The 107,721-nt window shown below is 40.6% G+C and overlaps 10 protein-coding genes across 12 annotated transcripts; 7 read left to right on the top strand and 3 right to left on the bottom strand.

The window, feature by feature from the left end:
• The first annotated feature begins 977 nt into the window (after positions 1–977).
• On the top strand, positions 978–6,235 carry acot8 (acyl-CoA thioesterase 8). Its single transcript, XM_080423669.1, has 6 exons — positions 978–1,140; positions 1,802–1,938; positions 3,203–3,428; positions 3,848–4,005; positions 4,865–5,056; positions 5,503–6,235. The coding sequence occupies exons 1-6, from the start codon at positions 1,046–1,048 to the stop codon at positions 5,619–5,621; spliced, it is 927 nt and encodes a 308-aa protein (XP_080279795.1). The 5' UTR covers positions 978–1,045; the 3' UTR covers positions 5,622–6,235.
• A 996-nt stretch (positions 6,236–7,231) lies between these two features.
• On the top strand, positions 7,232–17,618 carry srsf6b (serine and arginine rich splicing factor 6b). The gene is made up of 6 exons (XM_080424640.1): positions 7,232–7,429; positions 13,365–13,522; positions 15,481–15,602; positions 16,002–16,204; positions 16,300–16,371; positions 16,622–17,618. Exons 1-6 carry the CDS (start codon positions 7,323–7,325, stop codon positions 17,073–17,075), a joined length of 1,116 nt encoding a protein of 371 aa, XP_080280766.1. The 5' UTR covers positions 7,232–7,322; the 3' UTR covers positions 17,076–17,618.
• Positions 17,619–18,441: 823 nt separating this feature from the next.
• Positions 18,442–24,216, top strand: ift52 (intraflagellar transport 52 homolog (Chlamydomonas)). Of its 2 annotated transcripts, none has more exons than XM_080423159.1 (14): positions 18,442–18,504; positions 19,052–19,237; positions 19,921–20,008; positions 20,238–20,367; positions 20,489–20,564; positions 20,687–20,758; positions 21,293–21,419; positions 21,525–21,608; positions 21,729–21,797; positions 21,868–22,022; positions 22,115–22,202; positions 23,461–23,569; positions 23,677–23,822; positions 23,907–24,216. In XM_080423159.1, the coding sequence occupies exons 2-14, from the start codon at positions 19,110–19,112 to the stop codon at positions 23,946–23,948; spliced, it is 1,314 nt and encodes a 437-aa protein (XP_080279285.1). In that variant the 5' UTR covers positions 18,442–18,504; positions 19,052–19,109; the 3' UTR covers positions 23,949–24,216. The 2 variants fall into 2 exon arrangements, with proteins under 2 accessions (XP_080279285.1, XP_080279286.1); XM_080423160.1 differs by lacking the exon at positions 18,442–18,504 and adding an exon at positions 18,713–18,778.
• A 3,350-nt stretch (positions 24,217–27,566) lies between these two features.
• mybl2b (v-myb avian myeloblastosis viral oncogene homolog-like 2b) lies at positions 27,567–36,173 on the top strand. Its single transcript, XM_080423870.1, has 15 exons — positions 27,567–27,828; positions 29,049–29,145; positions 29,349–29,420; positions 29,522–29,614; positions 30,307–30,527; positions 30,639–30,771; positions 30,856–30,933; positions 31,139–31,357; positions 31,687–31,953; positions 32,042–32,184; positions 32,281–32,380; positions 33,271–33,378; positions 34,214–34,294; positions 34,389–34,523; positions 34,634–36,173. Exons 1-15 carry the CDS (start codon positions 27,731–27,733, stop codon positions 34,760–34,762), a joined length of 1,974 nt encoding a protein of 657 aa, XP_080279996.1. The 5' UTR covers positions 27,567–27,730; the 3' UTR covers positions 34,763–36,173.
• Positions 36,174–36,490: 317 nt separating this feature from the next.
• On the top strand, positions 36,491–48,228 carry rpn2 (ribophorin II). Of its 2 annotated transcripts, XM_080423128.1 has the most exons (18): positions 36,491–36,597; positions 37,563–37,750; positions 39,203–39,298; positions 39,502–39,677; positions 39,842–39,917; positions 40,142–40,276; positions 40,679–40,855; positions 42,121–42,239; positions 42,412–42,517; positions 42,768–42,859; positions 42,961–43,075; positions 43,195–43,389; positions 43,499–43,585; positions 43,679–43,774; positions 45,148–45,223; positions 45,518–45,647; positions 46,836–46,929; positions 47,459–48,228. In XM_080423128.1, exons 1-17 carry the CDS (start codon positions 36,585–36,587, stop codon positions 46,885–46,887), a joined length of 1,929 nt encoding a protein of 642 aa, XP_080279254.1. In that variant the 5' UTR covers positions 36,491–36,584; the 3' UTR covers positions 46,888–46,929; positions 47,459–48,228. The 2 variants fall into 2 exon arrangements, with proteins under 2 accessions (XP_080279254.1, XP_080279255.1); XM_080423129.1 differs by lacking the exon at positions 46,836–46,929.
• A 134-nt stretch (positions 48,229–48,362) lies between these two features.
• ghrh (growth hormone releasing hormone) lies at positions 48,363–51,146 on the bottom strand (the record flags this gene model as incomplete). Its single annotated transcript, XM_080423130.1, has 5 exons — positions 48,363–48,519; positions 48,672–48,785; positions 48,902–49,006; positions 49,607–49,711; positions 51,067–51,146. The coding sequence occupies 5 exons, from the start codon at positions 51,144–51,146 to the stop codon at positions 48,504–48,506; spliced, it is 420 nt and encodes a 139-aa protein (XP_080279256.1). The 3' UTR covers positions 48,363–48,503.
• A 4,266-nt stretch (positions 51,147–55,412) lies between these two features.
• Positions 55,413–65,039, top strand: LOC308082664 (mitochondrial tRNA methylthiotransferase CDK5RAP1-like). Its single transcript, XM_080424600.1, has 13 exons — positions 55,413–55,886; positions 56,448–56,551; positions 56,630–56,664; positions 56,997–57,097; positions 58,180–58,390; positions 58,739–58,859; positions 59,665–59,895; positions 61,492–61,589; positions 61,883–61,938; positions 62,141–62,271; positions 62,591–62,740; positions 63,464–63,604; positions 64,272–65,039. Exons 1-13 carry the CDS (start codon positions 55,601–55,603, stop codon positions 64,380–64,382), a joined length of 1,776 nt encoding a protein of 591 aa, XP_080280726.1. The 5' UTR covers positions 55,413–55,600; the 3' UTR covers positions 64,383–65,039.
• Positions 65,040–65,095: 56 nt separating this feature from the next.
• LOC308082156 (bactericidal permeability-increasing protein-like) lies at positions 65,096–72,415 on the bottom strand. Its single transcript, XM_080423819.1, has 16 exons — positions 72,346–72,415; positions 71,465–71,582; positions 71,237–71,351; positions 70,949–71,080; positions 70,711–70,866; positions 70,481–70,544; positions 69,780–69,840; positions 69,597–69,688; positions 69,289–69,465; positions 69,143–69,202; positions 67,322–67,489; positions 67,023–67,090; positions 66,890–66,932; positions 65,666–65,729; positions 65,478–65,554; positions 65,096–65,319 (listed from the first exon to the last, which is right to left on the bottom strand). Exons 2-16 carry the CDS (start codon positions 71,565–71,567, stop codon positions 65,278–65,280), a joined length of 1,422 nt encoding a protein of 473 aa, XP_080279945.1. The 5' UTR covers positions 71,568–71,582; positions 72,346–72,415; the 3' UTR covers positions 65,096–65,277.
• Positions 72,416–78,705: 6,290 nt separating this feature from the next.
• Positions 78,706–87,608, top strand: cdk5rap1 (CDK5 regulatory subunit associated protein 1). The gene is made up of 11 exons (XM_080424602.1): positions 78,706–78,741; positions 80,059–80,159; positions 80,525–80,735; positions 81,090–81,210; positions 83,116–83,346; positions 84,061–84,158; positions 84,440–84,495; positions 84,704–84,834; positions 85,178–85,327; positions 86,078–86,218; positions 86,887–87,608. Exons 2-11 carry the CDS (start codon positions 80,108–80,110, stop codon positions 86,995–86,997), a joined length of 1,302 nt encoding a protein of 433 aa, XP_080280728.1. The 5' UTR covers positions 78,706–78,741; positions 80,059–80,107; the 3' UTR covers positions 86,998–87,608.
• Positions 87,609–87,727: 119 nt separating this feature from the next.
• On the bottom strand, positions 87,728–97,544 carry LOC308082665 (bactericidal permeability-increasing protein-like). Its single transcript, XM_080424601.1, has 17 exons — positions 97,476–97,544; positions 94,473–94,538; positions 92,042–92,159; positions 91,813–91,927; positions 91,520–91,651; positions 91,282–91,437; positions 91,059–91,122; positions 90,669–90,729; positions 90,484–90,575; positions 90,174–90,350; positions 90,027–90,086; positions 89,250–89,417; positions 88,952–89,019; positions 88,819–88,861; positions 88,468–88,531; positions 88,273–88,349; positions 87,728–88,114 (listed from the first exon to the last, which is right to left on the bottom strand). Exons 3-17 carry the CDS (start codon positions 92,142–92,144, stop codon positions 88,073–88,075), a joined length of 1,422 nt encoding a protein of 473 aa, XP_080280727.1. The 5' UTR covers positions 92,145–92,159; positions 94,473–94,538; positions 97,476–97,544; the 3' UTR covers positions 87,728–88,072.
• Positions 97,545–107,721: the final 10,177 nt, after the last annotated feature.

Below are 107,721 nucleotides of genomic sequence, written 5' to 3'. Positions count from 1 at the left end.
TGTGATACCATGAGAAGCATGCATAGTCGACATGACCTTGGATGAGGGCCCCTGTAAGAATCCTCAAGGTATTCTTACTGACTGGAAATCCTATACAAAAAACGTGTTCTTTGGTTGACCTTTTTGATGACTTTTTCTGCCATTTCATCACCGAAGAGGTTTGCCTCCAAGATGGAACCCAGGTAGGTAATTTCCTCCTTTCTTGTGATAACATCATCACTCGCTTTGTTTGTGAAGTTTTCAGCCTGGCTAAGGTTAACACTAGACCCAAAGAGAATGGATTCAGTTTTACCCAGGTGTAATGATAGTTTGTTGTCAGCGAGCCAGATGCGGATCGTATGGAGTTCAGAGCAGAGAGTTTTTTCAACCTGCAGCCTGTCCCTGTCCGAGATATATATATTGCGGAGGTTGTGTCAACCGTGCAGGCAACATGATGCGCTGTAATTCGCAGGAAGAATAAATAATACATATTATTATGGCGGATTATAATAAGGCACACTTAATAATATAATGTACGGTAATATAATGTATAATATAATATAATATGGGTCTTAATATATATATATTTTTGCAGACTGAGCTCCGACGGTCAGTTCATATAGTTCTGCTCAGAGACAGATAATGAGCAGTGAATAAAATGGAACACCCAGGGATCCTAAAGAAGAATACAGAATACAGAATACAGAATGAGTTCAAATAAATTAGGTTAAATTAGAACATTCATGGTTCAAAGGATCCTTCCATTTCAAGTGTGAGTTATTCAATTTGCCAGTGAAAGTGAAGGAAGCAATGAATGTTGTAGCCTTTTGTTTGCTTTAATCCAGTCCAGTCACTCTGCTTTAATCTATGGATTTAATGAGGCAAGTATGATTGTTGAGTCTGTTATACTTTGCAACCACTAGATGGTGGTAATGAAAAATCTAGTAGGAGTACAGTACGACACCTCTCTGTTTCCATAACCCAAACAAACATGGCCGAGAACAGCACGGAAGAGAATGGATCAGAAAGTCCTGTCAGTGTGAAATCACCTGATGAAGATGAAGGTATGGCAAACAGCGGGTCTGAATCATCTCAGGACCTTAGGAGCGTCTTGGTCACTAGTGTTTTGAACTTAGAAAAGCTCGACATTGATCTATACAGGTAACTACAATATAGCTAACTACTACTACGCCCCTGTCTAAGTTTGTTAACGTGGTCTGGATCAGTGGTTCTCAACCTGTGGGTCGGCATTTGGGTCCCCAGATGACATTGAAGTGACAATTAATTTAAGGACTTTTAAGATATTTTAATACCTAAAAAAAAGAAAAGAAAAAGACCTCTACTGCATCAAAAGTAATCAACAAACTATACTATAAAAAAACTGGTCAAACATTGGCCAAATTGTCAAATAATATAAGAAAGAGATACAAAATTTCAAAAATAGCCGATCTACAAGCTCGGGGACTTGTGAGCTTGTAGATCTGCTATTTTCACAATATTTATCTGTAGAACTGAGTCAACAAAATTGAACACCGTTCCTCAACTCCTATCAGGTTGGGGGGTCCCCAGTTCAAATATGATTATTTGGGGGGTCACGGACAGAAAATGTTGAGAACCACTGGTCTGGATAATTTAAAGTTGACTAGAAACTTTGATTGTTGACATTTGTGAATGGGAAAAGCATTTATCTTACACATTTTTAACACATTTCAATTTGACATTTTCAGCATTTGTTTGCATGCAACTGTGAATAATTAAGATAACTTTTGTGATATACTGTTCCCATTGCTTTATTGCTTAATATCTTTGTTTGTTTTCCCAGAGGAATACACCATTGGGTGCCCCTCACTCAGCGTTTATTTGGGGGCCAAATAGTTGGTCAGGCCCTTGTAGCAGCTGCAAACTCTGTTTCTGATCATCTGTATGCCCATTCTCTTCACTGCTACTTTGTAAGAGCAGGTGAGTGTAACCGAGTTTTAAGAGGTTGGTTAAATTGATGCATTGGTTGAGTGGAATCTGTCCCTTGAATGTCCCTTGAATGGTCGTGGTGACAGGAACAGTTCCTGTGGGTGCTATGAGCCAATTAGACCTTACTAAATAACCATGCTCTGGCTTGATGAGTGTGGAAGAGGGAATATACCAATGTTTCAATGGAGTATAAAAAAATACTCCTACCCATATTCTCATATATCCAGGTCTACATAAGTCAAGAAGTGAGTGAGAATAAAACTGATGACATATGTACTTACTACTCATGTTTTGTGGACTCACATTTTGTCATGTCAATTTTTACATGATATCAGCTACACTACAGTATCATGACTTTCACTGGTTATGCTAGCTGTAGTTCCATAGGATAATAGACAGCAGTGAGTGTTTATTGAAGACTAAGTCACTTGGCTGAAACTAATTTAATGTGGCCATAGCTGACTGGATAGCCTGGGAAACGAAAGTTCCAGGTTCAATTCCAGACCTCAGCATGCAATATGTCGCTGTGTCCCTGGGCCTGAGCAAGACACTTATCCCCTAACTGCGTTGCCCCCGTAGCGCCGACCTGTTACTTAGTTAGGATGGGTTATACCTCATTTCACTGTATGTGCAAACATGAATTGAGTTTACAACTTCCTGTGTCGAAAGAAGAGTCTGAGAACTTATTGTGAATTTAATCAACTCTGTGAAGAGTTCAAATCAGTTCTCTTCCATGTGGTGGAGACATTGGCGCAACAGCTTCTATTGGCTGTTTCCCACAGTTGTTTGTTTTTGTGATATGGACCTTGAGTCTGCAATAAATATTGTGTTAAATTTAATTGAATGCAGTGACAAATACCAAAAAGGAGTGTGGTCTATAATAATATAGACTATATTATTATTAATATTATAACATACTTTCAACTGAACTATAAATGAGCCGAGCATACTGAGCTGTCCTTCCATTAGAATGATCAATTTCAAAGCTGAAATACACTGACAAAACACACTGCTCTCGTGTAAATACTGTACTTCCCGCTCTACGGTGAGATCAATTTGTTTGATTGGTGGGGTGGCCATCTATCATAGTGTGTTTACAGTTATGGTTCTTGTTGATTTTAGACTCAGAGTACAGTCTACCTGTGTTTGTTTACAATCAATGTTTGTTTACACCTATAATCAACATGAGGCCCAGTTGCTATGTCCTTAAAGCTTTGTAATATATACTGTATATATATATATTTCTTTTTTGCAGGGGATCCCAAGGTTCCAGTGTTGTACCAGGTGGATCGCACAAGAGATGGTCGCAGTTTCTCTGTGCGTTCAGTGAAAGCCATCCAGCATGGACAGCCTATATTGATCTGCCAGGCATCCTTTCACAAGCTGCAGCCTAGTCCTTTGGAGCATCAATTTACCATGCCTGAGGTCCCTCAGCCCGAAGAGCTACTGACTGTAGAGGAACTTATTCACATGTATCTCAGGTGCAGTATATTGGCACTCATCATAATACGCAAATTATAGAGACCCCCTGCCTTCCAGCCAGGGTGGACAGACAGACATACAGACATGGTGCCAAGTGGACAATATCCAAATGAAAATCAAACAAAAGAACAAAACTGTTAATTGTCCAGTTTGTCTATTTCATGGTTCACTTGTACCACATTCAAAATAATAATAAACATAAAGCTGATTCACATCGACTACTTACTTATTTCTTAAGCGCTTATCACCACTGCTTATTGCTCCCTGTTTTCTGAGACCATACAGCCAAGCATATCGAACTGTCATCAAAGGAACAGTTCCTGACATTTACAACTACGTTTTGTCGATGTCAAATCTAATGTAGTCTCGAACTGCTGTGATGCAGTGAATGATGAGTTTTTCTTTCTAAATCTTGCAGTAAACCAGACCTAGCAGAGAATGCAAAACTAGGACTCAACAAACTGCTGGCTAATGAAGTACCCATTGAGATAAAGCCTGTCAACCCATCAGACTTCTACAGACATGTTGTTTCGGAACCAAAGAAACTGTTCTGGGTGCGAGCACGGGGACATATAGGTAAGTAATATATTAGAAGAACAATCAAAGATACTATTGTGTGGGTAAATAAGTTATAAACAGGGTTGCATTGCTCATGGGACGGCCTTGCACGCCGTGCAGGAACCTATTTGACCAGGAGCACGCGCAGGCACATGCATAGATTTAAAACAACTTTAAATTCACACCTCAACAAAGTTTACAAAGGCTCCCGACTCACACCAGGTGGATTAACATAGGACTGAGCCTAGATGCATATCAATTGTCCATTGTGTGACCTGTAGTGTAGGTGTTAAAGGAGAATTCCGGACATTTTAAGTGTTGTCTTTGATGTGTCGTTACTCACCTACCGACGTAAAAAGTGGCATTGTTTTTTTCCAGAGATTCCCCTGTCGTCATTTTTTCAACCCCCTCCGTTGTCATAATGGGAGCGCGTGGCTTAGGGAAATTCGTCTATTATAACCGATGCAAAGTTATTTTTTTTTCTACTACTACTCATTGTAGAGTCTCATGATAGTCAAACATGCGCTGAAAGTTCCTGAGAGGCTAGCGCTACTGCCGAACGATTTAACACTGGTTGCTTGTTTCTCTACCTGGCAACACCAAGTTGCCAGGTTCTGGAGAGAAACAAGCAACCAGTGTTAAATCGTTTGATTAGGTGAGTCGGTAGGTGAGTAACGACACATCAAAGATAACACTTAAAATGTCCGGAATTCTCCTTTAAGCGACGTGCGCGTCACGTCATTAAAATAAGAGATAAGATGTTGTCATTGTTCCCACATGTAAGAAATCACTATGACAAGAAGATGCGATTTACTATAGTATCCTATTAGGCCAATTCTTATTTGAGCATTCATAATTTTTTTATTTACATTTTCAGGGGAAGGAAACATGAAGCTTCATTGCTGTGTTGCTGCTTATGTGTCAGACTACTCATTTTTGGGCACAGCACTGCTGCCCTATCCAAAATACAGGGCCAATTTCTCAGCCTCGTTGGACCATGCCATGTGGTTCCACAGCACTTTCCGTGCAGATGAGTGGATGTTGTATGAGTGTGAAAGTCCTTGGGCAGGTCAGTATTGTTAAGTTCCTTTCAAGTGTGTTTATCCCAGGACTCTAGTATTGTAAGGATGGCTATGTCGGTCAGTCTGTCTGTCCGTCACGTTAATTCCAAACAAGATATCTCTAAAACGTCTGGATGGAATTTGCTCCCTAGAGGATGAACCCCAAACATTTAAGTGACCCCATTACCTCTTCTCTAGTGCCACCCTCAGGCCAAAATAGCAACTTTGCACTCAAGATATCTCATAATCTAATATGCAGATTGCAGAATGAACCTTGCTGATTTTGGTACCCCCTTGCTTTTCCTCAAATGCCACCCTTAAGCCAAAATATCTGGTTGTGTGTAAGGAGCAGTACTAGTGAGGCTTCTAGACTCATAGTCTTTTTCTTATGTATTTATGCATGTAAAATAATGTATGTATCTTTAGCTTGAAGTGTTTATTTGGCATTTTGCAGGTGGCAGCAGAGGACTTGTACAGGGACGTCTATGGAGGCGGGATGGGGTGCTGGCTGCTTCTTGTGCCCAGGAGGGAGTTCTGAGAGTGAAAGAAGTTACACAGCAGAGTAAACTATAGAAATATTCACACAGTCATGTGAAATTGTTCTTTATCTTTTTCAGGTGCTTTATAGTTGATTCATGCCTAACTGTCTCTTGCACTCGTACAACTTTTAAACCTAGTGTGGAGAAAGGTCTGTCTAGGAGGAGGTTTTATTTGGTTTTAATTTAATACAATAATCAATTAATAATTTATCCCTATTTTGGGCATGTCATTATAGGCAAAATTCCAAAAAAAGCATGACACTGTTATGTGACGAAGTATTAAATAACAGTTAAGTGGTTAATCGATTCACTGATATATACAACATTTGTTAAAGTATATTTAGAACAAACTAACACGCTAACATGTTTTGGAGGATCCAATGAGTATTTCACTAAAATGACAGTAGCACAGATCGTGTAAATTAATGATATGGGATTTAATTTCAAGGGTGTTCCAGTGTGTGTTCTGATCATCTGATTGTCATTTTAATGACAGATTGACTAATTCCGTCAGTGTAAAAAGAATCCCCAGAAATACTATACCTGTACATAATTGTATGTAGTATAAATACATTTTATTGTATGATGTTTTTTTTTATGACACAAATGACGTTTGTATAATTTATATCCTACCAATAAATACGTTGGAGAAAATAATAGTTCTATACTGGTCCATTGTTGAATTAATTTAGTACATCTACATAATTGCTAAGTTCAATTACAACTGAACAGATGTGTTGCATCTCATCCCTCCTTGCTGCCCTTGGTGTTCCTATCTACATCATCCATCGTCTTTATGAAGCAAAAAAAACATAGATGGATAATACACCTTTATACATGGGGTGGTCACCTGAATCATTGTCTTAAAAGCAACATATTTAAGTTTTATAGATTCAAATGTTTCAAAAGAAGACTTATTTACTGTAGATAGCATGATGTCTAGACAGATACTAGGTTTAATGTTTACCTTGGATTCCAGTTACTTTGTAGAACTAAATATTTTTTCTTTCAACTACGTTTACCCTAGCTGTCATTTGTTGACTAGGGTTCATGCCATACTGTGATCTTGCACTTTGTAAGTCACTCTGGACAAAAGTGTTAAAACACCGCCAATACTACCACCTGCAAGTCCTATTTAAAAATGTATGTCTTTCATAAAAACACATTAGCAGCATTGTCTTTTATAAGAGGACAGTTAATTTTTCTAGTAATTATGAGTTGTAGTTCACATTCCAAATCAGTAGATGTAGTAATAACCATATTGTCAGGTAGAGGAGGAAGCAGCCAGTGTTGCCATGTCCGCTTATTATAAGCGACTTAGTGCTTGTTTTTCTGTAAAGTTGTTTGTAAATATTGGTAGTTGCGGGTTGCTGTTTTTTGGGCTTGTTAAAAGTGTATAATAATATAATAATGTTGTTTAAACCAATGGTTCTCAAACATTTTCATGTCAAGGAAACCCCCCAAATAGAATGTATTTGTCTGCGGACTGAAAATATTTTGTGGGGGACCCGTGTACCAGATTTGTGTTGTTAAAATGTCTGAAAAACATTCCAAATGTCTGTTTAAAGTGATCAGCCGATGTCTGTTTAAAGTGATCAGTGCCCTAGCTTCTTTGGGGCTTGTTTCTCAAAAAGTTTGGCAACACTGGTCAGCACGCTGAACACGAGTTGGCGGAGGAAGCTGTTGGCTTTGGACTTATATATTTCGATTTGATTGAGTTAATAAATACTTAGACATGCCGCGTGTATATGTCGGCAAGCTTAGTTATAATGTCCGGGAAAAGGACCTACAGAGGTTTTTCAGCGGATATGGCAAGTTACTGGAGATTGACCTAAAAAATGGGTGAGCACGTTAGCTTTAGCATTAGCCAGGCCACGGTCAAGGCCCTGTTGGACTGAGGCTTTAATCCTATCGACCAAAATGAGCATTTTGTTGTTTTAACTTGCTATATAGGCTCTATTGCACAGCAGCCATATTATCACTTCCTTCACAGGTGTTACCAATGCTAATGAAGGCTCTGTTCCATTTAGTGTAGCACAGTGGTTTCCACGACCCCCATAACTCTGAGAGTGTACACATTTGGTTCCATTTGTACACTCTCAGAGTTACACACCCGTAAGGGGCCATTTGGAAGCCCACGGGGGTCCCTGGACCCCAACTTTAGAACAACTGGTGTACCACAGTCTATGGTGTAGCAGGGTGTTTCCAGTGAGTCAACATGCACAATATCAGCACCCTGACCAGAATGGGACAGAGCCTTCATTAGTATCATTGGCACCACATGTCAATGTCCTCACAATATGGCTGCTGCAGTGCTGATCCTTGGTGAATTAATTGCATAAGCTGTCCCTTGTGTGAAGTCGTTTTATTGGTAGGTTTTAAGGAAAATAATGGAAAACCACAGAGATCTGTGAGGAAAACGTCTACCTAACTAACATCATGTGACACGCCATTTCATGGTGAATGAACCATTACCATGGGTTATCTGTCTGCACTTCAGCTGCACAAATGAAGGACAAATGGCTAACTGTCTTTGGGGTGAATCAGAGCCATTATTACAGAGTTGGAATAATTCCATTGGCCAAATCTGTAGGGGGCGCAGTAGAGCAACTAAAACATTTTTCCATCCGATGGAATATTTTATGTTCTGGACAAAAAGTGTATTTTAGACGTGAGGTGGGGGGCTCAGTGTTCCCACTAAGGAAAGGAGGCTTTCAATATCTTAAAACTGGCTTTGCTTTGATGAGTAGTGAAAGGTTATTTATAATTTTTTTCTACAGACGAGAGGCTGCGCTACCGGGGTTTAGTAGAGCGGATAGTAGGAACAATCGTTCACTTTGTGATACAAGCGTGAAAATTGGCATGAACATTCCTTTAGGTCAACTCTTTGACTTTTTTAATCGAGCCACTCAAAAATCCAAGATGGCGGCCATTGATATGATGGTTTATTTGGTGATACAAGCATGAAAATTGGCATGAGCAGTCTCTGTGGGTCACTTGACAATAGGCCACCCACAGCTACTTGAAATTTCAAGATGGCGGCCATTTTTCAAGATGGCCAACACTTTAGTGGAGCATTTAAGTTATATAATGGTTCATTTGGTGATACAAGCATGAAAATTGGCATGAGCAGTCTCTGTGGGTCACTTGACAATAAGCCACCCACAGCTACTTGAAATGTCAAGATGGCGGCCATTTTTCAAGATGGCCACCACCTTAGTGGACTAGTTAAGCTTAAGAAATCATTTAGTTGGTGATACAAGCATGAAAATTGCCATGAGCCGTCTCAAAAGGTCATTTGACAAGAAACCGCCCACAGCCACTTGAAATTTCAAGATGTCAATCTTTAAATGATACCTTTTCTCATAGAAATGTATTGGGTTCCTCAAAAAGCTCTGTCAAGAGAGGTTGTTTGACTGTGTTTTGTCTGACTCCTCGCCCACGACCTGTCCAGTTTGGTAAGACCTGTCAGGAGTTGCCTCCCACCGGCATAGCTCTCAGGGTTCACTGAGGTAGGCCTAAACAAGCTCCCTTACCACGACAAGGTAACAGTCACAAGGGAGGATATATATATATATATATATATATGTATATATATATATATTGTTTTTTTTAAACTAACAGCCATTACATGTGTCAAATAAATACTAAGGGGTGGGGAAACAAAAAATAAGATGAATAAATTAGCACAGTTGTGGTGCTGATAAGCACAGTTGTGGTGCTGAACGGACAGTGCTCCAAAATTATGAGTAATGGCTAATACTGAATGGCAATAGCCACGGAACCATGACAAACGATACTAAGGAACTAAACTGAAAATGTGCTTCACTGTTAGATATGGCAGTGGAAGGCAGTGGAAGCAATGTTACAAAGTAACAACTGAAAATTACACAGTAATAGACTAGATAAAAAGTAAAACATGATGCGTCGATGTGACGAGGGGAAGCCGAGCCATAGGCCTCCACTTGAAAACACAGAGGACAACAGGGAATAACTCTGGCAAAATAAACATGCAAATAGGTTCTAGCAGGGGCAACTACATAGGCATGTGAAACTGAGTCCATATCTGAAGCAGTTACACCTTCCAGTACATGCCTTGGAGCACCCACATTTGGTCAACTCCCAACAACTCTCCGCAATAGGTGGAAGTGGAGTCCAGAAGACTTTCCACTTCTCGTCCTGTTCCACCCATCCCCAGTCAGATGGGCTCGGCATTTGTGGATGTCGCTTCAATGCCTGTCCCCACACGTATCCAGCCTCATAAGAAGCATGTTTGGCATGCTCTTTGAGTGCTGCTTGAGTTGGTGGGATCAAGTCATATTGTCTTTGCTTTCTGGCAAAGAGATCAAGCCTGGCCTCGTTCACAGTTGTGACATCGCTGGACCGGTCATACATTAGATCTTCTTGGCCTCTTGACATGGATATCTTTGGTATCTTCAGTGTCTTCAGCAGATGTAGATGCTCTCTTTTGGGTCCTTTCCAGCTCTGTGTTGTTGAACCTAAGTTTACAGCTTGAATTATATTTTGCTCTGTTTCTTGTCGATGTGCTTTCTATGCCATCACCTTCATCTAGTCGGGTTGGACTAAGTAAGATAGGCAGAGCATTGATCTTATGAAATAATGGAACATTTCTTGCAATGGTATCATAACCAGTACGATCGTGCTCTCTGTTGAATAAACTCGGCTGAATGAGTTTTTCCTTGGTGACCTGCTGACAAATTAAACATCTGTCCCAGTTAGTTTTCACAACTGTTATGATGGCTTCTGCCATGTCTGCAGCATAGGCAGAGGCCGAGGGTTTATCCTTTTACCAACTTTTACCAAGCACTTTGATGTATGGGATACAACTAAGTTCGTGCCTTAACCCTACACTTAGTTCGATCGTTCATCCAATGCCATTTAAATCCTGAGCGATCTGTACACCATCCGGTTAACTAAAACCCCATTAACCTTGGCTCGGCTCTCCCGTGCTGGCACAACCTGTCAATTCAGGTGCGGCTATCTAACTGTTTTGGGGTAAATTAGACAGCATTTGGGATACCAACTTTCAATTAGCTGACATTGAACCCCAGTGATATATCACCAGTGTGCCCTGGTAGTGCAGATATTCACTCTTATCTAATCTATCTATGATCAACAAATCAACACAACTATATTGTGATGTGTTAAAAGTTGTTCTTTAGCATAATAATAATAATCGTCCTTAATGAAAAAAAAACATACATTTCTATGAGAAAATGTATCTTTTGAGGATCCAGGGGGTGGCCATCTTGAAAATAGAAATGTAAAGTGGCTGGGAGTGTTTTCTTGTCAAGCAACCCTTAGAGACTGCTCATGCCAAATTTAATGCTTGTATCACCAAATAAACCATTATATAACTTAATTGCTCCACTAAAGTGTTGGCCATCTTGAAAAATGGCCGCCATCTTGAAATTTCAAGTAGCTGTGGGTGGCCTATTGTCAAGTGACCCACAGAGACTGATCATGCCAATGTTCATGCTTGTATCACCAAATAAACCATTATATAACTTAATTGCTCCACTAAAGTGTTGGCCATCTTGAAAAATGGCCGCCATCTTGAAATTTCAAGTAGCTGTGGGTGGCCTATTGTCAAGTGACCCACAGAGACTGCTCATGCCAATTTTCATGCTTGTATCACCAAATAAACCATCATATCACTTAACTGCCCACTAAGATGTCGGCCATCTTGAAAAATGGCCGCCATCTTTGATTTTCAAGTGGCTCGATTAAAAAAATCGATAAATGACCTCTAAAGATGATCTGTACCAAGTTTCACGCTTGTATCACCAAGTGAACGATTCTCCCAAAATATTGCTTTTATCCGCTGCACTAGTTGTGCGGGCAACGGATCGAAAGTACCATAGCGTTAAGGAGAACTCCCTCTAACGCTATGGACCACCAGAGCTAGGTTGCGCCTAACGGTAGCTGTAGTATACAACCCTCGTAGACGTATTTATGATTCTGACGTCTTCAATCTACGAGAGTTGTAGCCCCTACGGAACCTCTCCCTCCGCTAAGTAGCTCGGAGCTACTTAGCGGAGGGAGAGGTTCCGTAGGGGCTACGAGAGTTGTAGGGTTCACGCCCCATGGAGACCTGGACTTTCGGCACTATGCCCCGTAGACACTCCAAACATGTACAGATGTGAAAATAAAGGTGCTTAACCCCAAGCCCCAAATGTTAACTGGCTCTACGGGGTAGTAGTTTAATGTAATAATCCATATCTTTCAATAAAGAAGTGTTTTAATGCCGTCTGTGGCCGATTCTGTCGGAAGTTCCCAATGGGCGGTAGTGACGGGTAGTCACGGGGCGCATCCGGTGGAACCCGGAATTACACTAAATGTAAACAGAAAGTAAACTAGGGTGAAAAAATGGCGTTCGGCCACAGACGGCATTAAACGGCATTAGACGGCACTTCTTCATTGAAAGATCTAGATTATTACATTAAACTACTACCCCGTAGAGCCAGTTAACATTTGGGGCTTGGGGTTAAGCACCTTTATTTTCACATTTGTACATGTTTGGAGTGTCTACGGGGCATAGTGCAGAAAGTCCAGGTCTCCATGGGGCGTGAACCCTACAACTCTCGTAGATTGAAGACGTCAGAATCATAAATACGTACGAGGGTTGTATACTACAGCTAGCCTAACGGGGTCATTCCTATGTTTCCCGGGTTCTATGTTCCCCCACTAAGGTTAGGGTTAGGTTAGGGCTGCTAAGTGCCAACCCTCCTGGATCCTGCAGGAGTCTCCTTGATTTCGACCACATCTCCTTCTGGACTCCTGGATTGTAATTTCTCCTTGATTAAGTTGATTTGGTGTCAAACTCCCGAACTTAACCAGAAGAACACAGGAAATTACATCGATGTAAAAAAGTTTCTGGGGGAAGACACCCCAGACACCCCAAAAAAAACTCTATTCTCACAGTCCAATGTAGGCAGCCCTGAAACTGCCTAAACCTAACCTCACAAACACTATGCCTAACCTCACCGAAATTATACCTGACCTTAGCCTCTTTCAGAACCCTGTATACCTTTTTTGTATTTGAAATGACGTCATCCCAAATATAAAAAGGCATACTGGGTTCCGAAAGAGGCTAAACCTGACCTCAAAACCCAGTCCACCTGGGCGAAACACCGGGAAAAGAGGGAGTCCGGTCAGTACTGAACATGATAAGACTGCCACAACTTCCTACTGGGTTTTGTACCTTGTACGGATAGAGGATAGGTGTGCACTAGGGACATCTGGGCACCTCGATGTAAAATTGGCGATTTTGTCCAAAATGTTAAAAAATAAAATATTAGAAAAATGGTAATACATGATGTGAACATGGACGATACATCATTGTTAGACTTAATTTTATCTTTCAACTTCTTAATGCCCCAAAATGACTGGATATACAGGTTTTGTAGCAATTGTAGAAATATTATTGTCATAAATAGCCAATTTAACACAATTGCCCACTCTTCCTTGGTGCCTACCTATCCTGTTACCCCTTGTACCTTCCAATCAGAGCGCTCTTTATTTTATTTGTTTATTTGCGAGGGACAGCACACACGGCATACAAAAACAATAGTATAATGATGAAGATGCAATATGCAATACATGTTGTTGGCAAGAATAAAAATGTATCAGAAGTCCCTGTCCCTAACATGTAACAACACAAAATAATACTGAAATAAACCCAGATGATGGTTGAATAACGTTTCCTTTACCAATGCCTTCAATCTACATGAATAATTGTGATGTTCCCCTGCAGATATGGATTTATAGAGTTCGAGGACACCCGTGACGCCGATGATGCCGTTTACGAACTGAATGGGAAGGAGCTGTGTGGAGAGAGAGTGATCATTGAACATGCCCGAGGACCACGGAGAGACAAGGATGGATATGGTCACGGAGGAGGAGGAGGACGCAGTAAGTCGCATGTTTTGAAGTACTCTGCTTATGTTTCTTTTTTCTTTTTTTTAGATGAGATGACGAGTTTGTGTCATGTTTTTGTTTGCTGGCATGTCAAAATTTGATTATTTTTTAATCCTGAAATGCCATGTGGAGAGAAAAGGGGTGCTCACTTTTGCATTTTGTTAAATTATTTGTTTTAACACTTTTTTTTTTTTTTTTTTTTTTTTTCGTTTTTTTTTTTTTTTTAGACCCAAAGACCAAGGAGATATGATATATCAAAGATTTAAACTCCTATCCACTTCATTGTTAACTTAAAACTTAAAAAATCTGTATCTCGGCTCCTGAGAACTTTTATTTTCAATGAAAAATCTCTGGCAGTCTACAGCAAAAAATCTGAAATAATTCTGGCAGGAAATGAGTTGTTAAGAGCTAAGCTTAATGCCAACATACTCTGTGCATAGTAGGCCTACTTGTGGACCAGACAAGCTTTATTGGCACGATTTATTGGTAATTTATTAAATTAAATTATGTAATATATCAGACATAGTCTGCGTCACTACATCTGGCATTTATTGTAGTCATCTAATTAATGGCGAGCGATGCCCCACAGTAAAATATTCTGTCTTATCAAGACATTAATTAATCATATAGCAGGATCCATTTTCCACATCATTTGTTTTTATTTATTTTTCTGTGGTTGGGGCTCTAATTCTTTGAATATTAGTTTCTTTAGCCTAGCGTAAGTGTAATTAGGTATGCTTTGGCGATATAATACTGTAATCTAAAGGTTGCTACAGTCGATACAATTTTCATGTGGAATCACATTTGGAATTGTTCAGTTCTAGATGTATTCTCCTTTGATCCAAATATCATGCTTATATTTAGCAATGAAGCTCTAAATGCTGTAAAACGAGGGATAAGACAAGACATGTGAAGCTGTATTTTTTCCCAGTTTTACTTTAACAAAGTGCTTGATGTTTCAATTTGAAAGAGTCCACTGCGGGCTGAGTCCGAGTCCATTGAGGCTAAAGATGACTGGCTAAGATGACTGCTTGTCCCGTTTGGCCTTGGCTTTCACCTTACAATGTGTGTGTGACCTTTGACCCTTTGACCATTGGCTGAAATAACCGGAAGCCATGATGACGGCATCCTTTTCCAATAGACCAGGGTAATGGTGAGGAATCCCGTTGGTTTTACTGTTGCAAGACATGTTGCGGAGGATGAAGCCAACATAATGTTTCCAACTGTTTGAATAGTTTTGGAGCCAATTGCACTTTATGTGCATCGACTGGCCCTCAGTACTCCAGTACAAGAATGAAAGAAGGATTTTTGGTAGTTGTCCTATTTATTTAATTCAATAAATAGTGTTACAGGACAACTAATACCAGATTTCTCAGTAAGGATGACTGAAAGGGAACATCCACCCCCTATAATACAAATATTACTCCAGTGACTTTTGACATTTTGGACTAAATTTGTAAACATGAACAAGTCTCTCCCAAAGATGGAAATAAAACATAACTCTAGTGATGCTTTTGATAATGAATAGGAATCAGTTGTTCAAAACAAAAGTAAATCTGATGTTCATAATCATGTTATTTGTGTCTGTCTCGTTTGGTTGTTGGTTCTCTGGTTTCTAGCTGTGGGTGAGAGTTTATGTTCACAAATTAATTGGACTATGCACATAGGAATAACATTTGAAAAAAATAAATTAAGGGTGGATTTGTGCATAAAGGTATCCCCTGGTGTGATGTCTTATCCAAAATAACTCCCCATCTCTTGCCTTGTAAGGTATTGAAACGTCACGATTTACCTCCAAATTGTTTTTATTGGCACTGACTGGTAGCCAGTAGCCTTATTAATGAGTTAAAACTGAAGGCACAGCTCAACTACAGGTGTCAAGGTTCAATATGAAATTGTGACAAGACAGATGGGGCCGACTGTCATTTTTTATCTCTGTGTGTTCTTTGAAGGTAGTGGTGGCTATAGCAGCAGAAGCCGCACCGGGAGGGAGAAGTACGGGCCCCCTGTACGCACAGAATACCGCCTCACTGTGGAGAACTTGTCGAGCAGGTGCAGCTGGCAGGACCTCAAGGTAAGAGCTGACAAATGCACTGTCAAAAACTCATGCTCACCCTCAGCTGCTGTAATGACGCAGTGGGACAACTCACTGACTGAATCAACAATCCAGCTAACAGAAATACTGTTATGTTATTTAGACAGATGCTACAGTAGATGTGATGTCTTCCTGCTATCCTTGTTTTGTTTTGTTTTATCACTTATTGCTTAACCACTTGTAGGTTGACTAGGCTTCATGCAAATTTTCCCTTTGCTGAATGCTTAAATTGTACTGAACCTTAGTCTTAAAACGGACAGCTTAGCATCTCAGATACAGCATTATATCGGTATGTAGAATAAGGAACAAAACAGTAAAAATAAATGTCTTGCTTTAAGTGATGATTTTAATATAATGTACATATATCGTTATTTACAGGATTTCATGCGCCAAGCTGGAGAGGTAACCTACGCAGACGCTCACAAGGAACGAACCAATGAAGGAGTCATCGAATTCCGATCCCGTTCCGACATGAAGCGAGCCATCGAAAAGCTGGATGGCACCGACATCAATGGGAGGAAGATCCGTCTGGTGGAAGAGAAACCTCGGCGCCGCCGCTCTGATTCTGGAAGCAGGTCCAGGTAAACAAGCGGGGCTTGATAGAGGCTTTCTTCATTTGCCATTGTATTTCCTGTATCTTTATGGCGAGTTTTGACATCTACATTTGCCACATCAGGTCTCGTAGCAGGCGTCGCTCTCGCAGCAGGAGCAGAAGAAGCAGGAGCTCCCACTCCAGGTCTCATTCTCGGTATGTGTTTAAGTAAAATGAATGTCCACATTTCAAACCTCCTTATGCAGTTGTAGACCTGTCATTTCTCACATTGTGATAATTAAAATCTTAAATTCATATCAAGAAATGTTCTTAAATGTAGAATGTGGATTTAGCACCTCTGGTACTAACTGACAACATTTCATTTACTGTACAGTATATGATAAAAAATGTATATGTGGAAGAATATTTATTAAATGTGCCTTTTTGTTGTTGCATTTTTTTGCAGCTCTCAATCCCGCAACAAGCGCCGGTCCCACTCTAGATCAAGGAGAAAGTCTCAATTGAAGTCCCCTGAGAAGTCTGGCAAGTCCCGCAGTCGATCCAAGAGTAACAAGTCCCGCAGTCGCTCCAAGAGTAACAAGTCCCGCAGTCGCTCCAAGAGTAACAAGTCCCGCTCTCGCTCTGACACCCGTAAGTCGCGCTCCAAGAGCCAATCCAAAACCAAGGCCGAGCGCGAGTCCCGGAGTCGGTCCAAGGAGAAGTCTGCCGGTAAGAAGTCTCAGAGCCGCTCTCCATCCCATTCAGAGAGCAGACACGAAAGGCTTGCCAAGTCTGCCTCGAAGTCTCCATCTCCCAGCGAGGACCGCCGGCCCTCAAAATCCCCAGCCAGGCGGTCTGCCTCTCGCTCCCCTTCGCGTTCAAAGTCCCACTCCAGGTCCAGATCAGCATCTCAAGACTGACCACCATTATTGTGACATACTGAAGTAAATGATTTGTAAAGAATAGACGGCGGTTCACCACCATCAGACACATTTAACATAGGCTGATGTACTTTTAGATTTTGACAGATCTAAAAGGATTTATACTATAAACCGTTTGGAAGTAAGTCTCTGTATTTTATCAACAAGCGATTACTTTTGAAAAAGTTATTGCTTGGTTTTTAACTATTTTCCTCTGTAATAGCATTGTAAATTATTATTAATATATTAATATTCTGTAAGTTGATGCTCAATGTGCTAGGGCAATTGGAAATGTGTTCCATGCTTTTCCTCAATTCAGCAGCTGATAAACGGAAAGCTGCTTTGTTTTTGAAAGTGTAGTACATGTTTAATTGAGATGTTTAAATGGAAGGTTTTAGAAGCAAGAGACTGAACATTCACAATGCAATACATGTCTGAAGTTAATGTTTTTTTATGTTTCCCTGTTGAAATCCATTGACTTCTGCAAAGCTGAATTTGGGTTTTTGAAACCATCTGTTTTGTTTCAATAAAACTACACAATTTCATTGCCTTCTGGCTGTCTTTGTTCCCCTCCCCTGTCCCCAGACACAAATAAGATGAATTTGAGCAGTTTTTTTTTGTGTGGGATACGTAATGGGCTACTTAACCTACCCAAAATCCCACTATTTAGATAAAGTAAGTAAATCGTGGGATTTTACTATCTAAATGAAATTAATGGAATGAGCGATGCTTCCCTTGTCGCTGGTTGGAGGCAAAATGTTAACACTATACTACAGAGTAGAGTAGAGATTTGTTTCCCTGATTTTCCCCTGAATAATTACAGGTCCCCATAGTGGATGGCTTCTAGAATTTTATTTTTTCATTTTGGAGCAGCCATGATTGCCAAATTGAAGTAAACTATTCATTAAGTCATGACTTTAATATTGTTGAAAATGAAATGGCGATAGACTCGAATAGAAAAATATCCAATTTTGTAACCTTACGGACACCTGATTTATATGGGAGTACATTTAATTCTATTATTAGACATCAGTAATGCAAATGCATTGCAAACAAGTGAGTATGGTACATGCCCAACACAAAAATTGAAATAGTGGAGACATGTTTCTATTCTCCAAGTGATTTTTAGTCACTATTAGACAACATACTGCACATTATTATGTGTATATATTTTTTTCCCTGCAAAGTTATACGTTTAAAACATTCCTCGATTAGGTCTTTACGTTTGATAATAAAATGCATATAACAGGCGTGTTATGTCTTCATGGCAGAAGATGATGCGTCCATGTTTTGCTGTGAGTCGTGTGGGTAAAAAAAACAAGCCTGGTGACGCGAGGTTAGTCGTGGTTGGTTGCTAGGCCGTTAGCGCCCATGGTTACTCGTTTTTCCCATAATGCACTATCAACAACATTGCAAGAGAGATTGGAAGGTAACTTTAAAACACGAGCTCACTGAATTAGATGTTTGATTAACAGTTCTCTAATGACGGTTAAGTATTTTCAGTCAGTTATTTGATTTCTTATAGAAGTCAATCAAACCGATCGAGTACAACTAACTAACTGATTGAATGCCACCGTACTCGTCAGTCCTTTGAAGTTAGCTTGTTGTTTTGCACCAGAAACCTTGGGGTTGTACGTGAGCTAGATCGGTCATGGCAAGAAATCAGACCTGATCTCTGGTGTTATTTAACTTTAATTAACTAGGTAACAAAGTTTTCTTCTTTACAGTAATGTTTCAGTAATGAGAACATTCTTGCCCGACAGTCTATAATAGCACCAAAGCTTATGTAGCTAAACTTCTGATACTATTAGCCTAGCCTTGGATCAAGACTATCATTTTATCGAGTCTGTTACTAAAATGTCAAAATCGATAAAATACATCCATGATAGTCTTGATCCAAGGCTACTATACTACCCGATGGGTATGCTGTGTTGAATAAAGTGGGATGATCTAATTGCTATAATTTCTGTTTTTAGATCTGAACTGATACCGTTTTGTATCAGTACTGCAGTGGCCAGACTTAACAAATGAAGAATGGACAAGGAGAAGGAGCAGCGTAACAACACTGTTGTTATTAATGCTTCCAAAAGAGAGTTATTTACAGCCAACAGCGGATACAAGTCCCTGCAGAAAAGGCTAAGAGCGCAATGGAAGATCCAGAGGTATGCATCATGCATAATCAATCTGATCTTAGACTGTCTTCTTGGAACTTCATAAACTAGGTCATTTTTCGGAGGTGTATATGCTATGCTATACAGTCCAATTTAGTCAAAACTCCTTGTAGTTAAAGTAAAAAAAACCAGTGGTGTAAAGTAACTAAATACATTTACTCAAGTACTGTACAAGTAATTTTTTTGGGAGCATTTCCAATTTTCAGTACTTTTACTTCTACATCTCAGAGGCAAATATTGTACTTTTACTTTAACTTTAGTTACTAGTTACTTTGTAGATTTTGATTATTATTACAAAACATACAACCACTTGCACTTCAACCCTATATACATTTCGGCCATTTGAAAATAGCCGATCTACAAGCGCACAATGCGCTGTGATGTGATGCATTGTGCGCTTGTAGATCTGCTATTTTCAAAACATTTTTATACAATTTATACATTTGAAAACTTGTGAAATGGGACATTCTGCATAATAAGTACTTTCTACTTTTGGTACTTTAAGTGCATTTTGATACCAATACATTTGTACTTTTACTCAAGTAAATTTTGAATTCCGGACTTTTACTTGTAACAGAGAGTATTTCTACATTGCAGTATTGATACTTTTACTTAAGTAAAACATGTGAATACTTTTTCCACCACGGGTAGTAAACCCCTTTCATTTCCTTTAGTATTAAGGAAGAGCTGTCATTGGAGAAGTTGAGGGGTGTCAAGTTGTGGATAACTGCTGGTCCAAGAGAAAAGTTCACTGCATCAGAGGTGATGTATTGGTACAGACAGGCTCAGTAGAATTGTATTCAACCAGTTTTAACAGCTAATTAGATTCTTCTTCTTCTTCTTTTGTCAGCCAAACAGATTTGAACACTTTAATATAAATATAACATCCACATTGTCACATGTCATAGTGGAGTAGAAAATATTATTAGCTGCTGGTAGCTGCTTTTAATTTCCCACCAAATCTATTTCACAATCTACAATTGTATTGTAGCTGGAGGTTCTGAAGCAGTACTTGGATGGAGGGGGTAATGTCCTTGTGATGCTTGGTGAAGGAGGAGAAATGAAGTATGACACTAATATCAACTTTCTTCTGGAGGAGTTTGGAATAATGGTCAACAATGGTGCATACAACAAGTTCATATTATTACTAACACACAATTCAACAATGTAATTATGAGTGATTTCTATGTTATTGAAGGTTTTTTGTTGCAATGACTGAATTTCTCTCCACAAATACAATAGATGCTGTTGTGAGGAACGTTTACTACAAGTACTTCCATCCTAAAGAAGCACTGGTGTCAAATGGTGTGTTGAACAGGTTAGTTGGGCATGCTTTCACAAGGTCAGATTTGATTCGGATTAGTTTTGTTTTGTGTAGTTTTTCACTGACTGTGAGGTTACCTATTTCATCTTGGTCATATTCTTCTTCACATTGTTTAGAGAAATCAGTCGGGCTGCAGGCAAAGTGGTCACAGGGATCATTGAAGATGAAAGTGTTGGGAATAATGCCCAGTAAGTACTTTGCCCTTTTTGTACTGTTTTATACTCGAGTCTAGAGTAGACGGTAACCAGAACGGTCGCCCCAAAACACGCTCGCCCCCATTTTTTTGTGCGGACCACTCGCCCCCAGCGGCGGTCCAGTCGCCCCGCTTGAGCGGAAAACGGTGGACCACTCACCAGAGTCACCACGCCGGTGCGGAACGCTCGCCCGGAACACTCACACCGCGGGTGCGGAACGCTCGCTCTGCTTGGTGAGAGCAGACTACAGCCCCTAACATTAAGTTAGGAAGTAGTTAGGCGTTAGGCGTGTTTTGGGGCGACCGTTCTTGAATTAAAAAAACTGTCACAACGACGGAGGCGTGCCGTCTGAAGCGGACTTGAGCCACGAGAGGCACCGTCAAGCGAGCTAAGGCGAGCAGGTCGCCGCACTGAACGTGGCGAAGTCCGGTTCAGGCGACTCAGCTGCGTTCGTAAATCTTCGTAAATCATCAATAGAGGCCCTGCTGCAGGATTGCCATTTAATATGATGTCTTCTTGTTCATGCAGGGCTCTCTCTTTTGTATACCCATATGGTGCCACCCTGAGTGTAATGAAGCCTGCCGTTGCTATTCTTTCAACTGGTTCAGTCTGTTTTCCACTCAACAGGCCTGTCCTGGCCTTCTATGAGGTCAAGGTGAGAAGCATGATACATTTTCCCTTCTCTTGTCCATCTTATATTTATGGTGAATATGTTCTTGTCGGGTCATTTGAAAGATGTGTCTCATCTTTTGTTATGAAGGAGGGTGGCAAACTGGCTGTGCTGGGTTCCTGTCACATGTTCAGCGACCAATACCTGGACAAAGAGGAGAACAATAAAATAATGGTGAATACAAATGATGACCAAAGGGCCCTTTGAGTAGTTGACTGAGTAACTATATCTTGCCATTGTTTTGGAATCATTTGAGTGGTGATTTTTGACCTGACAATCCCTCTCTTTTTTCAGGATGTTGTCTTCCAGTGGCTCATGACTGATAATATTCAACTGAATCAGATTGATGCAGAGGACCCAGAGGTGAAGAGGTTTTTATATTGGTACATTTAATGTATTTTGATCTATGTTGATCTGACCTTTTTTCTCCTAGATCACAGATTACAACATGTTACCAGATACTGGGGGTTTGTCGGAACGACTTCGAGTTTGCTTGCAAGAGGGTGATGAAAATCCAAGGGATTTCACTTCTCTCTTTGATAACTCTGTGTTCAAATTGTCAAACAACACTTTGCCGCAAGTAATCAGGTTAGAAACTAAGATACACTTGAGAACATGACATCCAGTCCATCATTGCCATGTCGTGTACTTTTCCTGATGACAAATGTTTTGTTCCACAGCTCTTATAAACAGCTTAATGTAAAACATGAACCCCTCCAACTGATCACACCACAGTTTGAGACACCTCTACCACAGCTACAACCTGCTGTAAGTTTCATTTCAGGCATCCTGCCCTACTTTTTTTGTGCTGATCTATTTTGCCACGGATATTTACGCATGCCCAGAATGTATCCTCTGCATTTTGACCCATCCTATAGGAGCTTCTGACCAACTTCTGTCTTACAGTATTAGCATAACTTATTTACCAAGCATAGACTAACACCTTTTTCAGCCATATCTCTATATTGGTCCTCATTAATGTGTTCACTAAAGGACAGTACTCTGAGTGACCCTGACACAGGCTGTGGCTATCTCAAATCTACCTGCTGCTATCATCTACTGTGTGTGTGTGTGTGTGTGTGTGTGTGTGTGTGTGTGTGTGTGTACCTTTCAGGAAGAGAAAGGCTGTAGTTTCCATTAGCTTGTGTTATGCCCTGGTATTGGGGAAACCTATATGTAATATTAAAGTGTGCTTTCCCCCTCTTCCCTTTTTGATTTATTGATTGAATAATTTAGTCAGAAATGTAAACAGCACGTGGTACAGTCAGACATTAAGGCTAAACGGATAACACACAAAAGTCCTGGGGACTTGTTTACATTGTGGTCCCATGTACAATTCATCAACAGCATAAAAAAAAACCACAATAATACATGCCATCAACAAATACAAAACACCATTATGTACAAAGGAGAAAAGGCAGCGGCAGTGAATGACAACTCCCTTCTATGGGAATTTACACCGCATTTACACCGCCTTGTGGACTCCTGATAGATGTTTTTTCAGGCCAGTTTTGAAAGAAACCAGTGATTCACATATTTTGTGTCCTTGCCCCAAGGATGACCAACACAGTAGATTCAGTCCAATGGCAAATTATTAAACTGCAGGTGTCAGGTTGGGCATGGCCAAAACAAAGGAAGAAGCTAAACCCAATACAAACTAACTTTCCTAAGAACATACAATAAATAAAATAGCTGGTGTGAATACACAACACCACTGACACAAAACAAGAGAAAAGCAGTAATGACTGCTTATAGTTTCAACTCAACAACATAAAACATAACATTAAATACATGCACATATAGCTGTAGCTGGTCATGTTTGGAACCAGGAAGGAGAGAGGGGTTGACTGCTGTCGGCTTTCCTTATATCCTGGGAGCTGACATTTCCAGGCGCATCAGCAAACAGGACAACGACTCAGTTAAACATCTACCCATACACCAGCCAAAGATTACTAATGACACGGATATGGAAATATGGCTGAAAAAGTTAATAGTAAGTGGATGTTTTTGATTTATTCTGTCCCAGGTCTTTCCACCTGCCTTTAGGGATTTGCCTCCACCTATGCTAGATCTTTTTGATCTGGATGAAACATTCTCTTCAGAGAAAGTGCGCTTAGCACAGCTCACCAACAAATGTAAGTAAAATATTTGAATTATCTTATAAAATAAAGTATAAAATATAATAAATCCAACTGCCGTAGCACCCCTATTCCAAATTTGGTCTGTATTCCCCCCTCCCCAGGTTCTGATGATGATCTTGAGTTTTACGTACGGAAATGTGGTGAAATTTTGGGAGTTACTGGGAAGCTGGACAAAGATCAGAGAGATGCCAAACACATTTTGGAGCACATTTTCTTCCAGGTGGTGGAGTTCAAGAAACTCAATCAAGTGAGTTGGCCCATATTCACCCACAATAGAAAAAGGTTTTAATATGTTGAATGCATGACTGATTTGACTATCCTTTCCTTACAGGAGCATGATATTGACACAGAGGCACACTTTTCCCCATTCTAATGTGCAAAATGTAATTTATATATACACATTGTTGTGGAAAGCTGGAGAATGTATATCTCCCTATAATTAAATGGTCCCCTGTTTTGTGACATGAGTACATCAAATACCAGGATTTCTGAAGGTTCTACACAGAAACTTTTGGCATTGCAACAAACTCTAATTGTTACAAATGCAATAGTCTTGTGGCATTTTATATCTCCATATTATATTTTGTGAAGCGTTTACTGTACAATACATTATCCAATAAAGTGAATTTACATACAACTTGTCCAAATCTTACAAAATGTATTTTATTATTAAACTTACAGGGTGGGCATTGCCAAAACAAATCAGAGGCTACGCCAATTGCTTGATGCAGTGATACTGTAAAAGGGTTTTAGGTAAAGCATAACATATCCACATCAAAGGTTTTAGGTGAAGAATAACATGTCTAATATACCACAATCAAGTGCCATCCATATGCATGACAGCCAAATTGATGTGAAATTGGACTGGATGTTACTTCCTTCACAGCTGTTACCAATGATATTAATTGGTTGGTTGTACCATTGTGGTCAACAGAGTCAGGGTGCTGCGATGTTGGCTCACTGGAATGGCTCTGCTACACTTAAACAGAACACCTGTGAAGGGCATGTCATGCATAGGGCCTAAGTTTCAACCATTAGTGCTTAGACTTGATTCTCCTCCTGGTGCTGCAGATTTGTTTGGATTGGAGCTTCCAGATCCCAGTATGGAGGAAATCTCAGCCACTGATGTGGATCTAGTTTGTTGGCCTGGACTAAAGTTGAATTCAGTGCTCAATTCCAAGAGGGGTTTGGGGCTGTTCATATCCGTGTTGCTCAATTCCAAGAGGGGTTTGGGGCTGTTCATATCTGGGTTGATGACAGAGATGTTAGGGATATGACTGATGTCCCATATTTTGGCTTGTCTGGTCAGCTCGCATGGTGTGGAGGACAGGATCTTCAAAGACACAGCTGATGGTACTGTGAGGTTTTTGGTTTCTTGAGCCGTCAGGCACAGATTATTGCTATAATAGAGCACATTATCTGAGGACTGATCAACCGAAGCCGGCTTCTCCTCACAGTACTCAGTCACTAAGTCGTTTGACAACTTTGATGAATACTCTAGTGCAGACAAACACTGGTCCCCAAAAAAGTTCTTCTCGAGTTCTGATGGAGATTGACACTCAAAGCTCTTCAAATCTAGGATGGAAATATAGTACGTTAAACATTGCAATTACAACAGACCAGTGGTAGAAAGTAACTAAGTGCATTTACTCAAGTACAGTACTTAAGTACATTTTAAAGGCACTTTTTTTTACTTTTTACTGGAGTAGGCTACTTCCAATTTTATGCCATTTTCAAAGGAATTGTATACATTTGAAAACTTGTGAAATGGAACAGTCTGCATAATACTTTTTACATTTGGTACTTTAAGTATTTTTGATCCCAATACTTTTATTCAAGCACATTTTGATTACCGGACTTACTTGTTACAGAGTATTTCTACATTGCAGTATTGATACTTTTACTTAACTAAAAAGACCACTCAAGATGATGAAGGAGAACATAATGGAAAAGTACTTTCACTGGCTATGATGATGAACCTGGCTAGTTCGTTTTTTCTCCAGCAAAAGACACATGATGTACCGATTTTTTTATTAACTTACCCAAAGAATTCTCCATGTTTTCTTCTGACCGTCTACGGAGACCCAGCTATAAGACCTGTTACCTCAACAACCAACCGTGTCAAATGAATGATTGTCTCTATTTAAACCCACCTGGACGACATCCGTGATGATGATGAGGGAGAGCCTACGCTCTACAGCCGTTTAACATGGGGGAAAAAATTATGTATATATTTTTCCCGAATGGGTAGGTTCCCAGATTGCATTAACCATGACATCCATATTTTGGGCATTTAATTCCAAGCTAAATGTGTTAAATTATTATTATAAATAATAATGTACGTGGTTAAAATAAAATAAAATACATTTAGACTTCATCGACGCTTAATATGAAACAAACTTAAAATGACAACACTTATTTATTTAATGGACGTTCTCTAATACACAGTTTCCCAAACAATGGGTCGGGACCCATTTATGGGTCGCAGATCTATTTTTATGGGTCACGAGTAAATATCCCCTTTATGTATTTTTTTTATTTCCTACGTTTTGTTTTTACTTATTAAAAAAATCTTAATCTTAATTCATAAATAAATGTCAAAAATTCAAGAAATTCCATAAATTCGAAAACAAATGTAGTAGTGAGAATAGCAGATCTACAAGCAGATCTACAAACAAAGAAGTAGTGAGAATATCAACGCGTCGCATCGCAACGCGGTGTGAGCTTGTAGATCTGCTATTTTCACTTGTTTGGGTCAAGGGGAGACATTAGCCCTGAAACATGACTGTCTGTCATATCATGACAGTCATGGAACCACTTGTTCCTGGTTTGAGAATGTTTTACATTTACAACCGGTACATCTACATAAGCGTTCAGATTTCAAATATAAAGTGCTAACCCGACGGCCGTGGATGTAACAAGTTAAAGCGTATCTTCCGTATTGTTCAATAAAAAGCATTTTAATCCGATCGGTGGCCATTTCCCCCGAAATGTCACCCTGTGCTTTCAAATGTGCGCCCCTATCGGTTGGTAGGTGTATTGCACTCTGATACAGTATACAAAATAATCCACCAATCGGATTAAAATGCTTTTTATTGAACAATACGGAAGATACGGGTACTTAGACCCAGGCGCTTTAACTTGTTACATCCGTGGCTTTGGGGTAAGCACTTTATATTTGAAATCTGAATGTTTATGTAGATGTACTGGTTAATTTGTACTGTTACATATGCATAGGAACCATGGCTAGGTCTCGAGTAGCTCCAATCGGAACCTCTCCCTCCGCTGTATAGCTCCGAGATGAGGTTCCTCGTTTGTCAGTGCCGTTTTAGCAGGACATTTAAAATTTGTTAGGAATATCTTCCACTTTACATGTTTCTTACCCCTTTCTGCACATCGTATCCAAAAAGTAAAGGTTTTCTGAGATGCTCTCAGATGTTTTAAGTTCTAGCGCGCAATAAAATCTATCCAACGAGTTGAAAAAAGCGTTTAAATAGCTTCTCTCCTAAATGTTTTTAAGGCATACCCGGAAGTTGCGCCCGCCGAGAATACATTACTGATTCCCCTACTGGTCAAATGTTGAATTGCATCTTGTAATGCAAAATATCATGGAACCGGCTGAGGAGAGAGGCGAATTAAATACTTTTTTCCAACTCGTTGGATAGCTTTTATTGTGCGCTAGAACTTAAAACATCTGAGAGCATTTCAGAAAACCTTTACTTTTTGGATACGATGTGCAGAAAGGGGTAAGAAACATGTAAAGTGGAAAATGTGCGACAATGTCCTGCTCAAACGGCACCGACAAACGAAGAACCTCATCTCGGAGCTATACAGCGGAGGGAGAGGTTCCGTAGGGGCTAGGTCTCGAGCTAGGTCTCGAGCTAAAATGTTTGGGAACCAGTGAACCAGTCACGAACCAGTGCCCTAATACGTCACTTTCTACGCATATCCGGTTTCCTTAGGCGCGAGATAGAAAATGTTGAGCGCGGACGACAAGCTGTTCCAGGCCAGCTGAGCGGACTATTCATATTCAACTGTAGTAGTGTGGAGCGTTCACTAGAGTGACTGGACAGCATTAGCTATGCGGGCGGCTAAATTGGATTGATAATTCAGCAAACCAGTTATTAGATCTAATGATATCGCTCTAGAAATTACATGCGTATGACGTGCGAAGGAGAAGAAGAAGAAGAAGTCGTAAGATTACTGGCGGGATTGTCAACAAAAACAGTGGAAATGTCCTGGTGGTCGCGCGGGTAAGCTGAACGGATCATGTTTATTAATAATAACATCTAACGATCATCAGGACAACATGTACATGATCGATGTACGTGATCACTGTGCATGATCACTGCATCAGACTGGGGCGAGGGTTTAGTAGACGAGACAGTTTATTGTTTATTTGGATCCCCCCATTAGCTACTACCTTAGCAGCAGCTACTTTTCCTGGGGTCCACACAGAAATAAATTACATTATATATAACATGTGAACATTTTACATGACAGTATAAGAAAACAGTTAAAAACTTGTAATACAACCAAATGTAAAATAATAAAAAATCAATCTCGATTATCAGTTTCATTGACTTTGTGTTAGTTTTAGAATATCAACAGTGCTGTGCCGCCACTCCGCCAGTTTAGGCGCAGATAAGCTATATTTAGCAGACAGACTGAGACAGGCGACATTATTAGTCTGTCCAACAAAAATCGATGTCTTTCTGTAGATAGATTGACTAAAGATCACAAATGAGAGCTGCTGCTGTTTGACAGTACTACCTGCTAAACCCTGAAATTTAGCCAATGAAAAAACAGAAGTCAGTCAGACCCAAATGCTAAAGTTAGCAGCCAGTGGTGGAAAGTAACTAAGTACATGTACTCAAGTACTGTACTTAAGTACAATTTCGAGGTATTTTTTTATTTACTGGAGTATTTCCAATTTTCAGTAGTTTTACTGTTCTACTCCACTACATCTCAGAGGCAAATATTTCACTTTTACTCCACTACAATTATTTGAAAACTTAGGTTACTAGTTACTTTTTTGATTATTATTACAAAACACACATTAATCACTTCAGCCCTATATACACTTCGGCCATTTGAAAATAGCCGATCTTCAAGCTCACAATGCGTCGCGAGCTTGTTGATCTGCTATTTTCAAAATAATTGTATACATTTGGAAACTTGTGAAATGGAACATAATGCACAATGAGTATTTTTTACCTTTGGTAAATTTTTTGATGCCAATACTTTTTTAGAATTTAGAATTCCGGGCTTTTACTTATAACAGAGTATTTCTACATTGCAGTATTGATACTTTTACTTAAGTAAGAAATGCGAGTACTTTTTCCACCACTGGCACCAAACCTGTTGTTGCCTTGCTAGTCTAGCCAGACTAGTCTAACCAGCAGCAAGTGGCAGTGACTTTACTGATCAGCTTTGTCTGTACACGATAATCACCTAGTTTTTTTCTTCTCAGTGAGGATGGAGAGGAAGCCATGTGTCATGACACTGACTCTGATGTAGCAGAACAGAGAGACAGTGGAAAAACGAAGGTGAAATGGACACAAGAAGAGGTGAATGTCCCAACTTGTCCCACCCTTCCTGCAAATGGCCATCACAGTTACACACACACACACACACACACACACACACACACACACACACACACACACACACACACACACACACACACACACACACACACACACACACGTAACCAATGTTAAGACACAGTATGTCTTCTAACCTAGTTCTGCCTATTTGATCACATTTACAGGACGACAACCTCAAGGCTCTGGTTCAAAAAGTAGGACCAACTGATTGGAAATACATTGCCAGCTTCATACAAGTGAGTTTGAACATTTTTTTCTTTGTATATTTAGTAACCATATTAAAATACAAGTCTCAGTCTTTGTTTTGTACTGTATAACATTTAGATTTTCTGTTCAGAATCACACAGAACAGCAGTGTCAGCACCGCTGGTCTAAGGTCTTGGATCCAGACTTGGTCAAAGGGCCTTGGACCAAAGAGGAGGATGAAAAGGTACATGCAATATATTGGCCAGCAAAGCAATATTCAACGAATGGCTGTTTGTCTGTAATATTACCTGATGTGACAGTGACTATTTGGGTCAGCTGGCTAATTTGGATAATTAGTGGGTGTGCTTTAGGAAAGAACGCAGTCCACTGTTGTTTCCACTATTTATTCTCAAAACCACCTCAGCATCCCCAGGAGTCTAGCTACTCTAGCACATTGTAACAGCGATAGACTCACGCGCTCTCGGCTTATACCGACAATAAGCCTCTCTAACCTATTTACTTTAACCCATCGACCTGAGGCCGATTCTACAAATCTAAATCAGTAGTTCTCACACTTTCAAAAATAGCAGATGCACAAGCTCGCATCGTGGCACAAAGTGACGTGCTGTGAGCAATAAGCATGTATATCTGCTATCTTTGAATAGCCAATGTAAAAATCTAAAATTACACGGATGCTTTACCGCTTTTAATGGGTTAAAGGTCTAGAGAAAAACAACACGCATAAACGACAAACAGGAACTTAGGACACACACTTAATGAAATGCTTGAAATGATTGTGTGACTGCTTTATCATACTGACTGTGACCAAACATGAATTCAAAGACCCTGGTGCATGTAAATGCACAGCATATACCTCACGATGTTATCTGGCTCTGGTGAGCAATTCTCAGATTAGATGTACTTCTATCTTGTCAGGTCATAGAGCTTGTCAACCGCTATGGCAATAAACAGTGGGCCCTGGTAGCCAAGCAACTGAAAGGCAGACTCGGAAAGCAGTGTCGAGAGCGTTGGCACAACCACCTCAACCCTGACGTGAAGAAGTCCTCCTGGACGGCAGAGGAAGATCTTGTAATCTACAAGGCCCACAACATCCTTGGAAACCGCTGGGCTGAGATTGCCAAACTGCTTCCTGGAAGGTACGGTGCCCTCTTGCGTGGTGATCTGCATCAGGAGGCGAGCTTAAAATTGATTAACTATTGGGTTGTATATGTTTATTAAAGCCTTGTTCTAACTTTTCGTTTTCACAGGACGGATAATGCTGTGAAGAATCATTGGAATTCTACCATTAAACGCAAGTTGGAGATGGGCTTTTATGCTGCGGTGGTCTTTAAACCAAGTGAACGTGAGGAGTTTCTTGCCCGCATAAATAAAGACCAGCAGGTGGGCTTCTTTTCCAGTGATATATGCTGATTTGCAAGGTGTCATTGGTGTCGCTGAATTAAATCCCTCAACTTGTTGTCACAGGCCCCCCATTGTTCTGAAGGTGTCGCAGACAAGGACCAAGAGCAGAACACGTCTCCACCAGTAAGAGAAGAGTCAAGGGTAAGACCGACCTCATAGCTTGAATCTTGTAATATAATTTTATAGTTTTGACCTGGTTGAAACGCTGAATATTGTATTTATTCAGAGCATCATGCTGTTTGTGCAGACTTTTATTTTCTTCTGATGCGTGTACATTGTCCAGCATTTTATAAGGATGTGCATAACTACCTTCTCATAAATCCTATTTTGTTTGGAACACTCGCAGGAAACGGTTACTTATACTACTATAAAAAGTGAACCAGTGGAGGCAGCAGGCCCTCCAAATGCTGCCGCTTCTTCCCAACAAACAAAGGATGGGTTGAGCATCAAAACTGAGCCCAATGCTTCGGGAGAAACGAATGTCACCAATTGGGTGGTGGACGGTTCTGGTTTTCTCTACCCCACTGACCCAGCATTGAAGGAAGTGATGGACTTGGTAGATGGGGTAATAATGCTTTAACACACGTCTCAAGTCACCCACTTTAATATGCTTTAACACACGTCTCCAGTCACCCACTGTGAGTTTCTCCTCTGTCCCCCTCCCTCCCTTGAGGACAATGTGTGCTCAGTCAGAATAATAGCGGTTTTTATCACAGTGCCTGCATGCCTTTTTATATGTAGTAGGTGAGTGTAGAGAGACAGGAAACCAAGGCTAGAGAGACATGTGAGACAAGTACGGGTCGGATTCGAACCCGGGGGCCTCATGCTCTAACCGACGGAGCCACCAGGCACACTGCATGCGTTACTAACATGTAAAACATCGCTCCCTGTCAGGACCTTGATGGGTGGTGCAACCTGGCTGCCTTTGATGATCTGCTCGAGGAAAATCAAAGCCCTGAGCGCCTCCAGTTCCGCCTGGAGGCAGCTCAGGAGCTCAGTAAGGGCAACAGAGGCGAGCTCATCCCCATATCGTCCCAGGTCACGCCACCGCACGTACTCAACCGCCGAAGCCGCAGACGCATCGTCCTGTCTCCCAACTCCAGCAACTCCATGACTCCCAAGAGCACTCCAGTTAAAAGCCTGCCCTTCTCTCCGTCGCAAGTAATGCTCTTCAGTCTTGTTGCATCCTTAACTGCGACGTAGCGCAAACACCACACAATGCAGTCTGCTTAATAATGTGTTGTTTCAGTTCCTCAACATGTGGAGCAAACAGGACACCCATGACCTGGAGAACCCGTCCCTCACGTCCACCCCGGTCTGCAGTCAAAAAAACACCGTTACCACGCCACTACAGCGGGAGAAGTCGCCCCTCATTCAGAATGACAACTCTGCGTATGTCATCCTGCACGTAACCCTGAAAGACATGAGTGTTACTGTCATTCTGTCATTCTGTCATTCTGCATTTGCTTACACTGTGTTTTCATGTAGGTTTATTACGCCCAAACACAAATCGGAGCTCCATGCAACACCTCGCACCCCAACACCGTTCAAAAATGCAATGGCAAAGTATGGTTCTTTGCAACCTATGGTGAGTACCTTGCACACATACCGGTAAACGCAAAATCACTCAAATCACACATAACAAAAATGTTTGGTGCCAAATTTGTCATTTCCAGTTAAATGTGTTTTATTGTAATTGGTTTATTGTAATTGTGCATGCAGTTGATTGCCCTTGTTTTATTTACCTTTACTTGTGATTTGCAAACCAAGAGTTTTGTATTATAGCTGCAACATGCAATTTCTGACCATGAGAGGGCAGCAAATAGACTCCAAAACAAGACATAGGCATCTAGTTGGTGGGCTATGTTCACTGACTCACATTCATTGTTCCTCCTTTTTGGTGGAACTGCAGTTGATTACCTTCCACATCTGCAATTTCCTTGAAGCGAAAGCCAATTTAATGATTCTGTTTTTAGTACAGAATGTTTTATTTGTGTATGCAATGCTTGTATGCAAAAAAGACATCAGTTGGTAACCACTTACAGTAGACATTCAATTTCAACTATATATAGGCTGTTATTTTAAGAGGTTCTTGTATAACTGCCTGTACATTTTACACACATGTAAAGAACATGTTATATGGTTATTTCTCAATCTCATATTTTTATAATACCTGTCATTACCTGTAAATCCTTATGTGGGGCACTTAAGCAACAGTGATGTAAATGGTTTATGTTAATATAAATGGAAAGAAGTTGACTTGTTTAAAACAAGTTATTTTACCATCCTTTGATGTCTTGAGGTCCAAGAAATTGATCATATTCAAATGACACACATTCATAGATAATTGACCACTATTAGAGGGCTTGTAGACTGTAAAGTTCACTCCTTTCTCAAGCAGTGTATTTCGGTATTGGGGTATTTTGTTAACATATTACCCAACCCCAGTTCCTGATCTTTCCCCCCATTATGTCTTAGCCTCAGACACCTAACGAGGACGACATAAATGAAGTAATATTGAAAGAGGCTGGGATTTCGCTGGAAGTGACAGATCAGACACCTCCTGGGAAAAGACACAGACTGTTGGTGAGCATGAGACACTGCTTTGTAGTGCTGCACAATTAATCGAAAAAAGATCGTGATCTCGATTCAGACACCTATGCAATCTTGATTTTAAATTATGACTTTTTTTTTTTTTTTGCTTAATATTTTTATATTTACAAGAGAATTGTGTGAGAATCGTGATCTCAATTCTTATGGAGGAAAATCGTGATTCACATTTGAGCAAGAATCGTGCAGCACTACTGCTTTGCTGCTTCACTCTTATTGCCATGTGAACATATACACTTTGCTCTGTAGAGGTAGCTCTCCACCAAACAGACTATTACAGATAACTACAGACTGGCAGTCGAATGAAGTCGGTTGGAAGGTGTGAAGGTTGCTTTTTCAACAGCAAGCTAGCTTCTATCCGACGGTCGAAAGCCGACGAACTTGCCGCTGACGTCGTCGGTGCCGGTGGAGAGCTACCTTAATGTAATTCTATAGGCATCAGCCATCATAATGCCTTGATGAGAAGAGGCTATTAATGCTAAAACAGCTGGATACAGAATAAACAAGTTGATGATGATTGCGGCCCACCCGAGTAAAGTGTATGTGTGGGAAATGGTGAAAACGCAGAATAACATTTCTTGTCATGTACGTGCAGCCTTTATTTTGAACTTAAAATTACAATATCCCAAATCTAGTCTCGTATCACAATATCAATATATCGCCCAGGTCTACTTATCACAAAGATACTCATCTCTCTCAAACTGTTACCAAGCTCATGTCTTACATGTGTACATTTAGTCAAGTTTAAATGTTAATGAATCACAAATGTTGCTTGTCAATTAGAAGGTTGGCTATTTTTTTTTGTCCTCAGAATCGGCGCCCTATGAAAAAAGTGCGTAAATCCCTGGCCTTGGATGTCATAGACTGCAATGAGTCCAAACACTGCATAAAGGTAAAATGAGGATATAAATGTATTACTAACCTCTCAGTGTTTCTGACATGCATGCTTCTTTTTTTCTTTACTACTTTTTTTTCCTTCTTTACAGGAAGAGCCTTCACATTGCATTTCTCTGAACATGTCGTCTTCATGTTGCATCAAGAAGGATAACATTTTGGATCAGGGCTTCCTTTCAGGACCCACTGATAGTGCTATATGTTCCAACATAGTACCCCCAACGCCTGTGAGTTCCCAGTGAAAAAAAATAAAATAACGAAAGTCTGAGTGATATAACCCCCCCCCCCCCCCATATTTTAATAATGCTGACTTTCCCCCCCCTTTTATTCATTTCAGATGTCCAAGGAATGGGAGATAGTTGTATGTGGACAAACCGCAGACCAGCTAATAATGACAGAGAAAGCAAGACGCTACCTGCGCTCACTAAGAACCTATGCACCAAACCGGGCTCTCATCCTGTCTTGAGATGTCTCCGGAGATCACCTCCATATACCAAGATTTTACTTAGACAATGTTTTTTGTGTGGTGGCTAACTTGCTGGTAGAAAAACAGTGTTAAGAGCTGTACATTTTGAGATTCTTGATACCTTAACCGTTAATGTATGGAGTAGGATCAGTCTCAGCATCTTTTGGTAGTTACAAAACAGAATTTATGAAGGTAATCCTTTTTGGAACTATTTTGTAAAGAATAATGAATGTAAAATGCTACATAAAGACAGTATTGTCTTACTATTTTATATTTGCCATCAGTTAACATGTTTTTACATTCCATAATGTATTCCCGTTTCTATTGACATATTTTAATAGTGAAAATCACTCAGGTTGAAATACGTTTCCTAAACTACAGTTTATACAACTAATTGGACTAGTGCACTAAGTAGCAGTGATGCATTTTGATAATAATATGACTTTAAAAAAATGTTAAATTATAATGTTATGTGCCCTGTTTAAGATATGTGTACATAATGATTAAATGGAAAATAAATATAGTGAAATGCAAAAACCTTTTTAGACGTGAAGCTGTGACCTATGTACATAACTGATGAGAGGTGGTTCTCAACCTTTTCAGGCGGCGACCCCCCCCCCCCCCTCCCCAAAGTCTCATATTTCAACTGGGTACCCCCCCCCCCCCAACCTGCCAAGCACTTGGAATTGTAGGAGATGAGGCATTGCGTGGTTCCACAGATAAAAATTGTGAAAATAGACTATCTTCAAGCTCACAACACCTCGCTGTGACCTTGTAGATCGGCTATTTTCTCAATTTTTGCCTCTTATATTATTTGGCCAATGTTTGACAAGTTTTTATAGTTTAGTAGTTGTTTGCTTTTGATGCAGGTCAATTTAATTTTAATTTTTTTTAGCTATTAAAAATGTCTTAAAGGTCCTTAAATTGTCACTTGACTGTCATCTGGTGACCCTTCCCCCCGCCCCCCCCCCAAAAAAAAACAAACATGTAGGGACTCCCCTGGGGGTCCCGACAGGTCCCGACCCACAGGTTGAGAACCACTGTGTTAACCAATGAGAAACGGCCAGCGCTGTGCACGCTCTATACTTGTCATCTCAGCCTCAGCTGTGTGTGCATAACCTTAACAAGGAAGTTAGGCAAAAAGTATGATTTCAGATGATAAGAAAATGCTATTTGTGGACAAATAATAAATATAATGCTTATGTAAATATTTTTTAATATATGTATTTAATACATTGTTTATGCAGATTACGAAAATGTACTTTTATCCTGATTGGAACGTTTGCCGTGCAGTAATTAATTCCTGAACCGTTTACTTAAGATATACGTAATGGCTATATCTATGTCTTTGTGGTTTGTGATAATATGTTTTCCCCAAACTGTATTAATGTACAAATACACAGATTGTCATAAAAAATAACCTATGGATTTTAGTAAAACGGGAGCGGATTTATTTCTGGTTCACACATTTTCAAAATAAAAGCTTTAAAATAGACTAGTCTAGTAGCAGTGGTGGAAAAGGTACCTGAATGTTTTACTTAAGTAAAAGTATCAATACTGCAATGTAGGAAATACTCTGTTAGGGCGCGGTCCCACCAAAACATAGTTGTATTTTACATGTACCATTTTTGATACCAATACTTTTTACTTTTGGTCAAGTACATTTCGAATAGCGGACTTTTACATAGTATTTCTACATACACATTTATTTTGAAAACAGGAATCGACCAACCGGATATATGATGCTTTTTCTGACAGAACTCGTTCTAAAATACCGGAACTAGTGTCGGTTTCTGGTGACGCTGCATTAGACCTGCAAGACATGGCTCATTCTAGTAAGTACATTATCTAAACTAACTTCTAATGTAATGTTACATTTGTGTCTTTATTAGTGGTTATTTGTTAAAATACGTAATATGGTTGAATCGCCATTTTAAGTAATAACGGAAAGACTACAAACAGGACGTGCCGCGCTCTAATATATAGTAGCTAGTTGGCTAAAGCCTGCTGTGCTAATATCAATGAATGAATAGATTCATTAATTCGGTTGGTTAGATTGATTGATTGAATACTTTATTATTAACAGTTTGCAAAAAGGTACAGTGGTACTATTATACAAATGGTGCTAAAAGGATAATAACACAAAAAAAGCCCTGAGGTTTTGTTTCCATTGTGGTCCTGTGTATTGCAGTGGTGTAAAGTAACTAAGTACATGTACTCAAGTACTGTGACCTGTACACATTTGAGGAATTTTTACTTATTTATTTTACTTCTACTCCACTACATATCAGAGGCAAATATTGTACATTTTACTTAACTATTATTTTAAAACTTTAGTAACTAGTTACTTTGTACATCTTTATTATTATTACAAAACATGCATTAACCATTTCATCCCTATATACTTTGGCTATTTTCAAAAGAATTGTATACATATTGAACACTTGTAAAATGGGACATAATACATAATGAGTACTTTTTACTTTTGGTACTTTTAGTACATTTTGATGCCAATACTTTCACTCAAGTACATTTTGCATAAAGGACCTTTTCTTGTAACAAGAGTATTTCTACATTGTGGTATTGATAATCTTACTTAAAGTAAAACATTTGAGTACTTCGTCCACCACTGGTATTCAATTCATCGAGACATTTATAGACATGCAATAATATACAATAACATGCAAGGCATCATCTATACAAATGGCATTTTAAAAACATATCAAGGTTTTCAACCAAAAGAAAATGCAGGTTGTGTGTAACAGTTTGAATAAATCATGACTCTCTCTCTGTCCTCTAGGATTGTTAGGCCTGTTACTGGTCAGCCTGGCTGTTGGGGCCCAAGCTCTCACACCATCCCACTACCTGTCACTGTCAGATGTGGGGAGACTGCAGAACCTATTGAGTCAACCTCTCACTGACCTGGAGTCAGCCTACTACTCTATCGTTGGGCTGACCAAGCTTGGAGTCTCTGTTCCTGATCAAAGTGTAAGAGGATGAATCATTGGGAGAAGTTGAGGCAACCTTCTGACTTCTAACGCATCTGTGTCATTTTAGATTTCTTTGACACAGAGTTCCACGCTATGAGCTTGTAGATCTGCCATTTTTGGAAAGAAATCGTGAAAATGTGTGCAAATCTTATACAGTTTGTTACTCAAATCTTTGCTTCTGGGGGTCCCTGCAACAAAATATTTTTAGATGGAGTCCGCGGCCAAATACATATCATTTTGTGTGGTCCTTGACATGAAAAAGTTTGAGAACATTACATTACAGTCATTTAGCAGACGCTTTTATCCAAAGCGACTTACAATAAGTGCATTCAACATAGGTAGGGAACGAAACTACTAATCACCAGAAGTATTAAGTGCATTCTCTTCTAAAACAAGCAACCAAGAGTATACCTAGTGCTAAAGTAAAAGTGCAATATATCAGCTACCTACTTTCATAAACAGATGAGACAAAATAGGAAAATCAAATGAGGAAGAGCTAAAACAAATAAGTGTATCGAATAAACAAGATCCAATAAAACAAGATTTGGTACAACTAGTTAACAACAAGTAGGCAAGGCGAAGAGGAAGGGTAGTGTTTCCTGAAGAGGTGGGTTTTCAGCCTGCGGCGAAAGATGGGCTGTGACTCTGCTGTCCTGACATCAGTGGGGAGTTCATTCCACCACTGTGGGGCCAGAACAGAAAAAAGCTGTGACCGTGTAGATCGTCCAGAAGGACCACTGAGCGACGAGGCAACCAGACGCCCCGTGGCGGCAGACCGAAGTGGTCGGGCAGGGGTGTAAGCATCGACCATAGCCCGGTGGTAAGAAGGAGCTGTTCCTTTCACTGCCCTTCTTACCTCCGGGCTATGGTCGATGCTTACACCCCTGCCCCGACCACTTCGGTCTGAACCACTGATATAGCAACATAAGTTTTGTTTAAAAAAAAACTGTTAGGATTTAGAAGACATTAGTAGAATCCCCAGAAGCTAAAATTTGAGTTAAAAAATTTCGCTTTAAAAAACATACGTATATATATTCAAAGATTTGCACAAATTCGGCTCCTGCTTATTTTGAATACTTTCGATTGAATACTTTATTTAACAGTTTGCAAATAGTACAGTGGTACGATTTTACAATGACGCTAAAAGGAAGTGCTAGGGGCTTGTTTCCATTGTGGTCCTGTGTATTCAATTCATCAAGACATTTAAAAACATACAATAATATACCGTATACAAGACATCATCAACATTAGTAGCGCTAGCAATAAACTAACTTGATTGTGCTTGATGATACCAGCAGTATGTCCAGAATGTAGATTTTCTTATTTTGAGGTCAAGCTTTGATATATATATATATATGCATAGTAATCTGTACCTATCTTGCATAAATAATAGTTGTCATTGGTGTCACTGTCATACTATGACTTAACAGATGTGTATTTATCTCTGCAGGAGGCATGCCAGTTCCTTAAGGCCCAGCTTGACCCCATGAGTCTTGATTCTGTCTTCTTCGCTGCTGAGGCCAGTCAAGCCCTATCGGGATGTGAGGTATAGAAATTCTCATCCTTTTTGCCTAATACCTAAATGCTTCCAGTTTTATGTGATTCTGTAAAAACAAACAATCCTGTGCAGTTTGATGACTATAGCCATTAGCTGTGCACCTTTACTACCTGAACCTATGTTTAGAGCTGTGATTCCCATTGTGGCAACCTATTCTGAACATGCACGCATCTTGCGGTTTCCTTCCCAAGATCCCTGTGTCCAATGAAACCCGCGACATTCTCTTGGCGGCGGTGAGCGAGGACTCGACCGTGACTCAGATCCACCGGGCTGTGAGTGCGCTCAGCTCATTGGGGCTTCCGCTGGCATCTCAGGAAGCAGTCGGTGCCCTGGCAGCTCGCATCAACAAGGAGGACAATGTCATGGCGTGAGTACTTTGTATTTGTATGTGTTCACACTGGCTAGAGCGTACACTGTAATAGTACAGGTCCGTTAACTTCGTCCACTCCCACCTGCATTGTGGTTGGACAGTGCTGGCAAAGTTATTTGTTTTGCTAATGTGTCTTATTATTTTATGGTCTCTCTGGACAGCATAATCATTGCCCTGCAGACAGCAGCCCGCCTCTCACAGCAGGCAGAGCTCGGAGGAATACTGGAGGAGATTGAGGTGAGCTACCATTCGTCCCAGCAGGAGGTGGTGCTGTGGTTCTGACCAAATCACTCTTAAGTCACATGTGCATAATTAACGTGCATGAGATGCTCTTACTCTAAATCAGAGCTGTCCCAATTAGTGAATGAAAGTGATGCTTGTACCCTTAAGCTGATGTTTTAATTTTTTTTAATAATTTTATTGTGTTTTAATATTTGACTGTCACCACCACCCCAAATCAGGACCTGACAGCTCGTTTGGATGATCTGGGTGGCGTCTACCTCCAGTTTGAAGAGGGACTTGAGGCAACTGCCCTGTTTGTGACCGCTGCATATTCGCTGTCTGACCATGTGGATATGGAGCCCCCCCTAAAAGAGGTATCATCATTAACCACTTAAACCTTCTATTACTGAAAACAGGGCTTTAGTCAAACAGACCTGAGTTGCAACTGTACTTGGTACAATGCTCTTCTTTTTCACTCTACACCAAATCTCCACCAAAAAGCCTGTGGAGAAAAGATTGACTTGCAAATAAAATTCAGTCATCTGTGACTTCTTAATCACACAATGATCTGATTTTGGAGAAAATGTTGGCTAAACAAAGGTCAAAGCTAAAATAAAATCATGAATGGTAAAACTATGTCTATGTATACGTACAATATATGCTGGAAGTTGTGAATAAACATTGACATGTTATGGTTATGTTATGTTATGGAGTACAATCCAGGCACAGTTTTCTATGGTGACTGGTGATGATGTTAGATATTTTTTTCCCCACAGGACCAGGTCATTCAGCTGGTGAACTCCATCTTTAGCAAGAAGTCCTGGGACTCTCTGGCTGAGGCGTTCAGTGTGGCAAGTGCTGCTGCTGCCCTCTCCAACAACCGCTTCCATGTACCAGTTATTGTCTCTGCTCAGGGCCCAGCCACAGTCTCACACAGTCAACCAACCTTGCAGGTAAATCTACAGGGACCAAATACCAGAACCATAACTTTTGTCTATCTATAGTTTTGCAATGAATTATAACTTTGAAGAAGTTCTCTGACTGAAAGCTTGAATTAAACGACTTTCGCACAGATCGGTGTGCGGATGCTCTTTCCTCAGTTAAATAGTTTCGTTTTTTTAGTTCCAGCACGCCAGCTAAATGTCAAAGGAGATTAAAATGTGTTGAAAGTTGCTCCTGCACAGACTAAGACTACACATGACAATCATTTGATTGTGCTGTTCTGTGTCTGCATGATTGAATGACAATGGCCTACCCCTCACAAAAAGGTGACTCTGTATTGAATGCAGCTTTTTGAGTTGCTAAACACACTCCTGCAGTAGTCAGGGTACAAGTGAGTTTTGTTCATCTGCAACATTGACGTTAAGTTAACAATGACGTTCTTTTGCCAGAAGTGAGCATATTTCCATTTTGCTTTTGGTTGAGTGAGCTCTCTCGCACAAAACTTGACAACAGGAGCTATATCAACCAACTAAAAGGATGTCTGTGACCTGTGATCAATAGTGACGTTCTTTTGTCATAACTGAGTGGCTTCCATAACATAATTGTCTGTGAAGTGGCTGAAAGTCTCTTAATACCCTCTCTCCACACACACTCTCAGAGAGCCCTTACCCCCTACCCCCATCTCTCTTCCCAACGCGTTCCGACCCACGCAGATGCCTGACTACCCAAGATGCTGCAGTATACACCGCACATTAACAACTGGGGCACAAACACTAATCAATGGTCCTACATTGCCTTTGTTTATCATGGCCCATGCACATAGGTTGTCTGATTGACAACCAGTGTAGCTAAATAATGAAAGATGAAAAAAATAGTTCATTTATTATCAGACCTGTGGACAGTTTGGCTTTTAAAACTGTCGGATACATGCCAACAATTTACGGTAATCTTAAACCTTCAAAGAGTTTCATCCTTTGAAGCACACACCAGTGTAACCTATTGCATTCCTAAACTGGTAGTCGGCCACCAAGAGCCAGTGAACTGCTCTTTGTCACTATCACTGCTCATTTTCCAGCATTGTACAGCAAAAACATATACATCTCAAAAGCCAATACAAATACTGTAGCACAACACTGCAAACAACATGAGCAAAAATAGCCTTTTGATTTCTTGAGAAACATGCATTACAAAGAAGTTTTCGGCTGAGTTAAGTAAGTCTATTGTGCTATCTGCAGTTTTAATCAGCTCATAATGCTGGTGTTTGTCTGACTCACAGCTCCTTGTTACCGATGTCCTTTCTCAACCCCTGACCACAGCCAATGTGCTGGTTGAATCTGCTTCTGCTGTGGCCTCCAAGAGCGTCATACTCAGCCAAGCACCTTTCACCCTCCGAGAGTAAGTACAGTATGACAGACTAGAGAAAAACGTTGCATTGTTTTTTTGCAATAAACTGCCTTGAGGTTGGCTCGTTTTATGGAAGAGGCACTATGGAACTTATTGTTCTCAATAAATTGAGACTATTGTGGTTTATGGATATATTCATGCATCCATCCCTCTTGCTTTCTAGTGGTGTCTTTGAACTGAACTTCATGTCAAGTCAACCAGCCAGTGGATATTACCAGTTCACTGTCGCTGTGACTGGGGACAGCCGATTGGTTGCCAATCATGTTGAGGTAGGCTCGTACTCAAAAGTTTGCTCCGCATTGTTTGCATGTGGCAGACATTTATTGCACTGGATTTAATTCCCACTGATGACTTTTGCTGTAATTGTAATGGGTAAAGACGCATGATGCAAATGATTCTGTGCGATCACAAAACAATGTGTCCTGTCAACACAACAGTGGACAGTCTTTTTCACTGGATTTGTGATGTGACTTCACTTTTTACCCTCTCTTATGTTCCTCTGTCCAACTTCACCTGTAGCTGAAAGTAAAGGTGTCCACCGAGGTGGCCATTACCAATATGGACCTGTCTGTCGTGGATAAGGACCAGAGCATCGGCACAAAGACCACCAGGTCAGAAAGGACAGTTGATGAACAAAGCCGTCTTTAATGATGACGTGATTTGTTGAGCAATATTGGTGGAGTGCTACATGTTCTCTTCTTTATTTACCCAGGGTTGAGTATCCTCATAAAGCCAAGAGCTCCTTAATAGCAGACGGCCACCAGAACTTTGCCATGTCCTTCCAGCTGGTTGACGTTAACACAGGAGTCGAGCTCACGCCTCACCAGGTTTGTAAGAGTTTGAAATCACGGCCAGGTTTTGCGATTGAATGTTTATTAAAATGGCACAGTGAAGTTTGTAATTTACTCGTGTCAATAAAATCTCTCTCGATTTCTTATTTTCACAGACGTTTGTGAAGCTGCATAATCAGAAAACTGGCCAAGAGGTCGTGTTTGTGGCTGAGCCAGACAGTAAGAACCTTTACAAGTTCGAGCTGGATACGGCCGAGAGGAAGTCTGAGTTCGATTCGATGTCTGGCACCTACTCCCTTCACCTCATTGTTGGGGACGCTACCCTGGAGAATCCAATTTTGTGGAATGTGGTGAGTGTCGAGGCAGTGGGTTGGGTGGGCCATGGGTTAATTTGAACTTGTGATCGACCAGTTGGACTGTCATATCAAAGACCAAGTTGTTTTTTTTACCCTTGAAAAGGCGGATGTTGTTCTGAAGTTCCTTGACGAGGAGGCCCCCGCCATTGTGCAGCCGAAGACTCTTTACATCCCCAAACCAGATATCCAGGTAGCAATTCGTTTAACTCCTCGGTTAGATCTAAACTACTGTTTTGCGAATTGGGTGGAATGGATGATGATGATTTTCCTACTGTGTCTTCAGCATCTGTTCAGGGAGCCGGAGAAGAAGCCTCCCACGGTGGTTTCCAACGCCTTCACTGCTCTCATCCTCTCTCCGCTTCTACTGCTACTTGTTCTGGTGAATACATTTAGCATTTTTATGGTGTGAATGTTTGTCTGGTGAACTGTTGTTCTTGGGCACCTAAAATATTGATCCACTGAAGTTGAGCAAACTGTCACTCTCCTACACAGAGGTCTAGGTCACACGGACAGAAAGACCTCTGCCCCCATTGACTGATTTATGCAACCAAGTACTTAACTCTGTTTGTGCAATACATTTCATATTTCAATGCCTACCATGACTAGAATTTTTATTAATAAGTCTGGCCACAAAGAGCCCTTGGACAAAAGATAGATTTTAGGTGTGAAACTAAAACGTGACCTATTAACCACGCAATTATGTTTGGCCAAAATTGACTCGGTTAGATAAGTTTAAGGTCTCCCCTGGGTAAATACAAAGCCTAAAATGAAATCCATTAATAGATAAATGGTCCCTGTTAATGGACGATGTATGGCCGAAGCTGTAAATAGATGGTATGGTCCTTTTTAAGGCTGTGAATAGATTGCATGGTCCTCTTTTTAAGGATACTACATAAACACCAGGGGTGTCCAACTCATTTTAGGTCATGGGCCGGGCTAGGCAAAATGCCACTTAATCCGAGCCGGACCAGTTTTGTATTCGCAAATAAGCCTGGAAAAACAATCTGTCTGTCTGTCACACAAAATGTGTGCCTGGCGTAACTCGGACAGCGGCAAATTCGGTGAGTGTGTCCCATATGACCCCGAGGACGAGGTGTGCAGAGCCGAATGACAATTTCTGAGAACTGAAAAAACAAAACCGCACGAATATCTGTGTCTGTCGGCCCGTGGGTCTGTGGCCAACCCAAACCGCTGGCTTCACGGATTGGCGGAGCTTGGGGCGGTTTTGTTTGACTAGTATAGCATCCAATCCTCTGCTCAGGACAGTAGCAAACTCGGTCTTCAACTTAAGATGCACCTAATTAATGAGTGTGGTTGTAGTGATTTATGTTATGGTTTCTGAATTTTGCTTAGTCGATCATAACGATCTATGGGTGTTAACTGACTAATTGGCTCAAAGTTTCCTTTTAACATAGCCAAATGTTGTTTTTCTTTGTTAAATGTGCTATATTTGAAATGGTTATTGTAGACAAGCTTGTTTGTTTGATCCTGCTGTGGGCAAGCTGTGTTCATTTTCCTAGAAAAGCTCTTCATAATGAAACCTTGATAGCCAATGAATGAGACCTTTTGATGAATGCAGCTTTTTTTCTCTTTTTTTTTACAAAACAATGCTGTATGTTTATAGCACCGGCAATGAGTATTGGCTGTTACAAAAGACTAATCAGTGTTGTGCAGAAGACCATTTTCCAGTTCTTTTGTTTGTGGCCCTGTGCCTTGCAAATAACAGTCTCTTATTTTCCCTCTCGTCTCTAGTGGCTTAAACTCGGGGCCAATGTTTCCAACTTCACCCCCACTCCCAGCACTGTTCTGTTCCATATAGGACATGCCGGTTAGTATTAAGCTTTGTTGCGTGCCTATCACTGGGGAAATGACACTTGTTGTCTCAGCAATGTAATATACTGTTATTAAAGGTAACAATGTAGAAGGTTTTGGTGATGCATAGGCCTGTGCATACCACTGTATTTTTACTGTTAATATTAGAATATATCACTGTTGTTTTTCTGAATGATACATTACTGATTTCTTATTATAATGAAGAAAAAATATATACACATTGTTAAAAAATTCTACCATCAGCATTTGATTTGTGTATATTAAACATTTTTATCTTTCTTTGTCTCAGCCATGCTGGGCCTGATGTATGTTTATTGGACACACCTCAACATGTTCCAGACCCTCAAGTACCTGGCTATCATTGGCAGTCTAACCTTCCTTGCCGGGAACCGCATGCTGGCCCAAAAAGCAGTCAAGAGGTATGGCTCCTGATGACACCTAGGCAACATGGGTTAAAAGTTCTTTTCTAGAGGGCCCTTTACCACAGGAACAAAATCTGTCCTCTTTCAGATGAGAGGTGCCTCTGGTACTTTGAGGCCTCTTGGTAGTTCTTAAAGTACTAAAGGGCCTACTCGCACAGCGTAGGCTCCTCAGTAGGTCTCCCCAGAGGCCTTTGGCCACGCTAGGCTGTCTGCAGGAGTGGAGCCATCATTTGTAAAACAGCTATCTGCGTGGATGATTTCCCGAGTGGGTGATTTTACCTAAGCCATCAATATGTAGAGCCCTCAAAAGGCTAAAGTGACAAACTGGTGCCCCCCTATCACTGGCTGAAGACTTATTCTCGTCTCTTTCTAGTCTCTAATTGCTCACTTTTCCTCTGGAGTAACCAATTCCTCTTGTGATTTTTGCCATAGTCTAAGATAAAGATGCTATGGATTCGTTAGCAATGTCACGGCTAAGAATCGTCTAATAGGAGTGCTTCAGACTTTAACTGCAAAGCCGCACAATTAGTTAGACAAAAATGACACTCTTGACAAATGTGCCTCACTTGTGGTGGGCAATGTACAAATTAAAACCAATGGGTTGTGTCCACCAATGCGTCATTTCCCTGAGTACAGTGTATGTTTTGAATTGTATTTACACTATGCTAGAAACGGCAGCAATGTGACGAGGTGCTGAGCGTCTATTCTGCGCTGAGCCCTGCTCGTTTGGCATTTTTATCTGGTCGCCGAATGTTGAAAATGTTTAAACTTTGGGTAGACTGCTGTCATGATGTCATCACTGAAAAATCTTTCCGCCGTCAAGCACTCCAAGATGAGCTGGGCACCTTGCATTTTCAGTTGTAAAACAATTAAGCTAACACGCTTTAGTGAAAGCACAGCCTTAATGTCAGGGCCCCATGAAATTGCCTGTGACATATTGCTTATGTGATGTCAGTATCCCATCCTTGGTATCTTTATTCTAGGTCATAGTAGTCCATTTAACCATGTTTAACCAGGAGAAAAATGCTATTTTGTGATAATGTGATAATCAGAAATGTTGAGGTCTATCTGCTCTCCACTTCTCAAAGGTCCATCTAGCACCAATCTCCTTTTAAAGTTGGTGCCTATGTATTTTAACCCCTCTTTCCACACTGTCCTATAAATCTCTCTTTACTCCTCTTTCAGGATTGCTGCAGAGCAAAGTAGTAGGTTGGCAAAGTATAGGAGCCTGCGATAAGAGGCTTCATTTCTTAACAAATGGCTGGTCTTCCAGGCTGAAGTAAGGGCATCCTTGTGGATTGCATCCTAGTGCATCTCCATATGGCCGGCATAATGCATGGCTGTGGTGTGGTGCTCACTCACTGTAGTTCTGAGTGTTCATACGTACTGTATTTGATGCCTCTCCTAGCTTGCCTCTCACTCATCACACCACAACCGTACCCGTCATGTCCATGCCAGCACCTCCTTAATCCCTCCATTCTAGTCTTTAACACTCATGGATGTGGCCATGGTTTTGGTTGTACCACAACATTTTGGTGATGTTTTGTGTTGTACAGTATGCGTTCATCACCCAGGAGTCATGTCTTATGAGAATCGCTCAATTTGATCAGGTTGTGCTGTTTACTGTGGTTGTCTGTACACTGTATGCTGTACAGAGAAATGCATGACTCTGCCCTTGTGTGACTTGTCAGTAATCGAGTGTAAACCGTAATCGAGTGTAAACCGTAACCAGGATGTAATGTGTTAAGATTTTATTAATCTCAATTTTTTTCTAGTAAATATAACACTTTGATCTTTTTCTCTTACAGACTTGCAAGCAAGTGAGGGCAAGAAATTTGAAGACGCTGGTTGAAGGTCTTATTTTAGTTTCCAAGGAAGTCATTCAAGGACACATCAAATCAGACTGTTGGAAAAAGAAAACATATTTCATGAGTCCAATTGACAATTTAAAAATGCAGTTTTGTCTTTTATTTCCCCCACATAAAAGACAACGGGATATTGTGATGTCACGAGAGACTAGACAGAATGATGTTCACAGACACGGATACTCTACTGAGAAAAGCTGTAAAGCTATCATTGCACTTCATTTCCCTGTGGTTTTGCTCTTATTGTCCAACATGCCAATATTGTCTAAGCGAGCTATATTTGTGGTTTCTTAATGGAATTTAAGTGAATCCTTTTCTTTTTTTTTTCTCGTTTGTTTTGTACATTCCTGTTATCTGTTACTAAACACCCATGTCACCTGAAGTGACACAAATTTGTTTTAAGTTGTGAATTTGTTGTTCAGCTATAATTATAAACCCTGATGACTAATTGACAAAGGTGTAATGATAAATGTTGATGACGGCCAGCCATAACATCCTTGACACATTCATCATTAGATGAGAGGTGCATGTGCCCGGTTGATTGTGTTTGCCTGTTCATATCATTACAGGTAGAGGATGAGTGTTTATTCTCTTCTCTGATATAAAGAGTTGGATATTCCACAGCAAAATAAAATCATTGAGTAATAAAATGGTGGCAATTCCAGGAAAGCAGGTGTTTTTCTAATGGAGAAAAATAAAGATTTTTTCCCCCATTTTGTCTGGCAGTGTAATCGGAGCTAATCAAAGATTCGTCATTGCTTTAGTCAAATGCTTTTTTTGGGTCAACGCTGCAATGTTATTGATTTTACAGCACAATTGCCAAGATGGTGAAAAACTGAACTGTATGTTTTCTTAATGGCTTTAATAGGTACATATTTGCATCTGAAAGGATGTTTTGATTATCATTAAAACAAGCACCTAAATTTATGAAAAACGCAGTGCTTCGGCTTCGGCACACCGCTGTCCACTGCCTCTACTGTCCATGCACTCAGCAGCACAATAATCTGAAATGACCAAACACTTTCATTATTAAAACATGAATTCATCATTAGGACATATCAAAAAATGTATGGTCAGTAGATAAAAAAAGGCAATTTGGTATTTTTGTGTGCAACAAGTGGGTTTTAACATTTATGTTATAACATGTATTAATTACCTGGCCATATTGATGTCCCTCCCTCTGCTGTATCTCTGTTTTCTCTGGATTTCTTCTTTAAACGTCCCTTCATAGATGTCTGACTGCCGCTTCACATAGCTCTCACTTTCATCTCTGTAAAATATAACATTAAGTTTTGTTTTAGGTATCCTTAATGATGCATAAATACTTTTCCCCCTTAAACATTAATGGCAAAATATAGTTTTGCGCAGCATAATTTTATGACTTACTCTAGCCGTTTCCCAATAATTGTCTGAAGGAACTTCCTAGCAGAGATTTGCCCCAGCACTTTTCTGTACCTGTTGGTGAAGATGGCATCGGCATGTCGTCCTAGCCTAAAAGCGGAAGGGAGCAAGACCACTTTATGTTGGTTATTATTTTTATTCCAAAACATTCTTTGAACTGTGTGTTAGATCAGGGGTACTCAACCTGTGGGTCGGGACCCCCAGATGACAGTAAAGTGACAATTTAAGGACACTTAAGACCTTTTTAATACCTCAAAGAAATGAAAGAAAAAATACCATTATTACATCAGAATTGATAAAACAAACTACTATAACTGGTCAAACATTGGCCAAATTGTCTAACAATATAAGAAAGGCAAAGATTTTGAAAATAGCTGATCTACAAGCTCACAACACCTCGCAAAGAAGCGAGGCGTTGTGAGCTTGTAGATCTGCTATTTTCGCAATATGTATCTGTGGAACCGAAAATGTAATGCCTCAACTCTGACATACCAAGTGCTTATCAGGGTGGGGGGGGTCCCCAGTTCAAATATGATTATTTTGGGTGGTCTCAGCCTGAAAAGGTTGAGAACCACTGTGTTAGAACACCTGAATATACTATGTGTTGCTGCTGTTGACCTTATCCACTCAAAGATATCCAACCCCACTTATATTGTGGAACAGCCACTCAGACTGTACTGTGATGCTGACCGTAGCTCTGCTTGCTGTCTGGAAGGTGTCATGTGCTCCTTCAGAAGATGTAGTTGATTCTCTATGGAGGACGTCATCAGTATGGAAGTGTCTCTCTGGCCAAACCTGAGTGATACCACATTACAGTTAGGGCTGTCACAATTACAGATTTAAGTTGACGATTAATTGTCACACAAATATTTGCGATTAACGATGTAATTGCGTTTTAATTTCTGTTTGCCTTTTAGGCTTCATAATCAGACTTTGCAAATAACTTACATTTACAAAGAAATAACTGACATATTTAATTTTTATACTTGAAAAAAAAGTTGAAATAGCTGCTCTACAAGCTTACAACTCGTCACTTCGTAACACAATGTAAGCTTGTAGATCTGCTATTTCTGCTATTTTTTGGAAAATGTTTGAAAATGTATGAACATTTTTCAACACGGAAACGATTATGACAATTATGCAAAATAATTGCGATTAGGTGATTATGTAATAATTGTGACAGGTCTAATCACAGTAAACACATCTGTTTTCAAATAGATCGATGTAGTTCTTTCTTTCTTATGGGTTGTGTTTAGACAGAGTTCTACATTAATCTGTTGGATATTTATTTCAATTAGCTTCCAAATAAATAGGGAATATACATGTGAAGGTTTGTTGGTTTTAGCCCATTCTATCTGAGGTGTGAGAACCTCATTCTAAATGCAAAATGTGCTCTCATTTTTCTTTTTGTCCCTGGTATGTAATTACTTGTTCTGCTGCTTTGCCATCAGAACTGTATTTAATGTGCAGTGTCAATGTAATATGGTGACTAATCTTCTTGACCCCTTTTAGCATAACAAGAGCAGAGGGAACAGTAGCCTATGACTAGCACGGTGACCTATGAATGCTTTCTCTCAGCTCCTTCATCAGCCACAACACTAAGCATTTGATGAAGCAGAGGGAAAATATTAATGAAGTTTGACAGAAGATTACGCTTCCACTTCCCATGATAAGGCAATAGGACAAGAGGAGTGTAATGTTTAATCTGTGACATTTAATAAATGTAAAAACAAGAAACCAAAAAAAAAAGTACATTTCATCTTATTGATGATGTTTAACATAGCATAGTGATGTGTGAAATCTTAATTTAGTCTTAGATCCTGATACACTTTATTCATCATTCACTGAATCCATTTATGTTCTTCTGAGATGACAGTACTCCTCGGCTGATGGGAATCTCTCAATTGCATGCACTCCAAGTTCTAAACATACATTTTCCTATTACCTGAATGAAGCATTCATTATGACCAATATTTCTGCATTTCAGCACATTTTACCGCATATTCAGGAGCACATTTATTAATCAACAAAATACATGGCATTTCAGCATCAAATGGAACATAAAATCTTTTCATTACATTAAATTCCCATTCAGAATACAGCTTGCTTATTATTTGTTTTAATTGTCCAAATACTTTGTAGTGACTTACCTAATAGATGGGTAGAGAGGAGAGCCTGATAAAGATATGATGAGGCAACAAAAGACCAGCAGCACAGCTTTCTCCATCATCACGGCTAGTTCTGCTGAAGAATGGACAGTCAGAACAAATGACAGAGTAGAAATTACATTAGAAAAAACGCTGAAGCCACAGTTTCCCTTGCTTGGCCTCTTCTCATAATCTCTGCAGTCTGCATTCAAGTTGCACCAGACAGACTTGTATCCTACAATCGTTTGGAGGCAATGATTTCCAAATTAATTTGGTTATCGTTACAACACTTAATTTAATGTGCACTTGTCATCCGATTTAATATTTCTGTATTGTATCTGTATGTGTTTCAATATCAGCATTTCTTACTTTACTGTGTTGTATTTGTGTGAACCTAGAGAGCAATCAGGTTAAACTTCACGCAATTCCTACATATCCTTGATAAGTGCAAACAGGTTATACTTGCCTATGAAATTGATTCACATTCTGATCTTCCTCTGATCCGATCTGATTCAAATTTTTTAACGCTTAGACTTAAAAATTAGTGTTATTACAATTGTACTCTAGGAATTGCTAAAAGTCTGAATTGGTAGATGTTCAAGGTACCTTGGTGTGATTTTAGAGCTTCCCAGCAGTCCTCTCAGAATGTGTTGCTCTCCTCTCTCATCATCTCAGACAGTGATAGGATGGCTTGAACAACAACTGATGGACAGAAGAGTGGTCGTACTGTATATATTCCTATCACTGACGCTGCATGGTCACTTTATACCAAACCTGTCATTTCCAATGACATCACACACTTTAAATTGCTCTCTGCTCCTGAATTGAGTTATTATCACCATGTTCTCTCGCTCTGTCTCCCTCCCTCCTTCCACGTCCCCACACTGCTCCTCTCGCTGAAAGGTGAAAGCTGAACACTTACTTTAGTTTCATTCATATCAGAATTCATCGAAATACTTAAAAATAATGTGCCTATAAGATAATGAATATAATTAGGCTACAAAATGTGTCTAATGCAGTGGTTTTCAACCCTTTTCATAACAAGGTCCATTATTTATTCGGCATTTGAGCCACGGACCACCATTTGACTAGACCCTAACCCTTTAATTATAATTTAACTCTTGAGAGAGTAAAATGAAACCTGTAAGGGTCCATTTGGTTTCATTTTACACTCTCAAGAGTTAAAGATCTATAAGGGTCCATTTGGTTACCAACTCTCCATAATTTATCTGGGGACCACCTGGAACTCCCTCAAGGACCACTGGTGGTCCCTGGACCACTGTTTGAGAACCACTGGTCTAATGGATCATGGAGAAATATCAATGGAGGAAAATAAATGTATAGATTGTGATGCCTAACAAATGTATCTGCTTCCATGTATGATAGAATTAACACCCTAGCATGTTCTGTGGTATGTATAGAAATGCTGAGCAGGCCCAGTTGACCTCGCTTTTGGATCAAGATGACAAGAGAAAAAGATCTAAGTGACTATGAAAGATGGTTAATTATTGGGGCACAGATGGCAGGAGCTTCAGTCACAAAACTGCTGAACTGGCTAGAGTTTAAATAGGATCAGGGACTAAAGTGACGTCTCCTTTTGATCTGTGGGATAAAACATCATTAAATAGGGTTGGAAACCCTGTGCATTAATGAGATATTTAAGGAAAAAAACAGAAGAGCTAAGACAAATGCAGATTTCAGTGGTGCAAAAATCCCTAGACACTAGGTCTAAATTGACGTGGGAAAAAAAATGAAAAAATGATACAGTCAGACTCAGATGAGTCATCCTATAGCGAGTGAGTGCATGTGGAGCATACACCAAGAGAATGGTAGAGGCCTGGCGTGAATGCTTAACCCCAGCCGACAGTGACGGGGGTCTGGTGGCTCTTTTATGCAGTAGGGGGCATTTTCCAGGGGCTCAATTGTCCCCTTTAGATGGGAGGGTCACTGCGAATCAAGTTATTCTGAGTGAACACCTTTATCCTACAGTATGATGAAACACTTCTTGGGAGTGGGATGGGAGTGGACTCTTCCAGGATGACGAACTAAATATGATGATATGAATTATGTGAATCATATGCTATGACCTTCGCAGTCACCATATCTCAACCCAATTGAACACCTTTTATACAGTAGATGGGAGATTTAGATTTTGGACAGGCTGCTGAGTGCTGAAGAACCGTCTGGGGATTGGAAGGTCCCCAATTCTAGCCAGTCTATGTGTTGAAGTGCCCCTGAGCAAGACACTTAAGTTGAGTGCCATTGACGTGTTTCACGTGTTTTACCGCAATGGCGCAACGTGCCAATGGCGTGTTTGGCGTGTTTTGGAAAAAAACATTCAGAACCCAAGATATCATCATTTGAAGATTTGCTGCTCCATTCACTTCTTGTTTAACTTATGACTGAAAAAGGCTGTATCTCGGCTCCTGAGCACTTTTTTTTTTACTATGTATTTTTGGCTGGCACAGTTTGCAATTATTTTTTTATTTCATTGGCACTGAATGAGTTAAACCTTAGCTTTTCTCTGGGGGCTGTAATAGTCCCGCCTGAATCTATTAGGATGGGTAAATGCAGAGGCCGAATTTCACATTAGGCAAATGTGTAAATGTGCAAAAAAAAAATATATATATATATAGGTTACATTATTATTATTATAGCCTACTACCTACCACAATTATCAAAACAACAAATGAGGGATATCTTTTGTTAGAATGGTGTTCCATAGTAGCCTAGAGTTCCAGAGTACAATCATTGAAACTATTCTGGTACTCAACGCCTGAGACTTTATGTTGTTTTTTTCCTTTAATTTGTCACCACTGCATCTGCTGCTATTACCATAGTCACACTTTCAACAAGTGAAATGTCAATATTTATCTATATGTTACCTAGCTAGCCTATTATGTGAGCATCGTTTCTATATTCTTAATGGTTATCTTGAGAGAAGATATTTGTATGGTTTGTAAATATTTCCTAACGCTGTATTGAGGCCGAATACAGGAAGAGTGTGCACCGAAATGTGGGCACCTCAAAGTTAAATTGGATATTTTCCCCAAAATGTAAAACAATAAAGAATTTGGAAAATGGTCTGAAGTAATGTAAAGTATACATGATTTGAACATGCATGAACATTTGACATTTAAGGCCTAATATCTCTACTAATTGCTACAAAACCTGTGGGCAGGGCAGCCAATCATAAACAAGAAGGTGAAGGGTTAATTTAAGTCTGATCATGTGATGTCGCTACCAAGTGGTGGAAAGTAACTAAGTACATTTACTTAAGTACTGTACTTAAGTACAGTTTTGAGGTATTTGTACTTTACTTGAGTATTTCCAATTTCCAATACTTTTACTTCTACTCTACTACATCTCAGAGGCAAATATTGTACTTTTACTCCACTACAATTATTTGATCACTTTAGTTACTAGTTACTTTTCAGATATAAATTATGATATAATGAAACACACATTAACCACTTTAACCCTATTTTATACCTAGGCTATTTTCAAATATTTAGTACTTTTACTTTTGGTACTTTAGTACATTTTGATGCCAACACTTTTGTACTTTTACTCAAGTACATTTTGAATTCTGGACTTTTACTTGTAACAGAGTATTTTTATATTGCAGTATTGGTACTTTTACTTAAGTAGAGAATTTGAGTACCTTTTCCACCACTGTGCCATGTCTGTCTAATGTCCCTGTCAGTGTGCTTTGTCACACTCTAGTCTACAGACATGGAGGAGAGGAGAGCATAAGAACCTGGCCAAGAGAGGGACAGGTGTATCCAATCCAATCCACTTTATTTATATAGCAGCACATTTTACATCGATCTCAAGGTTTCCAAAGTGCTGTACAGAAAATCAAGTTGATTGGAGGCTCACAGCTTTTTAAGTCTGTTTGTTGTTGCTGTAGCCTTCTATTCTAAGTTATGTTATAGTCTATTTATTTTTATGTTTTCAAGCCTGGAAGAATAGATATGGTTTTGAGTTCAACTTTAACTTTTGGACATTACTCATTTCCTTAAATCATGTTTGCTGCTCAAAGCCAAGGACAAAAGGTCACTACATGCTGCATGCATGTTCAAATCATGTGTACTTGTCTTTACATAATTTCAAACTATTATTATTATGATGTATAATAATATGGAAAAAATAGCCAATTTAAACAATGATGTGCCCACATGTTTAGCTGCCCACTCTTCCAGTGATTACCGTTTTATCCACCATCCTCATCTCGTATCACAGGCTGGAACCATTCATGGGGGAAGGTTTTCACGTCGGGCAAAGGAATCGTGTGCACGTGGGGAATCTTTAGGCTGACGGACGTCATCTACATCAAGCCACAACATTGGATTGGAGGATAATTGAATTAGATTCGATTGCATTAAACACAACAAGTAGTTTCATCTTATAACGACTTGTTATTAAACTTTAATGACGACTGAACTAGGCACTATAGTGGGTTGAGAGATTAGCAGTGAATGAATGATAGCCATCTATATAACACAACTGCCCTTAAAGGACAATTGCTGTTAATATGGAATACATTAGGCATTTTAGACCTTTGCTTCAGCACTCACATAAACGGTTACCTATACGCTGTATACAAGAGCATTACTGCTGTAAGTCCTCTAGTAGTGTTGGATTGAGACAGAACAGCAGGGTGGACACGTTCAAGACTCAGCTGGTCTCAGGTCCAAGGTTTGAAGACTTTGTGAAAGGAGTGTCTGTTAATAATAAAAGCCCTGTTGTCAGTGAGAGGAGCATCATGGACAAACACCCCTATCTGTCTGAAGATTCAGAGCTGGGGAACTCAAGGAAAGGTTAGTCTGCAGCAGTGGTGGAAAAAAGTACTCACTTTTTTTTTTACTTAAGTAAAAGTATCAATACTGCAATGTAAAAATGTTACAAGTAAAAGTCTGGAATTCAAAAATGTACTTGAGTAAAGTATTGGTATCAAAATGTACTTAAAAAGAAGAGAGTACTCATTATACAGAATGTCCCATTTCACAGGTTTTCAAATGTATAACAATCTTTTGAAAATAGCAGCTCTACAAGCTCACAATGCGTGGCATATTGTGAGCGTGTAGATCGTCTATTTTCAAATGGCCGAAATGTATTTAGGGCTGACGTGGTCAATGTATGTTTTGTAATAATAATCCAAATCTACAAAGTAACTAATACATAAAGTTGTCCAATAATTGTAGTGGAGTAAAAGTACAATATTTGCCTCTGGGATGTACTGGAGTAGAAGTAAAAGTATAGAAAATTGGAAATACTCCAGTAAAGTAAAAGTACCTAAAAATTGTACTTAAGTAAACTTTACACCACTGATCATCAACATTTTGTCTATAATTAAACTCAACACTTTTTTTTTATTACAGTACTCTTTGAAACTTATGGCTGTCAAATGAATGTCAATGACACAGAGATAGCCTGGTCCGTACTACAGAAGAAGGGATATCAACGGACTAATGAAGTTTCAGAGGTACAGGAAGAAGTGTTTTTTGTTTTGCATTTCAAATTTCAGAAGTTTGTAGTGTCTAAATCTTCCTTGTGTTTACAGGCAGATGTTGTGCTTCTTGTAACATGCTCTATAAGGTAAGGTACAAACATATATCTGGTGAAAATATCATACAGTTTATCAAAAAGTGTCCACTTTTCCAGGAATTACAAAAAGCAGCCATTGATTTGCAGTCATGTCCCTGTCAGGTGATAAGAAGCGGCTTGCTAGCTCTCATGCATTGAAGGAGGCATGAGCTCGGCTCTAGGCTCTCCCTAGGCTGGCAGAGGGAGTGTAGCGCCCAGGATTACATAGACAATTGGCACTGGGTGAAAAAATGGGTTACAAAAATCGTGGGATAAAAAAAAAAGAAAGCAGTAAGCAGAGCTTTCAAAATAACAAAAGCACAATGCCATGCTACACTTCACAGAGAGAAAGCTGAACAAACAATTTGGAACAGACTACAGCAACTCACAGCGATGAAGAAGAAACGTTTAAAGACACTAGCGCCAATGAAAATTGGGATTTTAGGTAAGTTACTGACATATCCGTGACCGTAATCATTTATGTGACCTTGTTCATTAGTCTTGCTTTTATTTTTGTTGTTCTTTATTTAACCAGGGTAGTAGCTGAGCACTAGTGCTAATTTTCAGCAAGGCCTTGCACATAGACAGACAGACAGACACACACATTAAAACCTGGGAACTGACCACAACCATAGTCTGAGCAGCCCTAGCCTCGCGTGGCCAGACAATATCACACGACACACTGCGTGGATATTAGTCTGGTCCCTATCAACGATAGATTTTTTTCCAAGGGGCGGTTACAAAAAGATCCAAACGGACTCTATTGGTTAGACCTAAACCAATCAGAGCAGTGCTTCCTTGTTCACGAACTAATCAGAGCAGTGCTTCCTTGTACGTCATTGCTCCAAATAAGGTGATAAGCCCGCCCACATTTGGATACTGGGCCCTGGTTGGCTCCACACCACTGCGGAGGGAGAGAAATGGAATCTCTATGGAGGGGGGCCAGACCTAATCTGCCGAGGGCTAAAGTGCGATGCGATTTTGCAAAGGCAGATTCGGCTGGAACCAGGCTAGAGCAGCCCCACTGGAGCAGTTGGGGGTGGTTTCAGTGCCTTGCTCAAGGGCACTTAACCCATTAAGATCTGGAACGCATCTGTGTCATTTTTTTTATTTGAGCTAAAAAGCATTATTTTACACTTTGGCTATTAAAAAATAGCAGATCTACAAAAACATTTTTAACTCAAATCTTTGCTTCTGGGGGTCCCTGGAACAAAATATTTTGAGATGGGGGTCGGCGGCCAAATACATATCATTTTGGGGGTCCTTGACATGAAAAAGTTTGAGCACCACTGATATAGAAACATACGTTTTTTCAGAAAACTGTTGGGATTTAGAAGACATTTTGTAGAATCGGCTTCAGGTCTTAATGGTTTAAGCGGTTTTGGAGGAGGGGTGAGTGGTGGCCCGGGTCCGGGGAATCTAGCCAGGAACCTTCCTGCAACAAGTGCGTTCCTCTAACCTTTAGGCCACCGCTGCCCCTGATCATTACTACGGTAATGATTGTGTGTGTGTGCTTGTGTTGTCCAGGTTGCATGGCTGAGAGGCTGAAGACGGAGCTTCTGGAGCGAGAGAAGCTGGTGGATGTTCTGGCCGGTCCAGATGCATATCGAGACCTTCCCCGCCTCTTAGCTGTGGCTGGCGGGGGCCAACAGGCCAGCAACGTGCTCCTGTCACTAGAAGAGACCTATGCTGACATCATGCCTGTCCACCACACCCCTCACGGCTACAGTGCTTTTGTGTGAGTCTAAAGGACACTTTAGAGACCAACAGTGATTTCTGTAGGTCCTCCATATCAACACAGTAATGCGAGACAAGTTTGTTTGTAAAGCACATTTCATGCACAAAGGCAATTCAAGGTGATTTTACATACCGTAAGTAAGGCATGAAAAGTAATAAAAGGCATTAAAAAGCTTTAAAGAAAAAAAAATTACTATCCCAAGTGTATGCACCTATGGAGAACTCTATAGTACTTTGGATGACTATAATGAATATTATGGTTTTCAGTCTATTTGATGCTTTATGCATTTATGTGTCTTTTACAGTCACTTCAGTAACACTGACAGTTTTCTTTTCCTACCTCTGTTAGGTCTATCATGCGCGGCTGTGACAATATGTGCAGTTACTGCATCGTCCCCTTCACCCGTGGGAGAGAGAGGAGTCGACCTGTTAACTCTATCCTTGAGGAAATCCGGATCCTGTCTGAACAGGTGAGTTTCTCTTTTACATTACATTTTAGGAATTTAGCAGGCTGCTGCTTTTCAGAGCAACTTCAGTGAGGGAGCACGTAGGTGGCCCAAGTGCCTAGGGACACAATAGTTCAGAGAACTGGATTGTGAGCGCTTGCCAGACTAAAATATTTCACCATTCCTGGACAATTAAATCAAATTCTACAAACTATTTCCTGTGTGACAAATCAAAGCACATTCATTTTATACAGTTTTTGCGCAATAAGATGATAGAGCTTAGAATAGAGAACAGGATGTTAGATTTTTCTAATAAATAAAATGTCATTTTTATGTATTAAATATTGTTTTTACAGAGATTCCAAGCTAATGGTCTTAAATTGTGCAGTAAAACTAAAAGATCAGATTGGATAAGTCAAATTTAGTACTATAGTTTATTACTTATTTTAATAACAACCCTTCATCAACATTGTGTGTACTTGTAACTTGCACAATAAATTGTAAATTATGATGGGGTGCACTCCTTTTCCTACAACGAGGCCGAGGGCACTTCCTGAGCGGTGAGGTAAGAGCATATCTCTTAAATGGCAGGAGGAGATACTTAAACAAATAACTATAACTATCTCTGTCAGGGCGCCCAATTTATTTTTCTAATAGTTAACAGTGAGAAACAGGGATATTGGTAGTCACCTGCTGGCTGGTGTATGTGCTGTATATTTTATTATATTTGCTCATTCAATTGTAAAAACATTGGCCTTTACTCTTGCTATTTATGGCTACAACTTTATCAGCTGGAATCCCACTATGCGTGTGTCTGTGGGCTTCCCAGGGTGTGAAAGAGGTGACACTGTTGGGTCAGAACGTTAACAGCTACAGGGACACTTCAGAGGAGCAGTTCTGCAGCACTGACCCAACCCAGCTCAGCCGTGGTTTCAGGACCATCTACCGCACCAAGAAGGGAGGCCTGCGCTTCGCTGACCTGCTAGACCAGGTGTCGAACATTGACCCCGATATGAGGATCAGATTCACCTCCCCTCATCCCAAAGATTTCCCAGATGAGGTGTGTTACACTGACACTGAACCACATGTTAAACTCAGGAAAGCTTGATGCATACTAGTGTTTGGTCTATGCATGTGCCCAATGCACATTTATAGGTAGAAGAGAGAAGTTACAGGAGCGCTACTGGTATCCCTCAAATGACCGGTGCTCATGGAAGGGAATAATACTCTGGATAGGGGTGTGCCGATATATCGTCCCGCGATATATCGCGATATGTTTTCGTGACGATATGTATGTTTTTTTTTTTGTTTTTTTTTACAATAATAATAATCAGGCATGCAAACAGCCCCGAATTGAAAAGGGTGACAACATGTTGTTTTTTTTCGGGTCAGGTGTCACACTATTGCCCTATTTGGATTCAAAACGGCTATTGTAGCTGAAAAGCTACAAGTTTGCATGTCTGAATAATGCAAAAACAGAATAATTTGTTTGCATTTGCTTTTTTTCTCCCCCATATATTTTCATAATAAAAAAGTGCGTATCGAAATCGTATCGAAGTTGTGAGCCCAATATCGTATCGTTTCGTGAAATTAGTGTATCGGCACACCCCTAACTCTGAAGAATGGAAAGATTATGACCAAAGCGCATGAAAAATTACAGGGTGGGTTTGATACATTTATATGTATCTTGAAAAAAGTTTTCAAACGTATTTCCATTATTAGTCACAGAAGAGGCATGTCTGTATTGTCCACAATACCTGCTAATGTTCATTGTATTGCTGAATCAGCCTAGTTTACTGCTGCCACCCAGTGATGTATTCTGACATCACTGGGTGGCAGAGGAAGGGAGTAACCCAACCAACTCCCTAAACTTATTTGGATGCTAAACTTCCTTCACCATGGTGTGGTTTGCAGCTTCTATCATTGACTGTGAATATATGTAAATATGTGAGTAGGAAAATTCTGATTTTGCCATCAATAATAGTATGAAGTGAGGATTTTATTGCTTCAATTGACCACGTTGACCATCAATCAAAACATTAAAATCCTTCATCGTATTAGTTATTACTCTACGGACAGTAAGGAGACCGATGCCTGATGATGTGAGAGTTCTGTTGGTTTATAGGTAGTGAGCAGGTCAGAGATGTGGCAGGCAGGCAGTACGCTGATAATTACATATTCACAAATAAGTTATCTTGTAACCAAAGGGAGAACTTTGTATGAGTATACAGTTGATACATTATCAACTTACTGCCATTGGTACCAGTCTTAACCCATTAAGACCGGGAACGCGTCTGTGTCATTTTTAGATTTCTTTGGCTATTCAAAAATAGCAGATATACAAGCTCATAGCTTGTATATACCGAGTGCCGCGCTATGAGCTTGTAGATCTGCTATTTTTGCAAAATCTTGAAAAAACAACAACTTTTTTTTCAGATTTTTAAAGAAAAAAAGAATCACCTCAGGTCTTAATGGGTTAATGCCTGCCATTCTTTTTATCACCTTCCTACCAGACATAGTTGAATATTCAATAATCTATATATAGCTAACATCATACACAAAAATAATAGTTAGTATTGTATGTACTAGAAAAGCATGTTCACCTGGTTCATTGGGTGATCCATTGGTGTTTTCCTCCTGGCTTGTGTATTTGCAGGTTTTGCAGCTAATTGAAGAGAGAGGCAACATCTGCAAGCAGCTCCACCTTCCAGCCCAGAGTGGTAGCAGCCAGGTCCTAAAATCTATGCGCCGTGGGTAAGACGTCACAATGTTTTCAATGACTCAATTAATCACTCTAAACCTGGCATCCCTATTTTGGGGCATGTCAAAACATTTAAATGTTTTTTTCAAAAGTAGCAAATCTACAAGCTCACAATGCATCGCATTGCAATGTGTTGAGAGCTTATAGATCGGCTATTATTTTTGCTATTTGTTATATGATTTAAGTATACAGTATAGGGCTTAAGTTGTTACTTTGGAATGTTGTCCATAACATGTCTATCCTCATCAAGTCTCTTTATACACAACTGTCTTTTTACAATATACAGCTATACAAGAGAGTCCTATCTTGAACTCGTGGAGAACATAAAGAACATAATTCCAGGTAGAGCACACATTTGTTCAAGATGTACTGAATGTTATGCATTGTAATAGGAAATGTTCCGTTTAAAGTCATACTGTGAAACCTTTTCAATTGAATAAAATTAGTTTTTATATAAACGATAATGCCAGGAATGTGTCAAAAAGTGGAATGCTTCCTTTTAATGGTCAGCCATGATGAATTGCATGCTGTTACTGTGTCTCAGAGGTGTGCCTGAGCAGTGACTTCATCGCAGGCTTCTGCGGTGAGACGGAGGACGACCACCAATCCACACTCTCATTGATCAGACAAGTGGGCTACAACGTGGGGTTCCTGTTTGCCTACAGCATGAGAAAGGTCAGTACTCACAACTAAGGGTGAGCGTTTAATCCAATTCATTGTATTAATTCAAATGTGTGACCCCCTGTTGAAGACCCCTGCTCTAGTAGTTTATGTATAGACAAAAAACTAGAAATAAGATTCAAATTGTTATTTTATATTTCAAATCTAGATTTTTATTTTTGCCAAATTGCCCAGCAGCCCATCTATGATCTTTCACCACAGAACACTAGGACTTAAGATTTAACACATGACTGTTTAGTGGACATATTTAATCTCAAATATCCCTATAATTATGTCTGTCCTCTGTGTTCCTACTGCCTTCTCCTTTCCTCAGAAAACCCACGCCTCCCATCAGCTTCAGGACGACGTGGCGCCAGAGGTAAAGCAGCGCAGGTTGGAAGAGGTCATCCTTGTGTTCAGGGAGGAGGCAGCAAGGATCAACGCTGCCTTAATTGGCAGCACACAGCTCGTCCTGGTGGAGGGAGTGAGTACTGCAGTGCTAACCTGACCAGACAAGACAACATTATCAGCCACAAAAACTGCGCTGGATAAAAGACTTACTGACAGGGTGGAACAATAGTTTGTACACCACATAGCTCCCGTTTGAAAACCTCTTCCTCTGACTCAGACACAAGTCTGAGGAAAAGCTTTTCTTCTTGAAAGGTCAATGCTGTAATGAAAGTCCTTCAGCCACAGTGCAGTATCAATTCTATTGTCTCCTCTTTTGTGCACAGGAAAGCAGTGGTGTAAACTAAGTACATTTACTCAAGTACTGTACTTAAGTTCAATTTTGCGGTACTTTTACTTTACTGGGGTATTTCCAATTGTCTATACTTTTACTCCACTACATCTCAGAGGCAAATATTGTACTTTTACTACAATTATTTGAAAACTTTAGTTACTAGTTACTTTGCAGATATAAATTATTACATTATAAAACACACATTAACCTGTAGCCATATTTTATACCTAGGCTATTTGAAAATAGCAGATGCGACGCGTTGTGAGCTTGTAGATCTGCTATTTTCAAACATTTGAGTACTTTTACTTTTGGTACTTTAAGTACATTTTGATACCAATACTTTTGTACTTTTACTCAAGTAAATTTGTAATTCCAGACTTCTATTTGTAACGGAGTACTTCTATATTGCAGTATTTGATACTTTTACTTAAGTAAAACATTTGAGTACTTTTTCCACCACTGCAGGAAAGTAAGAGATCTGCCTTGGAGCTATGTGGGAGAAGTGATGGGAACGTGAAGGTGATTTTCCCCAAAGATGACATAGCTGTTAAGCCTGCAGACTCTCACACTGCCCCCATTCACCCTGGGGACTATGTGCTGGTTAAGGTATTCCTGAGCTTTTGATTGTGTTTGGGTGTGTGATTTTGTATGTGTCTTGAAGTTATTTTACCATCTGATAGAGTAGGTGCATTCACTTCTGGTGATGAATTGTCTCACTCATTTTGGAACTTCTTTAACCAGTCTAATTTACAACCCTAATAGGCTTCAAAACTCAATATAAAACTTATGTTTGACTTGTATAAAAATGTAATGCTATGGAGTATCCCTAGTCCAGTAAATCAGTATAAACAAAGCCTGAAGGGCACCATAAAATTATAACAAACTTATATTATAAATTGTATTATTGTTATTTTATAGCAAATCCATAACATAATTGTGTGGCAGAAAGGCAGCAAGGAATAGGAAGGTCACTGATTCGACTCTAAAAGTGACACAGATGCGTTCCAGGTCTTAATGGGTTAATAGCGCCCACTACTCAGAGTAGTGAAAATGGTTACATTAATTTATGTGCAAAATGTACAGTGACAAATACCCCAACAAGAACTGCAAAAAGGTGTCAAAATAAGAATGAAATTAATGTTCATTATTACTATTATCAAAATCACAAAATGTAGGCTTACGGTGTCTTATTTTGATTATTTCAATCATCCTTTCATTTTGTGATTCCGTTTCCTTGGGGGTCATTACTGTTATCTAAATGTTTCCGATTTAGATCTCGTCAGCCAACTCCCAGAGCCTGAGAGGTCTCGCCCTGAGTCACAGCTCCCTGAGGGACACCGCCAGACACAACCAGAGTCTATCTAATCAGCATCTTTCACTTTGATACAGACTCTTGACCCAACTCCCTCTTCAAGATGATACAGTATTTGAAGGTGTGTGATTGACGAGAGAAATACAAAAGAAACAGGAAAAAAAAGCACTCACAGGAAACATGTTTTCTGTTTTTTTTTTGCCACACTATTTTCTCAGTGTAGATGTAGAAATTGGTGGCCTTTGTAGTATTTTTTGTGGCATTCTGTATTACAGACATCCAAAAGACTTGGACTTGTTGGACAACTGCTACGCTAGTATAGCGCGTAATGACTAATGTGATCATGGCTTTATGAAAACAAGAATAAAGACATTTTATTTAAACAACAGGTCCTGACTGTGTACACATTGAACTGTGAAAATACTGAAAAAGTTATGGAATTTGATTCAGCTCAAATGGTGTGTCGTTAGCAGTAGAATGATACTGTCCTCTAACACAACCAATCAATTTACCTCAGTGTGTAAAACTGTACCTTTTTTTACATTCTGAGAGGAGGACTTTGCAGTGCACGCTGCAGTAGGAACATTACAAATCAACATATTTGATTTCCCTGTAACCTAAATATAGGGTAAGAAGGGAAAATAAACCCTGCAAAGTAGCTCTTAAAAGCAGTTGTTTTTATTAGGTTTTGGCCACAAGTAATGAAGATAAGCCTAATGAAGTGAACTGCTTTGGTTTCTTTTGTCCTGCACCTGCCCTTATGAATGAATGAATGAATGAATGCATTTTTGGTTCATTGTCATGGCATTCACCCTGTTGGTAGGAATCACCCAAGTTTTATTTATTCCAATACAGTTTACATGAAAACAGAAAAAAGGAAAACATATTTGCAGGAATGTACCATTTGACACTTTGAGTTGAATTAACACGGAGTTGACTGTGTGGGAGTATCCAGTCAGTGTGCCATTCACCCTGCAAACTGAACATCTGTCCCAATCAGCACATAGTCCTGCAGAGACAGGAAGACAGCAGTGCAGTGATCAGTGTGATATTAATGCGAGTGGTTACATAGTCCCTGCCCTGATCATAAAGCATGTCATTCTTAGAACACATCAGGCCATTCTAAAGCCTGAATTCAAAGATCCCACACAACGGTGAGTATCTCACCTTTAGGACTTGAAGTTGGGCGTTCACAAGTTTCATCTTTCCAATGGAAGGAAGAGGATATCCCTTTTCTAGGAGAACTATGAGGGTCAACAAGTTTACGTTAATGAATTGCACTGCAATACATACTACTTTATGGCAACTAATGAGACCACGGTACACCATGTACATATAGCATACAAAGAACTCACCGTTAACCGTGGGTATCACTGCCACTTTCAGGACCATTGAAAAGATGATGTCAAGGAATTTGACCTGTTGCATAATAGGGGATTCGATTATGTGATTAAGCTGAAGAGTAGATCACGTCACACAATTATACATGAGCATACATATGTCACAGGGAAAATGGCATTCCAGGGAAATTGACAGGGGAGCGCTTGTTTTATAGGCACAGGGCGGTGCTGCGAGGCGGGGCTTTGATGCGAGGACGACGACCACAACAACAACATACTAACCAGGAAGCTACGCTAGGGGAACGCTGAAAATAAAATGGATAATATGAGAGAAATACTCAAGTAAAGTACGAATACCTCAAAATTGTACTTGAGTAAATCTACTTTGTTACTTTGCACCACTAGTACAAGCCTCAGTGGCGCACTTCGATAATCATTGGACTCCCCACCCACTACCACTGGAAGCCGGGGTTTGACTCCAGCTTGGGACATTACTTTTTCAAACAACCGCGGACTACTTTTTTTTCGCTGATAAAGTATAGTTTTGGACCATGACGGAAGGCGCTCCGACTTAGCAGACCTTGAGGCCGAGGAGTCGCGCCCGAGCGCCTCCAGGCGCGAGTGCCCGCGACGACCGGCCGATGGTCTGCTAGTCGACTTAAGCGCCGTCCGAGTTATGTACCGATAGGCACAGAATCGTAAATGATGTTGTGTGGGGACTGCGTTTGCCCCAAGTGCCACTCACTGCACTAACATAGCCAGCCAGGCCCGCCCCCTGGAGTGTGTGTGTGTGTGTGTGTGTGTGTGTGTGTGTGTGTGTGTGTATGTGTGTGTGTACACGCGCGCGTGTGCGCATGCGTGTGTGCGTGCTGGTTTGTGCATGCGTGCGTGTGTGGTGTGGGGCTCATGTCTGGCTTGCATTGCCCTCTAGCGTTGATTCTACAGAATTGCATGAGGGGCATGAAAACAAGCGTACCCCTTTCAATTTCCCTGGAATGCCATTTTCCCTGTAACATATACATTTTAACCACTTAACCCTAGCATCCCTATTCAGTGGGGGGGGGGGGGGACAATTTGGCCCAAAACAGCAGATCTAAAAGCTCAGCGCAATGCGTTATGAGCTTGTAGTTTGGCTATTTTTGGAGAAGATATTTAGTGTAACCAATGGGAATACGGTCAACTAAGTATAGGGCCCATGGGAATCCTTATCCGGTCAATTAAGTACTGAATGTGTCTTACCTGAAATTCACCCACATAACTAGTCCCCAGCGTCATTTCCATCCTGTGCAATTTAGACAAAAATAATGAAGATCAAAGAGTGCACTTGTGAATGTGCGCCGTTAACTTGAACAAGCATTTCACAGGAACTCACGAGTTCAGGGTGACCGATCCAGCCAGTTTCGTCCCAGTCACATGCAGTTGAGTGCTGACACTTGCATCCTATAAAAGATGACATGGTGAGCTTCAGAAGTACACTCAAATACAGGATGTCATGTCTGGGTATCTGTGTCGTAGGTTAATGTTATTTATAGTACTTTACATTTGTTTCCAGTTCATATTGTTGTGGCATTTTTTTGGGTACTAATGCTGGAGAAAAAAAATGTGCCCACTAAACTGCTTTGGTTCCCTGCACCGAAACAGCCTTAGAAGTAGAAGTTCGGTTCAACATACCATGTTTAGGATAAACAGAGGCGAAAGCGTTGTGTTGGGCTGGATGGCGTAGGCTGTTACGGTACTGGTAACTTGGAGTGTCATGTTGTTTGGTTCGAAAGTTATGATTGGATCCTTCACTGTCTTTACAAACAGTTTCACCATCAGACCTGGGAAACGCTTGGCAATCTGAAATTATACAACAGGTAGTTCCGACCAAGCAATCTGATTGGCTGAAATAGCTTTCTAGCCGTGCTTCAAACCAGCATCATAGCACGGGCCTAATCACATTAATAAATCACTCCGCACTGCAGTCCGCACCTGATTAGACCATATAGCGCACAGCTGTGCTGTGAAGTCACGCTGTCCCACGGTAGGAAAACAAACAGACAGTAGCCTGAACCACCGGAGAACAAACAGCTATGCAAAATGGACTATGTTGTTAATTTTGACTTATTTGGTGGACTTACGGTTGATCAATGGTTAGAAGGTTATAAATATCCTCCTGTGTTAAAGTAAAATTACTCCCATTTCGTTAACAGTCCAGTGTATGTTATACGTTATCGTACGAAGGTATCGCACGCCGCACGGCGAAAATAGCCGATCTACAAGTTCACAACACGTCGCCATCGCGACGCGTTGTCAGCTTGTAGATCAGTTATTTTGGTCACGTGACACGGTCGTACAACGGAGCATATAGCCTACTGGAATTCATTCCACTGCGCAAGGATAGCTCGGCTGTGTTGATGAGACGGTGCCTCAGGCTCATAGTGCTGCTACAGGGACTATTTAATGTCTCAGTGAAAAACTCTTCTCTTTACAGGGAAACGGATAATAGCGAAACATTTTTATTATGAATTGCTCCACAATATGAATACATTTGGATGTGTTTTGTTGGTAACTGTTGTATAATCGCAATATTACACTCGAGGGTGTGCTTTACCTTACATTATTGGCACTTCTGTGATGCGGAGGCGGAACTCGGCTTCGCCTCGTTCCTGACCGCATCACAGGCGTGCCAATAATGACGGTAAAGCACACCCTCTCGTCAGTGGTGTGATCTAGTTTTTTTCGGAGGGTATACGATAATTATTCCCTGCACGACATGCGCGATACGCTATCGCGTTTTCAATGGATGAAATGGTTATTAGACTGTATACGCTTTCCCCCAAAAAAAATCTGCGCTGTATACGGCGTATACAACGTACCACGGTAGAACACATCACTGCCTCTCGTGTAATATTGCTTAATTATACACGCCGATTGATTGAAAATTTTATTAGGCAAAAGAATGTAAAACAACACAGTTACATTTATAATACTTTGTCTAAAAGCTCCGACCAAAAAAGTCCTTTCTGACTTGTTTCTGTTGGGGTCCTTGAATTAATTTCATAGACATATATATAGTAGCAACCAAACAGTTCAAAAATCAACATAAAAATACAGAGAAAAAATACCACTATGTACCAAAAAAAAGCATGAAAAAGAAATAATATATACAAAAAAAGGGGGAGGGGGGTCGTCTGTCTACCGTGAAACTGGTACTACCTCCTCTAATGGCCTCCAGAAAGATGGAGGCTGTTTTAAATGAGCCCAGTGAACTGCATTTTTTGAGGGATGGGGTTAGACTATTCCATACCTTGGTCGCCGTGCTGTAGAAGGAGAATTTGCCCATGTTTGTTTTATGGGTGGGTGGTACCAGATTGTTGTTTACGCTCCCTCTAGTTTCGTGACTGTGGGTGTCACTAACTTTTTGGAGGTATTTAGAACGTTGAAATAAAAGTACTGATAGGGAGGGTTACAGTATAATTGTGAAATAATAGGGAGCTGTAATTCTGTTACCTGTGGAATGAATGCTCCGAAGGTCCTGGTGTTCAGTCTGATGGGAGAGCTCGGGGGAATCTGTCGAGACAGAGTTGAGAACTCTATGACATTCAGGTTGATATCATGAAAGTGGATTTATTTCTGATAAGGAGTACCTGGCTCACCATATCATCTGTGATGTACAGACTGAGAGCTTCGGCTTTGTTGTAGACAAAGGCTGCAGAATTGGTGGTGAAGGATGACACGCCAATGTAAAGCATGTTGTTGACTTGGGGAGGTAGGGAGAAAGGACCCGGGGTAAATGGAGGCTCCTGATGATGTCCAATGTTGTAGAATTCACCCTGAAGAGAGACCAGAGAGAGAATTATGGGCTTAGAGATAGATGGAAACTGAACAAACTAAATCCGGCAACCACTGACCAGACATCAGATACGTAGATGCACAGAGATACAAAGTTTCTGTTTGCTCTTACCTTCAAACTAAAATCTATGGAAGAATTGGAAATAGCCGGTGATGCCACCATGGAGTATTCAATCTCTGCGCAATTGTCCACTTTGGCTAGAACTGCAATGTAACATTATGTACAACAAAACATGTATTATATATATTTATCCACATAGCTATATTAATGTGTTTCTGCAAGTTTACGTTTTACCATTGAGAGTTTTCAGGTGAGGGTTCAGGTCAGATATTGCATCAGCCACCAGGGGGCAGATCTGCAAAATAAAAGAACAAGGACCTCTATATTGGTACTGGCTGGTCATAAATTGATTGCTAACATCAAAGTAAATCTCTGAAAATAGATGTAGAGCGATTTGCGATGAAACCCTCCACTTCTTATTGGCAAAGGCAATATCCAATTCATTCAGATATGAAAGGCTATCTTACTGTAAAAAAAACAATATCACTGTCCTCTGTCTTACTCTGAATTTGTGCTGTTTTTTCAAGGATGAATATTGATCACATCCTGTGTTGATTAATGGGGGTACTTTATCAAAAGATACATAAGATAAAAGGATTATTGGAAATAAACCCTTAAAGGGACACTTCACCCCAAAAAAACTTTGTTTCAATGGATTAGTCACACAATGGAGACTTGAATTCATGGATATTTTTTTTGTTTTTTGTCTCATTCCTATGACAATAATTTGATGACCGGCAGCGGTTCCTGTAGGAGACACAACGAGTCGTTGTGTCTCCTAACGGAACCGCTGCCTACCGGTCCGCTGGTCATCAAATTATTGTCTTAGGAATGAGACAAAAACTAAAAAATATCCATGAATTCAAGTCTCCATGGGGTGACTAATCCATTGAAACAAAGTTTGTTTTGGGTGAAGTGTCCCTTTAAGTCCTCACCTTTTTCTGCAGTGCACTCCGTATGGCCTTTTCAATAAATTTGCTGAAGAGATTGTATAGCCAGCTGGAAGAGGAAGTGAAACATTTAGGGGTTTATGGTGAGTCAAGAAATTCCAGAAGTTGTAAAGAACTTGTCAATCTGCAATTTGCGGTGCGCAACACCCCCCACAACCAAGTATAAATCAAACATTACACTTCCTTATTCAGTAGTATATTTCCAGAGCTTATACCTGGCTCCACCATGGAATTTGATGCTAGCGCCACCTATAGTGGCCCCACAGTTGACACTGCTGACCGTCGGTCTGCCTATCTCATCACTCTTGATAGAAATGCTGGTGGTGATGGTAAGTCCTGTCACACCCAGGTCAAAAGAGCCACGGTCCTTTCTATTGTGAGAAAGAGAGAAGTCAGTGGTGTTGCAACGATATCCCACTATTGTAAGTTCAGAGGGCAGTAAATCCCACTCACATGCGTCGTAAGTATTTTACCCTCCAGTTTCCATGTAGATTGATGAAGGCGTTGCTAAGTGACAGGCTGACACCAGTCCCCGGCACCAGCCCCAGGACAGACTTAGGTAATCCCAGATTAACTATTTGCATGCTGTAATATACAATACAGAACAGGAGAAGCCTGTTATGACAGTTATGACTGATGCCTTTAAACCTTTTGAACTTTACAGAACCAGTAGGCTACATTAGGCTAACTGTCTTTCAGATGTTTGAAGGCAGTTCTGGTGAATTAGGTTGCGTGTCTTACTTTGACAAACTGTACTTGACTTTGCCAATGGGAGACACTCGTTGTTTCCCTGAAATATCTGGGACCTTGATGGTTTTGAGTTTCTGCTGGAGAGATGCCATCCCAATCTGTTTACCTGTCCACAGCCAAGCGTGCAAAAGTTAGATGAAAAATATGTCATTTATTATGTATGACTCTGGAGACAGCAAAGCATGTCAATTGAACGGGATGAGCTTTCCTCTGACGTACCATATTCGAGGCCTTTCTCTGTTAGTTTGACCTTTACCCCAGCATTGGTGCTGAAGGTCACAGGGATGAGAGCCAAGAGGGCAATCCATGACCATGACAACATCTCAGCTGCTGTGACCTGGAGAGGACAAAAGGATCTTCAATGCTCAAGTGCAGTGCTTTGTATTATTAGATTCGATAAAATGTTTTGGTGCGATTAGACGGAGGCTGCACTGTTGGGTTGACCAACCAGTGTTGCCAGATTCTGTGAGAGAAACAAGCAACCAGTCTATGATGCGACCCCATCATAGACAGACTATAAACCAGGCTTTACAGCACTCACATGTAGCGACCTATACTGTACATGCCCCTTAACCCATTAAGACCTGAGGCGATTCTTAAAAAGATCTTTCAAAAATAGCAGATCTACAAGCTCATAGCGCGGTGCCGTGCTATGAGCTTGTATATCTGATATTTTTGAATAGCCAAAGAAATCTAAAGTGACACAGATGCGTTCCCGGTCTTAATGGGTTAAGTACAGGCATTACACAATACACACATTAGCTATTGTACAATACAATATTGCTGCGCACAATTTATATCTGCCATCCAGAGCATTTCATGTCAAAGTAAAAGAGCATATCAAGCCATCTTCCTTATGCCAGATTCCCTCCTCACAACAGGAATTCTAAGCAAAAAATGTTTTGTTTGCAAAATAAATGACTACGGTAAGTTATGATATTCACAGAATTAACGATTTAATCGACAGCTACACATCAGTTATGAGGTACATCATCAACACCGGGTTGGAACGTACAAATTATGATTGCATTACAGGCATGAAAAGCAAATCAAGTCTTCAGTGGGTGGCTCAGCCATTGGCTTATGCAGTCAGTACTTACTCAAGGCGTTAGGCAGCGTTGTGGCAGGCCAAACACGGATTCTCCTCTGGAAACAGCGGCTTCGAATGCTATCAATGCATTGAATGGGAGATTATCACGTTTTATCAGACCTTTATATGGGCGAGGCTGACAGAGGGCAGAGTGAAAGGGGAACAGAGACACATGAGGTGTGTCTCAATTCGGGGGTTGCAGCTGTGATTCACTGGGGTCTGTGATTCACTTTACTCAATCAGGAAGAGTGCATAGGGGACGTACAGGGCTTGGGACTTGCAGCCAAATGTATACTTTGTCGTACTTTTCGCCGAAAAGAAACAATTGTGTTGCAAATCAGGGTCATACGATGAAGTATAAATTAGGCTCAACCCAGATGATGGAAACAGTTTGTAAACAAGATAGTCCTCATTCCAAAGTAGTATTAGAGTACTGGAGCTAGTATCATTGGTTAGGTGTATTTGTCTTCTTGCATGTTGCTGGCAATAACTCTGCCTCATGCCTTCAAATGTGTCTTACAAAATACAAATACCCCCTAAACAATCGAATCAAAATAAAATACCAGTTAAAATCCATGTATATTGTATTTTAGACATTCAGAAAAAAACCTTCTCAGGCACCTATCTGCAGTGAAAGATGTATCACTACACGCTCTGGGACATGTTGCATAATTAATTTTCTAATTTTTTAAAGAACATTTCTATTAGATGGAGCCTGTCCAGTTATACAGTGATGAAAGTGAAGGGTAATCATAACAATAATAATGTAATGGAACACAATAGTGTAATAAGGACACAATAGTTTAATAAGGCCTCCTTCATGCGTTCGCAGCCTCCACAGTCTGCACCCCCTGATTTGTACTCAGCTGGATGACAACTCTTGTCAGACGATGTAACCTTGGTACATTTCATAACTGTAGCCCAGCACTTCCTTCCTCTGGGAATGTGTATAAAAATGCAATGAATATACACACTTCCTATTTCATTCTATGAACGTGCTGGTTCTCACATTGAAATGACCAATATTAAATATTCTATTGCTACAAAGCCCTTTGGGGGGAAATGTTAACACTAACAGTGATTACTGATTGTTGTCGTTTCTTTGGTCTTGTTTTTTAACTGAAAGTATTTAGCATTTTGAAAATGCTCTCAAAAGTATTTTAAATTGCACAACAGATCGTGTATTCCCGACTTGCATCATTCTGGGCATTTACTGGCAGGCAAATCTGTATTGCCAAATACAGCCCCCTCCTTTAACTTCAGTTTTCGCAATCAGTGGGGTCAAACAGTGCTGGAATCGTGTCTTTGGGGCTGTTTGGCAGGGTCAATTTCATACATGGGGCACTTGCACACCCCTTTTCCTAAAGTCTAGGATCAGCACTTTAGTTTTCTCAATATTGAGCTTGAGCTTATTCTCTTGGCACCACTTTGTCTGCATAAGCCATGGTGTAGTTGTTGGTAATCAGGCCCAAGACCATTGTGTCATCTGCAAGCGTAATGATAGCGTTGGAGCTCTGCTTGACCATTGCAGTCGCCGGGTTTAGATATTAGGAGGTTTAGATATTAGGACATTAGGAGTGGGCTGAGTATGCATACTTGTGGTGCGCCCGTGTTAATGGGTCAGGTAAGAATTAATTAATGTTAATGCCTGCATGGGATCTGCCTGTAAAACAAGTCAGGACCCAGCTGCAGGTTGGGAATGAGAATAGAGGCCACTACGGTATTAAACTGCTAAAATAAATTAACAGTACTCTCACATATTTTTCCCTCGACATCCAATTGGGAAGGTGTCCTTCCTTTTTTCTTTTTTTTGGTAATGTATCAGAGTGAATCATGAACTGGCTCACATCATGACAAAAAGGGAGACGACACACAGGATTAAACTTAACGTTCTTTTATTTATAGATAAAAAAGGTGCATAAAGTATGAGATGTGAATAGTCAGTGATATCAGTAGTGTAAAAGGTGTATGGATGTATGAGCATGTATGAGCATGTATTGTATGTGCGGATGCAAAAGCAACTGAAACCAAACCAAACAAATCCAAGCACTGTTGCCTGTGTGGGAGAGAGAGAGAGAATGATCTCAGCCAGCCTGCTTTTATACCCAAGGGAATGATTGGGACCAGGTGTGTCTCATTCCCAGGACACACCCAGCAGGCTGGCCCTCTCCTCCTACACAGGGATAGAGAATACCATTAGAATCACAGCCACCACTACACACATATAGGATGGGTCATCACACCCCCCCCCATAAGACAGGAGACCAACCAGGTACTCCGTAACATTTAATTCAACTTTACAGTTCTCATCAATCATACTAATACCTGACCCATCCATCCAACCACCCACTCACCCCCTCAGTCACCTGTAGGAACAGTATTAAGAGTGATAAGTGACAGTGTAATTAGATGGATACTGGCACAAAAATAAAGGTGAACTGTATTTGGCAGTTTTACATTTTCAACAGCACAGCCTTATCTGACCAAATAACTTTACTTTGACTTCAGAATATCAGTAAAAGGTACCACAACAGCACAACCTACTTGGTCTACGGCAATCTTCCATGCGTGGTAAAGGGAACGACTCAGGTTTTGTAACACTGTTGACTTTTAAGTCTGTGTAAGGTCGAAAAGTGGGCTTTTTAACCAAAAGACACACAGAGTCCCAACTGCAATTTGAAGGTTCTGCCAAATTGGTATCTAGCATGTACCTAACCTCCTTATCCAGTTGAGCTCGTGTTTCATCTCCAATATCAATATCGTGCTCTATCAGATGTGTCTGTGATGGTGTGTTTGAAAATAGCAAAGGACAGCTATTAACCATAGAAACCAACTCCTTCCTTTTTGTCTCCTCCAAATTTCCAAGTACTTTGGGTAAAGCTTTTAGTGCCTCAGAGCTGTTTACCCGTACTTGTAACACATTCTCATCTGCCGGCCAATCTCCCCCTCCATTAACCTCCCCCGCCGAAGAACCGCCCACCGTGCCTGTGCACAATGAAGGCTCAACGTAAGGGACGTCACTGGAGCTTTGGGACGCCGACACACGAGAACCGTATGGTTTCACCAGATTCACATGACACAGCCTAGACTTTCCTTTAGGCCACACTTTATCCCCTGCCAAATCATTACCAAGGATTATGTCAACCCCTTCTACTGGTAACTCAGGACGCACTCCTACCACCACCTCCCCACTAACCAACCCACAGACTATGGTCATTCTATGGAGGGGTACGGGAATGATCTGCATACCCATACCTCGCATTAAAATGCAATCGCCCGTCTCTGAAACTGAGGACAATGGAATTACACCCTGACGGATAAACGTATGTAATGCACCTGTATCTCTCAAGATGTTAACTCTAACTGCCTTTTTACCAGGCAGTGCTACATAACCCTCTGAAAGAAATGCTGAATACTCAGCCTTAGAGTCACACCCAGTGGGACACCTAATGTCCGAAACACCTTCTGTTTTAACAATTAGCTGCGGTGAGGGAATTTGTGCAGCCAAAGCGGCCGGTTTGATTGGTGCCCCACTTAACATCTCTCTAGCTTTGAGAGCAAAACACTCCTTTTTCCAATGCCCACTTTGATGGCAAAAATGACAAACATTAGGGTCATCCTGTTTCCCTGAACTATGTTCAACTTTGGAAAAACTTGAATCCCCCTGCCCCCCAAACCGTTTTTCCGTACGCACTGGACCACCGGTCTGATGCGTGTAGTCACCACCAACTACCTTTTTGTGTGTTAAACAGTATTCATCAGCCAAGATGGCTGCTTCTTGGGGTGTTTTAACTTTTCTCTCAGTTATATAGGTAGCGATATTAGCGGGTACACAGTTTTTTAATTGTTCCAGCGTTAGCAAATCACAAAGCTCTTTGAAACTTTTAACCTCTGACGCTACACACCATCGGTTAAACTGGACCAACATCTCTCTCACAAATTCCACATACGTTTGATCTTCATTTCTCCTCCAATTCCTAAAACGTTGTCGATAAGCTTCTGGTACCAATTCAAATGCCCGCAACACTGTACTTTTAACCACTTCATATTTTTGACTTTCTGTTACTGTTAAAGAAGCATAGGCCTCCTGGGCCTTACCTGTGAGAACACATTGGAGAAGTAGAGTGCGCTCACTATCAGACCAGCCCCTGGCGTCTGCCACACGCTCAAACAGGGAAAAGAACAAATCCGGATCACTCTCTGCAAACTTGGGAAGTAATTTCAAGTTAGACCCAACATTAAATTGCTTCGTTTCATGAACACTCAATTTGAATTTCTCCTGCTCCAATTCCAACTTTAGCAATTCAGTCTTTTGTTTCATCCTTTCAATTTCTTTCTCGTGTTCAAGTTTAATTTCAAGCAATTCCTTTTGCTGTTCAAAGCTTAACTGCATAGAAGAAAATGAAAACGTTTTACCAACTTCTACCTCATCGTCCGATAGGACCTCCTCCTCTGGTAACACGGCCTGTGACACCAAGCTGTCCATCAGAAATATCTTGACCCTATACTTTAACCGCTTGTCACGGATCTCAATTTTGTAGTGTTCTGCTATTTTTAACAGTTGCTCTTTTGTGCATTTATCCAGTACATCCACAGAGGGAGCCTGAATAAACTCCTCGACCAAACTCATTTTGTCCTTCAAAAAAAAACTAAACATGCAAAGGTTTCAACCAAAAAGTGGAAAAATACCCCGGAGCCCAACTCCCCTATCTAACCTGCCTACCACAAACTGACTCACTCGCTCAACCCTAGTCTTCAGTGGCCCTCCCGAGTCCCCCATTCCGACAAGGCATCTCAGTGGTACCACCCCATCCCATCTTTTGTGGAACACAGTCTAAACCTTAAAAAAAACAGTGATTCCCATATGGAGAACCACTGTTGAAATCTACCGGGAGTTGGAACCCCAAAGACTAAACCACTCACAAAATCCAAAAACCTGCACGTAAAAAAAAAAGTGTTCCTACTGCTCTCTCCCCCCAACCAAAATACAAAACCTATGTGTCTCTCCCAAAACAATGTTCAAACTAAGAACAACAGCGAACAAGCAAAGCCTAAGTTTACCAAATGAATTGTGTGATATCAAACATAAGTTGTATATTATCACTAATTTAGGCTAAAAAGTGACGAGCCCCCATCTTGTCATGAACTGGCTCACATCATGACAAAAAGGGAGACGACACACAGGATTAAACTTAACGTTCTTTTATTTATAGATAAAAAAGGTGCATAAAGTATGAGATGTGAATAGTCAGTGATATCAGTAGTGTAAAAGGTGTATGGATGTATGAGCATGTATGAGCATGTATTGTATGTGCGGATGCAAAAGCAACTGAAACCAAACCAAACAAATCCAAGCACTGTTGCCTGTGTGGGAGAGAGAGAGAGAATGATCTCAGCCAGCCTGCTTTTATACCCAAGGGAATGATTGGGACCAGGTGTGTCTCATTCCCAGGACACACCCAGCAGGCTGGCCCTCTCCTCCTACACAGGGATAGAGAATACCATTAGAATCACAGCCACCACTACACACATATAGGATGGGTCATCACACAATACACCTCCCAACCATTAGTGTCGCATGGTTGAAAGTATCGGAGAAACTTTGGAGAAAATGGCCGGCGATCGGATTAAAATGCTTTTTATTGAACAATACGGGAGATACGGGTACTTATCGTGGTCCGGGTCGCCTTGTAACATCCGTGGCTCGGGGGTAAGCACTTTATATTTGAAATCTGAACGTTTATGTACATGTGAGAGTTGGCAATGTAAAAAAATCGAACACCGCTATAAACCAGGGGGACTCGGCACCATGACTGTCCTGGTATGACAGTCATGTTTCAGGGCTCACAATGCGTGGCATATTGTGAGCTTGTAGATCGTCTGTTTTCAGATGGACGAAATGTATTTAGGGCTGACGTGGTCAATGTATGTTTTGTAATAATAATCAAAATCTACAAAGTAACCAATAAATAAAGTCGTCCAATATTGCATTGTAGTGGAGTAAAAGTACAATATTTGCCTCTGGGATGTACTGGAATAGAAGTAAAAGTATAGAAAATTGGAAATACTCCAGTAAAGTAAAAGTACCTCAAAATTGTACTTAAGTACAGTAGGCTACTTGAGTAAACTTTACACCACTGATCATCAACATTTTGGCTATAATTATACTAAACACTTTTTTTATTACAGTATGCTTTGAAACTTATGGCTGTCAAATGAATGTCAATGACACAGAGATAGCCTGGTCCGTACTACAGAAGAAGGGATATCAACGGACTTATGAAGTTTCAGAGGTACGGGAAAATGCGTTTTTTATTTTTCATTTCTAATTTCAGAAGTTTGTTGTGTCTAAATCTTCCTTGTGTTTACAGGCAGATGTTGTGCTTCTTGTAACATGCTCTATAAGGTAAGGTACAAACATGAACCCATATCTGGTGAAAATATCATACAGTTTATCAAAAAGTGTCCACTTTTCCAGGAATTACAAAAAGCAGCCATTAATATGCAGTCTTGCATTTTTAAATGATATTTATTGTCTCCGCCAGGCCGAAAGGCATGGCGAGAGAGTATGTTTTACCCCCTGTCCGTCCGTGTGTGTGTGTGTGTGTGTGTCCGTCCGTGTGTCCGTCTGTGAACAGCTAATCTCCGGCACCGTTGGCTTGCTCGCAGCGAAACTGTGCACACACACTCCCTGGATGCCAATTCAGAACCTCTGCCCCAAATGTTTCACATGGGCCTGTTATAGCGCCACCAGGAGGCCGATTTGTGCAAAACCCATTTTTTGATACTACTCCTACAGATTTTATCCAAACGTCATGCAAATCGGTACACAGTATCTCTATAGTCATGTGATCAACACGGATCTGTCCGATTTCCCATATTCCATCCTGATTGGCTAAGGTTGGCTTCCAAAGTTTGCAGGATTAGTCCGTTTTGAACAATGCCTCAAACTATGCACGCAGCTTGTGATTTCGTTAAATTTCACACGCACATTCCCACTAGGCTGAGGAAGAAATGGCACCCTATTCACATTAGCCTGTTATAGCGCCACCATCAGGTCTAATTTAGCAAAACACATTTTTGGCACAAAATGCCTCAAATCACGAATGCAGTGTCCGATTGCCGTGAAAGGCCTAAGAATAAAAGGCACCCTTTTCACATTGGCTTTTATAGCGCCACCAGGAGGCCACAATAACCTACCTGACCTGGCGGAGACCTGTGCTCCGTGGAGCACTTTTTCTAGTTTTAGTGTGTTTTCAAAGGATTTTGCAATGTAAGTCTTAAATTCAATGAAAATGAGGAAACCCCACTACACTGGAGTTTTCATTTGCATAAAGGATAAAATCTCACTCATACCGAAATCTGTCGTTGAAAGCAGTAAGCGGAAATCCTGGTCTCTATACTGCCTCCCCCTGGTCAGCCGGGGTGCCTGATGGAGGGGAAAGGAACTGGTTGGAATAACGTGTTCCTTCCACGTGCTACGTCTAACCCCCTGTCAGGTGATAAGAAGCGGCTTGCTAGCTCTCATACATTGAAGGAGGCATGAGCTCGGCTCTAGGCTCTCCCTAGGCTGGCAGAGGGAGTGTAGCGCCCAGGATTACATAGACAATTGGCACTGGGTGAAAAAATGGGTTACAAAAATCGTGGGATAAAAAAAAGAAAAGAAAAAAAGAAAGCAAGCATTCAAAATAACAAAAGCACACTGCCATGCTACACTTTACAGAGAGAAAGCTGAACAAACAATTTGGAACAGACTACAGCAACTCACAGCGATGAAGAAGAAACGTTTAAAGACACTAGCGCCAATGAAGATTGGGATTTTAGGTAAGTTACTGACATATCTGTGACCGTAACCATTTATGTGATTTATTGTTCATTAGAGTCTTGCTTTTATGTTTTATGTTGTTCTTTATTTACCCAGAGTAGTAGCTGAGCTGAGTGCTCATTTTCAGCAAGGCCTTGCACATAGACACACACATTAAAACCTGGGAGCTGACCACAACCATAGTCTGAGCAGCCCCACTGGAGCAGTTGGGGGGTTCAGTGCCTTGCTCAAGGGCACTTAAGCGGTTTTGGAGGAGGGGTGAGTGGTGGCCCGGTCCGGGGAATCTAGCCAGGAACCTTTCGGCCACCGCTGCCCCCGATCATTACTACGGTAATGATTGTGTGTGTGTGCTTGTGTTGTCCAGGTTGCATGGCTGAGAGGCTGAAGACGGAGCTTCTGGAGCGAGAGAAGCTGGTGGATGTTCTGGCCGGTCCAGATGCATATCGAGACCTTCCCCGCCTCTTGGCTGTGGCTGGCGGGGGCCAACAGGCCAGCAACGTGCTCCTGTCACTAGAAGAGACCTATGCTGACATCATGCCTGTCCACCACACCCCTCACGGCTACAGTGCTTTTGTGTGAGTCTAAAGGACACTTTAGAGACCAACAGTGATTTCTGTAGGTCCTCCATATCAACACAGTAATGCGAGACAAATTTGTTTGTAAAGCACATTTCATGCACAAAGGCAATTCAAGGTGATTTTACATACCGTAAGTAAGGCATAAAAAGTAATAAAAGGCATTAAAAAGCTTTAAAGAAAAAAATTTTACTATCCCAAGTGTAAGCACCTATGGAGAACTCTACAGTACTGTCGTTTTGGATGACTATAATGAATATTATGGTTTTCAGTCTATTTGATGCTTTATGCATTTATGTGTCTTTTACAGTCACTTCAGTAACACTGACAGTTTTCCTTTCCTACCTCTGTTAGGTCTATCATGCGCGGCTGTGACAATATGTGCAGTTACTGCATCGTCCCCTTCACCCGTGGGAGAGAGAGGAGTCGACCTGTTAACTCTATCCTTGAGGAAATCCGGATCCTGTCTGAACAGGTGAGTTTCTCTTTTACATTACATTTTAGGAATTTAGCAGGCTGCTGCTTTTCAGAGCAACTTCAGTGAGGGAGCACGTAGGTGGCCCAAGTGCCTAGGGACACAATAGTTCAGAGAACTGGATTGTGAGCGCTTGCCAGACTAAAATATTTCACCATTCCTGGACAATTAAATCAAATTCTACAAACTATTTCCTGTGTGACAAATCAAAGCACATTAATTTTATACAGTTTTTGCGCAATAAGATGATAGAGCTTAGAATAGAGAACAGGATGTTAGATTTTTCTAATAAATAAAATGTAATTTTTATGTATTAAATTTAGTTTTTACAGAGACTCCAAGCTAATGGTGGGGCGGCCATAGCTGAGTGGTTAGTGAGCCCGCCTAGGGAACCAGAGGCCCTGGTTGCCCCAGGTTCGATTCCAGGCTATCCCAGCATATGTGCCGATGATATGAAATTTGTCCCTGAGCAAGACTCTTAACCCCAATTGCTCACAGGTTCTCATTGGAAACAAGACCGCAAGGACTTTCATGAACGACCTGTTAAAAGGAATTATCCTTATCCTTATCCTTATCCTTATGGTCTTAAATTGTGCAGTAAAACTAAAAGATCAGATTGGATATGTCAAATTTAGTACTACTTAGCAGTGGCGCGGGAAGGGGGGGGCTATGGGGGCTGCAGCCCCCCTGGTGATGGGAGCAGCCCCCCTGGTGATGGGAAGAAAAAAAAAAAAAAAAAAAGAACTTTTTATTTTATTTGATTTTTTATAATATATATATATTTTATGGATCATAGCAGTCTGTTACGGTCATGGATGAACTTCAACCTGGTGTTTGCACTGTCTTTCTGCCTTTTTGTGTGGGGAAAAACACAGAAAACCCCCAAAAAATCGCAAAAAAATCGCGCGCCCGCGCGGACTCCCCCCCGACGCACAGCCCCCCTAGGTATTAAAGGGGAATTTTGGACTAAAGTTTTCTTACCTTTTCTATGACGTTATGATATCTTAGGATGAATGGTACAGTAGAAAAATTTCATAACTCCACCCCTGAGCCGCCACAGCTTAAAAGGTGCGCGGATAGGCCTTAGGTTAGATCACATATTTTAATAGCTTTTTTTTTTTTTTTTTTTTTTGAGATCTGACGTTCATAGTGACAGAACACTGTCCCCAAAAAAAAAAAAAAAAAAAAAAAAACAGAAGTCTCGCTAGACGAGATTGAAATCTCGAGATTTCAATCTCGTCTAGCGAGACTTCTGTTTTTTTTTTTTTTTTTTTTTTTTTGTTGCATAGTGTTCTGTCACTATGAACGTCAGATCTCACCAAAAAAAACTAAAAAAAAAACTATTAAAATATGTGATCTAACCTAAGGCCTATCCGCGCACCTTTTAAGCTGTGGCGGCTCAGGGGTGGAGTTATGAAATTTTTCTACTGTACCATTCATCCTAAGATATCATAACGTCATAGAAAAGGTAAGAAAACTTTAGTCCAAAATTCCCCTTTAAGGACTTCCCGCGCGCCTGCTACTTAGTACTTATTTTAATAACAACCCTTCATCAACATTGTGTGTACTTGTAACTTGCACAATAAATTCTAAATTATGATGGGGTGCACTCCTTTTCCTACAACGAGGCCGAGGGCACTTCCTGAGCGGTGAGGTAGGAGCATATCTCTTAAATGGCAGGAGGAGATACTTAAACAAATAACTTGGTATCTCTGTCAGGGCGCACAATTTATTTTTCTAATAGTTAACAGTGAGAAACAGGGATATTGGTAGTCACCTGCAGGCTGCTGTATGTGCTGTATATTTTATTATATTTGCTCATTCAATTGTAAAAACATTGGCCTATTTATGGCTACAACTTGATCAGCTGGAATCCCACTATGCGTGTGTCTGTGGGCTTCCCAGGGTGTGAAAGAGGTGACATTGTTGGGTCAGAACGTAAACAGCTACAGGGACACTTCAGAGGAGCAGTTCTGCAGCACTGACCCAACCCAGCTCAGCCGTGGTTTCAGGACCATCTACCGCACCAAGAAGGGAGGCCTGCGCTTCGCTGACCTGCTAGACCAGGTGTCGAACATTGACCCCGATATGAGGATCAGATTCACCTCCCCTCATCCCAAAGATTTCCCAGATGAGGTGTGTTACACTGACACTGAACCAAATGTTAAACTCAGGAAAGCTTGATGCATACTAGTGTTTGGTCTATGCATGTGCCCAATGCACATTTATAGGTAGAAGAGAGAAGTTACAGGAGCGCTACTGCTATCCCTCAAATGACCGTTGCTCATGGAAGGGAATGATATTCAGGAGAATGGATTAATATTATTATGTGAGTAGGAAAATTATTTTGCCATCAATAATAGTATGCAGTGAGGATTTTATTGCTTCATTTGACCACGTTGACCATCAATCAAAGAATGATCCTTCCAGGGAGTAGGACCATAATGAACCTCCATCGTATTCTTATTACTCTACGGACAGTAAGGAGACCGATGCCTGATGATGTGAGAGTTCTGTTGGTTTATAGGTAGCGAGCAGGTCAGAGATGTGTCAGGCAGGCAGTACGCTGATAATTACATACATACAATACATCTTTTAACCAAAGGGAGAACTTTGATGAGTATACAGTTGATACATTGTCAATTTACTGCCATTGGTACCAGTCAGTCTTAATGCCTGCCATTCTTTTTATCACCTTCCTACCAGACATAGTTGAATATTCAAGAATCTATATGTAGCTAAACATCATACACAAAAATAATAGTTAGTATTGTATGTACTAGAAAAGCATGTTCACCTGGTTCATTGGGTGATCTATTGGTGTTTTCATCCTGGCTTGTGTATTTGCAGGTTTTGCAGCTAATTGAAGAGAGAGGCAACATCTGCAAGCAGCTCCACCTTCCAGCCCAGAGTGGTAGCAGCCAGGTCCTAAAATCTATGCGCCGTGGGTAAGACGTCACAATGTTTTCAATGACTCAATTAATCACTCTAAACCTGGCATCCCTATTTTGGGGCATGTCAAAACGTTTAAATGTTTTTTTCAAAAGTAGCAAATATACAAGCTCACAATGCATCGCATTGCAATGTGTTGAGAGCTTATAGATCGGCTATTATTTTTGCTATATGATTTAAGTATATAGGGCTTAAGTTGTTACTTTGGAATTTTGTCCATAACATGTCGATCCTCATCAAGTCTCTTTATACACAACTGTCTTTTTACAATATACAGCTATACAAGAGAGTCCTATCTTGAACTCGTGGAGAACATAAAGAACATAATTCCAGGTAGAGAGCACATTTTATTCAAGATGTACTGAATGTTCTGCATTGTAATAGGATAGGAAATGTTCTGTTTAAAGTCATACTGTGAAACCTTTCCAATTGAATAAAATGTGTTTTTATATAAACGATAATGATGCCAGAAATTTGTCAAAAAGTGGAATGCTTCCTTTTAATGGTCAGCCATGAACGACATGCTGTTACTGTGTCTCAGAGGTGTGCCTGAGCAGTGACTTCATAGCAGGCTTCTGCGGTGAGACGGAGGACGACCACCAATCCACACTCTCATTGATCAGACAAGTGGGCTACAACGTGGGCTTCCTGTTTGCCTACAGCATGAGAAAGGTCAGTACTCTATACTAACACTACTAAGGGTGAGCGTTTAATCCAATTAATTGTATTAATTCAAATGTGTGACCCCCTGTTGAAGACCCCTGCTCTAGTAGTTTATGTATAGACAAAAAAAAACTAAAAATAATATTAAAATTGTTATTGTTTATTTTATTGTAAATATATATATATTTTGCCAAATTGCCCAGCCCTAACCGCAGTACATCTATGATCTTTCACCACAGAACACTAGGACTTAAGATTTAACACATGACTGTTTAGTGGACATATTTAATCTCAAATATCCCTATAATGTCTGTCCTCTGTGTTCCTACTGCCTTCTCTCTCCTTTCCTCAGAAAACCCACGCCTCCCATCAGCTTCAGGACGACGTGGCGCCAGAGGTAAAGCAGCGCAGGTTGGAGGAGGTCATCCTTGTGTTCAGGGAGGAGGCAGCGAGGATCAACGCTGCCTTAATTGGCAGCACACAGCTCGTCCTGGTGGAGGGAGTGAGTACTGCAGTGCTAACCTGACCAGACAAGACAACACATTATCAGCCACAAAAACTGCGCTGGATAAAAGACTTACTGACAGGGTGGAACAATAGTTTGTACACCACATAGCTCCCGTTTGAAAACCTCTTCCTCTGACTCAGACACAAGTCTGAGGAAAAGCTTTTCTTCTTGAAAGGTCAATGCTGTAATGAAAGTCCTTCAGCCACAGTGCAGTATCAATTCTATTGTCTCCTCTTTTGTGCACAGGAAATAAGCAGTGCTGTAAAGTAACTAAGTACATTTACTCAAGTACTGTACTTAAGTACAATTTTGCGGTACTTTTACTTTACTGGAGTATTGCCAATTGTCTATACTTTTACTCCACTACATCTCAGAGGCAAATATTGTACTTTTACTACAATTATTTGAAAACTTTAGTTACTAGTTACTTTGCAGATATAAATTATTACATTATATAAAACACACATTAACCACTGTAGCCATATTTTATACCTAGGCCATTGAAAATAGCAGATCTACAAGCTCACAATGCGACGCGTTGTGAGCTTGTAGATCTGCTATTTTCAAACATTTTAGTACTTTTACTTTTGGTACTTTAAGTACATTTTGATACCAATACTTTTGTACTTTTACTCAAGTAAATTTGTAATTCCAGACTTCCATTTGTAACGCAGTACTTCTATATTGCAGTATTGATACTTTTACTTAAAGTAAAACATTTGAGTACTTTTTCCACCACTGCAGGAAAGTAAGAGATCTGCCTTGGAGCTATGTGGGAGAAGTGATGGGAACGTGAAGGTGATTTTCCCCAAAGATGACATAGCTGTTAAGCCTGCAGACTCTCACACTGCCCCGATTCACCCTGGGGACTATGTGCTGGTTAAGGTTTTCCTGAGCTTTTGATTGTGTTTGGGTGTGTGATTTTGTATGTGTCTTGAAGTTATTTTACCATCTGATAGAGTAGGTGCATTCACTTCTGGTGATGAATTGTCTCACTCATTTTGGAACTTCTTTAACCAGTCTAATTTACAATCCTAATAGGCTTCAAAACTCAATATAAAACTTATGTTTGACTTGTATAAAAGTGTAATGCTATGGAGTATCCCTAGTCCAGTAAATCAGTATAAACAAAGCCTGAAGGGCACCATAAAATTATAACAAACTTATATTATAAATTGTATTATTGTTATTTTATAGCAAATCCATAACATAATTGTGTGGCAGAAAGGCAGCAAGGAATAGGAAGGTCACTGATTCGACTCTAAAAGTGACACAGATGCGTTCCAGGTCTTAATGGGTTAATAGCGCCCACTACTCAGAGTAGTGAAAATGGTTAAATTAATTTATGTGCAAAATGTACAGTGACAAATACCCCAACAAGAACTGCTAAAAGGTGTCAAAATAAGAATGAAATTAATGATTATTATTACTATTATCAAAATCACAAAATGTAGGCTTACGGAGTCTTGATTTTGATTATTTCAATCATCCTTTCATTTTGTGCTTCCGTTTCCTTGGGGGTCATTACTGTTATCTAAATGTTTCCGATTTAGATCTCGTCAGCCAACTCCCAGAGCCTGAGAGGTCTCGCCCTGAGTCACAGCTCCCTGAGGGACACCGCCAGACACAACCAGAGTCTATCTAATCAGAATCTTTCACTTTGATACAGACTCTGACCCAACTCCCTCTTCAAGATGATAGACTCTATTTGAAGGTGTGTGATTGACGAGAGAAATGCAAAAGAAACACAGGAAAAAATAGCACTCACAGGAAACATGTTTTCTTTTTTTTCCGCCACACTATTTTCTCAGTGTAGATGTAGAAATTGGTGGCCTTTGTAGTATTTTTTGTGGCATTCTGTATTACAGACATCCAAAAGACAGACTTGTTGGACAACTGCTACGCTAGTATAGCGCGTAATGACTAATGTGATCATGGCTTTATGAAAACAAGAACAAAGACATTTTATTTAAACAACAGGTCCTGACTGTGTACTCATTGAACTGTGAAAATACTGAAAAAAGTTATGGAATTTGATTCAGCTCAAATGGTGTGTCGTTAGCAGTAGAATGATACTGTCCTCTAACACAACCAATCAATTTACCTCAGTGTGTAAAACTGTACCTTTTTTTACATTCTGAGAGGAGGATTTTGCAGTGCACGCTGCAGCAGGAACATTACAAATCAACATATTTGATTTCCCTGTAACCTAAATATAGGGTAAGAAGGGACATAAACCCTGCAAAGTAGCTCTTTAAAAGCGGTTGTTTTTATTAGGTTTTGGCCACAAGTAATGAAGATAAGCCTAATGAAGTGAACTGCTTTGGTTTCTTTTGTCCTGCACCTGCCCTTATGTGTTCGTTGTGCATTTTTGGTTCATTGTCATGGCATAAATCCCTGTTGGTAGGAATCACCCAAGTTTTATTTATTCCAATACAGTTTACATGAAAACAGAGAAAAAAGGAAAACATATTTGCAGGAATGTATATACAAAATGTAAATGACATGAATAACATACAAAAATTATTAAAAAAAAGATCTACAGTATGAAGGCGGCCGTCATTTACTTGTGTGCATGGTAGCTGTTCACTGGCTTTTGTGGTGACTAACACCAATGGAACATTTTTATTTTGCACCGAAAAATCCTCTGGATGGCAGATATAAATGTACCATTTGACACTTTGAGTTGAATTAACACAGAGGATTTGACTGTGTGGGAGTATCCAGTCAGTGTGCCATTCACCCTGCAAACTGAACATCTGTCCCAATCAGCACATAGTCCTGCAGAGACAGGAAGACAGCAGTGCAGTGATCAGTGTGATATTAATGGTAGTGGTTACATAGTCCCTGCCCTGATCATAAAGCATGTCATTCTTAGAACACATCAGGCCATTCTAAAGCCTGAATTCAAAGATCCCACACAACGGTGAGTATCTCACCTTTAGGACTTGAAGTTGGGCGTTCACAAGTTTCATCTTTCCAATGGAAGGAAGAGGATATCCCTTTTCTAGGAGAGCTACGAGGGTCAACAAGTTTACGTTAATGAATTGCATCGCAATACATACTACTTTATGGCAACTAATGAGACCACGGTACACCATGTACATATACAGACTAGCATACAAAGAACTCACCGTTAACCTTGGGTATCACTGCCACTTTCAGGACCATTGAAAAGATGTTGTCAAGGGATTTGACCTGTTGCAATAAGGGGATTGTATTATGTGATTAAGCTGAAGAATAGATCACGTCACACAATCTGAGCATATATTATATACATTTTAACCACTTAACCCTAGCATCCCTATTCAGTGGGGGGGGGGCACTTTGGCCCAAAACAGCATATCTAAAAGCTCAACGCATGCGTTTTGAGCTTTTAGTTTGGCTATTTTTGGAGAAGATATTTAGTGTAACCCATGGGAATACGGTCAACTAAGCATAGGGTGCGTGGGAATCCGGTCAATTAAGTACTGTATGTATCTTACCTGAAATTCACCCACATAACTAGTCCCCAGCGTCATTTCCATCCTGTGCAATTTAGACAAAAATAATGAAGTTCAAAGAGTGCACTTGTGAATGTGCGCTGTTAACTTGAACAAGCATTTCACAGGAACTCACGAGTTCAGGGTGACCGATCCAGCCAGTTTCGTCCCAGTCACATGGAGTTGAGTGCTGACACTTGCATCCTATAAAAGAGGACATGGTGAGCTTCAGAAGTACACTCAAATACAGGATGTCATGTCTGGGTATCTGTGGCGTAGGTTAATGTTATTTATTGTACTTTACATTTGTTTCCAGTTCATATTGTTGTGGCATTTTTTGGGGTACTAATGCTGGAGTGGAGAAAAAGAATGTGCCCACTAAACTGCTTTGGTTCCCTGCACCGAAACAGCCTTAGAAGTTCGGTTCAACATACCATGTTTAGGATAAACAGAGGAGAAAGCGTTGTGTTGGGCTGGATGGCGTAGGCTGTTACGGTACTGGTAACTTGGAGTGTCATGTTGTTTGGTTCGAAAGTTATGATTGGGTCCTTCACTGTCTTTACAAACAGTTTCATCATCAGACCTGGGAAACGCTTGGCAATCTGAAATTATACACCCCGATTGATTTGATCATTCAATTGATTTTTATTAGGCAAAAGAATGTAAAACAACACAGTTACATTTATAATACTTTGTCTAAAAGGTCTGACCAAAAAAGTCCTTTCGGACTTGTTTCCGTTGGGGTCCTTGAATTAATTTCATAGAAATATATAGTAGCAACCAAACAGTTAAAAAATCAACATAAAAATACAGAGAAAAAATACCACTATGTACAAAAAAAGCATGAAAAATAAAAATATACAAAAAAAAGGGGAGGGGGGTCGTCTGTTTACCATGAAACTGGTACTACCTCCTCTTATGGCCTCCAGAAAGATGAGTTTTTAGGGCTGTTTTAAATGAGCCCAGCGAACTGCATTTTTTGAGGGATGGGGTTAGACTATTCCATACCTTGGTGGCCGTGCTGTAGAAGGAGAATTTGCCCATGTTTGTTTTATGGGTGGGTGGTACCAGATTGTCGTTTACGCTCCCTCTAGTTTCGTGACTGTGGGTGTCACTAACTTTTTGGAGGTATTTAGAACGTTGATACAAAAGATCTGATAGGGAGGCTTACAGTATAATTGTGAAATAATAGGGAGCTGTAATTCTGTTACCTGTGGAATGAATGCTCCGAAGGTCCTGGTGTTCAGTCTGATGGGAGAGCTCGGCGGAATCTGTCGAGACAGAGTTGAGAACTCTATGACATTCAGGTTGATATCATGAAAGTAGATTTATTTTTGATTAGGAAGTATCTGGCTCACCATATCATCTGTGATGTACAGACTGAGAGCTCCGGCTTTGTTGTACACAAAGGCTGCAGAATTGGTGGTGAAGGATGACACGCCGATGTAAAGCATGTTGTTGACTTGGGGAGGTAGGGAGAAAGGACCCGGGGTAAATGGAGGCTCCTGATGGTGTCCAATGTTGTAGAATTCACCCTGAAGAGAGACCAGAGATAGAATTATGGACTTAGAGTTAGAGATAGATGGAAACTGTACAAACTAAATCCTGCAACCACTGACCAGACATCAGATGGATGCACAGAGATACAAAGTTTCTGTTTGCTCTTACCTTCAAACTAAAATCTATGGAAGATTTGGAAATAGCCGGTGATGCCACCATGGAGTATTCAATCTCTGCGCAATTGTCCACTTTGGCTAGAACTGCAATGTAACATTATGTACAACAAAACATGTATTATTTACATATTTATCCACATAGCTATATGAATTTGTTTCTGCAAGCTTATGATTTACCATTGAGTGTTTTCAGGTGAGGGTTCAGGTCAGATATTGCATCAGCCACCAGGGGGCAGATCTGCAAAATAAAAGAACAAGGACCTCTATATTGGTACTGGCTGGTCATAAATTGATTGCTAACATCAAAGTAAATCTCTGAAAATAGATGTAGAGCGATTCACGATGAAACCCCCCACTTCTTATTGGCAAAGGCGATATCGAATTCATTCAGATATGAAAGGCTATCTTACTGTAAAAAACAATATCACTGTCCTCTGTCTTACTCTGAATTTTCCGTTTTTTCAAGGGTGAATATTGATCACATCCTGTGTTGATTAATGGGGGTACTTTATCAAAAGATACATATAAGATAACAGGATTATTGGAAATAAACCCTTAAGTCCTCACCTGTTTCTGCAGTGCACTCCGTATGGCCTTGTCAATAAATTTGCTGAAGAGATTGTATAGCCAGCTGGAAGAGGAAGTGAAACATTTAGGTGTTTTTGGTGAGTCAAGAAATTCCAGAAGTTGTAAAGAATCTGCAATTTGTGGTGCGCGACACGCCCCACAACCAAGTATAAATCAAACATTACACTTCCTTATTCAGTAGTATATTTCCAGAGCCTTATACCTGGCTCCACCATGGAATTTGATGCTAGCGCCACCTATAGTGGCCCCACAGTTGACACTGCTGACCGTCGGTCTGCCTGTCTCATCACTCTTGATAGAAATGCTGGTGGTGATGGTAAGTCCTTTCACACCCAGGTCAAAAGAGCCACTGTCCTTTCTATTGTGAGAAAGAGAGAAGTCAGTGGTGTTGCAACGATATGCAACTATTGTAAATTCAGAGGGCAGTCAATCCCACTCACATGAATCGTAAGTATTTTACCCTCCAGTTTCCATGTAGATTGATGAAGGCGTTGCTGATTGACAGGCTGACACCAGTACCCGGCACCAGCCCCAGGACAGATTTAGGTAATCCCAGATTAACTATTTGCATTCTGTAATATACAATACAGAACAGGAGAAGCCTCTGTTATGATGACAGTTATGACTGATGCCTTTAAACTTTTTGAACTTTACAGAACCAGTAGGCTACATTAGGCTAACTGTCTTTCAGATGTTTGAAGGCAGTGCTGGTGAATTAGGTTGCGTGTCTTACTGTGACAAACTGTACTTGACTTTGCCAATGGGAGACACTCGTTGCGTCCCTGAAATATCCGGAACCTTGATGGTTTTGAGTTTCTGCTGGAGAGATGCCATCCCAATCTGTTTACCTGTCCACAGCCAAGCGTGCAAAAGTTAGATGAAAAAGATGTCATTTATTATGTATGACTCTGGAGACAGCAAAGCATGTCAATTGAACGGGGATCAGCTTTCCTCTGACGTACCATATTCGAGGCCTTTCTCCGTTAGTTTGACCTTTACCCCAGCATTGGTGCTGAAGGTCACAGGGATGAGAGCCAAGAGGGCAAACCATGACCATGACAACATCTCAGCTGCTGTGACCTGGAGAGGACAAAAGGATCTTCAATGCTCAAGTTCAGTGCTTTGTATTATTAGATTCGATAAAATGTTTTGGTGTGATTAGACGGAGGCTGCACTGTTGGGTTGACCAACACCCCTACTGTAAATCTTGTCTAAGGAACATCATATAATGAAAGGGTTAATGTTGCGGTAGTTTATTAGTTCCTACTCCAAACAATGGCTGATATCCCCTGCAGCAGTACATGTCAAAGGTTTTCATAAGCCTATCGTCTCAGTTACATGACCGTGAGCAGGAATGATAAGAAGGGTCATGACTTCCTTGTTCTGTTGCAGGGAATTTCCTCATTTAAAAAAGAGGAAGACGATAAAATGCTTCTTTTTGCTTATTTTGTTATACTGAAATATTGTCCCTTAAAAGGAGTAGTTCACCCAAAAAATGACTTATTTTCTGTCAATTACACACCCTGTGTGGATTTGTTTTTGTTTTGGTCACATTCCTGAGCCAATAATCTGATGACCGTCTCCTACCGGCTAGTGTATCCGGTAGGAGACACAAAGTAGACTCTTTGTGTCTCCTACCGGAAATACACAAGGTCATCAAATTATTAGCTCAGGAATGCGTCAAATTTTTTAAATCTATTAATTCAAGGCTTCATAGGGTGTGCAATTGATAGAAAATAAGTAATTGTTTGGGTGAACTACTCCTTTAACCAAGATAATCTAAGAGACAGACTGAATATACAGTTTGTCAATTGTTTTGCATAAACAATGCAGCTGTATGAATCCCTGGAGAGAGCAGATTAGAGGGGTGCAGGCTGGAGATATACACAGTCCCTCCCTGTTTGACCCCAGGCCTGTGAAAGAACTGAGTGTCGTAGATGTCGATAAAGGCACATGACCAGGCAAGACGGTTTTATTAAATTAAGATGAGATTAAAGCCACAATCCAATTTGTATTTTTTCATTTATTGACTGAACGTTATTGAAGACTGATATGGAAAATTAACCCTTTGCAAATTCAGATCATGAAAAAAATACTAACGCCTACATGCTAGCCTATATGTAGGAATTAGTAAATGATGAAGAGCTCTAAAAGTCAGTTTTGACTGGAGTTTCTGCACTTTGTTAAGGGTAGGCTCACAGACTGAGGCTTTTAGAGAGTTAAAAACTAAGTAGACAGCGCTGACTTCCTAAATCACTGACATGTGACTGCGTGTGGACTCTGTGGAGAGCCGTTTGTCTATTCAGGGAGCCTTGACTTGAATAATTTCTGGGTCATCACATTGTGTCGAAAATACATTTCAAATGTAAAAAGCTAGGCTTTAAAATGAGTCATTATGGACGAGAGCAGGGTTAACTACCACAACCCATTAAGACCCGGGGCCCATTCTACTAATGTCTTCTATAATCCTAACGGTTTTCTGAGAAATCCATGTTGCTATATGCAGATCTTCAAGCTCGAGCTTGTAGATCTGCCACTTTTGATGCTTTTGAATTTGAGACCTGAAAAGTACGTTTTGGACATATGAGGTTTCCGCCTGACAAGAGACGATATTTAGCAACATAATCTTTCAGAAAACGTAGGTAGGATTTAGAAGGCGTTTTTAGAATCTGCCTCAGGTCTAAATGGGATGAAGACGAAACATCACCAAATTAATTTGCACTTCTGTCTCATAGTGCACACAGATCAGCTATTTTCGGCATGCGACCCCATCATAGACAAACTATAAACCAGGCTTTACAGCACTCGCATGTAGCGACCTATACTGTACATGCCCCTTAACCCATTAAGACCTGAGGCGATTCTTAAAAAGTTTTTTGAAAAATTATCTAAAAGAACATTTTTCAAGATTTTTCAAAAATAGCAGATCTATATCTGCTATTTTTGAATAACCAAATAAATCTAAATTGACACAGATGTGTTCCAGGTCTACATTACAGGCATTACACAATACACACATTAGCTATTGTATGATACAATATGGCTACACACGATTTATATCTGCCATTCAGAGCATTTCAAGTCAAAGTAAAAGAGCATAAGCCATCTTCCTTAAGACTTATGCCAGATTCCCTCCTCACAACATGAATTCTAAATTATTCATAATTTTTTTTTTTTTTAATTATTTTCCTTTGTTGTTTGCAAAATAAATAGACTACGGTACGTTATGATATTCACAGAATTAATGATTTAATCGACAGCTACACATCAGTTATGAGGTACATCATCAACACCGGGTTGGAACGTACAAATTATGATTGCATTACAGGCATGAAAAGCAAATCAAGTCTTCAGTGGGTGGCTCAGCCATTGGCTTATGCAGTCAGTACTTACCCAAGGCGTTAGGCAGCGTTGTGGCAGGCCAAACACGGATTCTCCTCTGGAAATGTGTCACCCTGGCTGACAGAGGGCAGAGTGAAAGGGGAACAGAGACACATGGTCTGTAATTCACTTTACTCAATCAGGAAGAGTGCATAGGGGACGTACAGGGCTTGGGACTTGCAGCCAAATGTATACTTTGTCGTACAAGTGTGTTGCTCGCCGAAAAGAAACAATCGAGTTGAAAATCTGGGTCATACGATGAAGTATAAATTAGGCTCAACCCAGGTGATTTAATCTGTTTGTAAACAAGATAGTCCTCATTCCAAAGTATTGGAGTACTGGAGCCAAGTATCATTGGTTAGGTGTATTTGTCTTCTCGCATGTTGCTGTCAATAACTCATACTTACCTGCATAGATTCTCAAAAAATAACAAACCTATCAGAAAAAATGTGAATTAATTCCCTTAGCCAGTCATTAAGGAGTAATTATAATTATTATTTAAGCTTCCTATGATGCATAGAAATGAGAACACGTTGGATGGCAGTCAGCACCCTGGTCCAAGTGCGTTCATGGACACTGGGATGGACTCTACAGGCTGAAAATGATATGTGATTTGTACTTATTGTAAGGAGTTCTTGCTTATTGAGCCATTTAACATGATATATACAGTATATATTTATTATAATATTATATTTAAAGGTATCTTGATTATCAGCAGGGTTGGGCAAAAAAAAAACATTAAAATGTGTCTTACAAAATACAAATACACCTAAACAATCGTATCAAAATAAAAGACCAGTTAAAATACATATATATTGTATTTTAGAAATACAGAAAAAACACTTCTCATACATCTCTATCTGCAGTGAAAGATGACATGTATCACTATTGCATAATTAATTTTCTAACATTTTGAAGAGCATTTTGATTAGATGGGGCAACTAAGATTAAATGTTGACCTGTCCAGTTATACAGTGATTAAAGTGAAGGTTAATCATAACAATAATAATGTAATAGAACCACAATAGTGTAATAAGGTCACTATTGTGTTCTTATGTAATAAGGCCTCCTTCATGCGTTGGCAGCCTCCACAGTCTGCACCCCCTGATTTGTACTCAGCTGGATGACAACTCTTGTCAGACGATGTAACCTTGGTACATTTCATAACTGTAGCCCAGCACTTCCTTCCTCTGGGAATGTGTATAAAAATACAATGAATATACACACTTCCTATTTCATTCTATGAACGTGCTGGTTCTCACATTGAAATGACCAATATTACCTATTAGATATTCAATTGCTACAAAGGTCTTTGGGGGAAATGTTAACTGTGATTACTGATTGTTGTTTCTTTGGTTTTGTTTTTTAACTCAAAGTATTTAGTATTTTGAAAATGCAACAATACCATTCTCAAAAGTTTTTTAAATTACAACAACGGTTGGGGCATGTATTCCCGACTTGCATCATTCTGGGCATTTACAGGCAGGCAAATCTGTGTTGCCAAATACAGCCCCCTCCTTAACTTCAGTTTTCGCAATCAGTGGGGTGAAATAGTTCTGGCATCGTGTCTTTGGGGCTGTTTGGCAGGGTCAATTTCATACATGGGGCACATGCACACACCCCTTTCCCTAAAGTCTAGGATCAGCTCTTTAGTTTTCTCAATATTGAGCTCGAGCTTATTCTCTTGGCACCACTTTGTCTGCATAAGCCATGGTGTAGTTGTTGGTAATCAGACCCAAGACCATTGTGTCATCTGCAAGCGTAATGATAGCGTTGGAGCTCTGCTTGACCATTGCAGTCGCCGGTGTAGATGGACATTAGGAGTGGGCTGAGTATGCATACTTGTGGTGCGCCCGTGTTAATGGGTCAGGTAAAAATTAATTAACGTTAATGCCTGCACGGGATCTGCCTGTAAAACAAGTCAGGACCCAGCTGCAGAGGGTGGGATTCACACTCAAGGTTGGGAATGAGAATAGAGGCCACTACGGTATTAAACCGTAAAAATAAATTAACAGTACTCTCACATATTTTCCCTCGGCATCCAATTGGGAAGGTGTCTAGGGCAATGTGATGGCAATTGCATCATCTTGTGGACCTGTTGCTCTCATGTGCAAATTGCTTGGGGGTCCTGTGTGGCTGGTAGCATGGAGCAGATGTATTCCTTGATGACCTGCTTGAAGCATTTTATGACGATGTGTGTTCGTGCTACAGGTCTGCAATCACTGAGGCCTGTGATCTTCGCATTTTTGGTGAAGGGGATGATGGTGGAAGTCTTGGGGCATGTTGGAGCCTGGGCTAAGTGGAGGTTAGCACAGTGGCTACCGGCTAGTTTAGATGTGCAAGCCCTGAGGCAGTGGTGGAAAGTAACTAAGTACATGTACTCAAGTACTGTTGAGTACAATTTTGAGGTATTTTTTACTTTGCTGGAGTATTTCCAATTTCAATACTTTTTCTACTCCACTACATCTCAAAGGCAAATATTGTACTTTTACTCCACTACAAAAACTTGATTATTATTATAAAGCATGCATTAACCACTTTAGCCTTATATACATGCTTCGGCTATTTGAAAATAGCCGATCTACAAGCTCACAACGTGAGATGAGCAGGGTTGCCTCTGCCATCGATGTGTGAATGTGTACCGCTTAGAACAAGCAATGTATAACAGCGTTCCAATGTTACGGTGTGTATGTGATGGGTGAAGGTGAAGTAGACTGCAAAGCATTTAGTGGTTGGAAAGACTAGAAAAGGTGCTGTATAAATGCAAATCTATATACCATTTTTACCATCTGGCCCCATTTCCTTCCGTTTGTCAATCTTGATTTCAAGAAAACCAAATCAAGGCCATCTTCAGGAGATAATGCTGTGTAAATGTCTTGAGCTTTACCACCGAGTACGGACTGCAGAAAGAGTGTCCACGTCTCTAGGCCATTTAAACATTATTATCACAACACAGAATGACACATCCACACCCACCTCACAAAAGACTGGAACGAGGCAAATGTCCCTACTCACTTCAAAAGCAGGTGATAAAGTCTCAGATGAAGGCTACGGAGTGGAGCCTGTGGAAACGTGGTTGCATTCATTTCTAATACTTTTAAATTCAACACGCTTAGTTTCTTCCTCAAACTTTCTTACTTTGAGATTACAATCATTTTCCTTCCTTAAATGTGCAGACACCACACTGACAACAATCCCATGTTCCACCAAAGCAGTCACAAGCCAATACTTTTTCACCTGGCTGTTTCTTATCTTGCCTACTGATAGAAATGTCAAAGCTTTCTGGAATGACTGTAAGATTTGCTTCAGCACAGCCTTCTAACTTGTCACAAGTTGGGCCACTAACAAGATCATCCAGATTAAACTCCATCGCAGCACAGACCAGACAATTTGAAATGAGAAAACAGGACCAGTTACTAACAAAGAAACTCCCAACAATCAAAAGCAGCAAACTCACAAAACCACAACCACAACAGCACCCGCACACAATGCTGCCATCTAGGTGTTACTCCAAAAATAACAAATCTGACATTTTATTGTACACACCAAGAAACAAATGCAGCGGTGCAACCAAAGTGTTATGACAAAATGTAAATAACATGCACAAGTTACTGATGCTGTCAAGGGCCTATTGTGCAAACAAAATGTTACAGTAAAACAGAGTAATACGCATAGACTGATTTAGAACATAAAAAGCTATACTGCACAAAGTGCATATGGGAAAACACATTTATTTACAGTCTGGGAGTTTGGAGGTCTGGAAAAACTACACAATGAGCTCCCTCCCCTAAACTAGAACAGTGTTGAACAGGGAGAAGAACACATCTTATATGAGAGCAAGCCAGAAAAATAGACTTACACAAATTATAGAATTACTTAAAGCACAACTAAAGACAACAAACCATACAGTGACTGCACAACAAGGCTATCCCTTAACTAAGGGCCCTGGCAGCTCTGTCTCACGGCTGTTAACGCTTTGCTTGCCAAGTTCAACTAACTGACCACTTGCAGCCTCCCTTAAATAGGGAGTGGATCCTACCACAAGCACAGAAACAATTAACCTCAAAATTAGCTTATCTACAAGCTTACAACTATCTGATGAATAAATAACCTACCACATAAATAGATGTTGTACTTTAAACTAAACATCATTTTGGGTTTGCATTTACTTCAAAAAGACATAGAAATACTTCTCATTACTGCTCATCCACATTGTCAGACACCCCTCCTCCTCTACAGTACATGGCACGTTCCACCCCTTCTTAAACCCAATTGACTAGCCTGCTCTGTTTCGGCAGTTACCAGTCAGATTCAGAGGGTGCCAGTACTGCAGAGGAAAGACCAGGTGACAAACAAACATTTCAGATCAGTTCCAATAAACAGTGTTTAAATAAACATACAGTTTGAACCCCTGAAGTCCGTGTTATTTCTACATTTGAATGAATAGGTAAAAATCACATCATGCTACAAACTGTCCCTTCCCACTTAGTGTGTCTATGTATAGGGCACGGGCTGCCCCGTGACATTTCCCCCCCCTTCTGAAGGCGCCCCCTGTGGCGTTCTTGATCGGAAGTCTGTGGCGCAATACTCTGACCCCTTGTGTGCCGAGACGTAGGTGTCGACCAGCTCTGCCGCTTTTGCCGCCGTCTCCGGATCACGCTCCTTAACCCAGACCCTCACTTCTGGCCAGAGGACCCAAAGGTACTGCTCAAGGACCATCTTCTCCATGATGTCATCTTTGGTGGAAGTAGAGAAATCAACCCACTTGCAGAATAGGTCTTTGAGGCGGGCATACAGCTCCTGGGGTGACTCGCCCGGTAGCACATCAAGGTTACGGAAGCGTTGACAGTACGAGTCTCTGTTCACCTCATACTTCTTCAACACTGACGCTTTCAGCCTGTCATAGTCTTGAGTGTGGGCTGGGTCCATAGCTACGAAAGCACTTCGTGCCTTGCCCGTCAGTACGGGAATAAGCCGGACGGCCCACTGTTGTCGTGGCCAGTTGTAAACACCTGCCAGTCTCTCAAACGTTGTGAGGAAATGTTCGATGTCATCGGAGTCCTCCAACCTCATCAGCTTCGGGTCCCCCATCGGCACTGGTGCTGACGTTGGTCCTGCTGCTGCAGATCCCGTCGATGGCCCTGCTGCATCGGTAGGCCTCCTCGGCTGCACCCTGGCTGCCTCCATGTCCAACTGGAGCTGGGTTATCTGATGATTGATGATGTCGAGCTTCCGCTCCTGACGCTCCCTCTCCTTGTCCTGCTTCCTTTCCTTCTCCATTTGAGACTGCATGTATGTGTCGAACATTCTCGCCAGGTTGGAGAAACTTGCCTCCTGGGAAGAGGTGGTGCTCACCATGGGTTGGTCGCGTTCCTCCATATCTCCCCCTGCGGCCCCGCCTTCCTCCTCCGAGAGTGCTACTTGCTGCTGCTGGCTTCGTAACTGTGGTTTTGGAGGCATTCTGAACTGTCCTTTCTTTTCTTCTGACACCACATGTAAACATGTGGTGTCAGAAGAAAAGAAAGGACAGTTCAGAATGCCTCCAAAACCACAGTTACGAAGCCAGCAGCAGCAAGTAGCACTCTCGGAGGAGGAAGGCGGTGCCGCAGGGGGAGATGGAGGAACGCGACCAACCCATGGTGAGCACCACCACTTCCCAGGAGGCAACTTTCTCCAACCTGGCAAGAATGTTCGACACATACATGCAGTCTCAAATGGAGAAGGAAAGGAAACAGGACAAGGAGAGGGAGCGTCAGGAGCGGAAGCTCGACGTCATCAGATAACCCAGCTCCAGTTGGACATGGAGGCAGCCAGGGTGCAGCCGAGGAGGCCTACCGATGCAGCGGGGCCATCGACGGGATCTGCAGCAGCAGGACCAGCGTCAGCACCAGTGCCGATGGGGGAACCGAAGCTGATGAGGTTGGAGGACTCCGATGACATCGAACATTTCCTCACAACGTTTGAGAGACTGGCAGGTGTTTACAACTGGCCACGACAACAGTGGGCCGTCCGGCTTATTCCCGTACTGACGGGCAAGGCACGAAGTGCTTTCGTAGCTATGGACCCAGCCCACACTCAAGACTATGACAGGCTGAAAGCGGCAGTGTTGAAGAAGTATGAGGTGAACAGAGACTCTTACTGTCAACGCTTCCGTAACCTTGATGTGCTACCGGGCGAGTCACCCCAGGAGCTGTAGGCCCGCCTCAAAGACCTCTTCTGCAAGTGGGTTGACTTCTCTTCGTCCACCAAAGATGACATCATGGAGAAGATGGTCCTTGAGCAGTACCTTTGGGTCCTCTGGCCAGAAGTGAGGGTCTGGGTCAAGGAACGTGATCCGGAGACGGCGGCAAAAGCGGCAGACCTGGTCGACACTTACGTCTCGGCACACAAGGGGTCAGAGTATTGCACCACAGACTTCCGGTTGAGGACGCCACAGGGGGCGCCTTCAGAAGGGGGGGAAATGTCACGGGGCAGCCCGTGCCCTATACATAGACACACTAAGAGGGAAGGGACTATTTGTAGCATGACTTTTACCGGTATTCAATGTAGAAATGACACAGACTTCAGGGGTTCAAACTTTGTTTATTTAAACACTGTGTATTGGAGCTGATCTGAAATGTTTGTTTGTCACCTGGTCTTTCCTCTGCAGTACTGGCACCCTCTGAATCTGACTGGTAACTGCCGAAACAGAGCAGGCTAGTCAATTGGGTTTAAGAAGGGGTGGAACGTGCCATGTACTGTAGAGGAGGAGGGGTGTTTGACAATGTTAATGAGCAAAGTATTTCTATGTCTTTTTGAAGTAAATGCAAACCCAAAATGGTGTTTAGTTTAAAGTACAACATCTATTTATGTGGTAGGTTATTTATTCATCAGATAGTTGTAAGCTTGTAGATAAGCTAATCTTGAGGTTAATTGTGTCTGTGCTTGTGGTAGGATCCACTCCCTATTTAAGGGAGGCTGCAAGTGACAGTCAGTTAGTTGAACTTGGCAAGCAAAGCGTTAACAGCCGTGAGACAGAGCTGCCAGGGCCCTTAGTTAAGGGATAGCCTGTTTATGCAGTCACTGTATGGTTTGTTGTCTTTAGTTATGCTTTAAGTAATTCTATAATTTGTGTAAGTCTATTTTTCCACGTTTTATTTATTTTTCATTATCTACCTGCTGCATATTCGACTGTTTTCCGGAGAATAAAACTCAACGATCTGCAAATTCTGAACTTGTTCGTTTTTGGAGCCTTGGCCGCTTGGTCAACCTTTACATGTGGCAACAAACTATGACTTTGACATCAGGCAGAGCAATAAGCATGACCATTTGCTTTGAACTGTAGCGATCACAAAACATATTTCACGACTAATGCCTTTGAAACAGAGATTCAAGGGATGCTGGATGCTACAGTATGTGACCTGGAATTAAAATGTAATTACTTTTTCCACAGCTTTTGAATTCTAATAGCAGACCGATGAGGTTAAAATGAGAGATATGATCTGGATGTCAGTTTTGATGCCCGTGTTGCCTGTGAATGGTGGCAGCCAGCAAGTACCTTGTATCTGTGAAAACACTGCAAGCAAAGAATAAAGTGCAATGACAAAAACAAACATTCACTGCAGGCATTTCAATCTATGAAAATGTATGTCCAGCAGATGACAGTGTTACATACAATGACCATCAAATCATGTCCATACTTACCATACAAACAAAAAAGTAAGGTGAATAGATATAGACGGACAGACAGACTTATTCAGATACAGTAGATAAACATAGGTGTGTTTACACAGTTTTTGCAATCTGTGCAAGTTCTCTTTATGTGCAAGTTGTGTTACTTGATGGATGTGGATCTTAGTGATTGGAATTAAGGGGTAATATATGAGGAAGGTAGTGCATGCACATCTGTAGCCCAGGTGCAAGACAAGTAAAAGCATCCCAAAAGAGAATAGAGTCTGCACTCGGCACACTGGTGATGCTGAAAAAGCGCGGCTGTATTTTATTGCGTCGTCAACGTTTCGATCACTTAGATCTTCATCTAAGTGGTCGAAGGTATATGACCTGATGAAGATCTAAGTGGTCGAAACGTTGACGACGCAATAAAATACAGCAGAGCTTTTTCAGCATCACCAGTGTGCAGACACTATTCTCTTACAGATCCATTATAGCCTACCAAATTACACTTAGTCACTCACAAATTCTGCCGAAATGCATTACTCTCAGTAATGTCACAGGAACTGGGAATGTCATGACAAAACTGTCCACTTGCCACGCATTATTATAAGCAACTAGAAGCTACACAGCTGATTAGAACCAGACGGGGTCTAAAAACGACGTGGCTTCATGTGGACCTCAGGCTTCACGTGGCCAGTCTGTGACGTCAGTAATCTATGACATATCTTTGACGTATGACTCCATATTTGGGCAAGGTTTCAGCCTGATCCAATAGAACCACACTGTAAAATCTAACTCCTGTGATATCGGTGCACGTTCTGTTAATAATGTACTCCATTAGGTATATTGGATTTCATCTGAGGCATAGCGATGTTTAATGAGTATGATGTTTGCATTGATTTAGATGGAAGAAGTCAGGCAAATAAGTACAGGTGGCTGATAATTGCAATGTAATTAGTAATGCCTATTGGGAAAGCCTTTTTTTTTTTTACTGGCTGTGGTCCGACTCCTAAGTCCTTAGACCAAGCAGACCAAACCAAGTAGGAAAAAGTAATGACGCTGACCTTCCCTGTTAAAGGACATTTGGAAATAGCTTGGCACTCAAGCATTGGGATGGCACAGATGGCCTAAACTCCCTGTGGTCATACTGTGGGGAAATTCATTACGCTTTTCCTCCAGCATGAAATAGCCTCAAGGATATTGTTCCCCTATCTTCTAAAGTGTAAATTATAAATGTCTCTATTCATAAGGAGAAGTAAACCATTTGTTTTGGGTACGTGAAGTGGTCATATCAGAAGGCAAATGGTGGAATAATGTCAAATAGTTTGCTTATATGGGATGTAGCAATGTGCACACTCTCTCTCTCTTTCTCATACTGCATCTACATTCATATCGTATATCGTTGCTGTGGAAACCTTGTATGTCAAACCGTTCCTTTTCATGATTTCGTGATGAACTAGGGCATTAATTTACAAACAGCGATATACTTTTAGGTTCAGTTAGAGTGCAACACAGAGAAAGGCACAGCTGCAGCAAGCTCATAAGCTCAATGTGATGATTGATTGAATGCAATGCATGAGCAAGTAGGAAGTAATTAGTTGATTTGTGTGCAGTCATGGTTATGGTTGCGTTGAACTCCCTGTTAATTATTTCCACCGTTTAAATTACACCTGTCTGTTGCAAGTTGCTCATCGGCTGAATAAGCATTGATGAAAGCCATGAAATAAGGAGATGTCACTCATCCATCGTCTCCAAAACAATTACCTGACCCTTGTATCACTTCTAGTATCAGTGCAGTGTGTGTGTGCGTGCGTGCGTGTGTGCGTGCGTGTGTGTGGCATCAAAAGTAGACCATTTACTGTTCATGCCACTAAATGCTTAATGTCACCAAACAGAAGCACCTGCAGCCATAACGAAAAGCCTTTACCAGGAAATGCCTCAAATGTGACATTGAACATGGAACTTGGATTGTGGTTGAAAACCAATCCATGTGAAAACATTTTATTTTCAGTGAATCTCTTAGTTACACCAACATTGTCATGGTGAATGACTTTTGTACTTTTAGAAGCATTTACAAAGATCTATATTTTCATTTCCTTTTGGCCACTACAGACATTGATGACTGTCTGGGATTTGCAACTTCGTTCCCAAACTGCACACACGGTAAATTGTCAAGTAAACAGGGAGGCTATTAGAGTATAGCTGCTTTCTCATTTGAACACTGGAAAATGTCCAGGGAATCGGGTCGGGACATTGTCCGGTGTTGGCCTTTCACACATGTAGCATGCAACAGGAGAATATCAGTTTCAGATGCGTTCACACATGAAGGTAAATTGCCTGTTTGATAAGGTGAGGGGCAGTGTCTGGGCAGTAGACGCAAACATTAGCTACTTACTCACACTGAAATATAACAGCGTGAGGGAGATGTGAGGATCAAATGCAATCTTTTTTTTTACTTCCTTCCACAGAACATGACAGATACATTGAATTGCTTGACACGCGGTCTACCGTTGACGCACCCATACAAAACACAAACAAAACATCTCCCTTACCATAGTAGGGCTAATGTAGACAACAAGCTACAACCTACTTTTCATCAAAATGAGCCGTCCTTCGAGCTGGAAAAATAACATTGGTCTCTATGATGAGTGTACACTGTGTAGAGAAGCGCAGATGTAACTTGTTGTCTACAATTACTAGAGACCTTTATGTTTTGTTTTGCCTATGAGCCATTTCATGGAAGTTCAATCGGTGAATATTTCGAAACTCAAACGCTAATAAAAAGCTACTGTATCTCTCTCCAAACACCTCGAGAAGAGGGGAGGCTCCACTCGTCGACAATTGAAGCATCATTGTGTGAATATAAATTCACCGGCCAATCACCACATCCATTACACATAGTTGGTTTGGGCTCAATCGGACATTACCCCGACTTAACTCAAGGGTCCTGCCAGCATAAAGTCTGTTGCATGTCCGATCCTAGTCCTACTGAGCCGGAATGTTGCGTTCATACATACAGCCCTTCCATTTAAAGTCTGGAAAACGTCCATAATACAGTGCATGTCTGAAAGTGACGTATGTCTTGTTTATTAGGCTACCTATGCTATCTTTAGGATATCTGACAAGATTGTGTCAGTTTTGCGCAAAAATACTGTATATCAGTTCCCCAAAAGTACCAATGACCCAATTATGGTTCGACTGCCCATGTACAGTACATTATTACACAGCATTATCCAGATTATCACTTGTCATGTCATCTTTTTTTGCACTGACTGTACTGTACTGATTTCGATTCTGAGATGAATTGACAGATGCCATTTTTTGGGGCACTCCACCCCAGTGCCTCTGGCTTGGCCGGACGTCCATTGCACGCACAATTCCCACGGGAGGGAAGCGGGGAGGGCAATCTTTGTCGCAGCACTAGCGACTGTTATAGGTATAGGTCAGGGTGCCTCATGTCAGCACAGCAGAGGTGTTTAACTGTGAGGAATAGGGTGTTCCACTGCATGTGCTACCTAGGACCAACCAATTACAAACATTTAAGACACTCTTATCCAGAGTGACTTACAAGTGCAAAGTCAGAGTAAATGGCATGAACCCTAGTCCAAGGTTCTCAAACATTTTCATGTCAAGAACATTTGTGTTGTTCAAAATGTACTATATTAGCTTCTAAATTTTTTACAAGCTCACAACGCGCATTTGCGACGTGTTGTGAGATTGTAGAGCAGCTATTTTTGAATATAACTAATTTAGCTGGGGACCCCCTGGAACCCCTTCAAGGACCCCTTGGGGCCCCTGAACCCTACTTTGAGAACCACACCCCTAGTCAACAAAACAACCAGTCCGGAGACAAACAATTATATTAGGGGTCAGCAGTGACAAGACTACTACACACGTTTGCGGGAATTGACATAATGACTAAATTGGGAGAAAATGGGGAAAGTTGGCAAAGATAATGCATAAAGAGATGATGATGTTTTTTTATTAAGAGGAAGGAGGAAATGCTTTTAAGAAATTATACTGTAAGGCTAAAGAGAAAGTATAATTATTGAATTCACTGCAGGGATTGGGAACCCCCAAATCGATTTATATATATTTGACCATGGACCCCATCTGAAAATGTTTTGTGCCAGGGACCTCCAAAGAGAAGATTTGTGTCAAATGTTTAAAAAAAATAGCAGATGTACAAGCGCGCAGCACGGCACGAAGTGACACGCTGTGAGCTTGTAGATCTGCTACTTTTGAATATCCAACATATAAATGGATTAAATGGTCAAGATGCTTGTGATGCTATTGTCAACTACTTTAGCTGGGGACCCCCTGGAACCCCCGCCCCCCGGACCCCACTTTGAGAACCAATGCGCTAAATATTGGCTAAAAGCGTCATAAGGGACATATAAACAGAGAAATTAGGGGAGCATCCTGAAGGGATCATTAAAAGAGCTTATGCTATATAATATGTATTGATTGACATGCAGGATATGGTGCATCAGCCACTGGAGAGATGCAGTGAATATCAATCAGATAATGCTGGCTTTACAGAGTCTGCTATAGCTGACCACAGGAAAGCAACTGGAAGGGAAAGAGAGAGAAAGAGAGAGAGAGAGAAAGACTGTCAATGTTTCTGCATTTCCTAGGACTGTATCCAAACTCAGCAAGTCTCTCTGAACAAGAGCAGAGCAGGAGACTTCCTCACTATTGTCCGCCAAGCTTTGGTGACCTCAGATCTGACTGCAAGGAATTGTTTCAGTTCATGGTAACACTTAATTAACAGTGATGCCATTCTATAAAACACTACTTATCTTTAGTTGTCATTTGACTTTAAAAGTTTATTGATTTTTATGTGTGCTCCCTGAACCAGTTACAGTTTTTCATTTGGACTTGAGCTACATGTTTTTGAGTCATGGTAATGTAACTTGTCAGACATACATGTTGTCTTCAAGCAGGCCTCTCCTGGCCTTTGGGACTTTAGGTTCAATTCCAAAAAGGACCGTAGACTTTGGAACTCTGCCTAAAAGAACATAATAGGCTCACAAGATCAGGATAATAAGTTCCAAGTCACTTCTTTAAATTGTTTGGATGTTCACAGTAAATAATCGTACATTATCGCACTGTGTTTTTGCTTTGAATAATCTATATGCAATCTTAATTTCATGCCATGCATTCTAACAGGTTATATGATTGTTTTATTGTTTGTAAAAATCACTTTACAGTACATTCAGCCTGACTATTAGATAAAGATAAATAGTCTGTGTAGACAGTTAAATATGTCATTAGGTGTTTTTCATTTTAACCCTTTAAGACCTGGAACGCATCTGTGTCATTTTTAGATTTGAGCTAAAAAGCATTATTTCACACTTTGGCTATTCAAAAATAGCAGATATACAAGCTCATAGCGCGGCACCGAGTGCCGCGCTACGAGCTTGTAGATCTGCTATTTTTGAAAAATCTAGAAAATTTGTGTAATTTTTTATTTTCTTTTTAAAGCGAACATTTGTAACTCAAATCTTTGCTTTTGGGGGTCCCTGGAACTAAATATTTTCAGATGGGGGTCCACGGCCCAAATACATTTTGACATAAAAAAGTTTGAGAACCACTGATATAGAAA

The sequence above is a fragment of the Gymnoscopelus braueri genome (genome assembly GCF_963280865.1).
Source record: "Gymnoscopelus braueri genome assembly, chromosome: 3".
In the NCBI taxonomy this organism is placed as follows: Eukaryota; Metazoa; Chordata; class Actinopteri; order Myctophiformes; family Myctophidae; genus Gymnoscopelus; species Gymnoscopelus braueri.
Note: the sequence above shows the minus strand (reverse complement) of the source record. Positions and strands in the feature narration are given on the sequence as shown.

Bases quoted from the DNA above. Each gene is read 5' to 3' on its own strand.
- rpn2 (XM_080423128.1), top strand. The intron at 43,586-43,678 runs GTAGCAATTCGT...CTGTGTCTTCAG, and splicing joins TCCCCAAACCAGATATCCAG to CATCTGTTCAGGGAGCCGGA. The intron at 43,775-45,147 runs GTGAATACATTT...TCTCGTCTCTAG, and splicing joins TTCTACTGCTACTTGTTCTG to TGGCTTAAACTCGGGGCCAA.
- LOC308082665 (XM_080424601.1), bottom strand. From the start codon at position 92,144: ATGTTGTCATGGTCATGGTTTGCCCTCTTGGCTCTCATCCCTGTGACC. The intron at 91,123-91,281 runs GTATAAGGCTCT...TTCCTCTTCCAG, and splicing joins AAATTCCATGGTGGAGCCAG to CTGGCTATACAATCTCTTCA. The intron at 88,115-88,272 runs GTGAGATACTCA...CTGTCTCTGCAG, and splicing joins CCCAACTTCAAGTCCTAAAG to GACTATGTGCTGATTGGGAC.
- LOC308082664 (XM_080424600.1), top strand. From the start codon at position 55,601: ATGGAATACATTAGGCATTTTAGACCTTTGCTTCAGCACTCACATAAA. The intron at 58,391-58,738 runs GTGAGTCTAAAG...TACCTCTGTTAG, and splicing joins CACGGCTACAGTGCTTTTGT to GTCTATCATGCGCGGCTGTG. The intron at 62,272-62,590 runs GTCAGTACTCAC...TCCTTTCCTCAG, and splicing joins TTGCCTACAGCATGAGAAAG to AAAACCCACGCCTCCCATCA.
- acot8 (XM_080423669.1), top strand. From the start codon at position 1,046: ATGGCAAACAGCGGGTCTGAATCATCTCAGGACCTTAGGAGCGTCTTG. The intron at 4,006-4,864 runs GTAAGTAATATA...TTACATTTTCAG, and splicing joins GCGAGCACGGGGACATATAG to GGGAAGGAAACATGAAGCTT. The intron at 5,057-5,502 runs GTCAGTATTGTT...GGCATTTTGCAG, and splicing joins GTGTGAAAGTCCTTGGGCAG to GTGGCAGCAGAGGACTTGTA.
- cdk5rap1 (XM_080424602.1), top strand. From the start codon at position 80,108: ATGAAGAAGAAACGTTTAAAGACACTAGCGCCAATGAAGATTGGGATT. The intron at 80,160-80,524 runs GTAAGTTACTGA...TGTGTTGTCCAG, and splicing joins AATGAAGATTGGGATTTTAG to GTTGCATGGCTGAGAGGCTG. The intron at 85,328-86,077 runs GTGAGTACTGCA...CCACCACTGCAG, and splicing joins AGCTCGTCCTGGTGGAGGGA to GAAAGTAAGAGATCTGCCTT.
- srsf6b (XM_080424640.1), top strand. From the start codon at position 7,323: ATGCCGCGTGTATATGTCGGCAAGCTTAGTTATAATGTCCGGGAAAAG. The intron at 13,523-15,480 runs GTAAGTCGCATG...TGTTCTTTGAAG, and splicing joins CGGAGGAGGAGGAGGACGCA to GTAGTGGTGGCTATAGCAGC. The intron at 16,372-16,621 runs GTATGTGTTTAA...ATTTTTTTGCAG, and splicing joins CACTCCAGGTCTCATTCTCG to CTCTCAATCCCGCAACAAGC.
- mybl2b (XM_080423870.1), top strand. From the start codon at position 27,731: ATGCGTATGACGTGCGAAGGAGAAGAAGAAGAAGAAGTCGTAAGATTA. The intron at 29,421-29,521 runs GTGAGTTTGAAC...TTTTCTGTTCAG, and splicing joins ACATTGCCAGCTTCATACAA to AATCACACAGAACAGCAGTG. The intron at 32,185-32,280 runs GTATGTCATCCT...GTTTTCATGTAG, and splicing joins ATTCAGAATGACAACTCTGC to GTTTATTACGCCCAAACACA.
- LOC308082156 (XM_080423819.1), bottom strand. From the start codon at position 71,567: ATGTTGTCATGGTCATGGATTGCCCTCTTGGCTCTCATCCCTGTGACC. The intron at 67,490-69,142 runs GTAACAGAATTA...GTATAATTTCAG, and splicing joins TCGGAGCATTCATTCCACAG to ATTGCCAAGCGTTTCCCAGG. The intron at 65,730-66,889 runs GTAAGACACATT...ATTATGCAACAG, and splicing joins GTTATGTGGGTGAATTTCAG to GTCAAATTCCTTGACATCAT.
- ift52 (XM_080423159.1), top strand. From the start codon at position 19,110: ATGGACAAGGAGAAGGAGCAGCGTAACAACACTGTTGTTATTAATGCT. The intron at 19,238-19,920 runs GTATGCATCATG...CATTTCCTTTAG, and splicing joins GCGCAATGGAAGATCCAGAG to TATTAAGGAAGAGCTGTCAT. The intron at 20,368-20,488 runs GTGCATACAACA...CAAATACAATAG, and splicing joins TGGAATAATGGTCAACAATG to ATGCTGTTGTGAGGAACGTT.